This window comes from Oryctolagus cuniculus, chromosome 4, assembly GCF_964237555.1.
Source record: "Oryctolagus cuniculus chromosome 4, mOryCun1.1, whole genome shotgun sequence".
Classification (NCBI taxonomy): domain Eukaryota; kingdom Metazoa; phylum Chordata; class Mammalia; order Lagomorpha; family Leporidae; genus Oryctolagus; species Oryctolagus cuniculus.
In genome coordinates this window covers 70,227,959-70,349,854 of record NC_091435.1, presented here as the reverse complement: position 1 = coordinate 70,349,854, position 121,896 = coordinate 70,227,959, and the positions used below count along the sequence as shown (strand labels likewise).

At 43.6% G+C, this 121,896-nt stretch overlaps 1 protein-coding gene across 4 annotated transcripts; it reads right to left on the bottom strand.

Annotated features, from left to right (window-relative positions):
- Positions 1 to 9,214: 9,214 nt before the first annotated feature.
- TIGIT (T cell immunoreceptor with Ig and ITIM domains) lies at positions 9,215 to 98,397 on the bottom strand. 4 transcript variants are annotated; one of them, XR_011387886.1, is made up of 6 exons: positions 98,188 to 98,397; positions 94,598 to 94,694; positions 34,275 to 34,604; positions 28,867 to 28,973; positions 11,126 to 11,418; positions 9,875 to 10,012 (listed from the first exon to the last, which is right to left on the bottom strand). XR_011387886.1 is itself a non-coding variant. In XM_002716684.5 (4 exons), the coding sequence occupies exons 1-4, from the start codon at positions 36,332 to 36,334 to the stop codon at positions 11,182 to 11,184; spliced, it is 738 nt and encodes a 245-aa protein (XP_002716730.2). In that variant the 5' UTR covers positions 36,335 to 36,465; the 3' UTR covers positions 9,215 to 11,181. The 4 variants fall into 4 exon arrangements, 1 of the variants encoding a protein (XP_002716730.2); XR_011387887.1 differs by lacking the exon at positions 94,598 to 94,694 and having other exon boundaries at positions 98,188 to 98,319; XR_011387885.1 differs by lacking the exons at positions 94,598 to 94,694; positions 98,188 to 98,397 and adding an exon at positions 36,271 to 36,465.
- Positions 98,398 to 121,896: the final 23,499 nt, after the last annotated feature.

The following is a 121,896-nucleotide window of genomic DNA, read 5'->3' as shown; positions in this document are numbered from 1 at the left end:
CTAAAAAAGCTCATGACTCCATTATGATCTTTCTCCTTGAGCATTCCCCAGTACCAAAAGGGCCAGTTAACCCCTAAAATGCACAGTGAGAGGAAGACAGAGCTGTTTTTCCTAGCCAACTCTCTCTATCACTTGTTTGATGTTTGCTGGGTTTTTCTGGTTTTGTTTTGTTTTAGAGTAGGGGAGGGAGTGGATGTAACTTCACAATCCAATACAGTAATTGTTTTGCATCTTCCATGTTTTATGCAAAAACAGACATTTAAATCAATAAATAATTGTGCCCTAGACTGAAAGTTAATGTTTAGGAGAGGAAAAAAATTGTTGGAATTTTTTCTACATTTTTTTGTGAAGAATCTTTTTTGGAAAGGAAGGATACATATTTTTGTTGTGTAATATTTTCTATTTTTGAATGCATTTTATTGGTACAAGACTGTTTTTTTGGTGAAGACATTATTTAAAAAAAAAGAAAAAAAACTAATCGAAAAGTTTGCCCTTAAGGATATGCTGCAGTTTTGAGGTTAAAAAAAAATAACTGATTCAAGATGCGTGTTAAAGTTGGGATTATATTGTTGTTTTTTGTAATTGTTACAAGAAGAAGTTTGTACCCACTGCTGTTTATTTTGTTTCAGATGAGTAAGTAAAGGGATTGTTCTTGTTTTATTCTTTTTTTAGAGAAAAAAAGCTATTTATGAAATGTCAAAAACACTGGACTGTGAGTTTAAGTGTGGAAGCATTTTACCACCCTGTGTCTTCAAACAATTATGGGAACCCCTTTTCTCTTCCCCCCTGCCTTAGCCTTGCCAAATGAGAAAAATACAACAGCCGTCAGACGATCGAAGCCACCGAAGCCCTGCTTTAATTTTTATGGTTTGAACAAGTTGGAAAACCAAAGTTAAATTTGTTTCTGAAACCCCGCTGTCTGTAGCCCTGTTGTGTAGGACACAGCCAGTGAGCCCTGCCTCTCCATCTTGGATCATTGCCTTCTTAAGGACTGGGGGCCAACTCTGATGCAAAGAGAGGCATCCAGGTGGGGAGCCTGAGAGCTGAGATCTCATGAAGGAAGATGTGAGTGGGACCTCAGCCTCTCGGCGCAACCACGATTCCCTAGCCCAAGGCCAGGAGAGCCCACTGCTGACACCTGCTTTGTGTAGACCCTGCTGTGATCCTGGCTCTCTAGGATGGCTCTGCCTCTCTCAGAAGCCCACACATTTCCATGGATGGCAGGGAGCAGGGATCCAAATGAAAGAAGAGGCTGTGGGTGCTCTGATGGCACCCCCAGCCCTCGGGAAGGTAGGGCAAGGGACCACTTGGCACAAGGGACCTTGCCTGCCTCATCTTGGACTCTGTGGATTGTCCATCTGTCTGCTCACTGTGAAGATGGACAGGCAGGGTGCCCTGAGGCTGTCCAATAGCTTTTCCATATTTTTTCAACAATGAAAAAATAGTTTTTAAAAACTGTGATATTTTTTTAAAAATCATTTGGCTGGAGGGAAGGGAAAAGGGAGACACCAAAAGCTGTAACATGATTAACTGGAGATATTAACTGGGGCACTGTCTACACCGAGACTAAGGAATTCCTTTCTGGACCCTACAGCAGCCAAACTTGAGACTGTCAATGACAGAAAGCTGAAGAGAGGCCTCCATTTCTTCCTTTCTCCTTTCTTCTCTCTATTTCAAAATTCTCTCTCGTTCTCTTTTCCAAGCCCCATTGGACTATGGTCCCAGTGGCCCCTGGGACTCCCATTTCATGTGTTTTGAGCACACACACACATACACACACACAAAGTTGGAAAATATAATTTTTTTCTCAAAGATTGTGGGACCGAATAAAATCATGTGCCTTCATTTTTTCCTTTTGTAGTTAGATGAACCTCTTCCTTCTTACAATCGTGGCTTTTTCTTTGTTTAACATAGGGAAGGTTGAGGTGTTAGTAGAGGACTTGGGCATCATTTGAGAAGCAATTTTTGTTGTTTAGCACATTCCCCATGATCATTAAACACACATTTCAACCCCTTCACGATGCTCTTTGGACATCTGGAGCATCAAGTAGCCAGACGCATGATAGCCTAAATCCACGTGATTTTAGAGCAGTTCCTGAAAATTCGATTTCATAAACTTCTTTGGTTTTATCAAAAATGTGGTGAGCATTGGCTAGCAGCCTCGTTCGCCCGTTTTGGTGCTTTTGCTTGTGGTGTGGGGTGGGCATGGGTGGGGGGTGGGGTGTGTCCAGACAAAGGGTGCATTCCTAAAGATCTCTGGTGCTGCAGGGCCTCTGGTTCCTTTCAGAGACTGCATTTGACACACTGTAAGTACACACAGATGAATGGTATCACATGCAATAGTTTAAGGGAGCAGTGGAAGCGGCTCTTTGAAATGGGGTTTTGCATCTTTTTGTACCATTTTGATTTCTCTGGTGCCTTATTCCTACTCAATGCTGGCACTCACATACCCACAGGAACCTGACACAGAAGTCAGCCTCGGGAGTGGGGACGTCTGGGTGACGCTTGAGCACGCAGGGGCCACAGGGGGTTGGTGTCAGTTGGTGGGGAAGAGACTAGATGACATCTCTGGAACCCAAGCAGGGACTGCACAAATCCAACACAAAGTGAGCAATCCTGATAGGAAAACACACAACAAATTCATTCTCCCCACCTGAGCTCTCCTTCCTTCTTCCTTTTCTATCTCCACCTTCTCATAAAGGTGCTGCTGCTGCCGCTGCTGCTAAGGTGCCCGGGGTCCAGAATGCCCAGTAATCACTCAGGCACAAGCCTGGCACTGCCACATCAGCCCCTGGCACGACCAAACCCAGGTTTCTCTTGCCTGGGGCTGAGAACTGTCAGATTTTTCTCATCAAAAATGTTTTCCAAGGAATCAATGGATTACAGTTATTCTGCATTGAAAATGCACTTTAAAAAAATAAATAAATAAACGCTCCAGACTGTTTAAAATATACAGAGGGAGCAGGGGAAAGATAAATACGTGCTAGTGTCTGAACCCAGTTCAGTTTATCTCCAGTTGAAACAATATACACTATATTATGTATAAATGTATACACACTTCCTATATATATCTACATATATATGTAGTGTATATATTATACATGTATAGGTGTGTATATGTGCATATATACACACATGCACAAAACAACATCAAATGCTCATTACAAATCCAGATGCTCATTACAAATCCAGATACCACCCAAACAGCAGCAGAGGAAACAAGGTTGGACTCTTGCAACAGATCACAAAAAATAAAAACAGCCACTTGCAGTGACTTTGGTCATTTCTGTATGTTCAAACGGAATGGATCGTAACAAGGAAAAAAGGAACAGTGTTAGTGAAAGAGGAAAAATGGGCGAAACCATCTTGATCCAATGGGAATGCAGTAATGTTCTAGATCATTTCATCAGTTCTTTCTTTTAATCATCTTGATTTGATTTCAGTTTTTGGCTATTAAAAAAAACCAGTTTTTTAAACTCAAGTGACCACAACAAAGTAAACAAAACAACAACAGTGAAAGCCTTTTCAGTGGAAGATGTCAGAAATCTCAAAACCCTTGGCCTGACTCAGAACTACCATGTGCAGATCAGTACTCTCTTACTGTTTGAAATAAAAACTGAAAAAAAAAAAAAAAAAACTTTTTTGAAGCACCTTAATGTGGCCATCCATTTGAGGAGTGGGTGCCACTTTTTTCTTTGAGCACCTTATTGACGTGTTTTGCTATCTGCTGTCTTTCTGTTACCTGTTGGCTGAATGGCTAGCTGTTAACACGCACATGTGCGCAGACCAGACATCTGGGCACGTGTGTTCTCAATGAAGTTTACTGTGGTGACTGCTGAAAGGTGAACCCATTTCCTGATTTTCCCGCCACAGTGTTGTGATAAGATTCAAAGAAACCCCTTCCCCTGCACAGAACTGTTTCTTATCACATTGTATCTTAGTATGGAAAGGAATATGGTCCCTTTTTTGCAATTGCTACTGTGTACACACACACACACACACACACACAGTGTATATTCAGACCTAACACACACACACCCCCATGCATATTCATTCATCCTGATGGTATTTCCAGTGTCTGTGTGTGTGTGTGTTCTTGTTGATGCAGTTTCCATTTCCCAGTGACTTTGGGATGGAGGGCAACTTTTCTAATGGCTGTCTTTGCAAACCGAAGACCTGGGATTTGGGGAAGAGTTTGCAAAGAGGGAAGAGGCAAGGAAAAAGAAAGCTTTAAACTGAAAGGGTCATTTCCCAAGAGGAAACTGGGCTGAATGACCGCAGAGACTCTACCCTCCAGTCTTGGTAGGTGGGCGTGGAACGCTGCGTGTATCACTTTGTGTTCCGTGTCTGTCCACATACACACGAACACACCCATCCATCCGTCAATATATACATGGTTTGGGATGAGCAGGTCAATAGTTTTGAGAGAGAGTTTGTTCCTTTTTTTTCTCAGTATACTCTTAAATTGTTGTCAGTTATCAAACAAACAAGCAGAAAAATTGTTTTGAAAAACCTTGCATACGCCTTTTCTATCAAGTGCTTTAAAATATAGACTAAATACACACATCCTGCCAGTTTTTTCTTACAGTGACAGTATCCTTACCTGCCATTTAATATTAGCCTCGTATTTTTCTCACGTATATTTACCTGTGACTTGTATTTGTTATTTAAACAGGAAAAAAACATTCAAAAAAAAAAAGAAAAATTAACTGTAGCGCTTCATTATACTATTATATTATTATTATTATTGTGACATTTTGGAATACTGTGAAGTTTTATCTCTTGCATATACTTTATACGGAAGTATTACGCCTTAAAAATACGAAAATAAATTTTACAAGGTTTCTGTTTTGTGTGGAAGAGTAATTGATGTTGCTAAGAATGATGTTTGTTTTTTGGGGTTTTTTGTTGTTTTTTTTTAAATGTTACCAGCACTTTTTTTGTAAGTTTCACTTTCCGAGGTATTGTACAAGTTCACACTGTTTGTGAAGTTTGAATATGAAGGAATAATTAAAAAAAAAAAACTCCTCTCTTGGTTTCCTATTGTGTCTCCTTTATATGATGGTGGTGTTGGGGTTCCTTTCCCACTGTGTGGTCCAGGTATTATCTGAGAATATCCAAACTAAGGACTATGATAGAAGGTCAGAAAAACCCTCAACCCTAACAGTACTCTTGATATGAGTAGGAATTACAAGGCTGGTGGTGTTGAGGTCATTTTGGGGAAATACAAGGCAAGTTTGGACCTCATATATCCCACTCCTGTCCAAAATCTTCAAAACGATGACACAGCTGATTTACTGCTAAACAAATCGCTTTCTATTCCCATTTTTTTCCCCTTCCCTTCGCCATGTACAGACCAATATCTTTCTGCCTTCTGTGGATGTAACCAATCGCAGACAAGACTGTGTCCCCCTAACCTTGTGTTCTCCTATCTGTATCACGCCATGAATCTACCACTGAGTCTCCTTGTCCTTTCTTGGGTTCCTCAGCTCTATATACACAAAAGGAAAGTTTATGGCACAAAATATGTCTCTAGTTGATGACTTTGGAGACCCCGAAGGGATTTCTGTTTATTCTACAGGCTCTCTTTTAAGGTAAACTTAGCCAAAATAGCTCTCCAACCTCACTTTCCAAACAGAAATTGCTAATGTGATGTGGAAAATTTGTGTCTCATTTCTCCCTCATGAAGTCAACCCAAATGAGTTAAATTCACTAAGTCTTCAGTAAGCATCTGTATTTCACACAACACTGCACAATGAATGAATAAAATGGAGAAAATTATTTTAGACTGATAAACTTGAACTCTAACAGCTAGAAATAGAAGTACATATAGAATGAAGAGGCAGATTATACCAACTCTCAAAATCGTGGAGTTTTGTAACCTAACAGAAAGAAGGACTAGGGTAAATCAAGGTCCAAGGGAGAACCAGTCGAGTTTGGGGAAATCACACAGACATTAGGCTTTGAGTTGGAGGAAGTGAGTGTGGACAATCATTTCTACCAGTATGAGGAACACGAAAATATCCAGTCATGAATTTAGGATGCAGAGAGTCAAAAGCAGACCTCTGTACTGAGAGGGCTCGAATGGGCTCCTGTGCTCCAGGGTGACTTTTGTGGATTGAAACATTGATTTCTCACAACTTAAGCAGTGAACCCCTAAATTAACCTGATATGAATCCAAAAAGTATAAAAAGAAGAGAAAGAAAGCATTCTCTTCATGCATGATTTATCCCTTCTCACTTTGTGAACCTGAGCAGTATTTTAATGATGCCAGCCACTTCACCCAGAGTTTTTCTTTTATATATCCTTTCATACTATCTACACACTCTTGAGGCTTCTTCTATATCTATTGAAAACATGGTGGTGTGGTTGACAAGACATAATCAATGTAAATGGCATATACGCTATTCATATGCAACTTCATAGTTCATAAAATTTCTCCTTCATAAGCATTATCCATCCTCGGAATTGCGCTGAGAACCCGGTGAGGAAACTATTACACCAATGCATCGACATTTGGGTTCAGAAATACGTTTTACCAATGCAAAATAATTAATCAACTGCTTGAACTCCACTTTTCTGAAAAAAATACCTCCCACAGACCTCCCTTATGTGAGAGTCTGTGATTATTATTTAATGTTCAGTAATATATTCATAATATTAGGCAAAATTATTTTTATTATAACATTTCTTAAATATGCTTAGACATAACCAAGTACATCTGTTATGCCTATTATCCTCAGAGAATTATAACACAAAAATTAAGTTACAAACTAATCACAAGTAAAACTCTAAAAATTAGGCACTGGTGTCCTGAGTAGTTAAGCTGCTGCTTGGGACACCCACATTCCATATCATAATGCCTGGCTTGGAGCCCCTTCTCTGCTTCTGATCCAGCTTTCTGCTCATGCCCACAATGGGAGGCAGCAAATTATGGCTCAGGGCTTGGGGTCCTATCACCCACGTTGGGAGTCCCAGATGGGGTTACTGTAGGCACTTGGGGAGTGAGCCAGAGATAGAATATCGATCTCTCTCTATCTCTCTCTCTCTGTCTCTATGCCTTTCAAACAAAAATAAATAAAATATATAACTCCATAAAACTCTAAAACTAATCATGCTTGCAGTAACAGCATTAACTCAATGAATTGGATGAAGCTTTGCTGAATCTCAGTCATGGCTCACATGGGCTTGGGCACAATGCCTTTGAACAAAGGAATCATTTCTGAATTAGGCCTCCACACCTTGAAAGCAGCTTAGTTATGAACACAAACATGGGCACCAAAAATAATGACAGCACCTAATAAGAAGGTCATCGTTATCCAAGATATGTTTGACTTTTTTAAAGATTATTTAAAAAGTGCTTAAAACAAAATTTTTAAATGCTTACAAGGAACTTTTGAACCTTGATGCTGTTTTTGCAACAATTTTCTTTACTTCTCAGTTTTTAAAAAACATTGATAAATTCCAGATACTTTGGGTACTTTTAACAAATTTCTTGCCCTCTCGGGAACTTCTGTGGCATCAAAAACAGTTTCCAGTGCACATTCGATGGGACACAACGCAATAACAATCTTCATTCAGCATTTTACAGCAGACAGAGTAGTGAACCACATTCTTCATCCTCTCAAAAACCTTAGAAAGTAACTATTGCTGTTGCCATTTTACAAATGAAGAAATATTTGTAAGGAGGCTCTGAGAAGTTAAGAAGTTAAGCGACTCAGCCTAAGTCATGAAATCATCGAGTCTCAGCACTTGGACCCAGTAGCCCCGCTTGAGTCTATCACACTGTGTGGTAGGTATCTTGTGATCTCTGCAAAATCCACTGGAACTGTATTCCCAGAGAATGTGTTCTTCACAAATCACACAAAATCAGAAAGTCAGAATGACTATTGTTCAGGTAAGCCTTGTGATAAAAGCCAATTCTCACATAACTAATCTGTGAGTTGCAAACTCCTTGATAGTCCTAGTCCTGTTTATGTGAATTGGAGCACTTAGCAACTTCAGGTACTTTTTGGAAAGAGCTTAAGATAAATTCACAACCTGCTGTTTCTGGATCGGAGAAAGGATACAGAAGAATAAAGGAAATGTCCATGTTTCTTCCTGGTGGTGGTATTTTCCAGTGCATAATGTCCAGTGTCCTATAAATACAGCTCCCTCTCTTTTCTCCATATGCAAGTTAATTACTAGGATTGTGGTGTCAAATATCCTAGCTACCAGACACATGTCACTATTTACATTTAAACTCAATTTAATTTAAACAAAATTCCACTTTCAGGTCACTGGCCACATTTCAAGTGCTCAGTAGCCATCGGTGGTTAGTGGCTACCATATTGAGCAGCACGTAGAACATTCCCATCATCACAAAAAGTTCTATTGGATAGCATCGTTCTACACCCTACCTTACGCAAATCAATTATCTCAAACATAAAATATGTAGTACTGACTTCCAGAAAGCTCAGGCTCTTGCCACACCTCAGATTCCTCTATGCCTCCTGATGGGTGTACTTTGCAGTGGGGCTAAGGATGACTAGCTATAGCCATGGAGCAGTGCTGGGAAGAATCAGAAGACTCAACAAAACTCACAGCCCACAGCCACATTGCCTGTCCATTCATGGACAACACTACAGCCTCCTGGCCCATCCAGCTCAGCATTGATGGAATCTGTATGACCTTCAGTGTGTGATGATTCACTTATGCGGCTCTTAGAGTAAGAAGGGGTAAGAAATGAAACAGTATTACCTGGTAAGTTACTGTGCACTCACGAGGACCATCTATCTCAAAGCTCCCTGTCATTTTCCATAACCCCAGGCTCAGAAGTTGGGCAGGGAGTCAGTACATGTATTTTTCCCATTCACTGACTCACTTTTTCTCCTCTCTTTCCGTCGGGAGAACCCAAGAGAGGATCCAGGAGCTTGTGTAGTCTCTTCCTGTCAGCACGTAGTGGTCCCCACCTCAATATCCCCTGGGTTTCTCTCCTATATATTTCTCAGAAGACAAAATTAGGAAGAAAAGTTCCCTCAAACACTATTCTGAGTGAGAAAGAATGAGACAGTGAACAACAGACATGGAAAGATAGCTAGACAGACATAGACACCCAGGTGCCAGCGTGGCTTGGGTTAAGAATTTAGAACTCTGTGGTTCAACAGAAATATAATGGGAGCCACATTTGTAATTTCAGACTTTTTGTAATCACATTAAAAAAAGAAACATAAAATTAATTTAAACTATATTTTATTTAGCCCAAAATATAATTCAACATTCCAACATATAATCAATATTTTAAAATTACTAAGATAGTTTACATTCTTATTACTCATATTACATCTTGGAAATCTGGAGTGTATTTTACACTCACAACACAGCACATCTCAATTCAGACCAAGCACATCTCAGGTGGTACACAGCTACCTGTGGAAAGTGGTTACCGTAGTGGCCAGTGCCTGTCTCCAGGGAGCTGGCTTTGAGGAAAGTGTCTTCTCTGGTTCTCAGAGGAAAATCGAGTTCAGTGAATTCCACCTTAAAATTTATTTTCTGTCAAACTGATTCTTATTTCCATTTTGCATCTTCTCACCAACACAGTGGTATTTGTAAATGTTTCCCCATTACCATAATGATGTTAAATAACATCCATCTCTCAGTCCAACTTTGCCTCAGTATACATCTCCTCCAAATCACAACATCACTCCCTTTTTGTCATTACATTTTAATTCACTTCCAATTCATGAACTGTGTTCTCCTCCCAACCACTCTGCACTAGTTCTGTGAGAAAAAACAGTGCGCCCTTCCCTGGCAGACAACAGCGTTGTATACGGATCTGTCTTCCGAGGGACTCGGAGCCTGGGGCAGATTTCAGCTCATTGCTCCTAAGCACATGTCCGCTCTGTCAGAAGGAGAGAAAAAGTAAAATCCAAGAAGGAGCAGGAGCTGGCCGTCTTCTTGCTTGTCCTTAGGGAGGGGAGCCGTGCTTTAACTGTTGGCGAGCGATCGCCTTGCTTTGCTTCATTCTCGGTGCCTAAGTGCAGGTAAGAAAATCAGTCACCGGTAAACCCAGCCTCCCTGCTCATTCCTCCCACAGACATGGCGGAAGGATGCAATTATTCCAGGATTCAGTGCGAGCGGCGCAGTTGAACAGCAGTGAGCACCTCAGAAGCCACCTCAGGTGAAGAGGTCGGGGCACGAATAGACGGGTTCAGAAAAGCCACTGTGCAGGTGGTATTTTTTCAAACCCTCTATCACCACCCTATTTTTCAAAGTCCAGATTTTCCTTTTGGTTGAGAGCAGACACTCTTTCTGTTTCAATGGTGGGTTGATCCAGAAAGGGCCGACTTTGGCCCAAATGCTAAGAGCCAGTCGGCTCCGTGGGCACACCTCCCTGTGGGCATCCCCAGCACACACAGCCGGGAGAGTCTTGTGTTGTCTGTACCAGGCCGTCGTTAATGGACTGTGAGTACAGCACAACTTGAAATGCCTGCCCAGAGAATAAAATCAGAAGTTCCTTGGCCTCCTGATGCCAGGGCCTTCCTGTGGGACTTTGGCTCCACCAACTTCCATTGCTTCAACCTCCCTAGACAGCCTTGCTGTTCCCTTTGTGCTCCCGAGCCACTTCCTCCACACCCATAAGCCCAGCCTGACCCCCTCACCCTGAACTGACCTCTGTCTTGTATCCTTATCGCCTTACTGACTTTTGATGTCAATGTCTTCCCACCTAACTGCATTTTATAAAAGGCAGAAACCAAGTTTCATCATCTTCAGATCACCCCAAAGAGAGGCTGGTTTCCTGCCTTGTTTATAAAAAGCCAGGAACGAGTGAATGTAGATGAAAATGGCAGTGAGAAATGAAATGCACATGGCTGTGCAGTCCTGACCACCATTCTTCTATCCACCATAAAACCCTGCAGGCCAAAACCCTTTCCAGTGCTATTATAAAGAAAGTGTTTCTATATATATATATATATATATATATATATAACTTTGCATCCATGATTAAGGTACAAGGTACCCACCCCTGGTCTTCCACAATGGAACGAAATGAAGATGGGGAAAAGAATGGCATCCATCCACTGAGCAAAACATACACACACACACACACACACACACAGCACTGATGCAGAGTGCAGATGCTTACACATCCGTTATCACAGCAAAGACAAGATTAGGTCTCCCATAAGATGCCTCTGGTTGCTAGCCTGTCTCTGCTAGGAAGCTGATGCTCCCCAGGCTTCTGTAACTCAGGACATTAAAGTAGTCGTGCGGCTCATCATAGTCATCTCCCCTCTGCTCCAAGCAGAGGTCAGCAGGGGCAGTGGCTGCCTGGACACAGCTTTCCAGAGAAGAGGGAACACTGGGACCCCGTTCCTCCTGCTCAGCAGACGTCCTCCGGGGGCCACTTTCTGCAGAATGTATTCTGAGAAACTGCTTCTAAAAACAAAGCACAACATGAATTAAGTTACTCCCCAGCATGACACACAACTTTAATGTTCTCTCTGTTTCTTACGCACTCATACACATGTGTACCTGCTGGCCTACAGCTTTGATTTTATCTCGCTCTGTGCTGCATTTCACACTGCGGAATGCTTCCCTTCTGAAATGTGCTTCCATGGCTCCCGTGGCAAGACTCTCCCTGGTTCTTCTCCTCCTCCTTTGCTGCCCAACTTAGTCTTCAGCTAGGCCTGCCTTTCTGTTCCTTGCACGCTGACTCCATGAACCAAGGGAATCTTGAGTTCTACCCGCTGCTTTCTCATAATACCCAAGACTCTCTCTGATTCACTTCATTGTATGGACTTTTACAGCCACTGACTGTCTTCTGAAGACCCCCAAATCTCTATACCACCTAGCCCAGGCTTGTGCCCTGAGCTCCAGATCAAGTGTCCACCTGCTAACTGGGCATCACAACCCAATGACCCACAACAAGCCCAGATTCCACTTTTCTCAACCAAAACCAGCACATTCCCTCTCCCATAAACTGCACCTGCCCCTACATTCTCTACCCTGGCTTACTGCACCAGCTGATCAGAAACCTGGTGGCTAACATTAAACCCCGATTATCCATAAATTCCCATCCAATTTTACTCCTAAGTGGCTCTGAAATCTCCTCACTCTTCCCCATCCCTACTTCCATGCCTTCTCTCTCACTTGTACCTCACACTTGCCTGCCTCCAGACTCTCTCTTACCTCTAGTTCAGTTTCACACAAGCACCAGAAGAATGATCATTCGAAAAAGAGAACTGGGTCCATTTTTCTGCCTAAAACCCATCAATGTTCCCTTTATCCAAAGAAGGGTGCTTAACCTGGGATGCACCAGTGGACTTCAGGGGATTTGTTAATATCCTTAACTTGTATTTGAAAAGTTTGCATAAAAGCTCATTCTTCTGGAAAGAAAATCCCTAATTTCATTACATCCCCAAAAGGAGATTGTAATGTCCCCAAAAATGCCCTTTGTGACTTGGTTACATCTACCTTCCCAGCTTCACGTCCTGCTATGTTCCCCCAACCAGTGTGCCCCAGCTTCTGACACTGAGCGAGCTCTTAGGCAGTCCCACACAACTCCAGTGAGGTTTCTACTTTCAAATGAGCTACCAGGCACAGGCAGCTGAAGTCGCCTGCCAAATGCTGTCTCACTCTAGGCCATGCTCTTTCTCCTCAGCCAAAATGCCTCTCCATTTACAGTTTTTGGAATGCCAAGCACGTGCCTCCTCAAATTTGGATAGTCTATATCCATTGTCCATCCTTGATTCGGTATCCATTGTCCACACCATGTAGTTTTCTGAAGAGTTGTCCACTCTTCTCCATGGCATGTTGTCTAAGAAGCTGTCTCAGACCCTCAGGGAGAGCTGCCTTCCTCCTGTATGCTATGGCATGGTCCAAAACATTCTCCATTATAATATTCAATACTTTCTAGAACTTATTTCTTTAAAAAAAAAGATTCATCTTTATGAAAGGCAGAGTCCTAGAGAGAGTAGGAAATGCAGAGAGATAGCTTCCACCCACTGGTTCACTCCCCCAAATGGCCACAACATCCAGGGTTGGGCGAGGCCAAAGCTAGGAGCCAAGTGCTTCATATGGATCTTTCACATGGGTGTATGGGCCCAAGGACTTGAACTATCTTCCACTGCCTTCTCAGGTGCTGAATTGGAAGTGGAGCAGCCAGGACTCCAACTGGCACCCCTATGGGCTACCAGAGGTACATGTGGTGGCTTAACCCATTATGCTTACCAAGAGAAGGGTCCACACAGTTTTCACTTTTACAATCTCATATCCCATAACAGATGCTTACTATCAGAGAACCTCAAAAAGTTTGCAGAAAGTGGAATTAAACCATAAGTGTGGTTCCTTTTGGTCCCAGCAGCAGCAGTGCCAAGCCAATAGTGCCCTCACTTCCTCCAGCTCTCCATGACTACTCCTGCACCACTGTCCACCTGCTGCCTACCCCAACACTGTGCCCAAATAAACCATCTCCTTTGCCAAGGACTTCAAGGCAGGAAGCATCCCTGCTGCCATCTCCAAGATGGTCATGCCCCCATTGGGCAGATCAAGCTGTTGCCGCAGGCCCAGTGTGCCAACCAAGCAGATGGCACAGACAAGCAGGACAAAGGCACTGTGTAGCACCACAGTATCTGTGCCCCCAGGGAGCAGGAAGGGTGTGCTGTCTTTCTGGAGGAGCAATCTGGCCAGAGTCATCCACTACTATGCCATGTATGCCCTCAACTTCGCCTTCATAGAAAAGTACAGAAAGGTCTTCCTGAGGGGCATGGACACCCACACACAGTTCTGCAGGAATTTTTGACTACAATCTGATCTCCAGATGGGTGGCCAGGACCACCTTCCTCCCTTTGTGAGCCCTCTGGATTTTGTGGGAGTCCGCCTTGCTGATGACCTTGGGAAATAGTGTACAGAGTTCAAGTTTAAAGTCCTGGGAGATTGGTGAAGATCACCAGGTGGACATGATTCAGGGCCTGTACCAGGGCTTTCACATCTGTGTGGCAGCATCATCTACTGGGCCGCCTACTTCAGTATGTAAAACATGACCAAGGACATGCTCCCCAACCCAAAGAATACACACATCTTGGTGAGTTGGATGATCTCCCAGACCATCACAGCCATGGCCAGTGTTGGCTGCCATTCTTTCCACACCTTGCAGCAACAGATGGTGCAGCCTGGGCCACAGGAGCTGACTTCATATACACAGGGACCTTCAATTATTAGAAAAACGTTTTCAATACTGAAAGGGAAAAACTTTCTTCAAAGGTGCATGGTCCAAAGTCCTCAGAGGCATGGGAGGTGTGGGCAGGAAGCTTCATGAAAGTTCTATAAGACAACCTGAAGAAAGTCATCTAGGCATACCTGTGTCCTTGGTCAAAGTGGGAACCAAGAGAATCATACAGAATATGTAACTGCTACCTATGAGAAATTCCTACCATGTCTCCTGGCCAGATCATGGCTTGGAAGGCTCTAAGAAAGAGGCTCACTGGGCTCACGTATGGCCATTGACCCCTTGATTCCATGCATTGATTACTGGGGTGAAGGGGGTAGGCATGAGGAATCATGAAATCATTGCAAGGACCTAAACCCAGTTCTGTCTGATTCCAAAAACCATACTCCTAAATAATGTAGTCTACTGACCCCCAGGATCTCTAGGGAATGCTCTTGGTGCCCCCGCCTAGATCCGTCTTCCTAACCAGTACCTCCATTCCCTGGGTGCTGCGTTCACAGAGGCTCTTCTCTGGAGAGTTGCTCTTGTACCCTCTCTGAGGTGCAGCCAGGAGTCAATAACCAGCTAAGGTAAATTCTCAAAAGTCCAACTCCTTACTGGAAGGCACGACAAACTGCCTGCATTCTTGCTTCAACCAAGTCTCCAGTTGAGACCACATCCAAGCTGAGCTTTCTTCCCCCAGCCCTCCCCTGCTTCCTTCATGAGCCTTCATCTAGAATCTATCCCAATAGAGCACCCTCAGCAGAATGCATGTGTCAGGCTTGACTCCTGGGGACCTGATTTAAACAGCTGCTCCTTGGAAAGGTGCTAGAAGGCAGGCCCTAAGGACAGGACAAGGGAGGAAGACCACTTACCAGCTAGATGGCAGCACAGATGCCATTTCTGGACGTGAAATGGGATGACACCACAAAGGAAGGGAATTATGAGCTAGTACAGTGTCTCTGGCACTTGAGAACTATGAGGTAAACAAATGATTGCCACCAGAGCTCCAGGGCTGGGGGTCTTGTGCTACATTCCATTGATGACAGCCTCAGGTCTATCAGCAACTTAAAGTGAAGTGTGAAAGTCAGAGCTCCTCCTTGGCAGCATTTAAAGAGAAACTCATCTCCAGCAACTGAAGGCCACAGAAAAGAGTTAATTTTAAGAGTGAGGGAACTTCAAAGAAGGCTGGCTTCTAAGCCTAGACAAGTCTCCTATACTAAAATTAGGGTCTTGGGGCTAGCACTGTGGTGTAGTGGGTTAAATCTCCTCCTGAAGTGCTGGCATCCCATACAGGCGCCAGTTCGAGTCTCAGCTGCTCCACTTCTGATCCAGTTTTCTGCTAATGGCCTGGGAAAGCAGTAGAAGATGGCCAAAGTGCTTGGGTCCCTGCACCCATGTGGGGGACCTGGCTCCTGCCATTGCAACCATTTGGGGAGTGAACCGTGGATGGAAGACCTCTCTCTCTTTCTCTCTCTCTCTCTGTCTCTCTCTTTCTCTCTGCATCTGCCTCTGCCTCTCTGTAACTCTACCATTCAAATAAATAAATAAATATTTAAAAAGATAAATAAATAAAATCAGGGTCTTTAAATGAAAGGAGGAGTCTCTGAGACTTGGAAGAAGGGTCTCTGAGGCAACTCCCTTGAGAACCTTGAACCACCTGCTCTTCTTACACCATCTGGAGCTTCAGAAAACAAGTCCCACCAGGATCGGCCGCTTCCTCCTGTACCAACCATCAGACCCATAATTAGAGCAAAATCTCAGCCTACCTAACTGAGGAAGTTCTAGTTCTCCTAAGGTTATGGGTGAGAGGTCTGGCTAACATGTACTGGCTGGAACTCAGAGAATAGGCCTGGGAGTGAATCCTGGGGTGATGGATGAGGGCTGGGGGGTAGAATGTAAGACTGCATGAGTAGGGATCAGCGCTGTGGTGCAGTAGATGAAGTCACCGCTTATGGTGCCAGCATCCCATATAGGTGGCAGTTCATGTCCTGGCTGCTTCATTTCTATCCAGCTCCCTGCTAATGACCTGGGGAAGCATCAGAAAATGACCCAAGTTCTTAGGCTCCTGCACCCACATGGGATACCTGAAAGAAGTCCCTGGCTTTGGCCTGGCTCAGCACCAGCCATTGTAGCCATCTGGGGACTGAACTAGCAGGTGGAAGGTTTCTCTCTCTCTCTCTCTCTCTCTCTGCCTTTCAAATAAATAGATAAATAAATCTTTTTAAAAAAAAATAAAAAGACTAGATGAGTCAATATTGGGACACATCCCATGACTCAATATTTAATACCCTCACAAGGGTCCCACGGCTCCCAGTTGACATGCCGGCCCTACTTTGGCAAATGATGAGGAAGGAAAGAAAATATTCAGAGAACTGGGAATGCTAGAGTGAACCTGTTGAATCAGGGATTGCCAGACTAAGGCGTATGACTTAAATCTGGTCCACTGCTGGGTTTTGTACAGTCCAAGAGCTAAAAATGGTTTTTACATTTTCAAGTGATTGAGAAAAAAACTAAAAGAATATTTCATAATATATAAAACACTGTATGAAATTCAAATTTCAGTGCTTACAAACAAAGGTTTATTGGAACAGAGCCACATTCAACCATTTCTATATTTTCCATAAAACATTTTCATACTACAATGGCTGAGTTGAATTGTTGCAACAGAGACAAAAAGGCCCACAAAAACTAAAAGATACTTAGAAGCTAGACGTTTACAAAGAAACTTTTCCAATCCCTAAATAATTGCAAAAATCCAACAGACAATTATTATTTGATCTGGTAGAAACGGTCTAGAGAACACTTCTTTCACTAAGGCTAAAGGAATGTGCTAGTGAGGAGAGAGCTAGCATTATTGAGAAGCTCAGTGGTGTCTAGCTGAGGTCGGAGAAGCTTACATATAGAACTGAACCCCTCATACAGGGATAAGGAGAACTCAAAATAGTGCAAGGAGGATGGCAGCACTCAAGAAACAAATGGAGGTAATTACTGCCAAGGAAAACAGGTCTGCAGGGATGTTAAAATAGCTAATAGAGTACAGTGTTCATAGGAGAAATTTAGATGAGCAGCCAACAAGGATATTAGATATGTATTGAAAAAAGAACCAAGACACCTCAGAGGAAACCTAGGCCAGCCACCCTGCCATGGCAAGTGCAGATCCCTCGCCCAGTTTTTGGGTCTTCAAACAGTGTGAATACCATCGTCTGCACCTTGGGTCCACCCTCCAACCAAGTCTGTGCCTTCAATTGACTATACTTTATATCCTGCATCATTGAGTGCCTGTGTCCTCAGACTTAAGTTTGGGTTCAGCTAGTGTTGAGCAACAGCAGAGGAATGCAGGGAATGAGAGTGAAGGGAGGGTATGTATATTCTCCTGTGTTCTCTTTACAGGGCAACCTTGGATTGGTCATGACCCTCAATAAAAGATCGCATTACCTAAAGTGGCCCCATCATATTATTTTCTCCTTCCAAGTTCCAGTAACTGTCCTCTCCCCTGTCCTGAAAAGAACTGGAGATGGTTGAAACACCCTGCCATGCCTCTCGTTTCTGGTTTCCTTATATCCTGCCTAGAATTTTGTAAATCCTCTTATGAAGTCATCCTCAGACACCGCAATTTAAGAGAACTATTTGCTGCTGGGACCCTGAGTACTGCAGTATCAAATGCTCTGAGCAAGGCTACACAGAAGACTAGAGACTATAGCTAAAGCACAAGTAACAGGGAGGACCCAAATTAGACAGGAAACTGAAAATATCAGAGAAGGATCATGGATAAAATATTGTAGAATTGAAGTGGGATGGTGCCAAGATGGAGGATAGTAGGGTGGGTAGCATGTTCTAGTCCAGGAAAAGATAGTTTTAAAAAGTGGAGAGAGTAAAGTCTCAGGGAAGAGTTAGGGAGAAAATGGCAGAGGAAACTCTACCGAAATTAGAGGGACATGGGCATGGGCGCCCACAGCTTGGGACTCCAACAGCCAAGAGCCTATGCACCAGTGCTGGAAAGTGAGGTGAGACCAGACCGCAGCAGCCCAAGCCACTGGTGAAAAAGCTACAGGAAGAGCCTAGAGGGAACCCAGCCTGGAGCCCCATGGGGGAGAGTGTCCTGCCAAGCTAAAGGAGAAAAAAAAAGGACAGACACATTTCTCTCTCCCCAATCACTTTACAATGGCATCCTATGACAAACTGATAGAGTGGGTGCCGTTTTGGACATATGTAACAGCTGTGCCAGCTTGTGTCTGTGCCAAGCAACCAGGCAAGTGGAGACTCCTGACTCTGGTGGGGAGAACTAAGCATGGGATAGGAGCTTGTGATATGTGAGGCTTCTGTATCAGGACTGTGAAAAAAAAATGAGGGAATATGGGAGGACTCACGGTGTGGCTGGGTCTTTGGGCAGTCACAGTGGGAGACTCCAAGTGCAAAGGGATTCCTGGTTACCTGGTGAGAGACACTGCTGGGGAATCTGAACTTACACTGAGGACTGCATAGATCCTTTGTGTGGTCCTTGGGACAGAGCAGACAGATATTATCCCCATTGGGGCTAGCGCTCAGACACTGGTCTCCTTTGAAGAGAGGCACTCAGCTGAGCAGAATAAATCTCCCTTCTGATTAAAAAAGATAGAGAGAGAGAATATTTACCACACCAAACCTTAGGCATGCCCTTAACCCTGGAGAACAGAGTTCCCTGGCCACACCCACTACAAGTCTCTAGATATTCACTGAAAGCAGACATTCCACTTATCTACAGAGTCATAGTACAAAGATAAAAGAAAAAAAGAAGAAACCAACCATATCTCAACAAATTCTGAAAAACAAATGCACCAATTCAAGAAACAAGAAGAAGGAAGACAATATGATGCCCCAAAAGAACACAACACTTCAATATTAGATTGTGAAGATGATGAGATGGAAGAAATGCAAGAAATGGAATTCAAAAAATTGATCATAAGATTACATAGTAGTATTCAGAAGCAAATGCACAAACTAAAAAACATGGTTGGGAATCTACAGGACACTATCAAATGACCCAACATATGGGTTCTAGGAGTTCCTGAAGGCATGGAAAGAGAGAAAGGATTAGAAGGCCTTTTTAGCAAAATAATAGCAGAAAACTTGCCTAATTTAGAGAAAGAAAGGGACATCCAAGTACAGGAAACACACAGAACTCCTAAAAGACATGACCAGAAAAGATCTGCACCATGACACATTATAATCAAACTCACCACAGTAAAACATAAAGACAAGATTCTAAAATGTGCATGAGAGAAATGCCAAATTACTTTCAGAGGATTCCAATTAGACCCACAGGGGACTTAACATCGGAAACCCTACAGGTTAGGAGAGAATGGTGAGATATAGTCCAATTATTAATAGAAAATAATAACAGCTAACCCAGAATATTATACCCTTCAAAGCTCTAATTTATGAATGAAAGTGAAATAAAGACCTTCCATAATAAACAGAAATTGAAAGAATCTGTCACCACTTGTCCAGTCCTACAGAAGATGCTTAAATATGTGTCGCACACAGAAACATGACCATCACTATGAAAGAAGATAAAGGAAGAAAATCTCCCAATAAAAGTTCAAATGCAATTCAAAGAAAAAATAGGAATATTTTTGTAAAAATGGAAGACAAAGTTGTTACTTATCAATAGTCACCATGAATGTAAATGGCCTCAACTCTCCAGTTAAAAGACACAGACTAGCTGAATGGTTAAAAAAACAAAACCCATCTATTTGCTGCATACAGGAAACACATCTCACCAACAAAGATGCACACAGACTGAAAGTGGAAGGATGGAAAAAGACATTCCCAATAGAAACCAAAAAAGAGCTGATACAGCCATCCTAATATCAGACAAAATAGACTTTAACACAAAAGCTGTTAAAGAAGAGATAAAGAAGGACACTATGTAATGATTAAAGGATCAATTCAATAGGAAGATGTGACTATTATAAACATATATGCACCTAAATACAGGGCACCTGGCTATTTAAAAGAAATGTTAAGGGATTTAAAGGGAGACTTAGACTCAAATACAATAGTAATGGTGGACTTCAATACTCTACTTTCAGCAATGGACATACCAATCAGACAGAAAATCAACAAGGAAAAGCAGATTTAATCAACACTACAGACCAAATGGACCTAACAGATATTTACAGAACTTTTCATCCTACAGTTGCAGAATACATATTCTTCTCAGCAGTGCATGGAACTTTCTCTAGGTTTGACCACATACTAGGCCATAAGGCAAGTCTCGGCAAATTCAAAAAAATCAATATCATACCATGCATCTTCACAGACCACAATGAAATGAAGCTTGAAATCAGCAACTCAAGAATCTCTAGAACATATGTAAATACATGGAGACTGAACAACATGCTTCTGAATGAACAGTGGGTCACAGAAGAACTCAAAAGAGAAATCAAAAAAATTCTGGAAACAAATGAAGATAACAACACAACTTATCAAAATTTTTGAGATACAGCAAAAGCAGCGTTAAGAGGAAAGTTTATAGCTTTTGATGCTTACATCAAAAAATTGGAAAGTCACCAAATAAATGAGCTACAAGTACATCTCAAAGATCTAGAAAAAACAATAGCAAACCAAACCCAAAACTAGCAGGAAAAAAGAAATAATTAAAATTAGAGAAGAAATCAACAAAATTTAATAAAAAATACAACATATCAGCAAAATGAAGAGATGGTTTTTGGAAAAAAAAAATAAACAAAATTGACACACCATTGGTCCAACTAACCAAAAAAAAAGGATAGAGAAAACCCAAATCAAAAAAGTTAGGAATGAAAAAGGAAATGTAAAAACAGACACCACAGAAATAAAAAGAATCATCAGATATTATTACAAAGAGCTGTATGTCAACAAACTGGGAAACCTAGAAAAATGGATAGATTCCTGGACACTTGCAACCTACCTAAGTTGAACCATGAAGACTCAGAAAACCTAAAAAGACCCATAACCAAGATGGAAATTGAATCAATAATAAAAGCCCTTCCAAAAAAGAAAAGCCCAGGACTGGATGGCTTTGCAGCTGAATTGTATCAGACATTTAAAGAAGAACTAACTCCAATTCTTCTCAACTTATTCAAAACAATTGAAATTGGGAGGGAATTCTCCCAAATTCTTTCTATGAAGCCAGTATCACCTTAATTCCTAAACGTGAAGAAGATGCAGCACAGAGAGAGAGAGAAAACTACAGACCAATTCCCCTGATGAACATAGATGCAAAAATCCTCAAAAAAATTCAGGCCAATCGAATCCAACAACACATCAGAAATATCATTCATCTGGACCAAGTGGGGTTTATCCCTGGTATGCAGGGATGATTCAACATTTACAAATCAATCAATATGATACATCACATTAATAAACTGCTGAACAAAAATCATATGATTATCTCACTAGATGCATAGAAAACATCTGATAAAATACAACACTGCTTTGATGAAAACTCTAAGCAAATTGGGTATAGAAGGAACATTCCTCAACACGATCAAAGCATTTTATGACAAACCCACAGCCAGCATCATATTGAATGGGGAAAAGTTTAAATGAACCTAAATGCCCATCTTTCAAAGACTGAACAAAAAAATTATGGGATATGTATACTATGGAATACTACACAGTGGTAAAAAAAAATGAAATCAAGTCATTTGTGACAAAATGGATGAATCTGGAAAGCATCATACTTAGTGAAATAAGCCAATCCCAAAGGGACAAATATCATATGTTCTCCCTGATCTGTGAGAACTAATAGAGCACCTAAAACAAAATCTGTAGAAGTGAAATTGACACTTCAAGAAGAGATGACTTGAGCTGCCTTTGTCTTGACTGTCGAGGAACAGTTTCACTTTCTTTGTTTTTCATCTGTTTTTTTTCTTCATACTATTTGTTGAACTCTTTATTTAACATAGAGTTAATCATATGTGTATAAAGTTTATTGAAAATAGATCTCAGTAAATAATAAGAGTGGGAATAAGAGAGGGAGGAGGAAGTTTGTAACTGTAAAGCTGTATAGTTCTGCATACATTCCTACAAGCTTGCTTCTAAGGGTATGGTTTAAAAACTTGTCATGGGACTCCAAATTCCATTAAAATTGCTGGTAAAAATGCCATCTTAATTGTTAAAGTGATCATATTAAGTGTTAAAGTGAACATATAGATAAGATTAAGTGCTAAAGAGATCATATAAATAGGATCAAGGGTCCGGCAATAATAATAGATGGAATTAAAAAGGAGAGAATGTCCAACATGGGAAGCAGTCCACACAGCAGACTCATAGAATGAAAATTGCTTTAAGTAACACTCTGACCTCAGAATCAGCCCTTATATCTTCCTGGTCTGGCTGAAAAGCCCATGAGAGTATTTCAGGCATGGAAATCCAAGACACTGTGGCAAAAAAATGTTCTACATAAAGGATCTCTGTGAGAAAGACCTCAGTGGAAATAAGTGGCCATCAAAGAAGGATGTACTTTTTTCTAAAGGGAGGAGAGAATTTCCACTTGCTTATGTCCTTGTCCAAATACTGACGGAGTTTGTAGACTCAAAAGGCTTCCATAGCCTAAGCAGCTCATTTCAAGAGCCTCAGATAGTCACTGACATACATAAGAGTGTTAATTGCTAAGTTAACAACAAGAGTCACTGTGTACTAATTCCCCATGCAGAACCTCTGTCCTCAATGAGCTGTACTGAGAGTTAACTGTAAAACCAGTTCTCAAACAGTTTTGTGTGTGTGTGTGTGTGTATGCAAATTGTTGAAATCTTTACTTAGAATTTGTCTTTTGTATACAAAGTTAATTGAAAATGAACTTTAATGGAGAATGGGACTGGCAAGGGCAGAGGGAGGAGGGGGAGGGGAGGGAGTGTGGGTGGGAGGGCTGATATGGTAGAAGAATAACTATATTCCTAAAGTTCTACTTATGAAATTTGTATTCCTTAAAAAATAAATTTAAAAAAGGAAATGGAACAACAGGATTTAATAGCTACTAGATTCTCTCTTTTCACTTTTTCCTCATTCTCTACCCCCAAGATAATCAAAGTTAGTCTAGGTGGTGGCATGAAAATTAACCCATTTTGTGTATTTAACAGGAAAATTTGCTGCACTGCTTCTAAGTTCTCTAATTCTTCCATTCCAGAGCTTAAGAACACTGTGACAGCAGAGGACATCTGTTCACCAACCACTGTAGCAGTTCTCATCCCAGACTGACCGAGCATCCATCTCTTCATGTTTCCACATCTCTTGCCCTCACTTCCCCCAGAGGTTTATTTCTTACTCATGTATATTGTGATATTCAAGACACAACTAAAAACACAATGGACCTTTGCCTTCTTCATTAGCATCAACCATGTCTACTGCTGGGTCTTCAGTATCCTGTTCAACCAAGCCTGTTGGAAGACAGGTATAAGGCCTTATGCAACTTTCACAATGAAATCGTCAATTGTGGGAGCTTTTCCTACCATTTGGAGAATGTCTTTAGTTCACTCTGCAAAAAATCAGCAAGTTCCAAGAGGTGCCTTGAGAAATGTTGGACCCATGACTAAGGAGATCTGGGTAATTCATAGCTCACAGGGAGAATGCTACTTAGATTCTGCTACCAAAATAGCTTTCAGCAGCCTCGCTCCAATCTCTTTTCATCCAAGTAAAATTAGGGTAAGTGTTCTTGGGTTCTCTTTATCTGTAGATCAGGTTGGAGAAAGAACATATGTCAAAAAGAACATTTTGTTTGTTATACCGAACCCCTGTATTGATAGCAGCTTAAAGAAAGCAAAATGGATTTATCTAAACAGAAAAATGAAATAATTTAAGAATATTAGTGTAAAAGAATTAAAATATTAGGCTAAAAGTCCTGTACACTCACTGGTGATTGATATGAGTATGTAGAAAAAGTGTAATTCCTAAGCACTGTTTATAATAGCTGGAAATATATACATATATACATATATATATGTATCATCAGAAATATCATTGTATGTATATATATATGTGTGTGTGTATATATGTATCATCAGAAATATCATTGTATGTATATATATGTGTATATATATATTGTATGTATATATATGTGTGTATATATATATATGTTAAGAAAAGGGTATAGAGTTAAGACTGTTTAAAAAGCAAAACACATTGAGGTCTAAGGAGGATAACAATATAATCTCACTCTCTTACTAAGCAATTCTAGTTTGTTCAGTTCATCCCAACCCTGAGACCTGAAGAGGGAATCAGCTCTCTATGGTCTTCAAAGGAGCAACAAGAGCAAAAAAGTCATATAGAAGTTAGAATAAAGAGAAAATTGAAAGGTGATCCTTCTTTGGGAGAGAGAGAAAGAGAAAGAGAGGGTAAGAATTCGCGGTCAGCAAGCCAGTTGGAAACAATGCCTCCCCTCGCTGAGACTGGCAGTGACCCAGCCAGATGGAGGCTAAATGTCTGGTCAGGCATTAGCTACACAGGGGCTGAAAATCAAGAGTGGGTCTTAACCTAATAGAGCCCAACATAAAGAATAGGTCATCCAGCTATATTTTCTCTGCTGGTGAAAGCCAAGCTTTGAATGCAAATATGAAATACAACAATCAAAGGAGTCCTGCTTCTGGTGGAACTATATTTGACTTGGTTGCTTTGAACTAACTCTTCCATAGAGAACTGTTAGAAAAACTGAACAAAATATTACAAATATCTGTTTGAACAAATAAAAGATCTTCCAAATCAGTAAGAAATTTGTGGTCATGAGCAACATTCAGGAGAAGGAAACCCAGTGACATGAGGTCAACATTTGGGGACACTCTCTCCCGGAGGCAGTTGCTTGAAAGTTATGACTAAGAGGCACATAAACTACACAGAGCCTCTAGCTGGAAGGATAAAATTTGGAATTCAGAAACCAGCAAGAAAGGATTTGGCAAATGCCAACAGACTTTTAATTGGGATCACGGTTGACCATGCCCTAGGAGTACCAGAAACTGAAGTCCAGCTTTGAATCCTCTCCTCACTGATACAATTTAGAGACTTGGGATTGTTAATGCCTCCAGACTAGCCACGTGCCAAAGATGGTTGTAAATCCTCTCTGGAAAAAAATGATATTTATCTGTAACTTCAAGTTCGTGTCACAGTTTTTCATGTAGAATTGAGAGTACTCAATGAAAAGTACCAGACAGTCAAGAAGATATAAACAAAAGACAAGGAAAGTAGACAATAAGAAAAGACTCTCAAGGCTCCAATTATTAGAAATATCAGTCAGACTTCAAAATAGTTGATTACTATTTTCAAATAATTAACAGAGAAGATTTGGCAGACAATAGACTACTTAAAGATTAGATACATCAAAGAAGATAATTAGTAAACTAGAAAGTATGTCAGAGGAAAACATCTACTTTAAACCATGATGAAACAAGTGAATGGAAAATATGAATAGGAGGATACAAAACATTTACAGAAGAGTGAAAGTGCCTAAAATACAGGTAATTAGAGTTCAGAAACACAGGAATGCAAGGATAGAGAAGTTACATATGAAGAGATAATGACCAGGATTGACCCTAAACTGATAAAATGCATAAAGTCACAGATTCAAAGTACTCCAAACCCCAAACAGAATAAATGCAAAGTCAACTCTACCATTACAAAAAACAAAAGATAAGAAAATTTTTAAAGAAATGGAAAATGGAAAATTTCATTTCTTTAAAGGAGCAAAAATAAGACCAGATTTCTCACTTGAAATACAGTAAGCTAGACAATGGAATTAGGTTTTCATGTTATAAAAGAAACTACCAATATAGAGTGTTATACCTAGCAAATCAAATATTCCATTCGTAATATCAGAGAAATAAAGATATTTGTAGACAAACAAGAACCAAGATAATTCACCACAGCAGCCCTGCACTAAAGGCAACACTACAGGATATTCTCCAGGAGGAGGGAACATGATCCCTGTTATAAAATAAGACACTCAGGAAAGAGTGAAGAGAATGAGAACAGATAAATATAAGTGAAAAAGGCTCATAAAACAATAATAACAATTTGGGGGCATAAAACAGAGAATTGAAATAGTAATAGCAGTAAGTTGGAGAGAAAGGTAAAAAGAGTTTAAATGCTCTAAGTTGCTTGCATAATCCAGGAAATGATAAAAATACTACTTTATGTAGTATTAATGTATATAGTCAAGAGCATATTCTATAATCCCTAAAATTACCACTAAAACAGTAACAAAGGAATGAATAACTAACAAATCTTTTAGTAATAAAAAGTTCCTTAATCAAAAGATGGCAAGACAGAATAAGGAAAAACACAAATATGAAGAATATGATGATAGCTATAAACCCATACAGAAATTCTCCTCAACTGACAATGGGTTTATCAAGCTATAACCGCATAATAAATTTAAAATACTGTAAGTGTAAAGTGCATTTCCTATACCTAACCCACTGAATAGCACAGCTTAGCAACACAGTCCACCGGAGATCACAGGGCTACCTGGGAGCCTACAGCTCATAGCCCCTGCCCAGCACTGCAACAGAAGATCCCACTGCAAATGGCTAGACCAAGAAAAGACCAAAACTCAAAATTCTAAATGGTTTCTACTGAATGCCTATAACTTTCACACCACTGCAAAGTTGAACATTGTAAATCAAGCAAGTTGAGGACTGTCTGTATAAGAGTAATAATTGCACCAACTACATAGTCAAAAGAATAATTTTAGGGCTGCAGACATGAGTTGTTAATCAAGTAGAATCAGAGCTGTAGGTCAGGATTTGGGTAGGAGGATCTAGAGTAGAGGTAGAAAACAGTGTTGGGAATCACAGGCTTTTGTTGCCCAAAATGTTTTTCTGGAAAGCAGGGGGCCAGCATTGTGGTGGAGCAAGCTAAGCTGCTGCCCGCAATGCTGACATCTCATATGGGTGCCGGTTTGAGTCCCAGCTGCTCCACTTCCGATCTAGCTCCCTGCTAATGCACCAGGGAAAGCAGGGGGAAATGACCCAAGTGCTTGCGCCCCTGCCAGCAATGTGGGAGACCCAGTTAGATAGTGCCTTATTTCAGGCTGTTGCAGCCATTTGTGGAGTGAAAAGCAAAAGGAAGATTTCTCTGTCTCTCCCTCTCTCTATAACTCTGCCTCTCAAACAAATAAATCAGTCTTTAAAAAAAAAAACAAACAAACAAACAAACAAAAAAAACACAAGGCCAGTGCCGCAGCTCACTAGGATAATCCTCCACCTGTGGCGCCGGCACTCTGGATTCTAGTCCTGGTTGGGGTGCCGGTTCTGTCCCAGTTGCTCCTCTTCCAGTCCAGCTCTCTGCTATGGCCTGGGAAGGCAGTGGAGGATGGCCCAGGTGCTTGGGCCCTGCACCCGCATGGGAGACCAGGGGGAAGCTCCTGGCTCCTGGCTTCGGATAGGCATAACTCTGGCTGTAGTGGCCATTTGGAGGGTGAACCAAAGGAAGGAAGACCTTTCTCTCTGTCTCTCTCTCTCACTGTCTGTCTGTCAATAGATAGATAGATAGATAGATAGATAGATAGATAGATCACACAAAACAAAAAAGGTGACCAGGGCTGGCTCAGGGCCCAAAAGACAAGACAAGGAGTAGAAATTCCATAACTTATCCTAACTAATAGCTACCAATCTATGACACAAAAAGGACAATGATATACTTCTTCATTACTTACAAAGCTTTCACATGAAATATACCACCTGTCTAGCAGAACTCTGTGATGCAGAGTGAGCAGAATTATAGTGTCCATTTCATATATAAATAAATGGAGACCTGGGAAAATTCAGCCCTTCTCTGAAACCATACACTCAGTGTCAATATCAGAAACTAAATCTTCCTACACCTCAACCACTATTCTTCAGGCCACATGACCTCTTAAGCTAAAAAGTAACTGGATTTACAAGCTGCCTATCTTGTCACTTACTTTTCACCCATAAATTTTTGGAGTGTTTATTTCTCATCCTGCAGAAGTCCTGAGTAACCCAGCATGACCAAAGAGTATATGCCCAAGATGCATCCAACTCACAATAGATACACTGAACCTGTCAGAGCAGTGACTTAGGGGACAGGCAGGAGCTAGGAAACTATAAGTGACAGCAAGATGGAAAGGATACAGGTCCAAACTTCCAGGAGCTCCCAGCCTGGGAGAGGAATGAGGAAGAGCATTAAAAAACTGCATTAAAAGGCAGAACAAGTATCGTGATACAGGCACAAAGAACCATGAAGGAGACCACAGCTGGTTCTCTCTCTGAACAGAAAGAACTGACTCAATAGTCTAATCCTCCACTTGCGGCACCGGCACACCGGATTCTGTCCCAGTTGCCCCTCTTCCAGGCCAGCTCTCTGCTGTGGCCAGGGAGTGCAGTGGAGGATGGCCCAAGTACTTGGGCCCTGCACCCCATGGGAGACCAGGAGAAGCACCTGGCTCCTGCCTTCGAATCAGCACGGTGTGCCGGCCGCAGCGCGCCGGCCGCAGCGGCCATTGGAGGGTGAACCAATGGCAAAAGAAAGACCTTTCTCTCTGTCTCTCTCTCTCACTGTCCACTCTGCCTGTCAAAGGAAGGAAGGAAGGAAGGAAGGAAGGAAGGAAGGAAGGAAGGAAGAAAGAAAGAACTGAAAGGACCAAGGGGTGTGGGGGGTTATTAGGGTTGCCCATGACTGAAATGTACAGCCAGAGCCATTACCTTTCTAGACAATGCGGCCACCCCGAGGACCACCATGCAGGTGACCACCAGCACTGTGGCCATGGCTCCAAACAATGGAATCTGGAACCCGATGCTGTGCTCAGCCTCTAGAGGGAGGAAAAAGTAGAGATGAGTGGCGGAGTCCAGGAGCAAAGCCGCGTTCCCCACAGAAGCCTTTTTTCATGACACAGAGGTGGGGAATGGCCAGGCCCTTACTCTAATGACAGGACAAGAGACTTGTGGCCCCTCTGGACAACAGAGCATCCTCCTGGCCCACCATGACATCAATGACTGGCCTCCAGAGTAAGGGTTTAAGTCGTGTAACTGACACCAACGTGGATCATTTTTAGCCCTCCTTACCTCTACTAGACAAAACCATTTTCAGTAATTGCAAAGTGAAACAAATGGTACCATACAGAAAAAAAACAGAAAGTGAGCATTTTCTTTTATTAAATTTTATATATATAAAATCATACCAGTAAAAGCATTTGAACTAAAAACTAAAATAAAATTAATATTAAATTACAAAAAAGAAAAGCATAGAAATTTGCAACTTGAGCCCATTAACACTTATTCCCATCTAGGCTGTGAAGCCCCAGAGGAAGTAAGTTTTGGGGCCTTATCCTTGGCTATTTTCCCGGCAGCTGACAGATAGTAGGTGCTCAGTAAATATCTGTGGCTTGAATGAATGCATGAACAAATGCATTTCTGCTGAACCATGAAATGGAACTGGAAGGAGGAAGGGGTGGAAGGGGAATTTTGAAAAGATGTGTGATATCTGATGCAAGGAGACTGTGAGGAAAAACAAGACAATTGTCCCCGTGACTCAGTGCAATAGGGGGAAGGGTTTGCAGGCTGCTTCATCCCTAGAAGCTTGGCCAAGACCCAGGTATCCAGAAAAGTCTTAAAAAGAGAAGATAGAAGAGGTCTTGGCCTTCCTCCCAGTGATTAAGCACTTAGATTGTTAGAAATGTGCTAAGGAATACAATTACTCAGGACAAGGGCAGTGCCTGCATTCCTCACAATGTGTTCCACCTGCTCTGAGGACTGTGTCACATCCTGGGCCGTGCTCAGTCCCATTGGCCACAGCCGTAAAGTTCACTCAAGGAGAAAGAGAGCAGGTAGGAGGCCAGTGGTCGTAAGGAATACTGCAGGAGGTCAGAGGTGCTGCAAAGGGATATTCACAGAACCAGAAAAGGATATACAGGGCCGGTGCTGTGGTGTAGCGACTAAAGCTGCTGCTTGCATGCCAGCTGCTGCTTGCATGCCAGCATCCCATATGGGCACCAGTTCAAGTCCCGGCTGCTCCACTTCTGATCCAGCTCTCTGCTATGGCCTGGGAAAGCAGTAGAAGATGGCTGAAGTGCTAGGACCCTTGCACCCATGTGGAAGAACCACAAGAAGCTCCTGGCTCCTGGCTTCTGATCGGCCCAGCTCCGGCCATTATAGCCATTTGGGGAGTGAACCAGCAGATGGAAAACCTTTCTCTCTGTCTTTCCTTCTCTCTGTCTGCAACTCTGCCTCTCAAACAAATAACTGAATCTTTAAAAAAAAAGTAAGTTACAGATATAATGAGGACTCTAGCAGTATTAATATATTAACAATATCAACTTTAGTAGGAATTATTGCTGAATGAAAGCATGAATTCCCTAGTCTCAGCCACAGAACAAAGACTTCAAGGTCTTTGAAACAGAAGCAGCCCTGGGCAAACATGGCAATATCACTATACATAGGGTCGGGAAGGGCGGACTCTGCATCGCGGGTACCTGAGATCTGTGCCTACTAGCCAGGTCTGCTTTAACGTTAAGCTCAATTTTGGCATTAATGTTAGAGATAATAGCTTAAATATGGGCCCAGACTAAAGTTTGACCTTAGGGTCATGTTAGAGTTTGTACAGAATTTGGCTCCCTCATGCAGACATTTGAACCCTCCTACAGTCTCATGTTAATGGTTGATGGATTCATCAACCAGTTACAGCGTCTGAAGGGGGAGCCCTTGGGAAGTGATTGCATTGGGTTGCTAGGTTGGAGCCCCATAACCAGTCATGACAGCATCATAAGGAGAGACCACACAGAGGGTAGATGAAGAGTGTGCCCTGGACCCTGGATCACCGTGTGATTGTCTTTCCATTGTCCTCTGGCTCCAGTGGATGCCTGAACCAATGGGGCCACCCGACCTTGGATTGTGAACCTCCAAACTGTATGTTAGCTGTAGTAAGGAAAAGCTGACTAATACAGGGCAGAGAGAAGTCGGGCTTACAATGAATGCAAGTAAACAAAGAGGCATTAGCATCCCAGGTAAGCAACTGAACACAGAGTTGAGAAACAGGAGGGGAGCTGCAAGTGACCAGTGCTGTTCTCCACTGTTGTGCAAAGCCAAAAGGGCGGGAACACACAGAGGCTTTGAGCAGGGGCTGAACAGTGTCCCGTAGAACATTTCTCAAGCCCCTACCCATTGGTCTGTGAGACCCAGGAAGGAAATCCGTGCTTCGCTTCTGTGCTTTCACACTTGGAGACTGCTGTCCACTGCGGCCTTGGCAAGAGCAGTATGCTTGTCTGCAGCAGCAGTCCCTGACAGTCCTTGCCATGACCTTGAGAAAAGAGACAGAATTCTCATCCTGTCTCCAGTTCCTAGGAATTCCAGCCTAGTCGTGGATGCTCAGGCCTGAGGCACTAGGCTAAAGAGTCCCAAATGGCTAAGCCCATCATTTACTTTTGCTGCAATTCAGCTTCCCTATGCTGTTTACTCTTCCAGGCCTCCTCTGACCACGAAGCAATAAATACTCCAAGAACTAGTGCTGATTAAGTTAGGGCTATTAGGTATCTAAGGATTTACTTGTATCAACTCTTGAGATTATTCACCATATCTAATACATGAGAAACAGTGAAATAATTGACCAAGATTACCCAGGGTCAGTGATCCCAGAGCCTGGACTCCTAACTGCTTGTTGCATTTGGCCTGTGTGAGCCTTGCCAAGAAGGAACATCTGAAAAGCAATGTTAACTTTTATCTGCTCAGTTGATACAAATTTTGCAAACTCATAAAATTTAATCTCCAACACAACTGCGCTTGGCAGTAGATAGAGGTTCTGAGGGTGCAGCTTGGTGGATCCAGAACACCAGTTAGAACTGCCTCCACCAATCTGAGCACCCACAAGTCCTCAACCCCTGTCTCCCTCAAGCATTCAATTGGGATTCATAGTAACAGATATTGCTTCTATAGTGGGGACCCTGTCCCAGGCACTATTCTAAGGACATTTTCTTGAGCTGGTGATGCAATCCTACATTAGCACTTCCTAAGGTCTCACATCTTGTTCTTTTCTTTTTTTTTTTTTTTTTTTTTTTTTTTTTGACAGGCAGAGTGGACAGAGAGAGAGACAGAGAGAGAAAGGTCTTCCTTTTGCCGTTGGTTCACCCTCCAATGGCCGCCGCTGCAGCCGGCGCACCGCGCTGATCCTGGCAGGAGCCAGGAGCCAGGTGCTTTTCCTGGTCTCCCATGGGGTGCAGGGCCCAAGCACCTGGGCCATCCTCCACTGCACTCCCTGGCCATAGCAGAGAGCTGGCCTGGAAGAGGGGCAACCGGGACAGAATCCGGCGCCCCGACCGGGACTAGAACCCGGTGTGCCGGCGCCGCAAGGTGGAGGATTAGCCTATTGAGCCACGGCGCCGGCTTTTTTTTTTTTTTTTTTTGACAGGCAGAGTGGACAGTGAGAGAGAGAGACAGAGAGAAAGGTCTTCCTTTTGCCGTTGGTTCACCCTCCAATGGCCGCCGCTGCAGCCGGCGCACCGCGCTGATCCTGGCAGGAGCCAGGAGCCAGGTGCTTTTCCTGGTCTCCCATGGGGTGCAGGGCCCAAGCACCTGGGCCATCCTCCACTGCACTCCCTGGCCATAGCAGAGAGCTGGCCTGGAAGAGGGGCGACCGGGACAGAATCCGGCGCCCCAACCGGGACTAGAACCCGGTGTGCCGGCGCCGCAAGGTGGAGGATTAGCCTATTGAGCCACGGCGCCGGCCCCTAAGGTCTCACATCTATCCTCACTGCCCAGGTGAGAAATTGATGCACAGAGAAGGTAAGTAATCTTGTCCAAGGTCAATAGCAAAGTCAACATTTGAACCCAGGCTGGATAATGTCAGAATCTGAGCTCTTCTCAACCCTGATCTCTTAGATATGATGATAATCGTTGCCCAAGTCCCAGAGAAATGATCTAAGTGTCCAAGTTGCTAATGAATATCAGGGCATTTTGGAAATTCTGAGATATCACAAAAAATGTAAACTATCATACATTTACACTTTGCTCATATCAAGCATTATTTTTAACCAGCTCCACTCTTTATACATTTAAGAGAGAATTCTGAGCCAGCGCCGCAGCTCACTAAGCTAATCCTCCACCTGCAACGCCGGCACCCCGGGTTCTAGTCCCAGTCAGAGCACTGGATTCTGTCCCAGTTGTTCCTCTTCCAGTCCAGCTCTCTGCTGTGACCCGGGAGTGCAGTGGAGGATGGCCCAAGTGCTTGGGCCCTGCACCCGCATGGGAGACCAGGAGAGGCACCTGACTCCTGGCCTCAGATTAGCGCGGTATGCTAGCCACAGCGGCCATTTGGGGGGTGAACCAACGGAAAAGGAAGACCTTTCTCTCTGTCTCTCTCTCTCTCTCACTGTCCACTCTGCCTGTCAAAAAAAGAGAAAAAAAAAAGAGAGAGAGAGAATTCTGTATGATCGGCGCTAAGCAAATAAATGAGAACACCTTGCGTCTGACCTCATCAGCTAGTCTTCCTAGTAAAGGACTCAGCACTGTGCTGTAGCAGGTAAAGCCATTGCCTGCAACGCTGGCATCCCATATGGACACCGGTTTCAGTTCCAGCTGCTTCACTTCTGATCCAGCTCCCTGCTAAGGCATCTGGGAAAGCAGCAGAAGATGGCCCCAAGTCCTTGGGCTCCTGAATCCACATAGGAGACCCAGATGAAACTCCTGGCTCCTTGCTTTGGCCTGGCACAGCCCTGCCCCTTGCCATTTGGGGGAGTGAAGCAGTGGATAGAAGATATCTCCCCCTCCCCCTGCCCTCCCCTTCTCCCCCACCTCTGTGTTTCTGTAATTCAGCCTCCCAAATAAGTAAATCTTTAAAAGAAAAACCACTCGGATAAGTCAGATGTGCTTCTCCCGCAGGAACAGGGGGTGTTGGTCGTGCCTGCACAGCAGAATCACCTGGAATGTTTTCGGAGCCTTTAATCTCAGCTCTGCCCGGGAGAGCCTCATCCCATCCGTCTGTAGTCCCAGCTACAGAGCTATAGAAAGCTCCCCAGGTGATCCCCAAGTTCAGGATTGAGAAACCCTGCTCCCCAGAGGGTTTCAGGCTGGCATTTTCTACGCCGGAGGAAGAAGGCATTCCCACCCTGCTCCTGAGAAAATACCTGAGCTTCCTCGGACTTCCAGAAAGATTCTGCCTTTGTAAATCCCATCGGGGTAGGTATGGTAGGTGCAGAAGTACTCCCCTGTGTCATTCACAGTCAGCGCCAGCAGGGTAAGGCTCAGGCTGGGGCCTGGCACCACCCGCTCCTTGAAGGCTGGCGAGATGTGCCAGCCAAGGTCAACATGACGAACGGCCAGCAGTCGGTCCTGCTGCTCCCAGTTGACCTGGGTCACTTCCGTCGTGGTGGAGGAAAGGTGACACTGTAAGATGGCGGAGCCGCCTTCCTCTGCAGAAATGTTGCCTGTTGTCACTATCATGCTTGCCATAGTGCCTGGGGAAGAGGAAGAAGTACCATGAGGCCCAGGTCAGCAATTAACCTTGAATCTCCAGGGGGAACTCCAAGGTGCCCAAGGCCAGAACTGGCTTCCAGAATGAAAGTTTCTCCAGTCTCTCCTGTTGACTTGCCCATGGCAACAGCCATTCCTCTCTATGCCTGTCACTCAAGGCTCCCAGCCCCACCTCGTGTCCCCTTTCCACGCCTCCTGTCCTCCACGTCCATGGACTTTAGCCCAGCCCATCTCCTTCCCTCCCTGCTTCAGCCTCCCTCTGCCCCCACCTGAAGGCTTCTCAAAGCTGCACTTCCTGGCCCCCTCCTTGAGGAAGCCCATGTTCCCCTCTTGCTTTCTCACTGCCACCACTATTAGTAAGCCCCTCATTAAATCCTGGCTTATTACCACACGACTGAGAGCGCAGCCTGCTCATCGCATTTCTGCCCAATAGCTTCAGAACTGGCTCCTTGGTGATTTTCATCCGCTTGTCCCCCCCCCCCCCCCCCAAAATATATGCCCTTGTCAGCTGACACCACCTCTCCTGGTTTTTTTTTTTTTTTTTTTTTTGCTTTTTTTTTTTTTTTGGTTTGTTTCTTGTGTATCTTCCAGCAGTCCAGTTCTGCACTAGTTGCACTGTCCTTCGAAAAAAAATCTGGCTGTTTGGCTGACTGCCCTTTGGGGTGCCCAGAAATCCTTCAGGAAAGCTGAGGGATCCAAGGGAAAGGAAGGTGACAAGGAACACTCTCTTTCTTCCAGGCAAAGCTGCCTCTTCAGCACTCACCACTCCCTTGCACTCTGAGCACCTGTCTACTCTCATCTGGGTGAGAAAGCAACATCAAAGCTACTTTAGGGGGTGGGCGCTATGACATACCAGGTAAAGCCACAAGCCACAAACTACAATGCCGGCATCCCATATGGGTGCCAGTTCGAATCCTGGCTACTCCACTTCCAGTCCAGCTCCCTGCTAATGTGTGGGAAGACAGTAGAAAATGGCTCAGATCCTTGGGCTCCTGCACCTACATGGGAGATCTGGTAGAGGCTACTGCCTCCAGGCTTTGGCATGGCCCGGCCCTGGCTGTTAGAGCCATTTGGAAAATGAACCAGCAGATAGAAGATCTCTCTTCCCCCCACCCCCCACCTTCATTCTCTTTCTGTAGCTCTGCCTTTCAAATAAATAAATAAATTTTTAAAAAAAGTACTTTAGGCCATGGTACTTAAACATCTGTGTCCCTTCCCTCAGAAAGACGTATCGAAGGCTGTTAACACAGAAGAAATAAATCTGGCAAAGATTTGGTCCATGGTGGTAGAAGCCATAGAACCCGGAATAAGGCATTTTTGACCCCTAAGAGCAGAAGACAGACTGGACCAAGTGGGAGCTTCTAATAAGCAGCTGGTGATCCAGCCTTCTCCCTCCTCCTCCTCCTCTTGCTTGCTTACGCCAGCCAGGCAGGCACCCACACCCTGAGATCTCCAAAGGCTGCCCCCAGCAGAACTCACCGCTGAGTGCCCTCCCCACACTCGAGTGCCCGGCACTCTGACCGCTGCAGCTCAGCCCCTCACACAGGTACAGGACGCACGACAGCCTTGCCCATGTCCGCGCCCCAGAGGCCCTGCCAGGCTCACCCTTGTCCGCTCTTCCTCTCGGCCCTGCCAGGTTCCAGGCCTTACCTGAGGCGAGGAGAGGAGCCTGCCTCAGCCCCTGGGCCCAGATCAGGAGGAAGCACCAGTGCATGCTTCTGCCCAGGGGGCCTACAGGAAGCAGATGTGGCCTCTTTCTGTGACCGAAGCGGCTGCCAGCAGGTGGGAAGGTGAAACTGAGCTCTGAAGAAAGAGGGTCTTGGAAAAACTGACTTCAGCAAAAACTACGTGAAAAACAGTTAAAGCTCTCAACAAGTACACAGACGGCATTGGGTGAGCCACATGAAAGACCACGAAGGAAACACATAGAAAAATAAACAAAAAAATGTGGTCAAAGGTACACTAATCTTTGTATGACTATTAGTCAATCTGTTGTTTTTAAGTTCTGTCCTAATCTACGTTTTCAAAAACCAACCTTTATGTCAAGAACTCAAGAGCATCTGTGCAATGGCCACGATTCTGAAGAACCCCTTACTGAGGAGGAACTGCTCACTGTGTTCCCCTGACTTCGTCCCGCTGAGAACGTGTGAAGGCGGGGGAATTGTGCGAGTGTGGGCACTGTACAGGCCAGAGACAGCACTTGCAATCTCATGAGCATTCACTGTGGGCATGGTACATGGGTGGAACAAAGGCCTTGAACAGCCACTTTCCCTTGAATGAGTGACAGCGAGATCTTCCTTGGTCTTGTTTGTCTCGGCGGAGACCTTGGTGAATTCTGGCCTATTACCTCTGACCCTGTAGAATAAAGACCAGAGAGTGAGTTTCCTTGTGCACAGTGATCCCATGGGCAATGCAGAGAAGGGTGAGCCCCAGGGGCCTGACTTTGGAAAGGGACTGGTTGACACTTGTCTGGAGCTCTCAGCCATCGCCAGCTCCTGCTGTGGAACAAACCCTCCCTCCTCCTTCTTTTCCTTTTTCTCTCTCTGCCTTCACTTGTTTGAAAGTCCATGGGTGCCTACAAAGCACCAGACTCACCAGGATGAAGTCAAGGGGACCCAGGAGACTCTGAAGATTTGAGACTGAACAATCCCAACCCCTGCCCTCAATGCATTTGCAAAGCTCAGGGGAGAGAGGGTGGAGGTCTCCAAGGCTCTCACCACAGCCACCTTGGGCATGCCCCATTGTGCAAACCCTGAAAACCTACATCTCCACCAGCAGAAATACCCAAAGCCTTTTGCCCTGCCCCCTGCATTCTAGTCAAACACCCTGAGCTTTTCACACCCTGCAGGTTCCTGTCTTCTATCCCCTTTGCAAGGCTCTCTATCTCACACCAGTTTCCTCCTGTCTCTGGGCTCTGCCATTCCTACCTTTCTATCATGGCCCCATACCCCAACTCCAGACCCCAACTCCCATACCCCAACTCCAGACCCTTAGACAATATGAGAGTGTTTCAAAAACATTGTGGAAAATGGGATTAAAAGTGTTTTTCTTGGTGCAAAACAAAAAATCTTAAATCTATGCACACAAGGGATCTTTGGAAGGCTCATGGAAAGTGAGTATTGTGAAAAAACTGCATGGATTTCCAAATTGTTTGCCCCAAAATATACATGTCATTCCACTTCATTTTTCCATCAACTTTTGGAAGTACCCTCATATCTGCCTTGCCAATGTCTCTCTGCCCACCCAAATTCAGCTTTTCAAGGTTCACTCCAAGAAGAGACGTCACCACCTTTCAACTGACCCTATGTCTTCAGCTGAAGGGGCAGTGATACCTAGCGTGTGTCCAAGGGAGGGTGCTGAGGTTGAACCAGAGGGGTGTTGCCCAGACTGGCTGCCAAGGCAGAGGGGATGTGGTGACAGCTAGTGGAACAGGGCACAGAAAAGCAGATACTGATGCATGGGCATAAATGTTAACAGCTTGTGTTTCTACACTTGGGTGGGCAGACTTCAAACATGTGGGACCTAGCTTATATGATGTAAAATCCAAAGAAGCAGAGTAAGCTTGAAAAGAAAGCAAGTTAAAGAGTTTTTTCTGGGGGCCAGTGCTATGGCCCAGAAGGTTAAGCCTCTGCCTGCAGGGCCAGTATCCCATATGGGTGCTGGTTTGAGTCCCAGCTGGTCTACTTCCAATCCAGCTCCTTGCTAATGCACCTAAGAAAGCAGTGGAAGATGACCCAAGTGCTTGGGCCCCTGCACCCACGTGGAGACCCAGAAGAAGCTCCTGGCTTCCACTCAACCCAGCCCCTGCCATTGTGGCCACTTAGGAAATGAACCAGCAAATTGAAAATATCTTTCTCTTCTCTCTTGCTCTCTCTTTCAAATAAATAAATAAATCTTAAGAAAAGAAAAGAAAATGTCTCTGTTGAAAAAAAAAAAAAAAACGGGTTTTTCTGTTTGCTTCTCAGCAACTTGTCCACAGAGGAAGATGGCTGAGACCATTTCGATCAATGGACCCTGATTATCAGACTGTGGAATAATTCAGGAATTCAAAGTTCTCCTTGTTTGGTAACCCTGGGGAAATTACTCAGCCATCCTAAGCCTCAGTTTCCTCATCTGCATATAGGGTTAATAGCACCTTCCTCACAGGGCTGTTGTGAGCATTCGATGAACTCACATTTGATAAAGTGCTTCATACAGTGCCTGGATCATAGGATGCATCGTAGTATGTATAACAACATAAATTAAGGAAGTTGAAAAAAGCCAGTTAAACCACCGCTGCAACTCGAGCAGCATCCCACATCAGAGTGCCAGTTTGCATCCCAGCTGCTCCGCTTCGGATCCAGCTCCCTGCTAGTGTGCCTGGAAAAGCAGCGGAAGATGGCCCGAGTACTTGGGCCCCTCCACAAGGATGGAGTTCCTGGCTCCTGGCTTCGCCCGGGCCCAGTCCTGGTCGTTGGGCCATTTGGAGAGTGAATTAGCAGATGAAAGATCTCTCTCTCCCCCCTTCTGTCTCTCTTTTCTTTCTCTCTGTCTTTCAAATAAATAAATCTTGGGGAAAACTCAGAAGAGAATATCCCTATTTATGTAATATATTTTGCAAGGGGTTAAAATACTAGTCTGTGGCCTCCAAGGCCAAGCTTCTCTATTTAAAAAAAAAAAAAAAAAAAAGATGTATTTAATTGAAAGGCAGAGAGAGAGGGATCTTCCATCAGCCAATTAACTCCCCGAATGGCAGCAATCAAACAGGAGCCTGAGTCTTCATCCAGTCTCCCACACGTAGGCCAAGTCCAAGCCCTTGGGCCATTTTCTGCTGGGACTCCAGTTTAACCTGCTGCACCATAACAGGCCCCAAGGCCAGGGTTCCCCCTAGCTCTTTCTTCTGTCCCACACAGCTGGTGTAAGGATAGGAGGATACAACTCCTCTGCAGGCAAGTAGCCACCGTGCAGGAAAGTCAGGGACAGAAGGCTCCCCCAGAGGACCTTCAACAGGTCCCTCCACATGAGAATCTCACTGGTGGGAAGCTCCTGGTACCACAGCCCACTGGGTAATGGAGCAGCCAGAGCTGGGCCGCCCTGGGTGCCGGGGGGGGGGGGGGGGGGGGGGCAGGCCTAGACTAAGAACTCCCAGGGCCACACTGAGTGTTTAGGGACAGTCAGCAGCCGTAGCTGGCTGTCACTCAGGGACTGACTCACATTTTAAAGGTCTCCAATGAGCCTTCACACTTGTTCTCGGCCCTGCCTCTTGGGGTTTCAGGTCGGAAAGGTCTGGTCAGCCCTGGTGCTGCTGGGTGGGCGTGGGTGTCGAGGGAAGGAAGCAACAGCAGGGAAGAGGTGCTGGCCGAGCTCAGAAAGCACTCGCTGGGCCCCCGGTGCCCCTTCACAGCCCAGGCAGCCCCTAGACCCCGCTGCCTGCTGCAGGTGCAGCTTGGGGCGTGGCAGCTCTGCGAAGGGCTGAGACAAAGGCCACAACTTGTACATAGGAAACAGCCTGGACCTCTCCTGGGGACACAGACCGATCTCCCCGCAGTGTCTGTGGGCTTCGGCCTCTCCAAATTCCTCTGGTTGGCTCAGAAGTGGAGAGCAGACTCCAGGGCGCTCACCACCACCGTGTTCTTGCTGGCGTGCCACATCCGCAGCTGCTGGGAGCGGTGCGGCTCATCCCCACTCTCCCAACTCCCTGCAGAGTCGACCGGCGCCCCCTGGCGGCAGGCCACGTTATGGCAGAAGGGGGCAAGTGGACACGGTGGGCACCAGGAAGAGCCTCACTCCCACGTGCCTCACAGCCCCAGCAAAGCCACCTCCCAGCAGAGAGCGATCTGAGCAGTGCCGTGGTGCAGAGAGAGCTGCCTCAGGAAACCAGACTCAACCTAGAGGGAACGTCTGCACCCTGAGGCTTATGAATGTGTCTGCTTGTTGGCTGCCACCGGCTCACAGCAAGCTTGGTGAGGGAATTGTCTTGTCCGTGCTCCCTCTGGTGAGGTGGCTCTCTGAGCACTCCGTCAACCCCTAAAAGCTGCCAAGGAGTGCAGGAGACTGGGGACTATGGGAGATTTCCCCTGCCTTCACAGCTGAGAAAACAGGAAGAGTAACCCCTCGCCTGCGGGATGGGGGGGGGGGGGATTTGGGGAAGAAACAGCTGATGGTCCCTCCTCAGTTTTGGCCCTCCTGCAGCCTCTTTTCCTGGGTCTTCCAGCCAAGGCAACACTCCCCTCCTCTCCTCCTCTCCTCCTCCCTCCTCGACAACACTACCTGATATGTCATGGGAAAACTGCGCAATGCCTCTTCTTAAAGCAAGCAAGGCAAGGCAGACTTTATTCAGGACATCACGGTAGGTGTAGGCACCAAGGCAGGGGGACCCGGGGAGCGGCTGCAGGAGCTCCACTCCTAGTGCAGCCTGGGCAAGTGGGAGTTTACAGCTAAGGAGCAGAGTGGGGGTCCTGGACGGAAAGTGACCGAGAGGAAACATCAGCAGTGATGGGGATTCTGGCTACACCGACCTAACAAGAGTCTTGCTTCAGACAGGCCAGGGTGGGGCAGGCATCCCCTGGGAAATGTGGGAGGGTGAGGAACCTGGGGAGATGCGGAGGAGTTGAGGGAGTCTCGCACAACTGACTTGGCAGGGTGTTTGCTAAAACTGGACTCTATAAAAAAGGGCACAGAAAGTTCAGGAGCCCAACTAAAGTGTGGCCAAGCAAAGACTCTTTGTCACTATTAATCCTTTACCGTTTCAATCCACCACCTAGCTTATGCAGCTCGGGAAAGGTATCGTGGAGCCCTTTTATACCACCTGCAGCCCTCTGCCATGCAGGGCAACTAATATTGGGCTAGAAGTACAAGTGAACACATCTTTCAAAGAACCTTCAGTCAAGAGCCCTCTCTCCCCATAGTGAAGAATGCCAGGCCTGGGTGATCTCACAAGGGGATGACAACAAACCTTTAAAGAGCAGATAATATCACTGTTACTTAAATATGCAGATAAAGAACATACAGGAAGACTTCTAGCTCATTTTATGAAGCAAATGGAAAACCGATAAAAGTGACTAAGATTGCACATAATGAAAGAAAACTGTCCCCTAATCATGCTTTCAAATGTTGAGGAACAAATTCTAAATAAGATATTGTTACAGAGACTCCAATACTGTATAGAATAAAATACACAACAACCAGTTAGGGTTTATTCTAGAATCGCAAGAAGGCTTCAATAATGGGAAACCCATTAATATTAAGTATTAGGCCTGTATTTGAGAAGCTAATGGTTGTTACCTTTGATTCTGTAAAGAAATCTCACAAAATCAATCCCCACTACTCATTTCAAAAACTCGGAACAATAAAAAATCAATAGATTGTTTCTTCACATAATTATGCACACACACACAATTAGCACCATAGCTAACATCTATTTTGCTGACAAGGATAGTCACTATTACCACAACTAGTTGGTAAGTTCCTGGAAGTGTTAGCCAGTTCATCGAAGTAAGAGGAGCATTTAGAGGTAAAAGAATTAGAAATAAGGAAGTAAAACTGCCTGTAGTTATAAATTATTATATATGTAGAAATCCCCAAAGAATCAATGGGAAAAATACCATAAGCAACAAAAGAATTGCATGATTGGTAGGCTGTACAATTAGTGCAAGTTTTAAAATGGGTTCCTATACATAACCATTAACCAGTTAACAAGTCTTTTGGAGAGAATCCCCACTTACAATGCCAGCAAAACAGACAAAATGTTTAGGAATAAATAACACAAAAAATGTATAAGAGCCATATGAACAAAATTTAACGAGTCAGCTCCTCAAATATATTCACAAGTGAATTCCTTTAAAACTTGGGAATGGAGACAGTCTTTAACTGCGACTCAAAATCTAGAATCAATAATTACAATTTGCTGATGAATTGGATAACATAATTTTTAAAATTAACTTACTTATTTGAAAGGCACTGTGACAGAGAGAGAGAGGGAAAGACAGAGAAACAATTTCCACCTGCTGGTTTGTACTCCAAATGGCTACAACATCTAGGGCTTGACCAGGCCAAAGCCAGGAGGCTGGCACTCCATCCGGGTCTCGCACATGAATGACGGGAGCTCAAGCACTTAGGTCATGTTCCACTGCCTTCCCAGGTGCATTAGCAGGAAAGTAGATCAGAAGCAGAGCTGCCAGGATTCAAACCGGCACTCTAATATGAGATGCCAGCATCACAGGTGGCAGCTTAACCTGCTGTGCTACAATGAGGGCTCCACAAAGTTTTCTTTACAAAAGGCTTTTGTATTAAAATAATATTGTAGGGGCCAGTGTTGTGGCATAGCAGGTAAAGCTGCTGCCTGCAACACCAGCATCACATTTGGGTGCCAGTTCGTGTCCTGACTGCTCCACCTCCCTTCCAACTGTCTGCTAATGGCCTAGGAAAACCAGCAGGAGGTAGCCAAAGTGCTTGGACCCCTGCCATCCACGTGGGAGACCCAAAAGACACTTCTAGTTTCTGGCTTTGGTCTGGCCCAGCCCCAGCCATTGCATCCATCTGGGGAGTGAACCAGCAGATTGGAAAATATCTCTCTCTCTCTCTCTCTCTCTTTCTCTCTCATTTTCTCTGTAACTCTGCCTTTCAAATAAATAAATAAATAAATCTTTTAAAAATAATATTATAAGGCCCCCCCCCAAAAAAAAAACAAATAACAAACTAGGAGAGAATATTTAAAACATTTCACAGCCAAGTGATTCATTTCTTTCCCATAAAGAGTTCCTGGAAATTGAGAATAAAATGATGAACACCCCTGAACTTAATAAAATACCTAACAGTGCATAAAAAAAAGAAACAAATGTTCTCAAAACTTACGGTAAGTTCCTCAGTCTCAATCATAAAGACAAACATTCAGATTATGATATCATTTTTCCCCCAACATCAGCAAAAATCACAATTTTGGTACTATTCTATGGGTGAGTTTTGGGAGACACAGGTACTATGTGGCATATCCTTTATTTGGTTTTGCTTTTTTTTTTTATTTTAACTTGGGAATATTTGCATATCCATAATAAGATATCTTAGGGATGTGACCCAAATGTAAATATGAAATCCATTTATGTTTCATATACACTTATATACACATAGCCTAAATGTGATTTTATACAGCATTTCAAATGCACCTGTGTTTTGACTGACCTATCACATGAGGTCAGTGTGGAAGTTTCCACTTGTGGCATCAAGTCAATACTCAAAGTTTCAGATTTGGGATTTTTTTTTTTGGATTTTAGATTTTCAGATTATGGGTTCTCAGCTTGCACTGTTATGTATTGTTAGCAACATGAAATGATATAGCTCTTTTGGAGGGGAATCTATCACTATCTATGAAGAGTACTGTTGTGTTTATCTTTTTGACACAGGAATCTCACTTCTAGAACTGTAAGGACATAACTGCACAAATACAAAATGACACATACAGAGTTACTCATTGAGGCATTATATGTTCTACCACTAGCACTACCACCACCACCAAAGGCAAGCAGGAAACCACTCAAATGTCCATCAGCAGAGAAATGGCTGCATAAATGTGGTATCGCCAATGTGATAGAGAAGTAGGCAGCCATACAAAGAAAGAGGATGCTCTTGGTGTATTCATCTGGCATGTTGTTCCACAAAATAATGAGGTGCCAAAAACTGTGTAGAGGATGCTACCTTTGTAGCAAAGGACAAAGGGAAGCAAGATTGTGAGTACAAATCTGTCTGTGTTTTTAGTAAAAAAATAAATAAATAGAACACTGTAAGTGTTAATTAGATATTTTTAAATTGGCTAACTTTAGATAAAGGGTAAGGGAATAGGGAGAAGGGGGATATGAATGGAAGAGATTTTCTACAGGAGGTTTCAGTGGGAAAGGTCATGATGTCTGTAGTTCTTAAAGCTTTAGAAAATATATTTTTTTTAAGATTTGTTTTATTTTTTTGAAAGAGTTACAGAGAGAAGTAGAGACAGAGACAGAGAGAGAGAGGTCTTCCATCCTCTGGTTCCCTCCCCAAATGACTGCAAACAGCTGGAGCTGGGTTGATCTGAAGCCAGGAGCCTGGAGCTTCTTCCAGGTATACCACGTGGGTGCAGGGGCCCAAGGACTTGGGCCATCCTCCGCTGCTTTCCCAGGCCATTGCAGAGAGCTGGATTGGAAGTAGAGCAGCCAGGACTTGAACCAGTGCTCATATGGGATGCTGGCACTGCAGGCCAGGGCTTTAACCCACTGTACCACAGCACTAACCCTAGAAAATAAATTTTAAAAAAGGTGGAAACATATTAACAGTTAAATGTGGGTGATGGTAATATGGGTATTATTATCTTCCTACTTCTCTGTAAATTTGAAATTCAGCACAGTAAGTCAAAACAAATAGAAACTCTCAAGTGCACTGGAAAAAGAGAGGGCACCAAGGAGGGTATGCACAGCAGGTTGGGCACCAAAGGGACCAAGAGCCCAGGAGAACGTTCCCTTACAGGGGGAGTCCTGCCTGTTTGAGGTTGAATGAGGGCCCTTGTCTTTAATACGATGATTAGAACGAAATTGCATGTTGCATCAGAGGAATTGCCAAAGGTAAGGTTGTGAGAAAAGAACAATTAAAAATGAATTTGGTTTAGCTGTAAAGCACTACTAATTTCAGTTGCTTAGATGAACTACTAAACATTTAAGGATAAATACTGTTCAGCATAGCAATAATTACGCATACAACTGAAAAATACAGTTGGAAATATATAATTAATTTAAAATGTCATAATAACTAAAGCAGCTTTTAGGTATTTAGCCAATTTCCCTGCATTGGATAGGCAGTTACTAGTCTGAGCTAAGACTGCTTGATTCTCTGTCATAACAAATTTAACAACCCTACACATTTCTTCATGTCAATCAATCAACAAACATTGAGAACTTCGTTTGCAAAACTGCTATGCTAGGCATTACAGATGAGATAAAGAAGAAAAAGTTTACTCCAGGGGTCTGCAATCCATTTAGAAAGTTTTATACCCAAACAGAAATGATGTCAAATATAGACGAGATGGGATCTGAGCTGTGACTGAGAGCACATAGAATTCTAGAAGGGGCGGTCAGGGGTCAAAATACAGGTATGGCCTCCAGAGCCTGACTTGGGTCTTGGGAAGGCCTTGTCCCCATGCCTTCCTCCAGCTCAAAGCGCCTCCAGTGTCACCATGACCATGTGTCATAAGGACCCAGGGCAACAAGGAATCTCTATGCAGCATGGCCTCCATTTCCTTTTGTGTGAACCAGCACAAAAAGTCCAAGCTTCCAGGTCAATACTCAGCCCCTAGATGATTCTTCCTTTATGGCTCTAATCTGACCCCATTTCCCACCCTTTTGCTTCCCTGCTCCAGGATCTCTCCACTCTGCCTCCTGGGTCCCAAAGGTTGAAACTGGCAAAATCTCTTTTATCCTCAAACCTTTAAGTCACAGGTTTCAAAGTGTAGGCCTGGACCAGCAGCATCACATCACTCAAGACCTCATTGGATGGGGCCGGCACTGTGGCACAGCGTGTTAAAGCCACGGCCTGCAGTGCAGGCATCCCATATGGATGCCGGTTCATATCCCGGCTGCTCCACTTCCAATCTAGCTCTCTACTATAGCTTGGGAAAGCAGTAGAAGATGGCCCAAGTCCTTGGGACCCTGCACCCACATTGGAGACCTGAAGGAAGCTCCTGGCTCCTCACTTCAGCTCAGCTCAGCTCTGGCCGTTGCGGTCATTTGGGGAGTGAACCAGCAGATGGAAGACCTTTCTCTCTCTCTCTGGATCTACCTCTCTCTGTCTTTCAAATAAATAAAATAAACCTTTAAAAAAAATAAAACCTCATTGGTTATCCCTCCACAACTATCTGGACTTCTTTTATGCCATTATTTTTAGAAATAAAAACCAATACACAGAAAATATCAGGGACATGTATTTGGCACAGTGGTTAAAATGCCACTCGGGATACTTGCATACCATACCAGAGTGCCTGGGTGTAAGTCTCAGCTCTGTTTCTGATTGTAGCTTCTTGCTGATGTGCATTCTTGCAGGCATTAGGTGATGGCTCAAGTAGTAGGGTCTCTGTTCCCCATGTTGGGGATCTGGGTTGTGTGCTCCTGGCTTCGACCTGGCCCAGCCCTGGCTATAATGGGCATTTGAAGAGTAAAGCTAATAGATGGAAGGTCTCTTTCTACCTTTCAAATAAAATAAATAATAAATAATTTTTACAAAATCATGAGAGATCCAGAGAAATGAGTGACTATATAAGAAACACTGCATCATTGTTGTCTGACAAACATTTCACCATCTCTTCTTCAGTCGGAGTCATGAACCAGTGCCAACAGTCACACTACTTGTTATTGGTCTACAGCAAATAAAGTAAAGAACTTAAGAGTAAATGCTTAGATAAATATAGCAAGATGACTGTGATTTCTGTGTCTAATGAATACAATATTTTTTTAATGAAGCAAGAAAAAAAATGGATCCACAAGTCCTTAAACCCAATCCCAGACCTATGAATCAGAGTTGTTGGGGAACAGAGCCCAGTGATCTACCCTGGGACAAGTCCCCCTGGGGAGGCAAAGGTCATGACACACACCTGCAAGGACTTTCCTCCCAAGACTTGCCGGGAGCAGCCTGACCCCACTTCCTTCACTGCAGCCCCCTCCTTGCCTGTTTATTGAAATATCCCAGCATAAAACAGCCAAGAAGACAGCTTTTTCTACCTTTTTATATTCATCTTTAACTTTTAACCACACACAGCACTGCCTCCACATACTACTCCTAAATCAGTTTGTCTGATTTTCTTAGAACTTTCTGTCCTTTTAACCCAATAACCCAAACAATGATCTTTGTGTCTTTTTTCTTTTTATTTCACCCACCATCAGTTTTAAATAATTTAAGCAGATATCTCTCAAATATGCTATCTTTCACAAAGTCAGTACACATATGACTGGAGTAATATATTTATGTATTATAAAACAAAAACTAAGAACAGAAAAAAATTGAGTTAAGATAAAAACAGTAAAATGAAAAATGAGATATCTGTGTGTGTGTGTGTGTGTGTGTGTTTGTCATCTTCTTGTGACTATAACAAATACCAGAGAGAAGCTACTTGAAGGAAGGAGTTTTCTTTTGACTCATGGTTTTGGAGGTTCACAGTATAAGATCAGATGCCCAGTTGGTCTGACATTTGATGAGGGCAGTGGATGGTGGATGTGTATGTGCAGAGGTCAACCAGGAAACAGGGAGAGACGGGGGCACACTGTACTCAGTTTTTGTAACCAACCCTCTCATGAGAACTGCTTTCACCATGCATGATCCGAAGACTTCCCATCTAGCTCACCCACTAGACACCATAATTAGATCAAGACTCTACCCTTAGCATCAATCCATTAACCATTAACATAGACTTTGGAGATCAAGTCTTTTACACATGAGCCACTGGGGAATGACCTTACCGATATCCAGACCATAGCACAACCCCATGATGCATCTTGTGCAAATTGCTTTGTAGAGACACAAGCCTTGAAGGAACCGAGACATTGCAAGGACTGTGGCTCCATTACAAGCTTCTAGACCTACTACAAGGGCAACACCAGAGACACAGGGGTCCTCTGACTAGGAGTCCAAGTTAGTTTTCACAATGGTATGACAGCAAATGTTTAACTACCAAATCTCTGAGAAAAACACCGAGTGTGAGCATTTGTCAATGTCAGTGATGTAAATACTCCCACTGTGGCCAATTTCAAGCTACCAACATGATGTCATTAAACATGGAGCTGGAGAAGGAAATGTACATAATTGCTAATATGAGCCAGCTCCAATACTGGGTTTTTGTATCCGAAACTTCTTGATTAAATTCTGTTTTTCAGTTAATTCCATTTCTTCTAGGGAACGGGTTTTCTAATTAAGCCTTTTCTAATTAATTTACTGATTTAATTTCTCAAAGCCCCCGCTGTGGCTGGGGTGGATCCTTGGTTTCTGGCTTACTCTTTCTCCAAATATGACACAGGAGCCAGCAAGGTGTAGGGACCTCGGATTTGTTCACTGGGCAGGAGAGGAGGAGAAAAGCAACCAGGGACAGCCATGCCTTAGAAATAGTCACCACCTTACCCTAGAAAAAACATGGGGCTTGTGCAAATTCACCCAGCCTATACAAAAATCTGGATTTACGTCTCTCCAAAACCTACACGCTCATCTACTCAGCTGCTTCCCTTTCCCACATGTAAACCTCAAGCCTGACGGTAGTGAACATGTAAGAGTTCTTCAACTTTACAAGCCAAATGCAGGCAAAAAAAAACTCAATAGGGATATTTACTAGTGTGGACTGAGCATTCACTAGGTGCTAGGCACGCTTCCAAGTGGCTTGGGGAGTAGATACTATCTTTGTTTTAAGATTTATTTTATTTATTTGAGAGGTACAGTTACAGACAGTGAGAAAGAGAGACAGAGAGAAAGGTCTTCCTTCCATTGATTCACTCCCCAAATGGCTACAACGGCCGGAGCTGTGCCAATACGAAGCCAGGAGCCAGGAGCTTCCTCCAAGTCTCCCAGGTGGGTGCAGGGGCCCAAGGACTTAGGCCATCTTCTACTGCTTTCCCAGGCAATAGCATAGAGCTGGAGTGGAAGAGGAGCAGCCGGGACTAGAACCCTTGAGATGCCTGCGCCACAGGTGGAGGATTAACCTACTGGACCATAGCACTGGCCCCAGGCAGTAGATACTATTACTATTTCCATTTTGCAGATGAGGAAACAGGTTTACAGAGATAAAACAATTCACCCATGGTTACACAGCTAGTAAAAGTGAAACTTGGACTTGAATCCACCCAGGCTGACCCAGAGTCCAGTGCCTCATTTTCTATTGCCTACCTCTGCTAATCAATGTCTTTAGGCATCTGATGCTGAGGTACACTCTGCCTGGGATGGAAAATCCCTAGAAGTTTGTCCCTGTCCTCAAGAAGCTTTCAAAAGCTCCCTGGCTCCTTAGAAAAGCAAGACTAATGCAAATGAAGTAATTAGAAGATTTGAGCAGACAGCCTGTAATTAGCTGTAATGTAGTATCCCCCACGGCTGAGGAACGTGCCTCCTGGTGGGGGCCCTGAGACTTAACCCCTGCCTCCAGAGCTATAATCACTCTTTTAAAAAATCAGAATCTAGGTCAGACAGGGCCCTGGGCCTGCAATCTGCTACTGTAATTCTCTCTCCCAGGGAATCCCACCTGACCAAATGGCGTATCCATGACATAGCTTTATAAATCTGCATTGTGTGCACACTAATTTCCATTCTTCTCAGAGTAATGAGAAAATATTTTTACATCTCTGCTTAAAAGCTTCAGGTTCACCAGTGCCACAAAGGCCCTCGGTGTTGTTAGGCTCTGGCCTTTACCCCGTCTTCTCTGTTGGGTGGTATCAATCGTCCCAGTTTGCCTGCAGCACTCAGACAATGAGGATGAAAAACTAGATCCCTAAAGCAAGAGGAATCTTAGAAGTCCAAGTTTATCCCTATTCCTATTGCCCTGGAATAAACTCCCCCAAAATTTAGTGACTTAGGACAACAAGGGGTTTAGGGCATGGTTAAGACACCTCGGGGGACATCCACACCCACACTGAAGTGCTAAGGTTCAAGTCCTGGTACTTCCTGCTCCAGCCTCCCACTAATATGCACCCTGAGGGGCAGCAGGGGATGTCTCCAGCAGGTGGACCCTTTCACATGGGAGACCCAGACTGAGTGTCTGGACTCCTGGCTTCAGCCTGGCCCAGCACTGGCTCTTGAGGACATTTGGGCAGTGACCCAGTGGATGGGAAATATCTCTATCTCTGTCTTTTGAATAAGTGAAAATAAATGAATGAATGAAGTTTAAAATAGCATCAGGGGCTGGAGTTGTGGCACAGCAGATTAGGCTTCTGCTTGTGATGCTGGCTCCCCTATTGGAGTGCCAGCTTGAGTCCTGGCTAATCCACTCCAACCCAGCTTCCTACTAATGCACAGTAAAGGCAGTAAAGGATGGCCCAAGTACTTGGGCCTCTGTCACCCATATGGGAGACCCAGGTGGAGTTCCTGGCTCCTAGCTTCAGCCTGGGGCATTCTTGGTTGTTGCGGCCAATTGGAGAGTGAACTAGCAGATGCAAGATTCTCTCTCTCTCTCTCTCTCTCTCTCTCTCTCTCTCACATACTCTGCCATTTAAATACATAATAAATAAATTTTAAAAATACAGACTGCAAGTGATACAGGCTTAGCTGGGTGAGTGTATTAGTATTCAAAAGCTGTTTAACAAAATATAAGTTACGAAGTAAAGTAACACAAACAACAGCACTATAATTTCTCATAGTTCCAGAGACTAGAAGTCCAAGGCCAAGGTGTCAGCAGTGTTGATTTCTTCTGTTGATGGCTTCCTCCTTGTGTGTCTCCATGTGCCTTCTGAGCATGTCTGTGCCCCAGTATCCTCTTTTTCTAAGGACATCTGTCATATTGGACTGGGGCCCACCTATATGACCTCATGATGCCTTAATCACATCTTTAAAGCCCCATCTCCAAATTCAGTCACATTCTGAAGCACTGGGGACCAGGATGTCAACATAGCAGTTTCTAGAGGGAGAAGGACAGAACTCAGTCCATAAGTGAGTTGTTTGCTCCTTAGGATACTTACTGATATCACTCAGTGGGACTCAGTTGGCAGATGGGGTGGTCCAGAGATCCAGAGAGCTTCAGTCCCATGGCTGGCACCCCAGCAAGGATGAGCGGCAGGCAGAGCTCAGGCATGGCTGCTGACTGAAGAGCCTTTGCATGCCCTCTCAGGAGAGCCAGATGCTTGACTTGGTCACTGGTGTCCCAACAGTATTGGGCATGGCCTTTTATTTATTTATTTGAAAGGCAGAGTTACAGAGAAAGAAGGAGAGACAGACACACAGAGAGAGCTCCCATCCACTGGTTCACTCCCCAAATGGCCAAAACAGCCAAGGCTAGACCAGGCTGAAGCCAGGAGCTTCATCTAGATCACCCACGTGGTTGCAAGGGCCCAAGTACTTGGGCCATCTTCCACTGCTTTCCCATGCGCATTAGCAGGGAGCAGACTCAGAAGTGGAGCAGCCAGGATTCAAAACTGGCACTTGTTTGGGATGCCAACATTGCAGGCGACAGCTTAATCCACTACACCACAACGCTGGCCCTGGCATGGCTTTTTATGACCTAGCCTAGTAAGTCACAGGAGCACCACTTCTGCCATGCTCACATAGTCCAAGCGGTCATTTGTTACATGGCCCCAAGCTGTTTACAGTTAACCATATCGTCCATGAGGTTTCCTGCCATTCAATTATCCTGTCCCAGATGGCAAGAGCCCAGTGAATACTACAGTTTTCATGAACTTCCGGCTTCCTTGCTGCTTATTGAGGGCTGGTGGACATGGCTCAGGTCCGTAAGAACCACATGGTCTCCCTCAGGTCCCACCTGTGGTCTAACCTCCATCTTCCTAGAGATTCTTCCAGGTCTTCCATCATTCCAGCTGTGGCGTGTGGATGCTTCCCCACTCACTCGTGGATGGCACCTGGTCATATGAAGTGCTGACTTCCCTGGCTCACCCACTGCACACTGTGCCTTGGAGCTACCATTTTGTGCCTTGCCTGCCAATGACCTTCCTCCCATATCAGCCCCTTCATCTTATTGTAAGAATTGGAACTTTGCTATGTCTGACCAGTGGGGCAGGCCTGCCAGAAGCCTGTTTACCTGAGAGACTGGAAAGGCCAGAAGATCAGACTCCCTTGCAAAAAGACATCACAGGGGCCCAGACAGTCAGTTCTCAGAACCTTGCTCTTGTCAGATCCCGAGTGGTGTCTGTTTCTTGGATCCAAGTAGCTCTTGACCCTTAAACACAGTATGGATCCTGGCTGTGGTGAGGGACAGTGTTGCAATAAAAACTGAAAGATCTATTCCCCTCCTAATTTGGAGCCTCCTTGTAACCGAGTGTATCACTAAGAAAAGGGGTGTTCTTCCTCTTTTTCAATGAAAACGGTGTCAGCAATGGTGTCCTGTGAGATGCCTGTTTTCAGCAAGATGGAACCTCACATGCACTCTCCTGATCCTAGAGAAATAGCCCAGAAGGCTGTGTTGGAGAGCGGAAGCCAACAGCAAGAGAGAGGCGGCAGGAGGGAGCAAGGTCTGAATTATCAAATCCATCATCCTCCACTCCCATCCACAGACGAGGCCTGGGAAACCTGGCTGATGACAGGAATGCCATCGCTCTGCTCCTGTGCCTGGTCTTTCTCTCCCCTTCTATCCTGGAGGATGGCTGCCGGGCAAGGCCCTTTCTGGCCCAGGGAATCTTTCTTTGCCTCCTCACGATACCAGCAAGTCCTTTCCATGAGGCCAGGTCAGGCAGGCAAAGGTTCTTGCACAAACCCTGCCACTTTCAAGTATTACAGCCACACACATGAAGAGTTTTCTGAACTATGTTTCTTCATCTGTAAAAGGGACATTATACCATCTGCTCAATACTCTCAATTTTTTTAAAATAAAAAAAAACTACACAAAAACAAGTATTCTAACGTCCTACATGTTCGAATAGAAGTTCAAGGAGCATAGAAAAATGCTGACACAAACATCTAAACTTTACCTCCACCTACTTGTGCATGTGTGATCCCCTGCCACACTGTAAACTTAAAAAAATGTTATTATTTGAGAGACAGATACAGACAGACAGACAGAGAGTTTCCGTCCATTGATTCACTCCCCACAAATGCTCATAACGGAAGGGGCTGGGCTATGATCAGAGCCAGGACCTGCAAATTCAACCTAGGTCTCCCACCTGAGTGGCAGGGACTTAATTACTTGATCCATCACTTGTTGCCTCCCAAGATCTGTCTTGGCATAAAGCTGGAGTCAGGAGCCAGAGCCAGGTATCAAATTCAGGTGCCATCCAATGTGGAAACATGTAAACCATTTGAATGTAAGGACAGCGTCTTACCCATCTTCATATACCTCAACGCACTTACTGTAGTACCTAGCAAGCTACTGGGGTCTAATATATAATTACCAACTTAATTTTTAAACCCCCATCCTTTTAGCCCTAATCATGAGATAGTTCTTAAAACCCCAACCATCCACACTTTTCTGAATTAAAGTATAGCATTAGTGCTTCATTCATTAAATTTCACAGTCACCTCTGTGGATCTGTGGGACTTTCTTCTTAACTTAGCCTGAGCCTGTGTCCTTTCCCAGTGATTGGTTTTGTTCTCAGTGTTTATGGGTCTGAACTTCTCTGCTTGCTCCTGAACAGAGCAGAGTTCCTGCAAGGTTTGGGAGAAGAGCTCCTGGGCTCTTAATTTGACACCTGTATATTTGTAGATCTGGATGCCTCTGCAGAAAAGCCTGCTAGTCCAAGCAACTGAAGACTGTCTGGTAAGGGAACCAGAGTCCTCAGAAAAAGGTACATTGTCCAGGCTGTTCCTGGCCATCCCCAGTGTGATAGCAGTTGGGTTTGTGATGTGAGCACAGGCTGAGTGCGGCCACTTTTCCTTCATACAAACTCAGGGTCCCAAATTGGCAACATTCTTTCCAGCTCTCATTTGGGATATCTGGGACTGTAACAGTGACTCCTTCTTTCTTTCCTCTGCCAGAAATAAGATGGATATCCTGGGGAGGGAAAGTTGGTCCCATGTGAACGGTCTTAAAAAACCCTTGCTTCACAGGCTGGCATTGGGGAACAGCAGGTTAGGCCACTGCCTGCAACACGGGCATCCCATCCCGGAGCCCCAGTTCTAGGTTCAGCTGCTCTGTTTCAGAGCCAGCTCCCTGCTAATGTGCTTGGGAAAGCAGCTGAAGACGACACAGATACTTGGGACCTTGCCACCTATTTGGGGAACCTGGATGGAGTTCCTGTTTCTTGGATTCAACGTGGCCCACCTCCACTTATGGGGGTCATTTGGGGAGGGAATCAGCAGATGAAAGGTCTGTCTTTCCCCCTCTCTGTCGCTTTGTCACTCTTTATTTACATTAAATAAATATATAAATAAAATTTAAAAAACTCACTTCTATTCAAATAACCGGAGTAAAAACAAGGAGCTACCTGAGAGGTTTTTGGCTTTTTTTTTTTTTTTTTTTTTGACCTAATTAAATGTACTATATGGGTCCTGGCTGCTCAGGTCTTCAACAAAAACATCCTGGGTTCTTTCTTAGATGTGTAGCCCATGGAAAGCATGTGACTGAAAGGTCCCAATTGAATCAAATGACTGAACTCTGGGGGAAAACTGTGGGTGAGTCATGACCATGCACCCCAGATTCATTTGCATAGTACTAGGAGCTCCAGGTACTCAGCACACTCTACTTGGGTGTTAATCTACTTCTCCCACCTGCACAGCTCTCTTCAGACCTTTAGAGTTGATGGAGAGCAGGGAATTCTCTACCTGGATGACAGAGAGGCTCCCCAAGCTCACCATATTCAAAGCTGGACTCAAAGTTTCCACGTCCAAACATGCTCAGTCCCTTATGTGCTCATCCCATCTACCCATCAACCACGCTGGAAGTCCAGAAATCATTCCTGACTGCTTGCTTGTTTCACGGCCTTCCCCATGCCAACATCCAATTATCAAGTCCTTAAATTTGTTGACTATGTCCCCACCTGCACATCTCCAATGTCTCCGCCCAAGTGGAAGCTTTCGCCATCTCTCTCATGGAATACTGCAATAGCCTCCCCTTAGCCCTCGGAGTGGTCCACCTAAAACTCAAATTTCAGCCTATTGTTAAATCCTGTCTACAGTTCACCTAAATCTACAAAATAGAGTCCAGAGATTCTTAGCAAAGATGTTTCATCTGGTATTCCAGGTCATCCACACATACAGCCCTGCCTAGAGCTCTGATCTCATCTCTGCATTCACTCTTGCAGTTTATACATTGTCACCCTATGCTGGTCATTGTTTCTTCTGTGATATTTTCCTGAAGTAAGCCAGGTGTTATCAAAAAAGGTTTTCCACTCTTTTAACTACATTTGTCTTTGCCTGTTGACACTTTCAGGTTGCAGCCCTGTGATTCCCTGGTGGAAGGGAGACCAAAACATCCTCCAAGGAACTTCAGTTGAAGTCTTCACATAGTAATAACAGCACCTGTCTGGCCAGGATAAGAGACTCTTCAAACTGGCATTTTTGGACAGCACTATAGAGCAACCTTTAATTGGACAAGAAAACAAGAAGCTGTGGACAAGGACTACCATAACCCAGAATGGGAAAGCACAGTTGGAGAGATTTGTCTTGGCTGTTGTCAGGATCCTTCCTTCCACATCTGATCCCATGTCCCATGGTCCACATAGCTTGTTGAGAAGAATGGGAATGGGAGGATCTGGTTATTGGGTTCTAAGAGATGGCATGATTGTCTATATCAAACAAAGACTGCTAAGACTGTATCTGATTTTTTAGCAAAGGACCTGAGGATGTTGAAGTTTTGAGGGAAATCCCAAAACATATTGAATTAGAATGGAGCACAGAAGTTCATTATTTGCCCTTTAAATATCTCAAGTTTGGGTTACATATGTACTAATGGATCTGTGAATTCATAGATTCTGTGTCTGATAGCATGCTCTATTTACTATTCTCCACCCACCCTGGCATTTATTAAGTTATCATATTTGGATCTATATGACCTACATCCTGTGGTCTCACAGCAGTCTCAAGTGACTAATTGAGATAGCCCAACAGTGGTGAGGAGGATAGTCACAGATCCGGAAAATGTGGTCTAATCCCTCATTTTACACAAATGGAGAAACTAAGGGTGAAGTGAATTTCCCCAGGAAACAAATTATTTCCATCTCCAACCTAGGTCTCTCCCCTTTGAGTTTATTGAGCTCTTCTAAACAACAGAACAATGGAACTTTCTCTCTGCTTCCATTCCTGAAGCATTTTAGTGGAATATTACAGCCTGAGATGATGACACCTCATAACAACATTTGAAGAATGTACTGTTAGCTGGTAATAGGAAACATGCATATATATATATATATATATATATATATATATATCCCAACCTGTCAGCAAACGGCAGACAAGTAGAAGAGACAAGAAGTACATGGGGAACCTCCAGTCACAAAGAATACTGGCAGAGAAAAACAGACATTCATCTTCCCCTATAGCAGCCACCACAGAAAAGAGACTTCTGAAGTCACCTGGGCTTCCAAGCGGCAGGTGCTCAGCTCATTGGCAGTGGCTCTTGGGCCCACTGCAACTTCTACCTGCAGAAAAGCTGCTCCCCAAAGTGTGGTTGGAATAAGATGTGCTCTTGCATGAGAGCTGGCCTGCTCCCTCACCAGCAGAAACGGAATAACCTCACACAGAGGGAAGAGAGCTGGTTCCCCAAACAGATAACTAATGGATAAACTTTATTAGCTTTTGTGTTTGGGTTGTTTTATTTGTTGTTTTTTTTTTTGTTTAATGTTGTTTGAAGCAATAGCAATGGTGAAAAAATTTTACATGGCCAGGTCATTCTTCTTTGGGCCACATTTCTCTTAGTCAAGATGGTGTAAGAAACCTTTTTCTGAGAGTTATAAAAGGAGTCAAATTAGGTATAACCTGGCTTGGATCATTGACCATATGCAAAGCATGGTGGTTGTTACTCTGGGAGACATGAAGATGGATGCAACAGGAAATGTGCTCATGAGAGCTGACAGTCTGGGGAGAGGGGCAGGCGGCACACACAATTAGCTTTATCATCAGCAAGGAAACACAAAGTGATGACCTGAGATAAAGGGTAAAGGACTTGAGAAATACAAAAAAGCATTTAACTCCTAACATGGAGACTGACCAAGAATCCGTTTGTAGAGGAGAGAGCAGTGCCCTCGGGCCTGAGACTCTTACGGAGTAAAAACGTTGCGGGCAGGAGCAGGGGACAGGCAGGCGTAGGTCTGAGGGAGAGGGGTACCTGCCAGTCTGGAAACAATGAGTACTTGAAGGGGCCTCTTCCGCAGGAGGCAGAGGGAACCTGCGTTAAGAAGTTTCTAGAATCCAGCGGACCACCAGAAGTTTCTGGGGAGCTTGAATTGTTTTCTTCGCTTACTTTTGCTTTATTAAGTTTTAAGCTCCCATTCTGTTATCCCCTCCCCAAGAGCCAGGGGAGGACGAGGGTCAATCTAAGACCATGGGTGATGAAAGCTGTCTTTCCTTACCTCTGAAAACATTTCAAGACCCTTCCTCCCTTCCTTCCCTCCTTTTTTTTTTTTTGTTTTTTTTTTTTGTTTGTTTGTTTTAAACATCTTGATGCTTAACTAGAAAATGTTCTGCTTGAAGTAATTTCAAGGAATATGGAACTTATTTTTGTTCTATTCTTTGTTTTATTAAAGGCAGAGTTACAGGGAAGGGGAGGAGAGAGAGAGAGAGAGAGAGAGAGAGAGAGAGAGATATCTATCTTCTATCCACTGGTTCATTCCCTAACTGGTCACAATAGCCAGGGCTGGACCAGGCCAAAGCCAGGAGCTTCATCCAAGTCACCCACATAGATGCAGGGGCCAAGTGCCTGGGTCAACCTTCACTGCTTTCCCAGGCACACAAGCAGGTAGCTGGATCAGAAATGGAGCAGCAAGGACATGAGCTGGTGCCCATGTGGGATGCCAGTGTTGTAGGTGCACATGGCCCAACACATTGCACCACAATGTCAGCACCAAGACTTGATTTTTTATGTTTTTCTGAAGGCAGAAAATGTGCCAGCATTGAAACACATCACCCCTGTCAACCTCTTTAAAAGTTACTCTTTTGATTTCATGTTCTTGCCTATATGCCATGGGATCCTATTGCTAAGAGCCCAGAGCCCAGCTTTTTGGATCTTTCCTCCATTGTCTCAACACAGAAGCACTTGAGAGCCAGCATCATGGACTTGCTGTTGGGGGAAGAGTGGGCCTTCATTTCCTCCAAGGTATTGTTAGGGCATGGCTAACTGCAATGCAAGAGTGGGTGCCCACTAACCAGCTTGTATATGAAGGGTGGCAACAGCATGGTTGGATGCTACCTCATTCTCTTCCATTGCCCAGACTGGCTTCTCACCATCTTACTCCCTCCTTTCAACTAGCACCCAGTGACAAGGGGAGAAGAAGGTATGACTCCAAATGCAGTCCAAACTGCTCACTCCATGGATCCCTGTTCTTCCTCAATGGTGCTGAACACGTCCTGAAAGACAGATGCTATAAGAAAATGTCTCCCTGATGTGCTTAAAGGATGAACTTGGAGAAGATGCTAGAGCCATCAACACAGATGAACCCACAAAAGGCCTGGTTCTGGTTGGGAAAGAAGTCCAAGAGTACACCGCAGTGACTGGCAACTTCACAGGTGGAAATGACCTACTCCAGGTCTTCTTGGTGACAGAACTGGAATCCTTTGAAGCTGTAGCTGATTCGAGAGTCAGATTCTAAGAGTGAATCAAGGGAATATTCTGTATCTGCTAACTGGCAGCAGAACAAAGCAAGAAGACAAACCTTTAAACCTTTAAAAGACCAGGGAAACCATGTCTGCAGCCTCCCTGGATAAACATCTCCTTGATAAAAACCCCAAGAGCATTGCAGGTAGAAGGATCCTCACCCACAGGTCTTGGGGAAATGCAGCTTGGATTACACTATGGGCATCCCGTGCAACTGTTGTTTAAAACTCAACAATCAAGACTTTGGAAAGATTAAAAATAAAAGGAGCTAAATGAAAGATCTCTGTGAGTGAGATCCCAGTGGAAAGAACGGTCATCAAAGAAGGAGGTACCTTTCTCTGAAGGGAGGAGAGAACTTCCACTTTGACTACAACCTTGTCTAAATATGATCAGAGTCGGTGAACTCAAAAGGCTTCCATAGCCTTGGCAACTCATGACAAGAGCCTAGGGTCATTACTGATGCCATAAACAAGAGTGTCAATTTGTTAAGTCAACAACAGGAGTCACTGTGCACTTACTCCTCACGTAGGATCTCTGCCCTTAATGTGCTGTACATTGTGATTTAATGCTATAACTAGCACTCAAACAGTATTTTTCACTTTGTGTTTCTATGTGGGTGCAAACTGTTGAAATCTTTACTTAATATATGCTAACCTGATCTTCTGTATATAAAGAGAGTTGAAAATGAATCTTGATGTGAATGGAAGGGGAGAGGGAGTGGGAAAGGGGAGGGTTGCGGGTGGGAGGGAAGTTATTGGGGGGAGCCATTGTAATCCATAAGCTGTACTTTGGAAATTTATATTTACTAAATAGAAGTTTAAAAAAATAAAATAAAATAAAATAAAAGGAGCGTTAGAAGATCAAGATCAGGGCCGGCGCCGTGGTGCACTAGGTTAATCCTCCTGTGGCGCCGGCATCCATATGGGCACCAGTTCTAGTCCTGGTTGTTCCTCTTTCAGGCCAGCTCTCTGCTGTGGCCAGGGAGTGCAGTGGAGGATGGCCCAAGTGCTTGCGCCCTGCACCCACATGGGAGACCAGGAGAAGCACCTGGCTCCTGCCTTCAGATCAGTGTAGCTCTGGCTGTTACAGCCATTTGGGGAGTGAACCAACAGAAGGAAGACCTTTCTCTCTGTCTCTCTCGCTGTCTATAATTCTACCTGTCAAATAAATAAATAAATAAATAATCTTAAAAAAAAGATCGAGATCATACATTGTAAATTAAGTTTATTTGCTTTCATTCATACACAAATGAATACAGATATAGTAAGAGAATAAAACACTTGAGAAATGATAAACATTTCTCAAGGTCACTTCTGAGGATAAACAGCCTACTTAGTTCCAGAAGTGGCATGAGGTTGGTTGATTGGATTGAGGTTGAATACACAAGAGGGTTTCAATACACCAGAGGGATTTCCTTTATCAAGCTGCATGGTAAGTATATAAATGGTCATTATATTATTGTGCGTGCTCCTGAGAGGAAAAGTTCTTTTGAACATTTGAATATGGTTCTTAAAAAAAAAAAAATCTGGCTGGCGCCGCGGCTCACTAGGCTAATCCTCTGCCTGTGGCTCCGGCACCCTGGGTTCTAGTCCTGGTTGGGGAGCCAAATTCTGTCCCAGTTGCCCCTCTTCCAGTCCAGCTCTCTGCTGTGGCCCGGGAGTGCAGTGGAGGATGGCCCAAGTGCTTGGGCCCTGCACCCCATGGGAGACCAGGAGAAGCACCTGGCTCCTGGCTTCAGATCAGCGCGGTGCACCGGCTGAGAGTGCACCGGCTGCAGCGGCCCTTGGAGGGTGAACCAACGGTAAAAGGAAGACCTTTCTCTGCTTTCTCTGTCTCTCTCTCTCACTGTCCACTCTGCCTGTCAAAAAAAAAAAAAAAAAAATCCAGGGACAGGCTTTTAGCCTAGCAATTAAGACATTTGTATTCCTACCTGAATGCAGTCCCTGGCTCCAGCTCCTGACTCCAGCTTCTCCCACTAATGCAGACCCTAGGAGGCAGCATGTGATGGCTCAGTAATTGGGTTCATGCCATAATGCGGAGACCTGGACTGTTTCTCAGCTTCCCGCTATAGCCTGGCTCAGCCCCAATCATTTCAGTCATTTAGGGAGTGAACCAACACACAGAATTTGTGTGTGGATCTAATTGTCCCAGTCCCATTTGTTGAAAATGCTATTCTTTCTCCATCGTAATAATTCTTTCAATGAAAGGTGCTTTCTTTTTTCTTAAATTTGTTTACAAAGACACAGTCAGGGGTAGGTGCTTGACCTAGCAGTTAAGATACAAATCGAGATGCTCTCATCCCATATCAGTATGCTTGGGTTTGAGTCCTGGCTCCTAAGTTCAACTCCCTGCCAATATGCACCCTGGAAGGCAGCAGGTGAAACTCAATCAATTAAGTTTTGCTATCCAAAGGGGAGGCCTGAATTGAGTTCCAGCCCCTGGCTTCAATGTGGAGCGGGCCTGGCTGTTGCTAGCATTTGGAGGTTGAATCAGTAGATGCAAGATCTCTGTTTCTCTCTCCTTTTCTCTCTCTCTCTCTCTCTCTCTCTCTATCTCTCTCTCTCTCTCTCTCCCCCTCCCATCCCCCTTCAAATAAATTAAAGGAAGGAAGGTAGGAAGGGAAGGAGGGAAAGTGGGAGGGTAGTTATTTAAAAGTGAATAAATAAATACAGAGTAGTATTGGATTAGGGCCCACTCTAATGAACACATCCTAACTGGATCATCTCAAAGATCTTGTTTCCAAATAAGTTCACATTTTCAGTCACTGGATGTTAGATTTCAATGTATTTAAGGGGGACATAATCCAACCAACAGCAGTATTATATCTTGTAGAAATGTGGCACTATTGTGTTCTATTGTGTTCTAAAGGAAAGTGCTATTTATGTCATAGGGTAAGGCCACAGCTGTATGAATTGAAGATGGAGTCTCCACTAAACACAGTACGTACTGCACCAATATATCATTTTTTTTTTTGACAGGCAGAGTTAGACAGTGAGAGAGAGAGACAGAGAGAAAGGTCTTCCTTCCGTTGGTTCACTCCCCAAATGGCCACTACTGCCGATCTGAAGTCAGGAGCCAGGTGCTTCTTCCTGGTCTCCCATGGGGGTACAGGGCCCAAGCACTTGGGCCACAGCAGAGAGCTGGCCTGGAAGAGGAGCAACTGGGACAGAATCCGGCGCCCCAACCGGGACTAGAACCCCGGGGTGCCAGCGCCACAGGCGGAGGGTTAGCCTAGTGAGTCACGGCACTGGCCAAATCATCTTGAAAGGGGAAGATGGAAGCAGAAACAGGGAGACAAGTCTGATTTAGAGTTAAGAAGAGGATTCCTTCCTTCTGAGCCTCAATTTGGACCTAGACTCTGGAATTGGGGCAGGTGTGAGGTGCTTCTGGGTGGAGAGAAAACCTGTTCTCTTCCTTAGCGAGGAGAATGGGCTCTGAGCAGAGGCAGTCCCATGTAGGCCAGGAGAAGGGACTGTCCACACTCACAATAGTTAAGTCACCCAACATTCCCCAGGCTGACATGAGAATTCCCAGAAGCAGGCCCTGGAAACAGCTTTTGATGTGACCTGTTTTGTACAAGCTTCCGCTGAGATATTCAGATTACTTACAAGTGTTGCTAGTGACAGCTCAAATGAGTGAAATTATTTATCATTTTAGAAGTTGCTATCCATCATTAAAACCATATACCAAAAGACAAATTCCTTGAAGAAAAAAAGTACATTTCCAAGAAACAAAGCTCATTAATCTAGTAATGAATTATCACATCAACTTTATGTGGTCAATTTTCCTTAACTCTTAAGAAGGGAGACAACTGAGACCAGGGACCACACTTTGAGACCCGCTGCTGGGGAAAACGTTGCCATCTTACGTGTAGTATCAAGAGGTTATTGTGGGCACCTGTCCCAGGCAAGTCAGTCCAGAACCTACTCAGCCCAGCCCTGGATGTTACCGACATTTGGGGAATAAGCCAATGAGTACAAGTTTTTCTCTCTCCTTCCCTCTCCTCCACCTCTCTCTCTCTCATTGTCTCTCTCTCCCTCTCTGTCACTCAGCCTTTCAAATATATAAATAAATATTTTTTAAAAAATCAGGACAATGTAAAGGGCATTGTCATTACCCTCTTTACTATTCTACATGAAGGTTTTGGCCAGCACAGGAGACAGAAAAATAAGCTAAAGTTTAAGTATTCACTGATAGTCAACCTGCCAGGCTATCTCAGGGGAAACTTGCAATGTCAGCATCTTTGGGTCTCTCCTTTCGAGTTGGTGAGCGTCTCAGAGAAGACAGTTCCAGATTCCAGGAAGAGCAGAGAGCCATGGGGGCCCCAGCAACCAACGTGTCATGGACTATCAATCCTCTTCTCTGCAGTACTCAACATTTGCCTCTCGTTCCCTTGTTCTTCAGTTTAACAACCAGCCCCAGCTTGGGAAGGGGACAGCAGCGGGCAGGATCCTCCTCAAACCATTATCACCATCCTCTTCCTATGGCTTCCCTTCCCTAACAGTAGCAGAGCAACTTGATGCTGCCGGGCCCAGTGTTTGAGATGTTTCCATGATGTCCATAGGGCAGCGGAAGACTAAGGGCGTTCCCAACCTGCTGACGGCTGGTGCGGTCCATGGAGTGAAGAGTTAAAATTGTATATGTGCGGGTGTAAAAAGTTAAGCTTAAGCTTACAGGTTTAAACCTTCCTGGTGCAGCTGTGAAAATGAAACAGAGTGAAGTAGCACCTTGACAGTAGGGACTCCATTTTGGAGCACTTGAGACTGCATTCTGGGAAAGCAACCCCCCCACCGTGAGACTCTGGTCCGAAACTATGATCTCAAATAGCCGGACAATAGCAGTGCACTACATCACCCTTGGCAACACACAAAAACCCCCTAGCATGATTGCTCAAGCTTAAAAGTAGAAAGGTTGCACCTGGGTTACCTGGGCTAATAATGAAGATGTGATTTGTCTATGTCTTAAGATCATAATTGCTGATTGTAAGACTTTAGCAACCCCTTAACAACCGTGTATTCTCTTCCCCCTCCCGGTTTTGCGGTTTTTGCCTTTATAAACCCTAACCTTTGGTTATTCGGGGCTGCTCTGCTCATGATGATCAGACAGCCCCAGCATGCTGGATAATCAATAAAGCTTCCCCTTGCTGTTTGCATAAGAGATGTCTCTTGGTGACGTTTTTCGGGCGGTCGACTCTAACAGGAGCAGTCATGCTCTTTCCAGAACTCTCTCCAGGTGTTTGTCATTTCCTGCGGCACGTGTGGGCATAGTATATTGTGTAAGTGTACAGTCAATTGTGGGCTAGCAGGTAGAAGAGTGATAATTGGGACTCTTTCTCTTCCCACACCCTGCATGATCAGATTCCTTGCATGTGTTTTTCCATGTGCACGTGTACGGGCAAGGCTGAACTTTCTTCCTATTACCAGAGTGGACTTCCTTCCCAGAATTGAACACGCGACACTGAGGCCTCTGGGAGTTGTTGTTCTGCCACCAGGGCTGTGTTTGGTCTATCAGTAGTCAGGCAGAGTGGATAGTGAGAGAGAGAGAGACAGAGAGAAAGGTCTTCCTTCTGTTGATTCACCCCCTCACCAAATGGCCACTACGGCTGGCACACTGCACCAATCCAAAGCCAGGAGCCAGGTGCTTCCTCCTGGTCTCCCATGGGGTGCAGGGCCCAAGCACTTGGGCCATCCTCCACTGCCTTCTCAGGCCACAGCAGAGAGCTGGACTGGAAGAGGAGCAACCGGGACAGAATCTGGTGCCCCAACTGGGACTAGAACCCTGGATGCCGGCGCCGCAGGCGGAGGATTAGCCTATTGAGCCACAGCACGGCCCCTCATGGGCTTTTTATCGCGCTCTTTGTCGCAGTGAGGAAGGCAGCGGCCGGGGTCTATGATCTTCCACTGGTAGGATTGGGGCCGCTGGTGCATGCAGTTGGAAGTGCTAAGAGAGATCTGCAGACTCAGGGGTGGGCAAACCAGATCTTATCTACCAGCTGAAGCACTGGCCAAAGGGAGGCGTGAACCCTCTGCCACAGCACCTGTGCAGGTAACAAAGTAAAACCTAGAATCAGCCAGCCTTCTCTAGGGAGACTTGCTCTAGGGAAGACACCCAGGGAGCCAAAGCTCCTTCAGTTGGGGCAAGCTGTGGATCTGGAAGGGTCACAGGAAATGGAGGAAGGACACTGAGTGAGGCCAGTTACCCACAAAGAGACCATGCTTGGGAAGATGGTCCCTAAACACAGTAGATTCGGGACAGATGAGCATCTGTTTAAAGATGTTCCAGGAGCAGATCTTTGCTTGAATGTGACTATCAAAGACCAAGTGAGGATACCTGGGCTCTTGCAGGCAAGGTCCTTTATGCATGCAAGGGATGCAGGAGAGCCTTTAAGGAGAGCTGCCCCCTGGCTCCACATGCACGACTCACTCGGGAGAGAATGCCAAGGGTGCAGGGGAAGGCAGCCTTCATTCCACACTGGAGGCTTACACTGGGGAAAGCCCTGTAAGTGCATGGAAGTGCGGGAAAGCCGTCAACCTGAAGGCACACCTCACATGTCACTGCCATATCTCCCTGGAGTGCAGTGAAAGTGCAAAGACTCACAAGGACCACTCTGGTTTTGTCCAGCATCTTGGGCTCACAAGGGACAAATGCCCTGAGTGAGAGGGATGTGGAAAAGCCTTTCACTAGCACTGCTGCTTATGCGGGCACAGCAGCCGTCACACTGGAGAGGAGCCCTGTAAATGCAGTGAATGTGGAATGGCCTAAACCTGCCACTTTGCTCCCCCACCCCCACCCCCACCCCGACAGGCTGTGACCCACTCCGCAGGAAGGCTTTAGGAGCGTGAAGAAGGTGGCCAAGGATTTTAAGACAGCTACTCCCTCACTGGACACACAACAGCTCCACTGCAGAGGGTCTCTGGTAGCAGTGAATGGAAAAAGGCCTTTGCCTACCCCTCTTTTGACACATAGCCTCACTGCAGAGAAGCACTCTGCACACAGTGAATGTGACAAATTGGTGACCTGCCCCGCAGCCCTCACTCACAAATGAATACAAACTGGGGAGACACTCTGTGGATGTAAGATGGGGGCCTGCCTCAGAGAAGGTATGCTGGGCAAAGATGTTTTGACTAAAACTAGCAAGGAAAAATCTTTTGGCCACAAGCAACATCTTACTCATCACCTGAGAATTTGTCTAGGAGAGAGACACTTTGTTATTGTGCACTTACAAGCACGCTCAGTCGCAACTGTCTTTATGTCATCAGTTTTCCAGAGGTTAAATAGAGCTAAGACAGGCAAAATAAAACACAGCAAACTTTCATTAAAAACTCAGGAAAACATGTTAAAAATGTATCTAAGGTGTGAAAATGTAAAACATATGGTTGCTTTGACATGTTAACTCCACTTCCAGAAAACCATCATAGAGAAATAATCCCCACAACCATGTAGATAAGAACTCCTGCAATATTTTGTTCCTATGTGTAACATTGAAAACAACGTAAATACCCATCAGCACAAAGACATTACAGGGCATCTGTTCTATGAAACACTGCAAAACAGTAAGGTAGCTCTGCGTGTGCTCATATGAAAACATCTAGTGTCAGGTGCAAGAGCATACTTCAGGAACTACATCTAGATCTGGAAAGATGAGCAGAAACTGATCACAGTGACTTTCTGAAGGGAATGGGATGCGTCAGGATTGTCAGGAAGTTTCAGTTTTTGTATGTTTCCATATTGTCTGCATTTTTAAAACAAAAAGCATGTACTCTTTTGCAATAAATATTTAAAATATTTTAATGAAGAGGGTACCTTGAAGTAAAAGTGACTTCTGTTATTTCTTAACAAAGCATGAATTTTACAGGGCTTTGCAAAAAATCTCGGTCTTATTCCTTAAAAAGAAATGAGACCCCGGATCAAGCTACATGGTCACATTCAATAAGTGATAAAGTAGTTTAAAAATGATGAGCTAGAGGCTGGTGCCGTGGTGTAGTGGTAAAGCTACCGCCTGTGGTGCCAGCCTCCCATATGGGTGCCAGTTCAAGTCCTGGCTGCTCCACTTCCGATCCAGCTCTCTGCTAGGGCCTAGGAAAGCAAAGGAGGATGGCCCAAGTCCTTGGATCCCTGCACCCAGGTGGGAGACCCTGAAGAAGCTCCTGGCTCCTGACTTCAACCTTGGCCATTGCAGCCATTTGGGGAGTGAATCAGCAGGTAGAAGATCTTGCTCTCTGTCTGTCTCTCTCCCTCTTTCTCTCTCACTTTTTTTCCCTCTCTCTCTATCTGCAATTTGCCCTTAAAATAAATAAATGAATCTTTAAAAAAATAACATTTATGTGGAGTAATGCTTGCTGAGAATTCAACATGGTTATTCTTCAATGAATATTCATTTCCTTTAAAATCCTGGTAACTTCTAAATGTCCTAGGTGTCAGCGTTCTGTCTCCTTGGAGTTGATCACAAGGGAAATACTTTGATTGTTATTATGTCGATGTGTTTTGTGTACAAGTACACCCAGATATTTGTTGGTCATAGCTGATTTGTAAATGTTTGTTAGTGAATGAATGTATTCTAATTATACTAGGTCAACTTTCAGACTTTGTGGTAATTGTTAATGTTCTAAATGAAGAGAAGCATGGTTACTTTTCCAACATAATATTCATGCCAAGCAATCAGATCTATTTTCCAGTAAGGAAAACAAGTTTGACATCAAAAAATCATACCCTAGGTGTTGCCTGTGGTTGCCTTGCTAACCATGTGAATATTTGCTAACATCCTTTCACTGGAAATCATGCATCATTAGAAATATTTTTCCTTTCTAGAAATAAGCAAGGAGTGTTATTTTCCTACCAACAAGCTTGGAATCCACAGGCATTCAGGCGCCCCACATGAGACTCACTTTGTGAGTTTTGTTCTCTTCTTTAGCAAGAAAGGTTGGCATCTGTGTCATGATGTAAGTGGATTCCATCCACTTGGGGTCAGTTCCCAAAAGTGGACCATGAAAAGTGAGAAGACTTTATTGGCTTAGGAGGAAAAAATATCACCTGGAGCCCTTCTTTCTGTGTCACTGCGTAGTGTCCCTGGTCATAGAAGTGTAAATGAAGCAGTTTTCATTGCTTTGAGGAAAATGAGCACAAGGCTTTTGGTGTTTCCTGTGATTTGAAAACTTTGCAATCTTGGAAAGAAGGTGCCTCCTGGGACACAAGGACAGTAATTCTGCACCTGAGGTTGGTGGCAGTGGAAGTGGTGATTGATGTGACCCCCTGCTTCAAGGAAGTTATGTGACCCCGACAGAGTTTTACTCTGATTACACAGATTTGGGTGGGTTAGAGTACCCTTCTGTAGACAAATATCTATGGAATTTTTCAAGGCAAAATTCAATTGCAACATGCAGGGCATGAAAAAGCAACTGCACTGCGTGGTGTAAACTGGCCAAATTTGAATTCTTTCTACATAGGGCATTAGAAGAGGACCAATCCACTTTGGAGTAATTGCCTTTGCTCTTAGGCAATTCAGTTAAGAGCATGGGAGCTGTCAGAAGAAGATGCTGAGTTTTGTGATACCGAGGCACATAGGACATGTGACTACTCATTCTTAATTGGAAAAAAAGAAGGAAAATATTCATATTTAAATTCCAGGCTTGTGGGAAACACCATCCTTGTTACAGCTGAAAAGTTGTTTTCTTAAACTCAACCAAAAAATGCATTTTTGGGGATGTACATTTGACCCATTAAATTTTTTCAGTAAAGGATTTTGAAGTCTACCAATACGGTTGGGAAGTCAGCTTTTGGTTTATTATCATTGTTTTCTCTGTAATTTCTTTCAAGATGTTTATCTAATACTTTATAATTTCCATAGGATGCTTCTAGGTGCAGTTTTCTAATTTAGCCTGTTGGTACTGAGAATTTCTCAGTATAAGGATTTCTATATTTCTTCAATTCTGGAAATTTCTCATCTATTATAATTTCCGATATGCATCTCTCCCACCATTTCTATTACTTTTTGTAGATGTATATTGTACTGTCTCACTTTATCTTCCCGTTCTCTTAGCTTACTTCTCATCTTTGCAATCTCTTTGTTCCTCCATGCATCAGAGCAATTACTTCATATCTATCCTCGGGCTCATTAACTTCTTCTCACCTGTATGACTAAAAGTTCTAAATGCTAGTGGTTATATTTTTTCATTTCCACATGTTCTAATTGATTCTTTTCTTTATTTAAATCTGCTTGCTATTTTCTTATACTTTCAAGACCTCATTTATATTTTGTATTCAACATTTTTAATATCTGAAGTTTGTACAGGTTTGAATCTGCTTCATAATTTTCTTTTGATTTCTTCCTGTAAAATCTTATTTCCTCATTTATTTATGATTTTTTATTTGGGGTTTGTCTCCTCTCTCCCAAATATGGGTCTTTATGTGTTTGTGCTTTCTTGTTGTGGTTACCCTTCAAGAATTTTCCATTCTTGCTAATAAAGCTAGAAGTGTTTTAAATACATACTTTTCCCAATTTTACTTTCTTTTTTAAGTACCTAGCACTTTAAATTTTTTCTAACTATCTAGTATTTGTGTTGTCAGAAACAGAGTTTCTAATTTTCATTTAGTTGTATGTAGTTTCCTAGCCTTTGAATTAAACCAAGCAGTAAAATTTAATAGAAAAAACAATTGACAGACATAGGCTTGTCAACTTTTTGTTTTGCAAAAATTAAAATTGTCCTCTGAAGTTAAAAGAAAAAAAAAACTAAAACATTACCTCCTACTATCAACAGCATTCTATGTTGGGAAGATGTATAAGAGAAGCAGCCTTTAACTTATATTTACTGTATTGCACGTTTTTCTGAGAATGGTGACAACTTGTCATAGATCATTATTGTCCATGGACTGACATTTGGGAATCATGTAGCCATGTCACATACCATGAAAGTCAGCTTATCAGAAAGTACACTCTGTAAAATTTATTACCCAGACTCCAGCCACCAGCATCAAACCAACTGCCAACTGGGATAATGCCTTCAAGTTTATTTGTTTACAACCAAGCAAATAACCATCAATTTATAAAAGAGAGAAAGAAAGCTAGTATAATGTAATGACGTTTACTTGAGCAATAAAAGGTTCTAAAACCAGGCAGCATCCCAGGCCAAAGATGATTCAAAATATTCTCAACATCATCACCACTGCCACCACCACCACAGCCACCAAACCACTTGGACAGGTTACATTTATAGCCAGAGAAAAGGAAGTGAAATACAGAAACAACTGCAGCCATTATCTGCCTCATTGGCAACTTTCAGCCTGTGAATGGCTGTAATTCAATTGTTTTGATTGGCCAAGACTCAGTTGCTCAGTTAGTTCAAATACTGTGATTGGCTGAGACTCTGTTGGTTACTTAGAAGGCTATCTTCTTATGTTAGGTTACAAATGGTTTTCATGTCAAGCTAGGTTATAGTTCACTGTGTACAGGGAGTGCTTAGGGCCAAACTTACCATTCAAGTACAGAGGCTGGTTAAGGCCAAATTTATTTTGATTAACAGATGTGAAGTCCAAATCTTGACTCCTACTTCCACTTGGGAAAAATCACTTAACCCCATAGCCCCAGTTGCTTCATCTACGATAACAATACATTACTTGTGGGTATTTTGAAGAATAGGAACAGTGTTCATGGGGTTATATTAACTTCTCACATTACCCTTTTGGATACAATGCAAATTAAATTCTCCCTAAAGAAGTAAGAAGTAAGCTCCAAACTCCACACAACAGCCCTTGCTTTTCAACTTGTCTGTGTTGCCAGTAGACTCCTTCCTTTCCTATCACATCCTGGAGGAGGAAGTATTGGCCAGCTGAGAATTCCAAGAGAATGAAATTTGCTGACAAGAGAGATAACCCCACCGAAATGGGCACTTTACAGAAGCTGGGACTTTGTTCACAGCTGTATCTTCAGTACCTATAGCAGTGCTTGACACATTATAAATGCTCAATAAGGCCGGCGCCACGGCTCAGTAGGCTAATCCTCCACCTGCCGCGCTGGCACACTGGGTTCTAGTCCTGGTCAGGGCGCTGGATTCTGTCCCGGTTGCCCCTCTTCCAGGCCAGCTCTCTGCTGTGGCCCAGGAAGGCAGTGGAGGATGGCTGAAGTCCTTGGGCCCCTGCAGCTGCATGGGAGACCAGGAGAAGCACCTGGCTCCTGCCTTCGGATCAGTGTGGTGCACCGGCAGCAGCACACCGGCTGCGGCGGCCATTGGAGGGTGAACCAACAGCAAAGGAAGACCTTTCTCTCTGTCTCTTCTCTCTCACTGTCCACTCTGCCTGTCAAAAAAAAAAAAAAAGCTCAATAAATGAATGAGGAATAAGAAAGCAAATCAGATCTCCGTAGCAAAATGAGCCACGATAAAACAACTCCCAAATGATGTAGCAGGAGCAGAAACCCCGTGTCCCACTTCTTCTGTCTTTTCTGTTCTTCAGTCCTCCTTCCCTCTCCTCTCCATCCTCCTTACCATACAGGGCTTCTCCAATGAGCTCTGCAGAGTCCCAGATGCAGAACCGGGCTTCAGGAGAATTCAGGCAGAATTAAATTCAATACACAGAACCATCTTTTCAAGGCCCTTGCGATCTGTGTATGGGTCTGTCAGACAGTAACTGCTTGTACGGTACTCAGTGGTGATTCCTAAATGCCTTCAGGGGCATCAATCACTGGATAGAGGATGGCCAGCTAAACACTATGAAGAACAATACCAGTTAATAGTCATTAAGCATTTTAATTATGTCAAGTTCTACTCATGGCTTCACATGTATTCTCATGGCTTTAGACATATTCTCTGTAAATTCTCAGAAAAGAAAACAATTTTGGTACAACTTAGATATTCTATTTTTCTAGATGGTGAATCTGTGGTTTAGAAGGGTGAAATTGGCTGTCCAAGGTCATGCAGTTAATACTCTGTAAAATCCATGCACTCTTAACTATGGCACTGCATAAAATTCAGATTTTAAACCACTTCAGAGCCATGTATCTCAGTCCTTTGCCTTTCTCTTCTTCAGCAACACCAGCACCAGCACCATCTGTCTCATTTATTATCACTTCCACCTCCATGACTACTGCAAAGGTTTCCTAAATGAACTCCCTGAGTCCCATTTCACCTACTCCCCCTGCCACCCTATCCTGTCAATCCCTCAAAAATTAATTGAAGCATGACATGTTTTTAAAATTGCCAGAGTAGTTTTTCAAACACTGGTCCATCCTCCTGCCTAAAGTCCTTTTCAATAGCTTCCTTTTATACTTAGGAGAAAAGCAGAAGCCCGTAGAAGCCAACAAAGACCTTGCTGTCCAGCCCCTGCAAAGCCCTCCCACCAGACTGCCTATTGTTGCCACTACTTCAACCACAAATTTTATGCACATCCTGCTCTCTCCACCTGACTTGATTTTTCCATCCCTTCTCTTCCTACAGGAGTCTCTCTCATCTTTCAGTCTGCTTGCCATTACATTACCTGTGCAGAGCACATATGTGTCTGCTGCATGTCAGGGACTTGGTGATGTGGGTGAGTGAGTGCCCAAGGCAATGAATCCACAGTGGCACACATGGATTGTACACATGGACCTGTAGTTTTCATCTTGTAGATACATTGCTGAACAATGAGGTTGAAATTCTTTCACCTTCTACCTCTGCTGCAGTTGGCTCAGGATCTGGGGCAGATCTGAGCTTGTGGGTGGGTCTCATGACCCAATCCCACCATGGAAGACAAAGGCAAATCCCACCTCGGAAGGAAAGCTGCTCAGGATGGTGATCAAATCAAGTGATCTGTATCTCTCAACATATCTCACAGCTAAAATGGATGGTATGCAAGTGTCTTCCTGATTAATCTAGCCGTAAACCAACATGATGACTTCTGGAAAAATGAATCAGAGTAATCTGGTAGCCATTCCTGAAGTTTCTGTTCTGAAAATCTTAACTGCTCTCTCTGCCCACTGAGGCTCAGCTACCTCCCTCAACTTTGTCCCTGCATCATGCTTCTCACACTCCTAGCTGCACTGCTACCCTCTGTTCTCTGCCTGTCCCCTCCCATGACATCCTCATCAACCCACAGTTGTCCTTCTGCAGTTCCCCTAAGTCTCCAACACTGCAGGATAAGATATACCCTATATTCCATCCCCAAGCCCCTCATCCCATTAATTAATTAAAAGAATGCTTATTGGGTATATTATTTGGCCCTCTAGTCTACCAGTAGCACTTAGCCAAACTCTAGAAAGGATATGGCAAATACTGCAATTGGCATCTCACATCAGATTACCTGTAATTTGATTATCAATTCCCTGCCCTGGCTCCTGATTCCAGCTTCCTGTTAATGTAGACTCTTGGAGGCAACAGTGATGGCTCAAATGGTTGGGTCCATTCCACCTATGTGAGAGACCTGGGCTGAGTTCACAGCTTCCAGCTTTGGCCCAGCCTTGTCCTGGCTTTGCAGGCATTTGGGAAGTGAACCAGGGGATGAAAACTCTCTCTCTCTCCCTCTCTCTCTCTCTTTCTCCCCATCAAACTGATTAATTAATTAATTTTTTTAAAAATACTGTGATTGGGTTGCTCTAATTTACACTAACCACCCCTTATGTGCTTTCTTATGCTGAAGAGGCCAGAAAGCTAAGAACTACATTTCCCTTCCAATTAGGATTCCGGAAAGACTCCCAGATACACTCTAGGATACTTAAGTTCAGAATTGCACTAAAGAAAGAAGGAGAGAGAGCCCATATGTTTTTATTTGCTGGCATGGATTGAAGCAGAGGCAGCACATTCTACAGTTAGCAACTTCCTAATTAAGGGGCCTCCTTCAGCAGAAATGGATCTTTTCTGACTGTGGCTAAGATTATATGAGTTTGGGATCTGGAAGTCATTGGAAGCTCATCCTAGACATGAAAATCATTTCATAGCCACTAATGGCTGGTAATATATCCTTTTCTGTTTAAATTAGTGGAGGTGGTTTCCATCGTATGAAGCTGAATCCATCAATACAAGCCCAGGAGAATGAACTGTGAGCCCCTGTGATGGTAGGAGTAGACTTGCCCAGGCTACCTTGGGGCCTTGCTCTAGGCCCAGGTCACTTCTCATGTGTGAGCATTAGTCCCTAGGCAGCACCCTCGAGGCCACCCTCAAATACCATAGGACAGTTAGCAAGAGAAGAAAACCCATATCCAGCTCTATGCCCATTTGTCAGCTCTGAAGAAAACATAGAAGACAAATCTTAATCCATTCTACCCCAATAAGGTTGTGGGTATTTTCTCTTGAGGGGGGAATGTCAGGTAGGAACTTAGAAATTAGCCTATGTGTATGAGAGGGGCCTGAGGAGAGCAGCATCTGCAGAAGCTCTCCTTGGAAGCAGCCCAGGATTTACAACGCAAAGTCCTGCCCAGACCCTGGTAACTTTCCAGGTGGGCTCAGCCCTTCCCCCATGGAGAGTTCTCCCGGGACAATCCTCTCTCCTCAGCACCAGATGGGTTACCTGGCCTGATAACATGGAGCAATAAAACCTTCACAGCCTTCCTCTCCAGTCTGATAGCACTGAGTAGTAAAACCTGGGAGGAATGTTCTTTGTCCTGGAGAGGAAGAATTAGATCCATTGTCTTAAAAACTCCAGCTCTCAGCTCTCTGCTGAGCTGCCCTCCTGGCCTGCCAGATGTATTCTCTCCCTTTAACCATATAACCTTACTTTCCTCAGTCTGAGTGACTGGGCACTCTCTCTCTCTGTCCCTTCCATTCTGACAGATGCCCTATCCCCAATAAACCTTGCTCCTTTGCAAAAACAAAAACAAAAAAAGATACCAAATAACCCAACAAACGATGTGCAGCTTTTAGTAACACCAGGCTAAAGGATTGTTCCTGGTAATAGTGAATTCAGCATCTGGCCATTACTTATATTGCTGCCTCTAACTGCCTTTCAGCTTTTTCTCTTTATTGACTTTGTGTTTCTCTCATTTCTCTCATGAATCAGCTTCCAAACTCTCCCCAGAAACTCTTCATTATCCCCATTTCTTGGGCAATGACATGGAGTTGTCAGCTGCCTTTGCCTATCGCATCAAATATAAATAGATGCCCTTCTTGCACTCTGTATTTGTTCTCAGGTAGTTTGTCTCTTTGTGTTTCCATTCCCTGTTTACCTCCTGTCACTCTCCATATCTACATGAGGGTGAGGTCTGGGACTAGTTCACAGAATATTGACTTCCTACTGCTTAGTACTATGGCTTATAGTAGATATTCAATTGTTCTAGAATTTATTAATGAACACCAAAATATATGAAGGCAATATGGTGTTTCTTCCTAAATCCCAGAGTATAAGTATTTCCCTAACTCCTCTGACTAAATCTTTAGTCAGTCAAAGAGAGAGACACAGAGAGAGACAGAGAGAGAGTTTCCAAAACTATAGTACCAGCATCCCACATGAGTGCTGGTTCAAGTCTCAGCTGTTCCACTTCCTATCCAGCAGAAGAGGGCCCAAGTGCTTGGGCCCCTGCACCCACATGGGAGACCCAGAAGAAGCTGCTGGCTCCTGGCTGTGGCCTGGCCCAACCCTAGTCATTGCAGCCATTTGGGGAGTGAATCAGCAGATGGAAGATTTCTCTCTGCCTCTCTCTTCCCTCTTCTCTCTCTATAACTGACTTTCAAATAAATAGGTAAGCTAAAAAAAAATATATTTCAATATTGTATATTAAGATATAATTATAGTGAGAGTTCTGAAGTTCAAAATAAAATCTTATGATCGTATCAAAGTCTTCTTTGGCAGCCCCTTCTCTTGAAGATTGACATTCACAGATCTCTAGTTATACCCATGTTCCTGCTCGTAGCAAGCAACACATAAATGAGTAGCAAATGGTGTCAGAAAAACAATCCTGAACACCTGTGTGTGTTTGTTTGCTTTTGGCATTTCATTCAACTACTAGCTATAAATTAATTATCCCCAATCAAAATTAATTTATCCCTCCTCTGGTGTCAAATAATACTTTTTTTATCCTGCAGTTACAGTACCTAAGCATTTATTCGCATGTATTGTAAAACTAATGTCTACTCAGGACTTTACAGTTTGTAGAGCACATACAGATATCAAAGCCGTCTGAGGCTTGCTGCAGTCCTGTCACTTAGACAGGGTCAGCACTAATGAGATATGATGAACAGAAACCTGAAACTCAGAAAGGTAAAATCCCAGCCTAAGTAGGTTGCTGACGAGTACAGAGCTGGGATCTGGCTCAGGTCCATGTGGTTCACACACCAACGTGGTGAAACAGGAAATGTCTACAACAAGTTCCTCATGGAGAGACACAGTAGAAGTTGCTTTTTGTAGGCTTTGTCACATCCTACAGTAAGAAAACATACTTCTTGTTTAACTTTGTCTGTGACTCACCTGTAACATCCGGCAGAATCAAGTTCCCCAGTATACTCGTGCTATCACTTCAATGGGGGTACTAGATGGTTGGTTAGTGTCACTCACTGATTCTCACACACCAGGCTCAAAGCACTTGGGCTCAAATTTCTGCTATAGCACTGTTAAAAATGTTATTCATTACACTCAAACAAGCTATGAGTCTACCACGTTGCTCCCCAAAGAGGATATTCTCTGACCACCTGAATCAGATCACCCAGTTGTCATTAGATAATACATGCAGATGCTCAGCCTCCATGGTAGAGCTACCAAATCAGAGGTCTCACCTCAGGGAGAGGACAAGCAACATAATATGCCAGACCCAGTTTATGTGATAGTCCACTATTTTCCCCACTGTGGGCCTGCATATCACAGGTGTTTATGGATTGTTGTTATTGTTGCTGTTTTTAAATTCTCACACTCATCGAAGTTTGAGAACTATAGAAAACCAAAATACAAAGCAAGTATAGATAATTTTTTAAAAAATACTGTGACAGGGTCCAGCACTGTGGCATAACAGGTAAAGCTACCATCTGCAGTGCCAGCATCCTATATGGGTGCTGGTTCGAGTCCCAGCTGCTCCACTTCCAATCCAGCTCTCTGCTATGGCCTGGGAAAACAGTAGAAGATGGCCCAAGTTCTTGGGCCCCTGTACCCACATGGGAAGATCCGGAAGAAGCTCCTGGCTCCTGGCTTCGGATTGGCGCAGCTCCAGCCATTGCGGCAAATTGGGGAGTGAACCAGTGGATATAACCAGTTGAATATAAAAGACCTCTCTCTCTCTCTCTCTGCCTCTCCTTCTCTCTATGTAACTCTGCCTTTCAAATAAATAAATAAATAAATATTTTTTTTAAAAAAATAGTAAGACACAGAGAGAGAGAGAGAAAGAAAGTGTTAGGAAGAACCAAGGTGAAGCTAATCCACGCTGCATACAAAGCTCTAGAAAAACATTAAGAGCTGTTATAGTTGAATTGGATTATTCAGAATGCCTTTGAATCAACTGATCAGAAAGGCAACAGAAAAACATTGTGCAGAGAGAACATATACTGGCTTAAAGAGGCAAACATATCTTGGCTATCAGATACAAGCAAGTCTTCTACGATAGCTTGGGGTACAGAGGACAGAGGGCAGAGGCGAGGGGAAGGGAAATTGGTATGAGGTGAGGCTGGCCATCGTGACTGAGGTGAGACTGTGAAGCGTCTTGGATGGTGCCAACGTGTGTGAGTGTCAGTGCCTGAATCCTCAGAACTGGAGGTGATCTCAAGGGGTAAAATGGCACAGCTGTGGGCTAACCTAGCAAGAGTGAGGGCTGCTGTCAGACATGGCGCTCCCTCAGTGCGCCATGCTTTCCAGTGTGCACTTGCCTTTATGTGGCCACCAGGCGACCATTGTCAATAACCTGGGACCTTTTCTGGTACACTAACCAGTCAAGTCAAAGGGCTAAAATACGCTGAACCGGCTACTGTGACGTTCAGACATGCTCGATGGTCTGACCTGTGATTTATTTGAAAAGGAATGACAAATGGGGCCATGAGTCACGTTCAACGACTGTAGCTTTAGAGTCTAACAGTAAATTCTGAGAAACCAATTTCCACTGTGGGCAGAACCCAGCTCCTATGTCTGATCACTTGGCTAGCCTTGGAAGGAGAGCGCTGACAAAGGACTTGGCAACAGATCTGGTCTGGCTGCATTTTCAGGGGGACGGGAGTAGCCCTTGTAGGAAAAGGATGGGCGATTGGGCTACCTTGGTCCCCCTCTGTCAGTGGAGAAGGGTGAAGACAGGTTCTGTGCTCACACCTTCTGACTCATTCCCAGAATTTGGGGCAGGAGAAAGATGGGACTGCAGGAGGGAGTAAAGGGTTGCTGGACCACAATAAAGATGGGCAGGAACTCCAATAACATGGGAGACTGCAGCCCTCTCCCTGTGCTCTCAGTCCTCTATGGAGAGGAAAAGAACCTGAACTCTCCCCCTCGCCTAGGCTTGCTTCAGCCTCCAACTGGATCCTTTCTCTCCTGTCTCAGAGGAAGGCAGGAAAGCATCGCCTCTCGCTCAACACTGCTGCATCTCTCTGCACTCCTGAACTTGATGTTCCATCCAACGGTAACTACCAATGCTTCCCAAAGCCTAACCACACCCTTTACACAAACAATCTCACTCAACGCTTTCAGTAATTTCACAGATCCCTACTGCTATCATCTCTGTGTTACGGGTGGGGAAATCGTAGCACAGGAACATGCAATCATCCAGCCGTGGCCACCGTCCACTGCATGGCTGTAGAGCTGGCAGCTGAGCTTAAGTCTTGCAACTCCAGCTTCGCTGCTACACGGTGCCACCTCCCAGGTGACAATGCAGCTTGAATATAAAGGTAACACAGATTGTTTATATGAAATTTGGAAAAATATGAAAAAGGCACAAGAAAAGCAGTTTTAAAATCACCCACAATCTTACCATTTCTTCTTTGTTAGGAAGGGTATAAAGCAAAAATTGATAAGTTCCTAATTTCTAACCAGTTCTCAAGATCCTTCCAGAACTTTTTCTTCAACGCTTCCACAATCAGGAAGACATATGCAAACACATTCGGGGTTTTTATTTTTATTTTAAAGATTCACCTGTTTTGAAAGCCAGGGTAACAGAGAGAGAGGGAGAGAGAGAGAGAGAGATCTTCCACCGCTGGTCCACTACCAAGATGACCACAAAGGCCAGCGCTGGGCCAGGCCAAAGCCAGGAGTCAGGAGCTTCATCTGGTTCTCCTGTGTGGATTGCAGGGGCCCAAACACTTGGGCCATCTTCTGCTTATTTTCCCAGGCACATTAACATGGACCTGGATTGGAAGTGAAACAACCAGGACACGAACTGGTGCCCATATGGGATGCTGACATTGCAGGCTTTACCCATACCACAACGGCAGCCCCAGTGCTTTTTAAATAAGTCTGGACATTACACAATAAGTTTATTTTACACATCACTTCTTTCATTAATACTCAAAGGTGGCTTAGTGATTGCTAGCAGCCTACTGTGTGCTGAATTGTGATTTATTCAACCAACACTATACTAAGTACCATACCTTTGTCCATAGGTCTTTACCCACATTAGCTGTTCTACAAGATGTATTCCAATAAGTGACTCAAAGGACATGTGCATTTTTGTTTTGCTACTTGTCAAATTACCCTGGGGCTCTCTAACTCTTTACAATAGCAAAAAGGAAGTTGTTCATAGTGAATCTACACTGTGATGAAAGCTACATATAGTTTATTCAAGCATAGCTGTCTACAAGACTGAATAAGTGATAGAAAAAGGGGGTTTCTCATGTCTGCTTCAAGTGCTTGCTCACTCAGAAACTGGAAAAACACCTTCACCTGTTGTGGGTAAAACCCGTCTGGAATTCTGTGACCTCTTGTGTCTCTCCCTCTGAGCGCTCTTCTTGTCTATCTCAGTTTACACCAGGTGTTGCTTTCCTGTATGTGAGACTTTATGGTTTTCTGAAACTGTTCACTCTCAACGCCTGTGCTTGTTCAAAGTACTTTTCAAGTGCCAGATCTTTGCCAACAACTCTCCTTGACAGGATGCCATCTCCCATAGAGTCAGCGAAAGCGTGCTGCTGATCTTGCTGTCTACTCGCCCAGCCCTGAACCTCTGCTTCCTAGCTTGAGAATCTGAAACCTCCATGCCCTCCAGTTGGCAAAGGGTGGAGGATGTCTCCACTCCTTTCTTCGGCAAGAGTCACTTGCAGATTGAGCTGGGGTTAACACTTCTTACTGAAACTCTTCAACTTTCTTCCTGGCTAAGCCATCCCTCCCCTCCCCGGGTGGTCTTCTCCCTTAACCAGCTCACTCTCACCCCATATGCCAAATACCTGTCTCCTCATTGACCCTGCATCCGCCCCTCACCCTTTGCAGCCTGACAAGATCAGGCTCTTAGGGCCAGTGATATGGTGCAGTGGGCTAAGCTACTGCCTGCAACAGCAGCATTCCATATCAGAGAGCCTGTTCCAGTTCTGGCTGCTTTGCCTCTGATCAGCCCTCTGCTAATGTGCCTGGAAAAACAGTGGAAGATGGCCCAAGTATTTGGCTCCCTGCCATCGGGATGGAGTTAACAGGCCCCTGGCTTCAGGCTGGCCCAGCCCCAGCTGTTGCTGGCATTTGGGGAGTGAACCAGCAAATGGAAGGTCTCTTTTTCTCTGTCCCCCTCTCTCTCTCAAATAAAACAAATCTTAAAAAAAAAAAAAGAAAGAAACCAGGATATGCCTTTCCTGAGATCTATACTTGACTTTACCATATGTTAATTATTCTCTGGGCCCAAGATGCCTGCACATCATATGAGGCTTTGGGATCTGAAAGCTCTGGATTTGAGTCCTAACTCTTAACTCTTCTGGCTGTACAAACTCAGCATTTGATCTCTGTGTATCTCATTTTCCTCAATTACAAATAAGGAGATTTAAAAAGTGAACTCACAGGACTGTTGGAAGCACCTGGGATACAGTGTCTGGCACACACACACTTGTAATAATTTGTAGCTATTCTTAATACCATTCCACAGCCAAACTTCTCAGATGAGGCGTTATTGGTAATGTCAGATAAAATTCTATGATTACTTCAAATTTGGGAATTCTTCAAGTTTCTTTCAGAGAGAAGCCTTGGAAGAGACTCTGAATGTTAAGTGTCACTTGCTTCAGCATAAATCCCCCTCTGCTGGTGCAGTTCATGAACTGGGACACTGATACTCGGCTGGAAGGAGGGTCAGTAATTCGACCCTTTCCAAGGGGGTCATGTCTCTGAGTAGGGTCCAGCCAAGCTCTGCAAGAGTTAAATACTTGTTCAACCCTGGGAGATCACTCTGCTAGCCTCTCCCATTCTGGAACTAGGATGAGGAACTGCCCCAGATGAGGCCAGGTGGCTGGCCAGCCGGCTGGTGTGCAGGCAGATCTGCACAGTTGTACATAGTTGTGTGCTGCATAACCATGTTTCAGTCACTAGAGATCGCAGGTGGATCAGTGGTCACATGGGATTATAATGGACCTGCAATATTCCTGTTGCCTGGTGGTGTTGTAGTCCTCACGCATCAAAGCGCTATGGACTCTTCATGTCATCGTGACAATGCTGGCATGAACAAGCCTACTACACTGCCAGCTATATACAATGGTAGTGCGCACAATTATGTGCAGTACATAGTACTTTTTAAAAACTCATATTTATTTATTTGAGCTGCAGAAAAACAGAAATCAGGGGTCAGCGCTCTGGTGTTGTAGGCTAAGACTTTGCCTGCAGCGACAGCATCCCATATGAGCACTGGTTTGTGTCCTGGCTGTTCCTCTTCTCATCCAGCCCTCAGCTAATGGCCTGGGAAAGCAATTGAAGATGGCTCAAGTGCTTGGGCCCCTGCACCCATGTGGGAGACCCGGAAGAAGCTCCTGGCTACTGGTTTCAGATTGGCTCAGCTCTGGCCATTGTAGCCATTTGGAGAGTGAACCAGTGGATGGAAGATCTTTCTCTCTGTCTCTCCCTCTCTCTGTCTGTAACTCTACCTCTCAAATAAATAAATTTTAAAAATCTTTTACAAAAACAGATTTATTTATTAAAAAAAGAAAGAAAAAGGCCAGCGCCACGGCTCAATAGGCTAATCCTTCGCCTGTGGTGCTGGCACACCAGGGTTCTAGTCCTGGTCGGGGCGCCAAATTCTGTCCCGGTTGCCCCTCTTCCAGTCCATCTCTCTGCTGTGGCCCAGGAGTGCAGTGGAGGATGGCTCAAGTCCTTGGGCCCTGCACCCCATGGGAGACCAGGAGAAGCACCTGGCTCCTGGCTTCGGATCAGTGCAGCGCACCGGCCGTAGCAGCCATTAGGGGAGTGAACCAACAGAAAGGAAGGCCTTTCTCTCTCTCTCTCTCTCTCTCTCTCTCTCTCTCTCTCCCTCTCTCTAACTCTGCCTGTCAAAAAAAAAAAAAAAAGACAGAGATCGCCCAGTTTCTGGTTCACTCCCCAAATATCTTTGATAACTAAAGTTGGGCTTGGGCAAAAGCTGGGAACCAGGAACTCAGTCCAGTTCTCCCATGTGAGTGGCAGGAACACAATTACTTGAGCCATCACCACTGTCTCCCAAGGTCTGCATTAGCAATAAACTGGAGCCAGGAGCTAGAACCAAGGATCAAACCCAGGTTCTCCAAAGTGGAATGCAAGCAGCTTACCCATAAAACTAAACCCCCACTCCCTACTCCCTAGTACATAATACTTGGTAATGATAATATGCAACTATGTTACTGACATGTGTGTACTCTACTATTCCTTTAGCCTTGTTTTAGAGTATTCTTCTACTTATAAAAAGTTTTACTGTAAAACAGTATGCCTCATGTATCTCATATTTACTGTATCTTTTGCAACATTTTCTCTTGCACTTTAAACTTGTATTGTTTTGTTCATCATGACCCTAGGAGCAATAAGCTATTTTATGTGTATACAAAAATATATATACATATGATATATATACATGTATATAACATATATATAAAACATATACAAACAGCCTACTGTGTGTATAAATATCTGTGTGTTATCTAAGCAGACTCATAGAATGGCAAATGCCCTAAACAGCACTCCGGCCTCAGAACCAACCCTTGGGGCATTTAAATCTGGATAAAGGCCCACGAGAGTCTCACAGGCATGGAAAGCCAAGACACGGTGGCAAAAACAACCTAAATGAAAGATCTTGGTGAACAAGACCCCAGCGGAAAGACTGGGCCATCAAGGAGGGAGGCGCATTTCTCTGAAGGGAGGAAGGAACCTCCACTGTGATATGACCTTGACTAAACAAATTCAGAGTTGGTGAACTCAAGGGACTTCCATAGCCTCAACAGCTCATGGCAAGAGCCTAGGGTGATTACTGACATCATAAATAAGAGTGCCAATTGTTAAATCAACAACGGGAGTCACTGGGCACCTGCTCCCCATGTGGGATCTCTGTCCTTAGTGTGTTTTACTATGAGAGTTAAAGATAACACTACTAGTCGAACAATACCCTATACCTTGTGCGGTTGTGTGAGTGTAGCCTGTTGAAATCCTTGCTTAGTGTATACTAAGTTGATCTTCTGTATATGAAGGTAATTGAAAATGAAACTCCATGAAGGACAGGATGGGGGAGGGAGTGGGAGAGGGGAGGGCTGCAGGAGGGAGGGAGGTTGGGGAGGAGGAAGCCACAAAAATGCAAAAGTTGCACTTTGTAATTTCATATTTATTAAATAAAAAAAAAGAAAAAAAATGAACACCACAGGGTTTTTGCACAACTGAGGCTGCAGCATATAGGGAACCCAGAGGACTGACCCTAGTGGGTGGCTGAGTCTTTGCCCCTGAACTTGGCCAGATGACTTGTGCCCTTGGCTTGGGAAATGCAGAGAACACTGTGACCTGGCATCCCTGAAATTTCAGTCTGCTTGAGTGGACTCTGGGAGACAGGTCCAGCCCACCTATACAAACAGTCTGATTCTGGTCAGCCAAGGATTATCTAAATTATATTTTTTTATTGAGCCAGGCAGAGGACTGAAGGCAGGTCAGCCTTCAATTTCATCTCTTTGATAATTATGGTGATGGTAATGATGAGTTATACAGAATGACAAACGGACAGAATAATGTATTCATGTCATTAGAAATACATATATTATGAAAATACACATTAAAATAAACAAAAAAAAACAAAAATAAAAATCTGTGTGTTACCTATATACCATATAGCTGGTGTGTGTAGGCTAGATTATCTGTGATGTTCTCACAATGACAAAATCACATAATGATGCATTCATCTGAATGTGTTCCCATTGTTAAGCAATACATGACTGTATTTGCAGTGATGTCATTCCAGGCAGATTGTCACACCAAGGTTCTGAACCTTGGCGTGGAAGTTACGAAATTTGTGGGATCTCTTTGGTTACCTACTGTGCCTACGAGCTGGGCAAGTCCACTGACACTTAGTGAGCAGAGGCCACAGGTGCTATGTACATTTGCATCGCTTGGGACAGTCCCACCTAGTGAAGAAATATCCCTTCCCAAATGCCAACCACGCCCCATTGAGAACCATCTGCAGGACATACACTTCAACAAGCTTTCGACATTATTTCTCATCTTGGTGAGAAGAGCAGGGGGTGGAGAGCTGTGAGGACTCCCTTCATCCCTTTAGCTGGGAGGCTTGGTTACAATTATAGATGCTCCTCTCCACACCAACTGCCCTGGGCCCTACTTCAGTTCCCACTTGGCTTCCAGTGCAGAGGAGTGGGAGACAAATAGATACAGCCTGATCTGTAACGCTTTCATGATGCGGTAGCCTTGTGAGTGGTAAGCTGCCACTTGGCATCTTGCCTCCAAGGCTTATCCTCCAAAGAAAGGCCAACTCGAGGAAAAGCTGAAGCTGCTGAGCCTTGGGCCTCCCTGGAGGGGATACAGCCCATTAGCACCAGGGTCCAATAATGCCAAGACTCTCCCCCAACCCTGACCCCATCCCCAGGGTTTAGAGTGTGCCAAAAATGGAAGGCTCTCCAAGTTTTATCACGAGGATCCAAGGAAAACAATACAGTAACTAATGAGTCAACACTTTCAGAGCACTGACTATATGCCAGGCTCTGCGCTAAGTGTTTTGTATACATTATCCTAACTAATCACAAGTGACATAAATTAAAGCTCACATTAGAAAAAGGCAACATCATTCTTGCCAATCAGGGTGGCCAGCGTCCGCGGAGAGGTCTCTGCTGGCCTGGGGTGAGGCTGGAGCTGTGCCCTGAGCCCATCACAGTCCCAGAATCCCTCAGACCTCTCCATGGCTCAGGGAGACAGAACTGTCACATTCGGGAGTCTGAGGCCCACACAGGGAAGATTTATCTCTCACATGTCTTCTGCCATTACCAGAGATAAATCCAGGTATTGTCATTACGGTAATGGCCTCTGTGACTAAGAGGAGCTAAGTAGAAAGTCAGCAATGTCAAATATCATGAAAAATCTATTCATCATGAAGTCACCTTCTAATGTGTTCTCAGGAAACAATAACATCCATTTTCACTCCAGACACCACTCTCTGCGGTAAATAACATCAGTAGGTGACTCTACCCTGTAAGTCCCCAGAAATTGCTTCTAATTATTGTCAGAGGCACATCAATTATCAATAGACCCTCCAGGCAACCCTCCTCATGGCTCTGATGAGAAACATGTTTTGCTCCCATTTCTTCTGTCAAAGGCTCAGCCTCTACATATTTAATTGCTCTGTCTTGGCTGTGGGCCCGTTTGCCTTACCCTCCTCTCTGAAGCACGCTTCTCATGGCTAAGTCAGCTAGCTTCTTTGCAGCTCGGCCCCATTCTGCTCAGCACCTGCCCAGGACTCTTGTTCTTCTCCTTCAAAAATGCTGGGGCTCTGGCAACCCAGAGAGCTAATAAACCTGCCCCCATTAAAGTTCAGATACTCACTCTGGACCTCGGGCTCCGATAAGCATATTGCAGACTTTATCTCTTTGAATCCTCAGAACCACTTGGGGGGGGGGGGTGGAGTGCAACTAGTAAGCCCATTTTACATTTGGGAAAACTGAGGTATGGGGACATTAATTAATTCTCAGAGTCGCATCATGGAGGATCTACAGGTGCTCAAATTGCTGGGTTTCCATTCCTCTCGAGCCCCTGGGCTGGGACATGTATGAGTTGGACGTCTTCCCTGCTGTGTCTTCCCACTACTCTTTATCATAGTGCTCTTCTGACCTCTTAGTCAGTTCTCTTCCCAAATGACCTCTCCTAGTGATTGTTGGCACTTCCAACATCTGTCTAGAGTGCATTGAGTTGGGCTCCAGGGGGCACCACTCGTGTGGAAGGCAACATGAAAGGTGGTCCTGGGGACTTGCTGGTTCTGCAGGGAGATGGTCCTCCCAGAGTACTGGCCCCCAGGGGTCTCACCTCTTCTCCTCCGGTGACTTTGCTCCCACTCTGCGCAGCCAGCTTTCCCGAGTTCATGCCCCTACCTGGTCATCCCAAAGCTTACAGCTACACCTGCAGCAGCCCTGTTTTACCATCTCCCTCTCAGACCCCAGGCCTCCTCCCTCCTTCCAGCTCATGTTCTCTGGTTTACACACACTGGGACCTTCAAACTACTGTTCCTGGAGCCTTTTGATTGGCATTGACCCCACTTCCCTACCTCTTTCCTTTCTCACTTGGTTTAGATTCCATGGGCCACTGGGTGTTACTCACTGCCCAAACTTTCCACTGCCTCCCCCTCCCACCTCATCATACTCAGCTGGCAAAACCCTATACCTAGCTAAGGCCTCTTCTCCACTTCTCCAGGCCTGCACCTGAGCATCTAAATATGCATGAAGAACACAACCATGCTGACCAGCCTCACTGTAAAATCATTATCGCAAACCTCAAGTGGGCCCATAGTGCTGGCTGGTAGCCTTCTGTATTTCCCTAGTCTACTCACTTGTCCAGAACTAATTCACACCTTTCTGTCTCTCTTCAAACCTCCAACACCTTCTTTTCCTCCTCTTTCAGCTGATAAATTCGCTTCCTCCTTCACTAAGAAAATTGGCACCATCACAAGTAGAATCTGCACATGTTGCTAGCATCATGAATCCACCCATCTTTCTGCATTTCTGTCCCGGGACTCTACCTTCCCTCCCATTGCTACGGACAGAACTGCCCATGACCCAGTCTGAAGCTGACAACCTCTTGGCATGAGATCCTGTTTCCTCAGTGACCCAAGGACATGGCTTTAGCATGAGCCCTTTGCCTTCTCTACTGAATCAGTTTAGCAAATGTTGGTTATTTCTCCAATCAAAATCACAAGCAGAGGCCAGCACTGTGGTGTAGTAGGTTAAGCCTCCACCTGTGGTGCCTGCATCCCAGATGGGCTCTGGTTGGTGTCCTCACTGCTCCTCTTCCAATCCAGCTCTCCGCTAATGGCCTAGAAAAGCAATGGAAAATGATCCAAGTGCTTGGGCCCCTGCATCCACATGGGAGACCCAGAAGAAGCTCCTGGCTCCTGGCTTCAACCTGGCCTGGCTCCAACCATTGCAGCCATTTGGGGAATGAACCAGGGGATAGAAGACCTCTCTGTCTGTCTCTTCCTCTCTCTGTAAATCTGCCTCTCAAATAAATAAATAAATCTTTTTAAAAAAAAAAAACACACAAACAAAAAAAGTACCTGAAAACTTCTTGGATGCCACATCTCAATCAAACAACTCTGGATTCTTTTCCCCCCTTACTGCAAACGAATACTCTGCAGTTCTTATCTTTTCTTGACATATCATAAATGGGCTTTCTCCCTCCTATACCATTTATCTCTCTCTGGAATATTACCTATGTGCTTGTCTGTTTATTTCTGTTTGTATCACTTCACTAGAACCAAAATTCATGAACCCTTGGGCTACTCTTCCCTCGGCATTGAGAACAATGTCAGGTTCATAGTAGGCATTCCTTTTAAGTGTATTTTGAATGAATGAATGAGTTTGGGATTTCAACCCCATACAACATGACTCCAGTGACATTAAGTCAGAATAGCAGAAGTGAGACCTCTTTAGCACCAGGAACTCCAAAAACTATTTTTTTTTTAATTTTTATTTAATGAATATAAATTTCCAAAGTACAGGTTATGGATTACAATGGCTTCCCCCCCATAACTTCCCTCCCACTCTCAACCCCCCCCTTCCCACTCCCTCTCCCCTTCCATTCACATCAAGATTCATTTTCAATTCTCTTTATATACAGAAGATCAGTTTAGCATATATTAAGTAAAGATTTCAACAGTTTGTGCCCACATAGAAACACAAAGTGAAAAATACTGTTTGAGTACTAGTTATAGCATTAAATCACAATGTACAGCACACTAAGGACAGAGATCCTACATGAGGAGTAAGTGCACAGTGACTCCTGTTGTTGACTTAAAAAATTGACACTCTTATTTATGGCATCAGTAATCACTCTAGGCTCTTGTCATGAGTTGCCAAGGCTATGGAAGCCTTTTGAGTTCACCAACTCTGATCATATTTAGACAAGGTCGTAGTCAAAGTGGAAGTTCTCTCCTCCCTTCAGAGAAAGGTACCTCCTTCTTTGATGACCTGTTCTTTGCACTGGGATCTCACTCTCGGAGATCTTTCATTTAGGTTTGTTTTTTGTTTTTTGTTTGTTTGTTTGTTTTTGCCAGAGTGTCTTGGCTTTCCATGCCTGAAATACTCTCATGGGCTTTTCAGCCGGATCCACATGCCTTAAGGGCTGATTCTGAGGCCAGAGTGCTGTTTAGGACATCTGCCATTCTATTTGAGAATTTGAAGATAAGGATAAAGGCAGAGCCAGAAAAACAAAAGCTGTTTCTCATAAACCCATTTGCTGCCCCTCCTTGGTGGTCAGAGAAACCCAGGTTATACGTCTGTGTTATTATGGAGAGTGACAAAACACCCCTGTGTCCTGAAAGGACCACGTGAGAAGTAACTGCACCCACAGAGCATGAAGGGCTGCTGTTGAACATTTCTTCAAGGTAATTTTTTAAAGATTTATTTATTTATTTATTTGAAAAGCAGAGTGACAGAGAGACAAAGATAGAGATCTTCCATCCTCTGGCTCACTCCCTAAATGGCCCCAAGGAGAGAGGCTGGGCCAGGCTGAAGCCAAAAGCCCAGAACTCCATCCAGGTCTCCCCCATGGGTGGCAGGGGCGCAAGCACTTGGGCCAACTCCCACTGCCCTCCTGGGCCAATTAGCAAGGAGTTAAATCAGAAGTGGAGCAGCTGGGACTTGAACCAGCTCTCAAAAGGGATGCAGGCATTGCTGGCAGCATCTAAACCCATTGCACCACAATACCAGCCCTTACAGGTAATTTTTAATTCTGGAAATACGTTAGGTTTCTTTACAGAAATAGAATGAACACACAACATGTATCTCAACATACAAGAAATTGCATTTATGAAAAGTATAGGTACTTTCAGATGAATTGATTATGTACAAAAATTTTGTGTGAAAAAATTAAATAAATTTTGTAAAGGTGTGCAGATGTTTGATAGAAGCATCCTTTTTCCACCACCATCACAAACTGGGCCGGCGCCATGGTGTAGTGGGCTGTTTCCCCCTGTGGCGCTGGCATCTCATATGGGCTCCAGTTCCTGTTCCAGTTGCTCCTCTTCAGATCCAGCTCTCTACTTGCAGGCTGGGAAAGCAGTAGATGTTGGCCCAAGTGCTTGGACCCCTGCAACCACATGGGAGACCCTGAAGAATTTCCTGGCTCCTGGCTTCACATCAACCCAGCTCCAGCCGTTGTGGCCATTTGGGGAGTGAACCAGCGGGTGGAAGACCTTTCTCTCCATCTCTCCCTCTCTGTTTGTAACTCTGCCTCTTAAACAAATACATAAATATTTTTTAAAAATAAAATTCACAACTTAAAATTATGGATTGAGACATTCATGGGATAACTATGACAAAAAGATAAATTAAAAAATAAAATAATTCCACCAAATCTTTCTGCTTGTTTCAGAACTCTAGATAATTCTCAAAATAGTTTCATTTATATAACTTTGTGCTCATTATATGTTGGCAAGTTTGTACCTACTTTTAAATAAGTATACAAATCTCCCACCAAAATACTTTTAAAATATGCTATATATCAACATAAATGTCAGAGTGGAACTAATAAGGACAGCTATGCGACATGTAATAAACTAAAACTTCATACTTCTCAAAGCAAATAAGCATAACTTGTCACAACTCTCTGTAAATGGCCTGGTCTCAGGGGACTTCTCCTGCTTGCTATGTAAGAATTACCTGAACCAAAAACCTTCATAAATGTGTATCATTTTTAAAAATTTTCCTTTTTTTTTTAATTTATCAGAGAAACAGAGAAAGACAGACAGAGTTCCAGTCTGCTGGTTAACTCCCCAAATGTCTGGGAACCAGCAACTCAATTCGGGTCTCCCACATGGGTGGCAGGGACCCTTGCAGAGTGTGCATTAGCAGGAAGTTGGAATGAGACAGAGCCGGGACTCATACACAGAAACTCCAATGTGGCGGCGTGTGGGTGCCCCATCTACCCAGGGTACTTCTGAGCATTTTTAGCTTGCTAATTTCTACTGTAACTGCCGTGCGCTCACCCAACTCCCACCCCTGCAGCATGGTGACTTATCCATCTGAGCCACACCTTTGCCGATCCATGGGTGAATCTGTACCCAAGCAGCAGGTGCTGTCTCGCACTGCTTCACTGGCCAACGAGTCTACAGCATGACTACTTCACACCGGCCCTCTGAGCAGACAAGGGGATGGAATCAGACCACTCTGGGCTCCACAAGTCACAAGTCAGGATGCACCTGTCAGCCCTACTCTCTTCCAGACACACACACACAAGCAAAAACACTGATTTTTTTTTTTTTTTTTTTTGTATTCACCTAGACTTTCAGATCAAGACTTGCAAGAGAAAAACACTTCTTTCTGACCCCTGTCGTGATCAACTGGTGCCTTGAAGCAGGAAATTTGATTGCCTCATTGCAGGCTCAGTCTCCGTTTTACCAATCACAAAACGACTCAACCCCTTTTTAAAAGCCAGCTGTGACCATTGGCTCCGCGACCTCCTGCGGTGGTGAATTCCGTTTACAAAATAATAATTGCACGACAACAAAGGTTGTCGGGGAACAAAAAGAAGCCACCACGCCTCGGTGCTCTCCCTTTGGGGGCTGCAGGAAATAAAGCAAGCTGGCCAGACCTGAGGAGTTGATGACATACATTTTCCTCCTCCAGAAGCATCTTGTAACTCGCCCCACACCAGCAGTGACTTCCCAGGACGCCTGTCTCCCTGCTGTTCCCCATCACCAAGAGCCTGCTGACACACAGGCTGATGAGCAGCGTGGAAACTTATCGAGTGTGTCCTTCCTGCCTGGAACCTCACAGCCTGTCATCCCCTGTTGTCACCCAGCGCCTGCTCATTCGCTCGCTGCTCACACTAATCTAGAAGATGATCAAAGAAACACCGAACCGCCTCACCCCCGCCCTGGACCAACGCAGGGCTTGCTCAAGCGTGTGCGTTAAGTATTACTAGAGCCTAATCTGTCCCCTTTCACCCAGCTCGCTCCCTCCGCTCACTCGCGCTCTCTGGCTTCCTCGGCCTCATTTTTCAAAGAGTAAATAAATGAACGCTGGGTTGGCTGAAGATTTCAGCAATGTGACTGCTGTGCAGATGGATCTTGCCGGAGCTGGTGCTGGCTCTCTAGGGAGTAGCATGAAATGCTGGTTTTCAAAACCTGAGCAGCGTGTAAATGGCAGCTAAAAAGGAAATGCAGATTGGTGCTGAGTGTTAATTGTCTCTTCCTCTCTTCTTCACACACTTCAGAGGCTGCAGTGGCAGAAGACAGGAAAGCAGGCCTGGCCCCTCATGGGGTGGGCCTTTTTCTTTCAAGCTGGACTGAGAGAATAACACCTGGAGTCCAAGTCAAAACATGGAAAGGGGATTTTTTTTTCTTTTTTCTTTCTTTCTTTTTTTTTTAACCCCCAAGTTCTCATCTGATGAAAGTCAGGGAGGTGGCACCGAGCTTGTAATGAAAGTAAGAAGCTGCTGAGAATGAGTCGATGAGATGTGACACAGAAAGGGGAAGCAGGATGTCTTTGTTTTGAAATGACAGGCGATAAGCTATGGGGTGCCTGGTGAGATTTTAGTCCATAACTAGGTAGCAACCTGTCAAATGCAGGCCCCTTAAATGCATCACGAGAATTCTCACTTGAGATGATTTCAATTCCAGCTCTGCGTGTGTGAGTGTGTGAGTGTGTGCATGCACACACAGCCAGACATAATTGAATGCCTGAAAACACCGCCATGTCCTGCTCGGGGTACGACAGTAATCACACTGGAACGAGAGCTCCAACCCCTTCCACTGCCTTCCTCGCTTAGGCAGTAACAAGGTCAGGTTTCTGACCATAGCCCCGGATCAAAGCCATTTATTTTCAAGCCCAAAGACTCCTGTTAGCTTTCTTCAAGACATTAATCAGGCAGAATCTTGATTGACTGTCTTTTCTTTTCATCTAAATGAAGCAGGATTATTTGAATTTGTGCAGTTTTGAATAAGATGGGGGCAATAGAGAAGCAACTGTAAAAACTGACTGTGTTGGCAAGGAGAACAGGAGAATCTGGAACCTTTTATAAAATCATGAGCTCCCCGTGCCCCACCAGAGCCACTGGACCCTGTACCTGCGATGCCTCATTTCTCCATGCATTTATGAAAAGGCTGTGGCTTCCTGCTGCTGTCACTGGAGTGCCAGCTCCATCCTGGCTTGCCAGTTGGAGACAAAAGACAAGCCATCAGAAACACTAACGAGTTGTCTGGATTCGTTCTTTCTTTCATGGCGAGGAATGTGAAGGTGAACTGGTCCCCACCCTTGCACTTGGCCGGCATGACCAAGGAGGGTGCAGGGGACACTTCCCACGAATCGGCTTTCCCCTGCCACTGTCCCCGCCTTCCACCTGCTCAGGCTAGATGGTGTTGTTCATGCCACAGTGCCTCTGAACACCTTTTCTAAGCAGGGCACGGGTGATTTTGGTCTAGGCTGGAAAGCACATGGGTTGGATTTTGCTCCCTGTACAAAGTGGACTCTCTTGAGCTGTGTGTGAGTTGACAAGGTATGTCCTTCCACGGAATGGTCTGGAATGCCAGTTGAGGGATGGGGTGAGTGGTTGGGCCATCCTGGCTGACTCCCCTTCCCCTAGAATGCTTGCCCTGATTAGAAATGGGCCTCAGATCCAGTCCTAGGTAGTCAGGCCTCTGTCCTTAGAACCACCTCCTAATTCTGAGTGCAGTCGGTTGCCTGGACACCTCCTGGTAACAGTCTGGTTTCCTAAATCTATTTCCTTCCCAAAAGGGCAGTAGCCTCCTCATGAGACCATCTTGACAGAGTCACCATAGAATAACCACTGATAAGTCAGAGTAGCAGTGGTGGCTATAAAACATTTTTTTAGATTTACTTATTTTATTTGAAAGGCAGAGTTACAGAGAGACAGAGGCAGAAAGAGAGAGAGATTCAGACAAAGGTCATCTGCTGGCTCACTCCCCCAGATGGCCACAATGGCCAGGACCAGGCCATCCAAAGCCAGGAACCAAGAGCTTCTTCTGAGTCTCCCATGCAGGTGTAGGGGCCCAAGAACTTGGCCATCTTCAACTGCTTTCCCAGGCTATAGCAGAGAGCCAGATTGGAAGAGGAGCAGTTGGGACTCGAACCAGTGCCCATATGGGATGCTGGCATTGCAGGCAGTGGCTTTACCTACTATGCCACAGCATCGGCCAGTGGTGGTTGCTATACAAGAAGATGATGCTGGCTAATGTGCTTTTTAGCAAAACTTAGTCTTTCTGGGCCTTTGGGCAAGGGAGAATCTGCTTCCCAAGGAAGAACCCCAAAGTAAATGTGGATGGAGATGGAAGAGTATATTTATGTGCATATAAATACACATAAACATATGCATACATTTATAAGCATAATGGATGGGATTGTATCCCATTTTCCCAGAAGTGGAATGGCTTGGAGCTGCCATCTTACTTTGTGTCAATATTAGCTGGATTCAAGTGGGGTGTTATGCGCATGCCATCAAGAACCTAGGCAAGGTCTTGAAACTGCTTAAATGTCGCTTACTGGCTGCTGAATGCAGCAGGGAGAAGCTGCCTATGTTCATTGACATCAGCTGGCAGACCCATCCAAGTGGCTTGCATGTAGCCGGCTTCTAGGTTGACCAGCACAACTCAAAGAGATGACACAGTCACTACTGCTTTCTGACCCTTCCCTCTGCTGCCCCAAACAGAACCATCTGCAACTAATTCTCCAAACCACTGGGGGACACAAATCAGGATAGGGGGAATTTGTCAGAGTAGGACTGGGTGGGGACGGGGGCGGGGGAAGGAGGGAGCTAATGGAGCTAACTGAAGTCATGGAAATGTTCTGTATCTCCATCGGGTGTGGGTTATATGGTGTCTACATTTGTCAAAACTGATGAAACTGTGCACAGAGTGTCTGTGCATTTTACTATATGCAAATTATGCTTTCATTGTGAAAAAAAACTCTCTCTCATACAACAGCTCTCTTTCTCACACCTTTGAGGGAGGTAATTCTGACACTCTTCACCTCCAGCCACCTGTTGGGTGTCAGTTAGAAAAGGGCAGCCCAGAAATTCCATCCCTGGCTTCCTATGCCCCACCATGTGCACTGGCCAGTCACACCCACACCTTTCGGAATCCCAAAGCCTGCCTCCAAAACCCTGCCCGCCACTCACCAAGCCTGGGATGTCCAGAAAGTCTCCGGATCTTTCTGCAACTATTGCTTCATCTGGGAGGCAGAGGGTAATGATCACTACCTACTTCATAGGATCACTGCAGGAAACACAAAGTAATGTAGTTAGAAACTAGGAAAAGTTGCAGGAACACAGATTGTAAGCTACCTCCATCATCACTGTTGAGACAAGCTCCATGGTGTAGTGTTAAAACTCCAATCAGAACATCTGCTCTGACAACCTCCATAAATAAGTTATTACTAAATAACCATAACTAATGGTATGGATTTTACTCTGCAGCCCCAAGTGTAAAATAAGGTTGTGTCTCCTTTTTACTTTACCCATAGAACAGAATTAATTCTAGGTCTCCACTGGCCTGAGAGTCAGTTTGGGGGTACCCTGATCAACTCCAAGCAGACATTGTCATCTGATACCCTTGGGTTAATTATGATTTATGGGACTGGAATGAATAAGCTCACGATTCTCCCTTCTACCACCCCTCTGGTGGAGATGGTAGAGTACATTTATGTGTATGTAAACACATATAAACATGCACATACATTTATAAGCAAAATCTGTAGACATGACATCAGCAATGTCACCCAGAATCTAGAGCCTCCCACCCACGAATTACAGTTAGCCTGCTGGGGTGGGCTGACTCCGGGGTGCAACTCATTTCATGAAGATTTGTGAGGTGAGGGGAAAGTATGCCCCTTAATTTTAGACAATCACATGTTCTCAGATTGTGTGTGATGAGGGGGCTCAAAAATGTGACATGAGCAAGTCTTAAGGTAACTTGGGTTAAGAACTCTCTTTAATCATTGGAACAGCGACCAATGAGGAAGAAGTAAACCAACCTTAGGGTTGTTCTAGAGAGAGAACCAAGACCAATAACCAGAAGGTGCAGAAAACATAGAGAACATAAAAGGAAAGAAACTCCCAATGAAATTTCCCAGCAATAGAATGGGATAATAGAAATTCTTCAGCACTGGAGAGTTTCAAGGAGACAGTGGTTAAGATAATACAGATGTTGGTTAAGAGAGGTCTTCTGTATTCAGTGCTTATCATTCTGACACAGAAGATGAGGTTAGTTTGCCAAAGAGTCTCTTTGTGGCCTCATCATGTTTGTGTAAGAGGGAACTAGTCTGGTGTTCTCAGACTCCGGACAGCACAAAAGTCCCATCCTTGACCTAAGATTCAAGATAGGGGTACAATTGCAGCCAGGAGTCACGTTGCTGATAATAACCCCAAGAAGCGCTTAACTATTTAGATTCCATACCCCTTTAAGAGTCTGGAACATCTATGCCCCTTTCTATAGAAAAATGGACATTTGCACAAACATGCCATCATACTTATGATTTCAAGGGCTTTTTTGAATGTTTTAAAGGCCATTCAAAAACTACATGTTCAGAACAAGAGACACCATGAATACTTGCTACTGACACTGATGATGATTGATTATCTTTGTCATATGAATCAGCCTCCCCAAAACCTGATAACTCTGATAAATTTAGTTTCAACACAGCAAATTCTTAACTTTTATTTAATGAATATAAATTTCCAAAGTACGGCTTATGGATTACAATGGCTTCCCCCCCATACCGTCCCTCCCACCCGCAACCCTCCCCTTTCCCACTCCCTCTCCCCTTCCATTCACATCAAGATTCATTTTCAATTCTCTTTATATACAGAAGATCAGTTTAGCATACATTAAGTAAAGATTTCAGCAGTTTGCTCCCACACAGAAACATAAAGTGAAAAATAATAGATGATTTTTTAAATGATGATGAAATCAGATCAGACCTATTGTCATGTTTAATCCCAGTGAGAGTCAAGTTGGGAATTGATCATTTCTTCTTCTTCTTTTCTTTTTTTTACAGAAGATCAGTTTAGTATACATTAAGTAAAGATTTCAACACTTTGCACCCCCATAGAAACACAAAGTGAAATATAATCTTTGAGTACTCATTATAGCATTAAGTCTCAATGTACAGCACATTAAGGACAGAGATCCTACATGAGGAGTAAGTGCACAGCGACTCCTGTTGTTGACTTTACAAATTGACACTCCTGTCTATGGCATCAGTAATCTCCCTATGCACCAGTCATGAGTTTCCAAGGCTATGGAAGCCCCTTGAGTTCTCCGACTCTTATCTTGTTTAGACAAGGTCATAGTCAAAGTGGAGGTTCTCTCCTCCCTTCAGAGAAAGGTACCTCCTTCTTTGAAGACCTGTTCTTTCCACTGGGATCTCACTCACAGAGATCTTTCATTTAGGTGTTTGGGTTTTTTTTTTTTGTTTGTTTGTTTGCCAGAGTGTCTTGGCTTTCCATGCCTGAAATACTCTCATGGGCTTTTCAGCCAGATCGGAATGCCTTTAGGGCTGATTCTGAGGCCAGAGTGCCAATACAGCAAATTCTAAAGAAGGCATAACCTAATTGTCCTCTCTACCAGATGTAAGAGCACAGAGAGGCCAGGGTAGAGGTAAAGATATCTCAATAGATAGCGCTTCTGTGCTGCTAAAACCAACTAGAGTTTATGCTCAGCCCAATTGCTCACAAGAACCATCAAGAAAGTCAATACCCCAGGACATTTTCAGAAAACAATTCCTAGCCATGAAGAGGTTGACCACTCCCACTCCTCAGTTTGGCTGTTCTTTCAGGTTAACCCCTGCACACCATACTCAAACCCAGAGAGAGGATTTGCTCCTTCATCTTCTTTTAAAATGTATTTTCCTGGCATCTAAAATAAATTGATACTCTCTTTTTTTAAAAAAGATGTATTTATTTACTTGAAAGGCAGAATTACAGATATAAAGAGGAGAGATAGAAGGAGAGAGAGAATCTTCTGTCCACTGGTTCATTCCCTAAATGACCACAATAGCTGTAGCTGGGTGAGTCCAAAGCCAGGAGCCAGGAGCTTCTTCTGAGGTCTTCCATAGAGGTGTAGGGTCCCAAGCACTTGGGCCATCTCCTGCTGCTTTCCCAGAAGTGGAGCAGCTGGGACTCAAATGGGCACCCATATGAGATGCCAGTGCCCCACATGGGGCCTTAACCTCCTGTGCCACATAGCCAGCCCCACAACTTGATATTGTCACCAAAAAATACACACACAAAAAAAATACCTGATAGTGTTGGTTATATTTTCCTGCATAGCGAGTTATGCCAAAATTTAATAGTTTAAGACATTTATTTTCTCATAGTATTTGTATGTCAAGAACCCAGTTAAATGGGGCCGGTGCTGTGGCACAGCAGGTTAAAGCCCTGGCCTGTAGCGCTGGCACCCCATATGGGTGCTGGTTCTAGTCCTGGCTGCTCCACTTCCAATCCAGCTCTTGGCTGTGGCCTGGGAAAGCAGTAGAAGATGGACCCAGTGCTTGGGCCCCTGCACCCACATAGGAGACAGAGAAGAAGCTCCTTGCTCCTGGCTTTGGATCAGCACAGCTCTAGCCATTGCAGCCATTTGGGGAGTGAACCAGCAGAAGAAAGACCTCTCTCTCTGGCTCTACCTCTCTCTGTAACTCTCTTTCAAATAAATAAAATAAATACTAAAAAAAAAGAACCCAGTTACAGGGTTACACATTGAGGTCACTCACAAAGCTGTTGTCCGGGTAATGGCTGGGCTGCAGTCTCAACTGATAGCTTGACTGAGGGAAGCTGCACCTCCAAGCTTCACACAGAGTTGTTGGCAGTTCCTCAGTCTTCTGGAATGAATGCTGAATTCTTCACTGGCTATTGTCTGAGGCCCCCTTCAGTTCTTTGCCTCATTGCTCTCTCTATCCTGTAGCTCCCAACATGGCAATTAGCTTCCCACAGAGTAAAGAAGGAGAGATCAAACAAGAGCAAACAAACAAGAGCAAGTGAGGTGGAAGTCAGAGCTGGATGTCACGGAGATCATAGGGGAAGGCCAGGTGGTTAAATTTGCTTCTATCAGCAGCTTCTTTCTTTGCTGCCTTTGCTGCAGCTCCACATTTTCAGCCACTTCTTGGCTGTCATAATCTTAAGAAGAAGGAATTGGGGCCAGTGCTAAGCCTCTGCCTGTGGTGCCAACATCCCATATGGGTGCCAGTTCACGTCTCAGCTGCTCCTTTTCCCATCCAGTTCTCTGCTAATGCCTCGTGAAAAATAGTGCAAGATAGCATAAGTGCTTGGCCCCCTGCATCCATGTGGGAGACCGGGAAGAAGCTCCTGGCTTCTGGCTTCGGATTGGCCCAGTTCCACCCCTTGCTGCCATTTGGGGAGTGAACCAGTGGATGGAAGACCTCTCTGTCTGTCTCTTCCTCTCTCTGTGACTCTACCTGTCAAATAAATAAATAAAATAAAATGAAAAAGAAAGAATGAAAGGAAAGGTTATTCTATTCCCCAAGATAGTTTGGGGAAAATGTTTGTGCTTTCAAGTGAAAAACCAAAACACAGACAAAAGAAATCTTTGCCTTTGCTAAATCAATCCCTTTTCACCTCAGTTGCCTCCAAACTTCAGTATTCTACATTTGCCCATAATGGCTGTTTTCCTAGTCTAGCCTTGGAGGTGAAGGGTGCAGCCCTTGAAGCCAAGCACGCTGGGCTTTTACGTCCAGCTCTGCAGCTTCTTGAGAGACTGATCATGAACTGGTTACTCAGCCTGGCTGTGTTTGCATTTCTCCCCTGTAAAATGAGGATAACGACACCCGGCTTATAGGGTACTGTACAGTTGAAGTGAAAGGATGCATATAAAAGATTCAGGAGCAGCCTGGTACGAAGCAAGCTGTTCAGTGAGTGGCAGCCAATGCTGTTTTAGAGCGCTATCGCTTTCTATCACAGCATCTAAACATCTGTCTGTGAAACCTTAAATAAGGAAGGAATTATTTAACTTCGATTTTCAAGTATCCAATAAATCAGATGGATCATTCATTTCTCCTTTCAAGTATTCAATGGACGATTTCCTCCCCCAGCCCCGCCCCTGGCAGTGGGCAATTCTATGTGAATGTCAATCTTGCTCCCTTCAACTGATGAGGTGAAGCCAGAGTAGGAAGGCGTGACTTGCACAATAGGCATGACTTTCGGCACCACGAGAACCAGTTGATGTTCATAAAGCAATTAAATTCACCCAGGAAGCTTCTAGTGTCTAGTTCCCCTTATATGACAAATGTTTTTCAAAAGTCAACAGAACTGTCTTAACTCTTTAAACAGAACACAGTGTTTCATGAGTATGGCTAATAAGAAAACCAAGAGTGTTCTAACACTCCTCAGTAGGAAATAAGACTCATTTTGTATTGTTTATGACAATCATTTAGTACCTGGGACAGAAAGCAAAGGCACACATGTTTAAAGGGCAAAACAATGTGACAGTCTGACACAGAGCATTTTCTTTAAGAACATAAACAAATGACAAAGGAAAGATGCAAAGTTGAACATTTTCTTCTAAGGTCTGAAGACCTGTCATGAGCCATGAAACAATTCGAATTTCTCTTGCAGTGACAATGTCAAATTATTTTTCCAACAAGTATGGTAGTAGCCAGTTTTATAGACTGATTGCTTCACATTAACTGATTATAATCAAATAGCTTTTTCTTTTAAAAGATTCTAATACCCTGTCCATTGCTCCCTCTCATTAAAATATTCTTTTTTTTAAGATTTATTTATTTGTTTGAAAGGCAGAGTTAGAGGCAGAGAGAGAGAGGGAGAAAGAGGGGGGTCTTCCATCTCTGGTTCATTCCCCAAATGACCACAATAATCCAAAGCCAGGAGCCTGCAGCTTCTTCCAAGTCTCCCAAGCAGGTGCAAGGGCCCAAGGACTTGGGTCATCTTCTATTATTTTCCCAGGCCATAGCAGAGAGCTGGATCAGAAGTGGAGCAGCCAGGTCTTCAACCAGCACCCATATAGGAAGCCAGCATTATAGGCAGTAGCTTTACCTGCTATGTCGTAGTGCTGGCCCCTACTAAAAAATTATAAATTAAAGACATTGGATTATATTTACCCTCTTTAATTCCTGCTCCTCAGCATGCAGAACATACCTTGTCATACCACATATAAAACACTTCTCATTCATGCATGCAGTGAAATCAACATTTGTTTATGCAACCTAGAGGTATTGGGTGCCTAGTGTGCACTGGGGAGTAAACAGTTATATATATATATATATGTATATATGTATATATATATATATATATATATATATATTCTCCTACTCTCCCTCATAGGAGAAGTAATTCTAGGAAAGTATGGACGATCACTAAGTTTCCACTTGAATGAATTAAGTGATCTCACTATTTATGAGGGATAGAATTTGCCATTTTAATCATCTTTAAGTGTACAATTCCATGGCATTAACTGCATTCAACATGTTGTACAATCATCACTATTTTCAAAACCCTTTCATAATCCCAAATAGGAACTCTGTACCCATTAAGCAAGTAAGGGCTTTAGTTGTTAGAAAATCATTTCATATACTGAGCTAAGTGCAGGTGAGGCTTCATTCCAGTGTAACTTCTGACATAGGTTGCCCTTCAGCCAAGGTTATCCTATTTCAGACATAGACCAGAAAATCTCAGCACAGAGTAAAATTCCCTCAAAGTATGCTCCTGGATCCAGCTTTTCCACTCCTTTGAGATTTCAGATTTACAATATAAATAAACTGTCCAAGTAATACTTTCCCCTTTGTTTCGTTCTGGAAGACTGATAAATGGAGCACTACAATCTTTTTTTTGACAGGCAGAGTGGACAGTGAGAGAGAGAGACAGAGAGGAAAGTCTTCCTTTTCCATTGGTTCAGCCCTTAATGGCCGCTGCAGCCAGCACACTGTGCTGATCCGAAGCCAGGAGCCAGGTGCTTCTCCTGGTCTCCCATGCGGGTGCAGGGAAATGCACTTGGGCCATCCTCCACTGCACTCCCGGGCCACAGCAGAGAGCTGGCCTGGAAGAGGAGCAACCAGGACAGAATCCAGCGCCCCGACCAGGACTAGAACCCAGTGTGCTGGCGCCGCAGGTGGAGGATTAGCCTATTGAGCCACGGCGCCGGCCCATACAATCTTTTAAAAAAATTTTTTTTTATTTTGTTTAGAAAGCAGAATGACAGAAAGGGAGGTGGGGAGAGAATGAGAGAGAGATCTTCCATCTGTTGGTTCACCACCAAATGACTGCAATAGCCAGTGGTGGGCCAGGCTGAAGCCAGGAGCTCCTAGGAACGCCATCTTGATCTCTCACATGGGTGGTAGGGGTCCAAGGACTTGGGCCATCATCCATCACCAGGCACTTTTGCAGGAAGCAGGATTTTAAGCAGAGCAGCTAGAACTCAAACCATCACTCTGATATAGGAAGTGCATGTTGCAAGCTGCAGCTTAACTCATTGTGCCTCAACACTGGCCCCCACTACAATCTTTTAAGGAAATCATTCCAAGTCTTATTTTACAGTAAGCTAAGAATTTTCAAGCATAAGTTGACTTCATCAGGATAAGTAAGGAGATGAAAATCACAGGATCTTTATAAAGTTTCAGCCATGCAAAGGCAAAGAAGTTGGTTCCAATTCTGGTATATCAAAATACAGTTCAACTAGACTCTCTTACTGATAACAACTGTAAATATTGCACAAAATATAAAAAATAAACTATCTGGAGTTCCTGGAGAGTGAACAAAAACAGGTACATTCTAGAGGAGTGTTGAAACTTGTAAAAAGGAGTAAACACATGGTGAGCTTCCCATTTTTTATTGTGCTTAGCCTGAAGGCAAGCTACAGTCAGCAGCCGCTCAAAGTAGCTAAACTCCATTAGAAGAGGCACGATCCATCCGGTCTGGACAACCAGAGGACAGCATGGGGGAAATCACAGCCACGGATAATTGACAAGTGAATCTCAGGAATGGAGTTAGAACAGGGGAGTTTCCTCCCCCATTCTCTGTATACATTCTGAGTAAATCTCTGACTCCTCAATCACAAAACTGTGAGATGAACTTCAACTAAAAGAAAAAGAATTTAACTGAGATTTAAGTTACTACTTAAAAGACAAAGTTTGCATTTTGAGTGCAATCAGATGAATTGCCTAATAAACTAACATTAGCAAAATGCATCTGGAATTGGAAAGGTATGATAAAATTCACAATGCCCAAAATAAAATGCAAAGTTATTCAACATACAAAGAACAGGAAAATGTGACTTATTCTCAAGAGAAAAAAAATTAATAAAGATCAACTCCAAGATGATCAAAATGTTGGATTCACAGCAAATATAATAATGATTGGGGGCCGGCGCTGTAGCCTAGCAAGTAAAGCTGCCTCCCACAGTGCCAACATCCCATATGGATGCCGGTTCAAGTCCCAGCTGCTCCACTTCCGATCCAGCTCTCTGTGATGGCCTGGGAAAACAATAGAAGATGGCCCAAGTCCTTGGACCCCTGCTCCTGCATGGGAGACCCGGAAGAAGCTCCAGGCTCCTGGCTTGAGATCAGCTGAGCTCCGGCCGTTGTGCCCAACTGGGGAGTGAACCAATGGATGGAAGACTTCTCTCTCTCTCTCTCTCTCTCTGCCTCTTTCTGTGTAACTCTGACTTTCAAATAAAATCATCTTTAAAAAAAAATGCTTGATGAGGTAAAGAAACATGCTTGAAATAAACGAAACAATAAGAAATTTCAGAATATATGTGAAACTGTATTTTAAAAGTCAAGTCTGGAGGCCAGCATGGTGATGTAGCAGGTAAAGCCACCACCTGTGATGCCAGCATCCCCTATAGGCACCACTTTGAGTCCCAGCTGCTCCACTTCCAACCCAGCTCCCTGCTAGTGGCCTGGGGAAAGCAGCAGAGGCTATCCCAAGTGCTTAGGTGCCTGCTACCCATGTGGCAGACCTGGAGTATGCTCCCAGCTCCTGGCTTCAGCCTGGCATACCACCGGCTGTTGTGTGGCCATCTGGGGAGTGAACCAGAGGATGAAAAATTTCCCTCTCTGTATCTCTCCTTCTTTCTCTTTAACTATGACTTTCAAACAAATAAATAAATCAATTTTTTAAAAAATCAAGTGTGAATTCAAGAACTGAAAAATTAAATATCTAAAAAATTTACTACATGAACTTAATGGAATTGAAATGACAAATAGAATCATTTAACTGAAAAATAGGCTAATATACATAAACCAATCTGAAGAAATAAGAGGAATAGAATTTTAAAAACTGAACAAAACTTTAGTGATCTATGAGACAATAGCAAATGGTATAACATACATGCAATTGGAGTTCTTTAAGAAGAAATATAAAAATGAGGCATACAAATACTTTTAAAATAATGGCCAAAATCTTCCCAATTTTGGTGAACAAAATACATTTACAGGATCCACCTTAAGCTATTCAAACATATGTAGGATAAATACAAAAAACAACTATGCATAGCAGCAGCATAGTCAAACTATTGGAGACAAGAAGTAAAAAGAATTAAAGTCATAAGAGGAAAAACAACTCAGAATTCATATATGTAAAAGTATCCTGTAAAAACAAGACAAGAAAATTAAAAGAAGTCAATGCAGCAGATGTGCACAATAAAAAGGAGGAAAATTAAACGAATGGAAACCAAATTTTCAGGAAGGAAGGAAGAACATCAGAAATGGTAAATAAAAAAGACAATTTATTCCTTTGAAATGTTTAAGAATAAATAGATCTGTTTAATGCAAATACAATAGCATAACCTTGTTATGGCTTATAATGTATGCAGATATAATACGAGTTGAATGTGATGGGAGTAAATGGACTTACATAAGTAAAAGTCTCTAGATTTCATGTGAAACCAGACATTAGTAACATTCTTACAAAGAGGCACAGCTAAAAATCCAATTAATTATTAACATGTATTTCTGAAAAGCATGTAAATAATTCCAGAGAAAGAGATCAATCAAATAGAGAGGAAAAATCTTTGAGGGATACATTCATTCCAAAATATTCTTGTTTCTTTTGTAATTTTCAAGAAAGAACATTGTATCTGTGAAACTAAAACCAATAATAATAATAAACAGAAACAATATAAAACAGGGGAGAATTAAAGTAGCAATTCATTATTGTGAGAATTCAAAACAGGCCCAAAATAAATGAACAGCAGATTTAATATTGCAGAAAACTTAGGGACAAAATTGAAAACATTGAAATGAAGGAAGCAGAAAGGATGGTGACACTCAGGGGTTTTGTGGTGGTACAAGTGGGCAGACCCAGGAAATCTCTGGAAATACTCAGGTCCTGGAAGGCAGGCCTCAGCAGGGGCACAGGTCCCACTGTGATGCATCTCATTGTCTGCTTCACAGGGAAAGCTGCTTATAATACCTTAAAAAAAGCCATTTCACTATTTTTAAAAATATCAGTAGAGACAGGATTTTACCCTAGAGGTTAAGAAGCTGGTTAGACCAGCCACGTCTCACATCAGAATACCTGAGTTTAAGTCCTGACTCCAGCTCTTGATTCCAGCTTTCTGCTAGTGCAGGCTCTGGTAGGCAGTGGGTGATGGCTCTAGTAGCTGGGTTCCTGCCACCTGTGTGGGAGACCTGGATTGATTTCCTGGCTCCTAGGCTCAACCTAGTTCACTGCCAACTGTTGTGGACATTTAGGGAGTGAATTAGTAGAAAGGAGGAAAGGAGCATTCTCTCTCTCTCTCTCTCTCTCTCTCTCTTTCTCTTTGTCTCTTAAATAATTTTGTTTTATTTCTAGTAATGAATAATGCCAATTGTAACTTTTTTATTCTGAAAGGTTATAAAATATGATCTGTATTTTTGTATTCTTTTATTAATGACATTTAGGACATGAGAGAAGAAATAAAAAGGAAGTAAATGAATGGTAAATATCTCACCCAACACAGTCAATGAGTATATATTTCTTTTCTAATGTTTGTTTATTTTATTTACTTGAAAGACAGAGAGAAACAAAGACTGAGAGAGATTTTCCATCTGTTGGTTCACTCCCAAATGTTCACAACAAGCAGGGCTGGGTCAGGCTAACGTCAGGGGCCCGGAACCACATCTGGTCTTCCAAATGAGGGGCAGAGACTCAGACACTTCAGCCATTGTTTGCTGTCTCCCAAGATGCACATTAGCAGGAACTGGATCACAAGCAGGACTCACCCTGGTACTGTGATACGGGGTGTGGGCGGCAGTGGTTTAATCAGCTGTGCCACGACACCCAACCTTTCTTTTCTATTTAAAGTAAACCTATGCGATACGATTTTATCTGGATCTTACAAGAAAATTGAACCCCCAAAGGAAACAATAGACATCACCAAACTTAAGAAAACTGTTTCTTCAAAGCAGGAACTATTCCATCCGAAGTTTTTTTCTTTAAAGTTACAAAAGATTTAAAAAAAAAAAAAAAAAACCAAGAAGGGGCTTTGTGAACCAACATCCCACATCAGAGTGCCTGGTTTAAGTCCCAGCGTTTCTACTTCTGACCCAGCTTACTGCTAATGCAGACCATGGGAGACAGCAGATGATGGCTCAAGTGCTTGGGTCTGACAAGCATCCTGGGGGGAGACCCAGATGGAGTTCCTGGCTTCTGCCTTTAGCCTTACCCAGCCCCAGCCATTGCAGCCATTTGGCGAGTGAACCAGCAAATGGAAGATCTCTCTGCATCTGCCTCTCTCTAGTCTCTCTGCTTTTCAAAAAAATAAAAAGGGAAAAAGATTAAGAAGCTTCAGTGACTATGGGGGAGTTTTTCAATAAGTGCTTTGTAAGGGACATTAAGTTTTAGTTCCCAAGAAGCAATAGTCAACACTCTTTAAGCAGCCTCAGATACTATTATAGCAAAACAAACAACAAAACGAAAATACATTTTTGGTTAAAAGGAGGTACGGTTTGAAACTTGGGAGTAAATAAGTAAGGTCAACTTGCTCTTAAAGTAAAAAATAACCACTGGGGCCGGCGTTGTAGCATAGTGGGTAAAGCCACCCCTTGCAGTGCCGGCATCCCGTATGGGCACTGGTTCTAGTCCCATTGCTCCACTTCTGATCCAGGTTTCTGCTATGGCCTAGGAAAGCAGTAGAAAATGGCCCAAGACGCACCTACATGGGAGACCCGGAGGAAGCTCCTAGCTCCTGGTTTCAGATCGGCCCACCTCTGGCCACTGTAGCCATTTTTTGGAAAGTGAACCAGTGGATGGAAGACCTCTCTCTCTCTCTCCCTCTCTCTCTCTCTCTCTCTGCTTCTCCTTTCTCTTTCTCTTTGAAATAAATAAGTAAATCTTAAAAAAAAAAAAACTGTCAGAGGCAAAATAATTTCAGGAGGGAAAACTAAATGCATCACAGGAAAATCTAGTCATTTTTGTCAAGCCTAAAGAAAGTACACATGAATACAGTCAGTTGGTTCTCTTCATCTTCCTCAAATATCTGAACAGCTGTTGATTTACACCAATTGATCATACAGTGTAATTTACTTCATTTATGTAGCATGACTTTCTCATGTGTATTTGTAGTTTTTAATTGTGTTTCTTTGTTGTGATTGCTGTTGATATTTTTTACTCACATATGGGATGCCAGAACCCATAGGTGTAGGCTTAGTCTACTGTGCTACAATGCTGGCCCCTATTGTTAGATTTTATATTTAGTTTAAAACACTCTGAGTTTATTTTTGCTTATGATCCCATATGAGCACCTGTTCGGGTCCTGGCTGCTCCTCTTCAGATTCAGCTTTCTGCTGTGGCCTGGAAAAGCAGTGGAAGAAGGCCTAACCAAGTGCTTGGAGTCTTGCATCCATGTGGGAGACCCAGAAGAAGCTCCTGGCTCCTGGCTTCAGACCAGCTCAGCTCCAGCTGTTGCGGTCATTTGGGGAGGGAACCAATGGTTGGAAGACCTGTTCCTCCCTCTCTCTGTCTGTAACTCTAGCTCTAAAATAAATAAAATATTTATTAAAAAATAAAATAAAGGATTTGTATATAAAATGTAAAATGAGGGGCAGGTGGGTGTTATGGTGTAGCCAGTAAAGCTGCTTCCTGTTCGAGTCCCAGTTGTTCCAGTTCTGATCCAGCTCCCTGATAACAGGGAAAAGCAATGGAGGATAGCCCAAGTGCTTGGGCCCCTGCCACCCATCTAGGAGGCCTAAAAGAAGCTCCTGGATGTTGTGGCCATCTGGGGAGTGAACCAAAGGAGGGAAGATCTCGTTCTCTCTCTCTCTCTCTCTCTCTCTCTCTCTTACACCCCCCTTCTATAACTCTGAGTAAAGTGAAGTTTAATTAGCTTTCCAATCAACCAAATTTCTGCATTCAAATCTTAACCATATTTATATATTATTGTGGCTTCATAGAAGCTATTGATTCTGAAGTAGTGGGCTTTGATTGAGTTGACTGCTTTTAAAAACTATTTGGATCTTAACTGTGATGCAGAAGTTATTGTAACAAGCATTTGTTTTTGTACAGACACTATTTCCTCAGGTAAATAAGCTCAATAAATGTCATCTCCTAAATACAAAAACAGAAACGGAACAACAACAAAAATTAAAAATGCTGAGGGAATTCTCAAAACAATAATTTTAGAAAACATCTAATATAAAATAGGGAAGGGATTTAAGCAAATATTTCACTAACACTAAATATATAAGTTAGCAAATGAGCACATGGAAAGTTGCTCAACATCATTATTCATTAGAGAAATGCAAGCTAAAGACCACAGGATATGGTGTTGTATCTATTAGTATGACTAAAATTTTTAAAAGACTGCTTATACAAATATGAGCTATAAAAGCATGAGTTAGGATGTGGAGGAATTAGACCTTTCATAAACTATTTGTGGGAATGCAAACTGGTACAACTACTTTGGAAAACAATGTGCTACCATTTTACACCCATTTCATGGCCCAGCCATCTGTTCCATGGTATTTATCCATAAGGATGTCCATATCCATTCAAAGATTTGTACATATATGTTCATAGTTGTTTTATTTTTAACCACCAAAAACTAAAAATGGACAAATAATAGAATCTACTTAGCATTAACAGCAATTGAACTATTGATAGAAACAACATGAATGAATACCAAATAACTTGTCTGAATGAAAACCAAACCAAAAAAAAAAAAAAAAAAAAGGTCTGCAGAGCAAAGGGACTACTTCCCCACACTGGTTTCATACACGTTTGTTTAGACTACCCAAAGTTGCTCAGTTTTGAAGTTTTGTGGTATTTCTTTTCTTTTAATAAGACCAAGAAATCCCTTTAAGTTTATGATCCAGTCAGCTATTTCCCCCACTCTTAGTCCCATAAATCCCATTAGTCTCTCCAATTTATGCTTATGTAAATTGGTGTCTTTATGTGAATTAGAGATTTTATGAATTTAAACTCTCTAAGTGTAGTTTAACTATAAAAGCTTTATGTTAAACCCTTTTGAGTTCTAATTGCACTATCCAACAAGGCCATATATTAGCTGTGCCTTTTCACTTTGAACTAACTTCAAACCTTAAAATGAAGAGCTATCTAGATTTTTTTCAACCACAAGATCGATAACTTTTAAAAGTTAATTTATGTCTCATTGTCTCTATTTATCCATGTCTGTTTTTACATGAATAATAAAGGTTGCTGTGGAATTTACTTTGCTTAGCTAAATTGTAAATAATTAAAATATCTTCATAATTTTATACATTTTATTGACTATATGATTGCAGACATTTAGCATTTTCTCATTCCACTGTTCACGCCTTTGCCAGGATATGTCATCAGCCTTGGTCGTGGATCAGCACAATGTCAGCCTGGCATCCCTGACCTCGACTAGGCCTGAAACTACAGAGCTTTCATTTTTTGGAGATTTTTGAAAGTATCTCCCGATTACTGCAAACAAGACAAAAATAAAACAAAAATACCTTACAAGAAATAATACTCTCTCCTTAAATTCAAGTGCTTTCTTTCCAGAAAAGGTTTTGCAGGTTTTTAATAGCAGATTTATAAGCTCCTCCACAGCCCCTTCGTCACTCACCTTCAGTTCTATCCTTCCCTGTTCCCCACAAGGCCTGAGGCACTTGACAAGCCTTTGGCTCAGCCTGAAGTGGTTCCTTTTGAAAGAAAATCGCTGATGAGTAGATTACAGCTGATTGGAGATACCTGCCCGGGGGAATTTGCTAAGAATGAAGAGCGGACAAGCACCCCCTAAGTCTTGAGAAAGTTGCTCTTCCCTCACTGGGGATGACAAGGAGACACAGAATTTGCTCTGAACATTAGTGATGAATGACTTGAAAGAAAGAGGACACTTGGTTCTACTTAAGTGATGTCCAAATATATAGAGAGAGAGCGAGATCTTGGCAATATTCTCCAAGCCTATATCAGTCTTTCTTTTGGAAGGAGACAATGGCAGGAAGTGACATTTCTGAGACAGGAGATCATATTTACTTTCTTTTTTAAAGATTTATTTATTTATTTGAAAGTCAGAATTACAGAGAGGCAAAGGGAGAGAGAGAAAGAGAGAGAGATCGTCCATCCGCTGGTTCACTCTCCAGATGGCCACAACGGCCGGAGCTGAACCAATCTGAAACCAGGAGCTAGAAGCTTCTTCTGGGTCTCCCACGCAGATGCAGGGATCCAAGGACTTGGGCCATCTTCTACTGCTTTCCCAGGCCATAGCAGAAAGCTGGAGAACTAGAGCAGCTGGCACTCGAACCTGTGCTTATATGGAATGCCAGCACTACAGGCAGCGGTCCCACCCGCTACACCACAGCGCTGGTCCCATAGTTACTTTCAAAGTAACAGAAAGGCAGGTGGGAAGTCATGGTTCATATCGTGGAAAACTAATGACAAAACGTGCCACACTTTTGTAAGATCAGAAAAACTTGGGTTCCTAACACGTCTTTACAGATTCTCCCTTTGTGATTTTTTTTTTTTCTTTTTGAAATGGAAAGAGAGACAGATAGATAGAGCAATTGTTTGCTGGTTTACTATCCCAAATGCCTGCAAGAGCCAAGGATGGGCCAAGCTGAAACCAAGAGCCCAGAACTCCATCCCAGTCTCACACGTGGACGGCACAGACCCAGCCACTTGAGCCATCACTTGCTGTCTCCCAGGGTCTTCCTTAGCAGGAAGCTGGAATCGAGGGTGGAGGCAGAACTCAAACCAAGGTGCTGCAATGTGAGATGCACGTGTTCCAGCAGCATCTTAACCACTAGGCAAAAAAACTGCTTCTGCCCCAACCACATCTTTAGAGATATCAGAGACAGAAAGTCTAATGGATTCAAGGGTGAGAGGGTGCTCTAGGTGTGCCCTCTGAAACACAACTAGGCAGGAAGAGCACCCATTGAATGGAAACAGAATGAGGGAAAAGCCTAAAGCACTGACTTGTAGGTCACAAAATTCACACTGTAAGGGTCATTTGGGAATATCATTTGGGACATGCTTAGTCCCTGAAGTAAGCAGGACAGAAGCTAATTAACACCTTCGTATTTTATGTAAAATAAAATAAAAAATAAAATAAATAAATAATAAAATAAATAAATAAATAGAAATAGATGATCTGACAGATGTGGACTCACCTAAACTATAGAATATTTTAAGTTAGAACTGACCAAAAGACTCCAGAATGTAAAATGGCAAAGGAATACGGAAACAAGAAAATCTAAGTTGCATCTACTCAGTGAACAGAAAAGTGAACTGAAACAATGCTTCATACGTTGAACTTCATATGTGTACTCAAAAGACTCAATAAATGGCATTTAGGATGCTTTCAAGACTTCCTTTTTCAGACTTTGATATTCCATTTCTGAATATCTTTAGTATATGAAGTAATACACATCCTGTTATTAGATACACATAAAGCCAAGAAAGAGAGATCAGAGTGCTTGAGGAAAATGTCTGGTTAGGACAAAAGGGAGGTGTGCTCCTCATCTTCCCCTCCCTCCATCATCCTCCAACCAGCAGGGGCTCTCACAGGCAGTAGGGGTGCTTTGTGTCAGTTTTGATGAAATAGAAGTCCAGAATGACCACAGCTACCTCAAGGACCCCTGTGAGAGGTATGGAGAGGGAGATTTGCAGGCTGGGATATCAGGCCTACTACAGTCAGGGCAATAGGGCCTCTGACCCCATGTGCAAATGCTAACTGTTTTCTTTGTTCTTTATTTCTATTCTTTATTTTTATTTTTTAAATGATTTTTTCTATTTGAAAGGCAGAGTTAGAGCAAAAGAAGGAGAGATCTTCCATCCACTGGTTCACTCTTAAATGGCCACAATGGCCAGAGCTATCCCCAACTAAAGCTAGGAGTGTCAAACTCCAGCTGGGTCTCCTATGTGGGTGATAGGGGCCCAAGGACTTGAGCCATCATCTGCTGCTTTCCCAAGCATATTAGCAGGAAGCTGGAGCAGAAGAGGAGCAGCTGGGACTTGAACCTGTACTCATAGAAGAGGCTAGCATTGCAGATGACAGCTTAACCCATTGTACCAGAATCCAGTCTCTATTTCCCTTCTTATTCCAGTTTTTCTAGGGCTGGCCACTGTGAGGAATCTAGCACAATACTTCTCAAACTACACAAAAATGTTATGAAAATGTAAGTTTTTTAAGAAAATTTCCAGTCCACTCATGATGATGAAATAGGAGGAAAAGAAATAAAGTGGCATGTAAGTCTAAAATTTAACTGTTAAATTCAATAGTTATAAAATCATTTTGTCAAGTTACCAAAAATGTTTCTGAATGCTTACTCTCAATTTCTGTATATATTTTGTCTTAGACCAATAATGAAGTTTGCTTATTGACACCAATTGGTAAACCATACCTCAAATCTGTTGACTTGTAATAAGTAGACAAAAAGTACCACTAAGTAACCATAGGTCTTAGGATTGGAAATGCAGCTAATGTCTATCAAAAAATACTTACCAGGACAGTGTAACAGCTGTGTGAGTCATTGAAGGAAAGTCAAATCATCAATGGAAACTAAAGTTGGAGGGAAAATTAAAAACAATGTAATAATGAACAGGTAAAGAGAAATAGATTTGAAGGTGCATGGAGAAATACATAGACATGTACAACCTACTCCACAAATTAAACAAACGTTTTCAAAACATTGAGACACTGAATATACAAGTGGACAATGAGCAAACCATATATAAAAATAGAACTCTGATCAACAATCTATAGCGACCTAAGGACACCAACCCCTTATCTAAAATAAACAACCCAAGAAGCCAGTTGCTACAAACCAGACTTACAGAGAGACAGATTGCTATTGTTAGTGACAATCAAGGAAGCCAAACAATAGTTTATATACCACTTGGCCCCAAATGGCTGGAACTTGTTTAAAAATTGACAGCTTCTCCAAATTTTGTCCCCCCACTTTCAACTTAGGGTCCCTTAGAGAAAGCAAAATATGCCCCTCCAACCAATCATAACCGACACTTGGGTCCTAGTTAGACCACCAACAGCTTTCCTGGGTCAACACCTTCCAATCAGGCCATCCTTGAAGATTTCCCCTTTTTCCACTGTAAAGTTTTCCCCTTCTGTCTACGTTTGAGTCTCTGCCATAACACAAGTGATGATAATTGACTCCCTTGCTAGAGCAAGCTCAGAATAAATAGACTTTGCATTTCTCATTTGCTTGATCTTCTTTTATTTCTACAACATGTTTGCTTCCATTTGGAGAGCCCACTAGTCTGAAGCAATTGAGAGAAACCAGCATGCTGTTAATAACAGAAGCCAATTCTGTCACTATTTTGGCTACTTCCTTTCTCTCGTTCCTCAAAGCCAATCCATTGGGAAATCCTGTCGTGTCTACATCCAAAATATAACCCAAATGTATTTACTCCTCCCCCATCTCCAGAACCACCACTGGAGTCCACAGAATCGCCATAGCCTCTTCACTGGTATCAGCTTCCTGTCTTGCTCCAGCTGTGGTCCGTTCTCATTCAGCAGCCAGAGAGATCCACCTATCAAATAGATCATTTCTCACCTGAAACCTTCCCTGCTTCCGTCCCGTGTAGAGTAAAATCCAAGCTCCTGAACCATCTGTCATGTTCCCTCTTCAGCCTTAGCTGTTCCACTCCTCCTGTCATCACCACACTCCAGTGACACTGGCCTTCTCAAAGGTGCCTATCATATTCTCATCTCAGGTCTCTGCACCACCTGTTCCCTCTTCTGGGAATGCTCTACCACCTGACCTTAGCATGGTTGGCTGCTTCCTGTCAATCCAGTCTGAGCTTGGCCATCACCTTCTCAGATACACAAAGAAACCACCAGGTCTGCCTCAGTCATGCATTCACTGTCACATCACCCAATTCTACCTGACTGCATAATGCTCACCATCGCCTGAGACTTTCCTTGTTAGTTGGTTTTATTCTGAATCTGCTTCTACTGCAGTAAGAATCTATCTACTTGTCATGTTTATCTTCTGTATTTTCACAGGCCTGACATACAATTGATTCTCACTAAGTATTTGTTGAACAAATGAGTTAATGAACAAATACTTGAACTGTCTGAGACTCTGGTAGGTTAAAACTATGCTCCCTTACTATATCCTAACTTTAACTTGATTCCCATGCACTGTGAAACCAAAATAATTTCCCCACCTCTCTGGAAAGCTATCCATTTCTACTCAAATGCTTTCCCTTTGCTGTTTTGCACACATAGCTCTCATATGAAGGGTTCGTTTGGACTTAATCATATCCTTGATGTTTTTTTTTAAGATTTATTTTATTTATTTGAGTGTTAGAGTTACAGACAGTGAGAGGGAGAGACAGAGAAAAAAGTCTTCCTTCCACTGGTTCACTCCCCAGATGGCCGCAATGGCCGGAGCTGTGCCAATCCAAAACCAGGAGCCAGGAGCTTCTTCCAGGTCTCCCACATGGGTGCAGGGGCCCAAGCACTTGGGCCATCTTCTACTGCTCTCCCAGGCCACAGCAGAAAGCTGGATTGGAGAGGGGCAGCCAGGACTCGAACCGGTGCACATATGGGATGCCAGCGCCACAGGTGGAGGATTAACCTACTGCCGGCCCCTTGATCATATCCTTGTAGCTTGTTGCTTAGTCCTATCAAGCTCTTCCCTTGCTTCTTAGAACATGTGCATATCCTATACACACACTTCTTTGTACCTTCCACAAAACAGTGCAGTGAACATCCTAGAAACTCAACTGTGGAAAGAACTTTTTAAAAGTTTAGCAGGTAAAATTAACACACTGCTGAATCATGCACTGTGGAGCCAACAACAAAATGAGATCAAAACCCGGAATCACAGACTTTCCTCGGGTCAATATGGATTCCCGGTTGCTATAAACGGCCCAAGTTCCCCATTGCCCATTCATTGGTTTGCTCTATAGAAGATCCATTTCATCTGTTTTCCCCTCTTTCGAATGTGTTTCGTGCTTCAAAGACAGTGGCTAAGCATGAACTGGGATAGCACTCACGCAGGACAGGTTTCTATGCCCAGTGGGCAGCCAGTCAGCAATTACATCTTGAATGACAATTTTTTTGCCTTGGCACAGAAAGAGTTGGTTCTCCACCCCAGTTTTCAAACACCAGTTCACCCAGTTGGTAAAAGCTTCTTGCTAGTTCATTGAAATTATAGTCCTGAAAACACATACAGTAACTGCTCCCCTAGAGTTTGGTTTGTGATATTGGCTCTTCATAAACTATGTAAAAGAGCTAAAATTATGTTTTTGCCAGTGAATTTTCAAAAAGGATCAGCAATTCCACAGGTTACTCCGGCTTTTTTCCCCATCTGCTGTGACAGCAGGTGTGATTTCACAAGCCCACTCCCATCAATCATCCTCTCCAACCTGTCTCTGGTGCCTGACAAGGTGTTTATGTGCATAACATGGAAACCATCACTGGATCTTGCGAACAAACAAGGCTGCCTTTCAATGATGCTCTGCAGGAAGACTTCATGGAAACTTGGGTGCGCCAGGTTCAGGCGGTTCAGGCGGGCGATTCATTCAATCAAACTCAAAGCTCTTCTGAGGCAAGACAGGTACAAAGTATTCTAGTGTAAAACAACAGGGAGTGGAGAAAATTGTGGTCAAAATGATAGTGTGAGCTCTGTCTAAAAAGCATTTGCATTCACTTTACATAAAAATGTGCTAGCTAAACACAAGTTTTCTACAAGCATAACATGGCCACCAGTTTTCAATTTCCATGCTTTTATTGAGTTGATATCCTAGCCTGAGAGCCAAGCACTTAAGCTTTCCAAAGGATCTTAGAATCCATACAGTCATGGACAATTAGAGATGGAAATGATCATAGAATTTATTTATTCCAACTTCATCTTTTCCAGGTAAAGAAACCAAGGCCCAAAAGGTTGAGTAAATATGTCAGTATACTCAAAGGATTAGCAGAATTAGGAAAAAAATCTAGCCTCCAATTCCAGCCCCAATTCCAGCCCCAAGTCCAGCTCCAAGTCTGTTGCTTTTCCTAATATGCTGGTAACAATGCCTGCACAACCACCACCTCTTTACTGTTATCAATATCACTGCAACAAACCCTTAAATGGTTTGTCAATACTAAGTGCACATCAAGAGTAAGATTGTTACCAGAGGGTAAAGCCACTACTTGGGGCGCCCACATCCCATATTGGAAGACCGGGTCTGCTACTGATCCAGCTTCCTGCGAATGTATCCTGTAGGCAGCAAACGATGGCCCAATTGCTTGGGTCCTTGCCGACAACGTGGAAAACCTGAATGGAGTTATGGACTCCTGGCTTTGACCTGGTCCAGCCTTGCCTATTGCAGGTATTTGGGGGAATGAACTAGAGGCTAAAAGATTCTCTCTCTCTTCTCTCTCTCTCTCTCTCTCTCTCGGTGCCTGTCCAGTAAATGAAAGAAAATAAGCATGAAAAAATATAAAAATACTTAAATTACAGAGTCTAGATTAAAATGTTTCAATATCAATTCAATAAGAGAATTAGACATTAAAGATAATAACAATAGTTTAAAGTGTGCACAAACTTTTTCAGGTGGTAAAGAGAGACTCCAAAATTAAGAGTTCAACCACATAAAGGTATGTGTGCAAGTGAACAAAGACTAGAATGAATTTTTGCAAAATAAGATTAGAGTGGTTTGATTGTGTTATTCTTTTTTAAATCACTTTAATATTAGTATATAATCCTTTAGAGTATTTCAGGTCATTCTCTTTAACAACAGTACTAAGAGTTCACTTTCATCTCAAACGTGGTCATTTGTTATTTCCTACTCTTCGCCTTGCCAGCAAAACCCCCTTTATTATTATTATTATTTTTTTTTGACAGGCAGAGTGGACAGTGAGAGACAGAGAGACAGAGAGACAGAGAGAAAGGTCTTCCTTTGCCGTTGGTTCACCCTCCAATGGCCGCCGCGGCCGGCGCACCGCGCTGATCCGATGGCAGGAGCCAGGTACTTCTCCTGGTCTCCCATGGGGTGCAGGGCCCAAGCACTTGGGCCATCCTCCACTGCCCTCCTGGGCCACAGCAGAGAGCTGGCCTGGAAGAGGGGCAACCGGAACAGAATCCGGCGCCCTGACCAGGACTAGAACCCGGTGTGCCGGCGCCGCAAGGCAGAGGATTAGCCTAGTGAGCTGCGGCGCCGGCCCCCCTTTATTATTTTGCTCCGTGACTCAGAGGGACAGCCTGATGAATCTGTCAGTTGTAGTGTTTCCATTCCCTTTACCGGTGATTTGTTCAAGTGTGTATATGTGAAAATGAAACATAAAGAGAATTTGTTAATGACTTCTGGGAAAGGGTTTCCATGATCTTAAAAGCAAATCTCTCTACCACTGGATGCCGTTGTGAGAATACGAACACTGGGGCTACTGCAGTCATCTTGTGATCCTAAGACCTATACCCTGAGGTTGGCAAAGCAGAAAAATAAAAATATTCCCTAATGGATTAATGTGAAACCCCCTGCCTCTAGGCCTCTTATGTTGGACATTTACTTCAGTCGAGAAGGGGATTTTCTATTTGCCACAGCCCCAGCCAAAATAATGAACCTGACTCTGCCCCATGTATTCCTGAAAGCACGTTTGCATACCTTTATAGAAGGGGAGATGCTCACCTACCTATTTGCTCCTGCTGTCCTCTTCCTAAACCACAGGCAGCATAGCTACGTTGAGTTCTGTAGTGTGTGTGAGGATGGATGTGAGGCAGAATTGGTTTCCTGAGCTACCAGATATGGTTCCACCAAGTGACCTAATACAAATAGAACTTGACGACCACCAGAACTTCAATGTGGCATCTTTGTAATACGAAAATCTTGGAACCAGTTTGAGAAAGACATCTTTTCAAGAGAAAATAAGATAGGAAAGAAGAGAAAAGGGACATATCCTGGGATAGCGATGCCATTCCGATAAAACTGACTTTTTAAAATTCCCCCAAGAGTTCTACTGACAGCAAATGCTGTTCTTTGAGTGGTCATGTTTGTCCTATTTTCAAACCCACTGTTTTGTAACAGGCTGTCATTTTACTTTACTCTCTGAGTGACCATATTTCAATCATAGCACTGCAGTAGGGTATCTGGATATCAATAACAAGATTGTAAAGAGGCTATGGAGGGGACAAAATCTCCCCTGAATTCAAGATTATTGTTATTAGCATACAAAGTTCTACAAGTCCTGCCTGCCAAGGAGAACGAACTTCTGAGAGTTAGAAAATGTAACCCATAGAGAATGGATTCCAGATATACTTAAACATGCTGAGTGTCTTAAAAACACAGATATGAAGATAAAGCAACTCCTTTGTGCTCTAGGGCAGTTATCAAACCATTATAAAGGCACTTACCCAAGAGAGGCACGGCGTGAACATTCAACCCATAAGAATAATAATAGTCCATTTCTAATCTCAGAGAACATTTCCTCCTGGGAAATATCAAAGGGCTTTCAAACTATTTATTTAAAAAATAAATATATATATTTCCATATACATTTAGGTACTTGAAAAAAAAGAAAGAGAGAAAATCCAACAATCTGTTCTGTGATGGAACTATCAAACAGTTAAAGTACCTCTACTATCTGTCCATCTCGTTCCCCACAGTATGTGTCCCTAGCTCCCTACAGTCTATCAAAGACTCCCAGTGGAAGGCTTGAATGGTAAATCAAAGCTAATTTTGGTCGTTTCAACTCTTAATACAGTAACATCCTTCTCCTACCCCCAACGCTGGGGAAAACTGCTGTGCTCAAGTTCCTGGAGCAGTTTTTAAGATAACTGGCAGGAACCAGAGTGGGTGAAAAGGGCCTTGTCCTTCAAACACCAGGGATGTGTGTTCCGATCAGTGACTGCTTCTGGTCACAGAAGTGCATTCCAAGAGGCATAGAGCTACTGTGGTGGTACCTCCTCCCACTGTTATAAGCACCCCCCCTTTCTGAAGTGATTTCCAGGTGATTTCAAATACAGTGAATGCCCTTTAAAAAAATCTCCTGTCAGGGGCCATCATTGTAGTGTAGACAGTTAAGTTGCTGCCTGCAATGCCAGTATGCCATATGAGCGCCATTTAGAGCCCCAACTACTACACTTCCTACTTGACTCCTTGCTAATGTGCCTGGGAAAGCAGCAAACGATGGCCCAACTGGGGCTGGCACTGTGCTTAGTAGGTGAAGCCTCTGCCTCCCGTGCTGGCATCCCATATGGCCATGGGTTCGAGTCCCGGCTGCTTCATTTCCAATCCATCTCTCTGCTCATGGCCTGGGAAAGCAGTGGAAGATGGTCCAGGTCCTTGGGCCCCTACAACCATGTGGGAAACCCAGAGGAAGCTCTTGGCTCCTGCTTTGGACTTGCCCAGCCCCAGTCATTTGCGGTCATTTAGAGAGTGAACCAGCAGATGGACGGACAATCTCTCTTTCTCTCCTCCTCTCACTGAAACTCTGCCATTCAAACAAATAAAAATAAACCTTTAAAAAAAAGAAAAAAAATGGCTTAAGTGCTTGGGCCCCTGACACCCATGTGGGAGACCCTGATAGAATTCCAGACACCCAGCTTCACCTTAGCTCGACCCCAACGACTATGGCCATTTGGGGAGTAAACCAGCAAATGGAAGATTTCTCCCTCTGTCTCTCCCATTTAAAAAAAAAAAAAAAACGTTTTTTTTTAACTTTTATTTAATGAATATAAATTTCCAAAGTACGACTTATGGATTACAATGGCTTCCCCCCCATACCGTCCCTCCCACCCACAACCCTCCCCTTTCCCACTCCCTCTCCCCTTCCATTCACATCAAGATTCATTTTCAATTATCTTAATATACAGAAGATCAGCTTAGTATACATTAAGTAAGGATTTCAACAGTTTGCTCCCACACAGAAACATAAAGTGAAAAATAATAGATGATTTTTTTAAATGATGATGAAATCAGATCAGACCTATTGTCATGTTTAATCCCAGTGAGAGTCAAGTTGGGATTTGATAATTTCTTTTTTTTTTTTACAGAAGATCAGTTTAGTATGCATTAAGTAAAGATTTCAACAGTTTGCACCCCCATAGAAACACAAAGTGAAATATATTGTTTGAGTACTCGTTATAGCATTAAATCTCAATGTACAGCACATTAAGGACAGAGATCCTACATGAGGAGTAAGTGCACAGTGACTCCTGTTGTTGACTTTACCAATTGACACTCCTGTCTATGGCATCAGTAATCTCCCTATGCTCCAGTCATAGTTTCCAAGGCTATGGAAGCCCTCTGAGTTCTCCGACTCTTATCTTGTTTAGACAAGGTCATAGTCAAAGTGGAGGTTCTCTCCTCCCTTCAGAGAAAGGTACCTCCTTCTTTGAAGACCTGTTCTTTCCACTGGGATCTCACTCACAGAGATCTTTTTGCAGAATGTCTTGGCTTTCCATGCCTGAAATACTCTCATGGGCTTTTCAGCCAGATCCGCATGCCTTTAGGGCTGATTCTGAGGCCAGAGTGCTATTTAGGACATCTGCCATTCTATGAGTCTGCTGAGTATCTCACTTCCCATGTTGGATCGCTCTCCCCTTTATTTATTCTATCGGTTAGTGTTAGCAGGTACTAGACTTGTTTATGTGCTTCCTTTGACTCTTAGTCCTTTCATTATGATCAATTGTGAACTGAAATTGATCACTTGGAATAGTGAGATGGCATTGGTACATGCCACCTTGATGGGATTGAATTGGAATCCCCTGGTATGTTTCTAACTCTACCATTTGGGGCAAGTCAGCTTGAGCATGTCCCAAATTATACATCTCTTCCCCCTCTTATTCCTACTCTTATGTTTAACAGGGATCACATTTCAGTTAATTTTCAACACTTAAGAATAACTGTGTATTAATTACAGAATTAAACCTAAAATGGACACTATGGGAAACGGTGACTTGATCAGCATAGCCCTGACTGTTAATGAACAACTTAATACATTATCCCTCTTAGTAGTTTTTTGTCTGTTCTACTTAATATGACTGGTTTAATTCTGTAATTAATACACAGTTATTCTTAAGTGTTGAAAAAAACCGTTTTTTTTTAAGTTTCCTATCATGTTTCTCTCTCTCTCTCTCTCTCTCTATATATATATATATATATCTCACTCTCTTTTAAAATTTTATTTATTTATTTATTTATTTATTTGCCTTTTGGGAACCAGATATTAATGATTAGGACATACAAAAACAGCTGCATATATGAGAATTAGGAAGTGGCTTCATATACCTGGGGAAAATCAAAAGTTCAGAAATGACCTGAGAAACTTTAAGTTTGCAACTCAGGCTAAGCCTTTGCAGAGAGAAAGCATAATACAAAAAAAACAGGAGCTGATTGTGGCATTGTGGGATAAGCTGCCACCTGCAGTGTTTCATCCCATGTCTGAGCACTGCTTCTAGTCCTGTCTACTGTGCTTCTGATTGAGCTCCTGCTAGTACACCTAGGAAGGCAGCAAAAGGTGATCCAAGTGCTTGGGCCCTTGCAACCCACATGGGAACCCAGGAAACAGTTCCAAGATCCTGGTTGCATCACTCCAGCCCCACCCTGTCTGTTATAACCATTTGGGGAGTGAACCAATAGATGGAAGGTCTCTTTCTCTGTCTCCCCTTCTCTCATTATTACTTTGCCTTTCAAGCAAATAAAATAATCTTTTTAAAAACCTCAAAATATTAGAAAACAATAAAAAAAGGAAACCCTGGGGAAGAGATAAAATCTGATTCCCAATATTACCACAAAATTACATTCAAATATTCAGTTTTCTTTTTTTTAATCAAGAAATCATTCATTTAAGATATATAAATTTAATGCATTTCATAAATACAACTTTAGGAATATATCAATTCTTCCAGGCCCTACTTGCCTTCCCACCTGCACTATCACCCTTCTTCCTCCTCCCTCTAGTATTCCCATTATTATTTTTTGTTAAGATCTATTTTCAATTAACTTTATACACATAAGACTAATTCTATATAAGTAAAGAGTTGAACAAAAAGTATGAAAACTGTTCCTCAACATTAGAGACAAGGGCTGTTCAAAGT

Excerpts from the sequence above, each read along its gene's own strand:
- TIGIT (XM_002716684.5), bottom strand. The coding sequence starts at position 36,334 with ATGCACTGGTGCTTCCTCCTGATCTGGGCCCAGGGGCTGAGGCAGGCT. Across the intron at positions 28,974-34,274 it reads GGAAGTCCGAGGAAGCTCAG|AGGCTGAGCACAGCATCGGG; the intron begins GTATTTTCTCAG and ends TCCTCCCTCTAG. Across the intron at positions 11,419-28,866 it reads TGGCCGCATTGTCTAGAAAG|AAGCAGTTTCTCAGAATACA; the intron begins GTAATGGCTCTG and ends CTTTGTTTTTAG.